Below are 113,190 nucleotides of genomic sequence, written 5' to 3'. Positions count from 1 at the left end.
TCCATTACATCAATAAATTTACTTCTGTTATAGTTGTAATAGCGCGAGACGTTGTTAGTTGTAATTTGAGTGACTAGCCCCTCGATGTGCAGCCTTTTACACCCCCCCCCCAAACCCATCTTACGTCATTCTTATTTTCACGAGGGGTGAGAAACTCTACCTGACATATCTCAAAAGTATTTAAATTTATCATTTCTTCAAGATATGTTCTAAAGGGAGGGTAAAAAGGAAAATAAAGTGGTTTTTATCGAGTCTTCTACTATTATATTATTTCTATCTGCAAAGTGATACATCCAGAAAATACGATGAACTTGCATTCAAAATTATTTGAATGAACTAAGTGAAGCGGAAAAGTTACGTCAACATGGGGTTGTTTTATTTAAATCCTTTTTTATTGTAACATCGTTAAAAACAGAATATCTATAGGCCAAAAATGACTTCTGAACTCATAAGAGAGGAAAGAGGTGAGATGGAGTCGAAATGGTGATATGCAATCTGCAGCAATGAAGGTCTCCCAGTGTACTTAACGCACGCCGCTAACCTTCGGTAGGCGATTGCTAGGTGGAGAAGCCTAACACCATTGTATTCGTATGAAAACTAGCTTCTTTTTTAAGGCACAGGGGGCGTTTTTGTACCGCACGACCCTACCGAAACGCTGTTAGGTTTTCGTTTCAACTCCGTCTCGCCTCTCTCCTCCTAGGTTTTGAATTAGCGGAAACACGACGCGTTCCCCGTTCCTTCTCCCAAAAAATATGACTTTCACGCCTTTTTTGGCCTATTAGGTCTATTTTTCCTTCGTGAGCCACGTGGTTTAGGCTTAGCCTTGGCTTTTTTTTTCAATCAGCATTGCTACCAAATCATTTGAGACTTTATTGAACTAGCTTCGACGTTAAAAAGGGGGGGAGGTAGGCAACCCTCGGCATAGGGACGTACGAGGGTGACTGATTCATTGCCGTCTCTCCGCACTCTAAAAATCCCCTTAGACTATAGCGCAGGCGCTAAAAAGCAAGATGGAAGTGAAATTTTTACCCCCACGTTTTTCCCCTCTTAGTTCCGCCGAAGAGTCTCAACTGTTCCATCTTCAGTAGGAGGATATATAAAGTATTTGGTCTTGCTGAACTTTTTGAAAAATAAGAAATCGTCATCACAGTTGGGCGTGATTTTGTACGCGACGTGAGTCTGGTGATTTATTGTTAAGCCATGGATAAAGAATGCGCGTGAGGAAATTTGTTTTCGCACTAGCATGAAGACAAATTTTATTCTTTATCCATGATCTTACGAATTTGAGCGCGAACGTTATTTCTCCAGACTAGAAACGTCACTCGTGACGATTTGTTATATTTTTCAATTAGCTCCTCCTACTATATATATTTACCTGTTCATTTGCAACTCAAAATCAAATTGGAATTTTTATTTTTACCATTAAATTTTTTTAGGACAAGAAGAAAAATCTTGCCGTTTGCTCTTTTAATTGGATAATTTTATTTAGTTTTAATCGAATAATTTTATTTATTTTTAATTGGATAATTTTATTTATTTTTAATTGGATAATTTTATTTATTTTTAATTGGATAATTTTATTTATTTTTAATTGGATAATTTTATTTATTTTTAATTGGATAATTTTATTTATTTTTAATTGGATAATTTTATTGTAATTTCAACATTTTAACTCAACCTGATCTCCCAACCTGCTCGGAGCTCCCCGAATACCAAATGTAAGTATGTGTGTGGCATTCGCTGGGTTTAATATCTTCTGTGACAAAGATGCCAAAAATCTACAGGCCAAACGAAATAAATATTTGTTATAGCTCTTCAGCCTAATAATAATTGCGGGATCTCCCAGATAATAAGATCACGGTTGATTTTAATCGCATCCTTTATTAATTGCGAGAATTTCTTTGTTTGCCTTAGGAATGCCTTATCGCAGGCGGAATGGATAAAGAAAAAAAATTAAAAGATTCGGAGGCAGCCTACGTAAGTCTAACAAACCCCATCAACATCTTATTGCGCCTTAATTATTCTCCATGGCGTCTTTAATCAAATCGGGATTCAATTAATAATCATAAAATGGTGCCGAAATCCGGGATATTCGCGCTAAAACCCCTATCTATAACGTAGAAAGTAATCTTCCCTAAGAAATTTAGCGATATTGCGAAGGGAAATTATATTTTTGCTGATGAATTCGCTAATAGAGATGATTTAACATAAATTGTTTTGTTTAGTTCCAAAGACGACAACAAAGGTTAATTAAAGAGAAGGAAAAATTACCAAATATACAAACCGAAGACACTCAGGATGTAATTAGACGCATATGGGAAGGTCTTGGGCGGATGAACTTGGGTACCAACTCCAAAGAGTAAGTAAACCCATTTCATTTCCGTCAGTTCATTCATTAAGCACAAATTTCGTAAAAATTCACTTTTCCCAACGTGAATTTGAGCAAAACTAAACACGCAGGCCATCTTACGCAAACTCTTTTATTTAACGGACTCAATTTTTAAGGTCACCTTACATAAACTGGTTTCGTATATTTTGCGTCGACATTAATTTTTATTTTCAGACAATAGGACGGTAAAGAAAAAAGGACCTTTTTTAGTCAACATCTAATTTATTATTTTAATTACCATGTTTTATGTTTTCGTTTTTATACGAATTGAAAACGTGCTAAGTTTACTTTTATTTTTTAGTCAACATCTAATTTATTATTTTAATTGCCATGTTTTATGTTCTCGTTTTTGTACGAAGTGAAAATGTGCTAAGTTTACTTTTATTTTTATGTTTTTTTACTAGTCATAATGGCTTTGCCGTCTTTCAAATTAATTCTCAATAAAAATATCACGTTAATACAATATATACAAGAAAGTCGCTTCGTTTATAAGCTCTAAAAATTGGGTGGAAATAGAGATAAAAGCGTAGAATTGCGTAATAAGGACCCCTTCTAGCTTAGTGGAATGTGTTTTTCTTGCCTATTTTTGTTATCTCCTCTTTGAGCTTTCGAAGGAGCTTGAATCTCGGAATTGTTTCCAAAAAAAGATATTTTTCGCAATTTTTTAAAAAAATCATAAATAATTCATAAAATAAGTATTCACCCCATCCCGAAACGAACAAATAAACAATCAATAAATAAATTAACAAAACAAATGAGTTTTTGTAATTTTCACTTCGTACAAAACAAAAAGAAATACAACTTGGCAACGTAGTTAATATAAAAAAACCTTCGTCAGAAATGACCTAACATTGGGGGTTAAGTAAATATTACAGTGGATTAAAATTAATATTAGGAATGCATATAGCTAATAGGAATCACTGCGTAAACATTTTCACTAAACGTACCCAGGCGGATTTTGTGGGAAGAGCTAGACGAATTTAAAGTCTTGAAATATTAGTTTTAAACTTAAGAAAAATTTAAATCATGGATTAACTAACGCTAGGGATTGTTCACTAACCGTGTTTCTCATGTATTTCTATCGCCAACTACGTGTTCCGAATTATTCCTTGATTCCCCTCTTCATTCCCCCAATTTATTGGACCAAAACGGATGTAGATATAGCGCCATCTCTAGGCAAAATCGGTTTTGCGAAATTTAAAATAAAAAGATTGCCCGATTTTAAACGCCATTATTCTTTAGAAAACACTACCCATGAAAGCTAGTATACAATAAATTTTACTTTAAGAGCGCTCATCCATATAAATCCCAAATCTTTAATATCAGAGATAAAATATCTCATCTTTAGATCAATATGGAAAAGTAGATTCATCCGAAGTTACCAATGAATCGTATTAACAATATAATTTAATTGAACTTAATTAAAATTATCTAAAATTCAGGGAATATATTGAAAAATAGTTGTATTTTGCATAAATATCAGGGAAAATGTGTAAGTTATAGAGATGGCCCATACCAGGCTTAACCCGATACCGGTGCAAACATGCGAACCGATACCGATCGATACCTATATTTACTCACTATGATCCAAAACCCGATACTTCAACCGTTACCAATATTTTTAGTAGTACCATAAGTTTATCATGCCTCTAAGTACACAAATATGGGTTACAACTGGGCATCTTCTCCAGGCTACTGTGACGTCAGAACTCGTATAGCGCTAAGATCCGAAGAGAGAAAATTTTGAAATTTCTGTCGCGGTGCAGCCACCATGCGGTCGAGACGTTTACTAAATGGGTCGAGATTTTACGTTTCGTATAGGCAGGCATTGGGGGGGGGAACGAATTTTACTTAAGCAACCCCAAAATCCCTCTCTCTCGTGAGATAGAGGCGGTTACAGTCCTGAAACATTCTAAAAGGGATAAAAGAAACGCTACGCTACGCTAGGCTGTACAATTTTGTATTGAAGTTGAGGTGATAAATGATACGGAGAGAGTATAGGGTTTCATTAAAGGGAGCCAGACAAACACTATTGCCATAGGAGTAGCAGCCATTTCTCTACTTAGAGGCATTATAAACTTATGGTAGTACAGTGCCATTTACATATGTATTAAAAATACTAGGGAATAATTACAGAGTAATTTCATGAATTATACTACCAAGTACAATGTTTAGAGGTACTTCCAAAATTATATCACGCCTCATTGACATTCATAAAAATGTATTATCACCATCAATACATTACTGAAAGACCTAAAAATGTCATGTAGGCCCATACAATGCATTTTAAATGAGTATTGATTTAGAATCGTATTAAATCAACCGATCCGATACTATCGGGAAACCCCGAGTATCGGTGCCGACACCGATATGGTATCGGTACCGGCTCATCCCTAGTAAGTTAAGTTATAAAATATTGTCCCAATCCTTAACAGACTTGTTCTGTCACGTGACAAGGCAACTATAGGGAATACCAGTTATTTCCCTAAAATGACGCGCAAATCGCTTATGGCGGCACCTATGGAAATGTCACTTATATATGTTACAAGATTGTTAACATCGGGTAACTTCAAGTTAATCCACTTTTATAGGATAACGTTGGACTTGTCAGGTATAAATCTTTCTATATATAAAATAGAAAGAGCCTCATCGGAGAGGCAGGCACCGCCTTATAGGCTACCCATGAAAACATAAGATAGTCGAGAGAGAGCGAAAAACTGGTATAAGGATCACCCCTAACTCAGCCTCTCCCAATCCTCATCCTTTTCCACAGCATCTCTGGTCTCTCTGTGTTGGTCCCTCGCACGCGTCGCGGACTTTTTCCTACTACCACCCATAAACCCCCCACACTGACATACGAATTTGACAGGTATGCGTTTAGCAATTCAGAGTCAAACGGGAACAAAAGAGATTATATAAAACGTGAGGGGTAGAAAAAGGGGGTGTGGCTCTGTGTCGGTTAAAACGCTATTGAAAGCCCATCTCATTAAACCGAAGATCCAGCAGGGTTTTTTTTATCTCTTACCTCCTGAATTTTCTACCATATTTTCCCTTGGCCTTGCCGCAATACCTACTCTTTTAACGCCCCCAAACTTTTCCTCTTTTCATTTTTGATTCAGGATTTTGGATTCTCTGGAAGAGAGTTTTATTGGTTTTATGGGTTGGATTTTGAAATTTCGTTATTCTCAAATTATCGAGTGTCCCGAGAGATCGAGGTTTGTGTTCTCTCAAAATTTTTAGATCTTCACGTTCATTTTAGGTGCGGTTTCCCCCCCCCGCATCCGTATTTTGTGATATTTATGAGTCATGATAGCAGATTTTATGAGATTCCCTCGGGTTTCGTGAGATTCAAACAGATACCGACCATCCTTCCTTCAGATTTCATGGATAACACTTTGATTATTTCATATGATTTAAGCTGAATATTTGTTATTATAAAGTTTCTCTTCAGGCAAGTGAAACTGCGTTACGTTATGATTTTTTTACTGTTGGGGTTACAGAAAATTGCTTTCCCCCTTTCTTAACTTAAACTTCAGTGCCGCTTTGACACAAGTTGTTTAAGTTCTGATTGAAACGGAACTGCTAGCCTTTCTCCCTGGCAACACTTGGGGAACGAAAAAAAAACCTTCAGTGGCAACTATGTATAAAATCATTCTCGGGCTTTTATTTTTTTCCCTAAAGCATATATTCCTTATCCTACAAACCAAGGCTTAGTACTAAAACGTTAGTAAGAAAAAAAGGCCCTACTCCCTACCTACCCTTTTCCAACTTGCAGCTATCTGATTCTGGCAGGCTCATATCCAAAACCATGAACAAACTAGAGATTCTTTCTTAGAGCCGCTAGGCGCGAGCTATAACCTTTGAATAAGGCATGGGGTTCCCAGTGAGGTGTGTTCTCTTCTAGAGAGAGATCTTTTTCTTCTCTCTCTCTCCCTCTCTCTCTCTCTCTCGCTCGCTCTCTCTCTCTCTCCTCCGGTGCAGCCTGTCTTCTAAGTTCTTAGAATCTGTTATAACCCTCTCCTATTCCGTTCTTTATTCCATCTCCTGCCAGTTGGAGACCAGGCGCAGCATTCATATGGTAAATGTAACAAGATCGATGGATGATTTTATTAGGAAGATTTATGAACGTATCGTGCTTTATTTATTGTAGGTCTAAATTGTAGGCTTAATAGTATATGACATAATCATCTTAAAAGGATTTTTACTATCCCCGTAGAATTGTTTCTTCTGCCTCGTTCTGATGTATGTAGGAAAATCTTGCATTTAGGGGCTAAAGTTATAATGGGTTCCCCATAGAACGCCTTTAAAAATGTTTTACCCGCAACACACCAGTGTCGAGGGAAAAGCCGTCATACAGGGGCTTTGGTTTAAAAATTGGTTATAATTCGTTTTGCAATTTTAAATATTAATTAATTTAATTTAATTTAATTACTAAAACTGAGTTACATTATTCGTTCCTTAAAGGGAGGGTGAAGTAGAAAATCAAGTGATTTTTTATCGACTCTTCTACTAATTATAAGGCCAGTCTGCATAGTGAAACATTCAAGAAATACTTCCGAATGATTTTAAAATTCAAATTAGGTTCCGATTTTAAAGTGTTAGTGACATAATTTTCGTCACCCACAAACTTAATATGCTAAAAAAATCCTTGAAAAATCTAGTTTATTATGATATGTTTACTTTTGTATTTGGTTTCGTAGAAATTTGTAAAATTGCAATCAAAGTTTAGTGTTTGGAAAAGGCCTAGTTAAAATTTTGTTTCGCTTAATGACGTAGTAAGGAGAAACTTTCACTCTAGATGTCGCTCACGTGACGCCTTTAAGTGTCTCAGCGCCGCGTTAAGCCTATTTTATTCAGATTCGCGCGGCATTAGTAGACTCGGGAGTCTCGGGCGCGCGCGCTTGGCTTTTCCGCGAGATGCCGTGAGTGACGTACCAAGGAGAAAACCCGCCAAAAATCTTCTCCGCAAATTTGCTTTTGCCCCCCAAAGTTTTCAAAGTGTTTTTTCTGCGTTTTCCGTCATATTTAAATATTAATCAAGCATATTTTTGGAATCAGAAGAGTTTAAACTCTCAAAAAAGTAAGGTTTTCTTTAGATTTGAGATAATTTTTAAATCACGTCGCTATTCCTTTAAGGATAATTTTAAACAAGGACTGCCGACCAATCGCGTAATGCCCTGCCTTTTTATTAACAAAATTCTCGTGGCACGTTCCGTGTCGAATGAAATTTATCACGAGATTTGATAAAATTAGGCGCGCGACGCGACAATCGTGGCGCGAGACATGGAACGTGCCACGAGAATTTTGTTCATAAAAAGGCAGGGCGTTACGCGATTGGTCGGCAGTCCTTGCTTAAAATTATCCTTATCTGAACCTAATTTGAATTTTAAAATCATTCGGAAGTATTTCCTGAATGTTTCACTATGCAGACTGGTCTTATAATTAGTAGAAGAATCGATAAAAAATCACTTGATTTTCTACTTCACCCTCCCTTTAATCAAGCCCCTAACGTTATACGGTCACTAGTTTTTCATAAAATCCGAATGAAAATTTGATTCCCTTATTAAAACTATGTTTTTTGGTGATTTCAAATTTGAAGTCTTTGAAAAATTGGTCTTCCTTTGTTCATTTTAGTTTGTATATTTTTTATGGAAAACTAGGGATTTCGGAGGTCCAAATTTCAAATTATCCATGAAATATCAAACTGATTTGAATTTTAAAATCATTCGGAGGTATTTCCTTTTATGTTTAAGTACGCAGATTGGTCTTATAATTAGTAGAAGAATCGGTATAAAAAAGTCCGTTTATTTTCCTTTTTACCCTCCCTTTAAGTTAAACTAAATTAATTAAAATATTCCTCTTGTGTTGGATACATTTCAATTTTGCCAGGAGGCAAAAATATCAAAATATGCGGTTGGTAGGAAAATTAATTAAATTTGCCTACTTATGGGAACTTTTTCTTTATAAGACCTGGGGACATCTTTTAATTAAATCTATTGTCACCAAGCTTACCCTATTTTTATTTAAAAAAAATGGTTAAAAAACTATTAGGCAGGCACGCGCTTTTGCGAACTATAAAATTAAAATACCGCAGGGTTTGACTTCCAAAGAAAAATTAAACTTTTGCCGGAAAATTGTTTGTAAGGTTTTTTTTAATATATCACAAAAAAAAATAATAATTTGGACCTTCAGGCCCTAATTTTAGTTATTAAAAAATGTTAATATCTACGAACATATCATTATATCTCCAGAAGATCTCGAGATATGATGAAACTGATTTTGATGATAGACAAGTCAGGGAGCCCAGCGCTCCTATAATTCCTATAAAATTCTATATTTTTGAACCTGTCCTATATTATCCTATAATTTCACGAAAGGTCAGGCTATAATATCCTATATTTTTGTCATAAAATTGCATTTTAATATCGTTTCTCAACGTCAAACGCGTTTAAAATGACAATTTTAATGTGTTACTTACGAGGAGCTAAATTGTAAATTACAACGTTTTATTAGAATTCAGCCTTTACGCTTAGTAAAAAGCCCGCCAAAACACCCTTATCAACGTCGTGATGCGCGTGATCGAGTGGGCTATGGCGATACAAAAAATTCAACTACATATTTTTCTCTCCCCCTCCTCTATCTCCCCCCTTCTTCTAGAAAGCTTCGGAGTCCCTCTAGTCCGGACAGCGCGCGCTTTCCTTTGTTTAGTTTCTTATGTGGATGAATTATTGTTAATTTTTTAAGTCGGATTTAAATATCTAAAATTAGGACGAAATCTGTGAATTTTGTGATCAAAACTGTGCCAAGATCGAGGAACCTTGGATTCAAATAATTTTGTGCAGAAATATTTCCTGTAAGTTTGGCTTTTTGGATAGTTTTTATTTTTTAGATGCCGCGAGGGTGTTAGGGTTAGCTCGAGCGAGCTTTACTCGGGGTAAAATGTTGGGGGTACGGGGAATAGAGATAATTGCTGCCGAAGATGGATGTTGTTTCGCGTCCCGTAGGTGCTGATAATGGGTGGTACGTGGGGGAGGGGATCCCAATGAAATTCAAAATGCCAGTTATTTTTAAGTTTTTTTTTTCAATTTTCATTGAAGAAATTTTTTGTTTTAAATCTGAATTTTTTTGAAATGCATTTTTATCACCGAAACGTTTTTAAATCTCATTTTTTAAAAGCCAATTATTTTAAAAAGTTAATTTTTTAATCCAAATATAATCCTCTATTTTTCCACATAGTTGAAGCCAAAATAGAATTATATATAAGCATTTTTAGGCCTATATTTTACTATAAATACACATATTTTCTCCTATAAAATGTTCCCCATTTGAAATAAGCGTGTAAAAAAATCAATTTAAAGTTATACGGTAACTTAAAACGATATGAAATGAAATCTAAGGCCAATTTCGCCCGAAATCGTCCCATATAGGACTGGTGAGAAGAATGTATCCTATGTTATTATATCGTTTAAAACTTTTGAGCCTTTGAGGGGAACAGACCCTTAGGGGATTTAAACAGCTTTATCTGAAACTACTCTTTTCCGGGCCTGCTTTTTATATCATTCCTTGTCCCGGCCTCTCTCTATTTTCAAAATCCTAATCTTATGGCTTCCCCCCCCCCACTCTTTCCCTCTATATCTGTTGCCATATTCAAGCTCTGATATGGTGGCGTCATATTTTTCACGCAAGCTGAACTATATAGGAAACCCCCTCGAGCTAAAAACTGAATTTGATAGGCAAGAGATGCCCGAGAATTAAATTGAAATCTTTGGTGGTATATAGCCGGGGTATGCCTTTCGATTTTCATCGTATGCCCTCAATTTGACAATTTCAAATCTCTCGAAGGCCTCTCTCTCTCTTGGGCCTTATAAAACTGTAGGATATGTTATATCCGCTGATATAATTTATTTACTCTTAAACCAAAAATACGTACAGCTAATAGAAACCCTCGCGTACTAGCCCACATTTCCACGCTTTTTCGCGATTCCATTGAAAATATTAGAGTTATAATGTTTCCAAAGATTATTTTCTTCTTAACCATTTTTATTATGTTACTCAAAATCTCATATAGACTCTTAATAATCAAGTTACAACTCAATTAAAGTTTTGAACTCGGTTTGGGATATGGTGTAATTTTTAAACCGCCTAAATGACTGTTGAGTTTCAAAATATTAAATCCCACCGTATCTCTGAATTTTAAAAGAGTTATTAAAATTGCTTAATTAAAATCTCCTCCCAAAACACTCTTAATTTTAAAAGAAGTTTTTTTTATATCACACGTGGTGGCATCCTTATCCGTACGTAGGATTGAGGCAATTTTGGCGCCAAATATTACCCCCGCCCCGCCCACTTTTCCGTACTAGCTCTACTTTAATATTAATACAAGTATGTAGTTGTCGGAAATTAATAAAGACTCCTAGAGGGGGAAATAGAAGCAAAAATTTCTTTCAAGGTAAAACGTCGTCCAACAACTCTTAAGCATGGTTTTCACTTGGCGTAAATCACGACTTTTCACCCGACGTCAACCGACAACCGAAAAAAAAAAAAATAGGTACGCTGGACAGAAATTACGTTTAGTGCGTCAATATTGGCTTTCTACTTTTTCGGCCGCGTTCAACGTTAACACTCTGCGTGAGCCAATCAGCAATAAGGTTGAGTCATGACGTCATTTTCGGAAAAGGACGCTCGCGGTCCGCGATGTTTTTATTTATTTAGTTCCTAATCGAGTCAGTTACTAGTACAAATCCCTGAGAATGCCGAAGTTCAATGCTGATAGTTTTATTGAAGAGGTTAGTAACCATCCATATCTTTATGATATTAGGCACAAAGATTACAAAGACCAATAGATGGGCCGCAATTGGTGCAATGTTCAGTTTATCTGTTAAACCTTGGTTCCATTATTTGCGGAAACTACGCTAACTGAAAACGCTATAACGCTGGGCTGCAACGTAAAAAAACAAATCTGACGTTTGACGTCCATCTGCAAAGTAGTTTTTTTTTTCGGTCAAGTGAAAACCATGCTTTACGTGCCCTTACGGCGCGATATAAGGTTGTCGAAATTAAAATTTTCCGACTCTCTCTCATGCCGCCACGAGGGTTGGGGTTTAGTGTAGCGCGAAAACGCTCCGCAAAACCGTTTACGCTACGTTAACCGTAACAGCTCTCTGCCTTTGGGATGCGGGACCAACGCTGGCGTAGGCATGCACTAGGCGAGCCTTTGGGGTCCCGCCCCCCCCCTTCATCCCCGCTGCTTTTCCTAAGTACTAGATTTACCTCCTCTGGAAAGTGAAGGGGACATTATTTCTGCCAAGCAGTTCATAGGACGGCAAAACAGGACCGATGAAAGTATTTTTAGGATTTTTATTAGCTAGGATCAACCTTATACCTCGTTGCGAAACAAAGTTGCGTGAAACAAGTTGGGACATGGCCTCCTTTGTTGGGCTTGGGGTTTATATTTTACCAATATCGTTTAATTATTGTGACCATGTCAAAAGCTGACGGCTATGATTTAGGCTAAGTTTTAATTATTTTACAAAAAATCTACAAGATATAATCTTTTGAAACTTTGCACAAAAATCACAAATCTTATTTTACATATCTCATTAAAATATTCAAGATATTTGAGCCAGTATTTGCCAAATTAGGGCAAAAAACGGTGTTCCTTCCATAGGCGACCATGTTAAAAGCTGACGGCTTGGATTTTCGGCTTAAAATGCTTGATACGCGTTTTGGGCCTATTGGGCGGGCTTCTATAGCGCGAGCAGCCTGCGTCCGCGAGTCCCGTGATCCAGGAGGCTATAGCGCGAGCAGCCTGCGTCCGCGAGTCGCGTGATCCAGGAGGCCATGTCTCCACAAACCGACTCACGTGAAAAATATTAATTCTTGCTCCCTCGAGAACAGTGGCCGAATAGGCGTCAATAGATGTCAAAAATCTTATATAAATGTGACAAAGTGAGTAAACCTTAATCATTCTTTTATTTTTAGTTCATCTCATTAAAGATTTATAAAGGTTATATTTATAATAGTTTGGTAAATATAACTCTGAGTTATAGTGTTAAGCCTTGGCCAAAAATTGTTTCTTATTAATTTATTGTGGAGATATATTTTGCACACATAAGGGCGCGTGCTACGTGTTTCAATTTGAAAACCGTGGTTTAACACTGGGATGCATGTCCATGGTTAGGTGCTGGTCTGAGTTGGAACTATGTTTCTATCTACAAAATTAAAGAAGATACAAGCAATTTAGTTTCCGTAATGGCCCTTACGCGTTAGGCTTCTCCGAAAAGCACTGGACGAATGCGTCAGATGATGGTATTAGGCGTCCAATAGGGGTACTTGCCAGTGCTTCGCCCAACGCGTAGTATCTATTACGGAACTTAATTGCTTGTATCTTCTTTAATATTGTAGATATAAACATGGTTGCAATTAATACATTCATTATTTGATACACTCTTTCGATTAAAAAAAAAAGAAATAATATTCTAGCAAGGGACCAACGTTTTGTAGTTGGTTTATAATGCAAGGGTATTCAATTCAAAAATCACATACAGATAGTTAGAGCAACTTACCTTTTGCCTTAAGCTGTATTAAACAACCTTGCTTTTAGCCTAGCACGGCCGCTTTTCCCAACTTTTGAATCGGGCAGAGAAATCGGGGAAAAAAGGGGATGGGGTAAATATGCCTCCATTTTTACATAATATTTTCAAACAAGCCCCTTTTACATTGGATAATATTTTAATAACGTTAACAGGTATTTAAATATGCATCTTCTAAGTTTTTTAAAGTTCAGACGTAGATGATGGGTGATTTTTGACGCGTAATATTTTGCGAAAACAACCTTAATTTATTGGCGTTTCTAAAAGAGTGGTTTAGCGTAATAAATAGCGTGTTTCTAATAAGTCTGCCATAAATTTAAGGGTATGATGTTATTAGGGTCAAAATTGAGTGGAAAGGGTCAAAGGAAATTTTTAGTTATCCATATCGCCTTAAGAACACATCTTTTAATTCATGGCAGACTTAATAAGAAACAGCTTATCCCTGTATAAGATTTATTTAATATTTAATTGGTGTTAAGACGCTTCTCTAGACGTGTAGCCTGTAACATTATTAAGTGTTATAATTAAAAGTCACGGTTGCATATGCACAACTTGGAGACACTATGAAAAACAAAGAAAATAACCGAAAATATGATACAGGAAGCCCCATTTGCCCCCGTGCCTTCTCCGCAGCACGATAATGTCAATTGTAACATGCCACAGAGGGAATTAACAGTGTAGGGATACCTAATTTAAACACTCCGTTGAAATATAAGTATAATACAGCAATCTCCGACTGGGATGCGATTCTAAGCAATTGCAGTTACCATCATCGCAATTCAGCACCCAGTGTATAGGCAATAACACAAAAATCTTTAGCAATTGGCAAGAGAGAGGGTGGGGCATGAGGCAATAGAAACGGAAACCATATTTCAGAGCAATACAAATAAATCTGCGAAGGTCTAGAACCGTGGAAAACGAGCCAGCAATAAAGTAGCGCTCCTTCAAATAGACAATTTCGACGAAAATTTGTTCCGTTAGCTTTCCCGCAATACACGTATTACATACGCTTAGGGCAAACCAATTCTTCCTCTTGGGTATTATCGAAATAGTCTCTTCTATGCCTTGTCTAACTCCAATTGCGATTACAATCTGGAAATGGTTTAATTTCGCACGATTCTCCGTAGAAATTCGTCTTCTTTCGTAGATTGCGATTAGATACGGGGCTATTTCTTACACCCACCCATCCCTCCCTCCCTCTGTCCTAGCACTTGGTATTAAGTATCAGAGAGCTAGCGGCCGCGTCTAACTACAAGCCAGTCAACAGCTGGTCAAGAGAGACCCCCGCACAACACTGCGAGAACTCTATACCCCTAGCTCTCTCTCGCTCTCTCTCTCTCTCTCTCTCTCTCTCTCTCTTGGTACTTGGCCGAAATTCTATCCTGACCAAGTAAAGGTTATTGGGGTGGCGATTTACGCTACTGAAATGTCTAGGTTTTGTTTTGAGGGAATTGGTTGCCGGGATGATGGTTTTAGTTGGATCTTGTAACAAGAAATATCGTGTTCTTTTGAAATTTTCATGTTCGACCGAAGAAGTAAGATATAGATGGTTCTCGGTTTGTTTGAACTAAACGACAGCTTGTTTCGTGGTGCGGTATTTTGGGTTTCTTTTTTTTTTTGGTTGTTCCCAGATCAAATAGGGGACGTTGTTATGTGGTTTTACAATCTAAGTGTAATAGTTTAGATTGAAGTCGGAATTTTAAAATTGACCCGAATGGTTCATTTGAAATATTTTTTGAATTCAGGGTTGGCTTAGCTAGAGTCAGACAGACCGGTTTTAACCATAAAGAAAAGCAGGTTTAATACATTTATTTATTTAAATGAAATTAGTATATGAGCATGCAGAGAGGTTTAGGCTGAGGAATCATTGATAAAACCGAAGTAAAATCATTTATATACGTAGTTTTCAGACTAGGAGAATTGATACCATTTACACCAGGAGGAGGTCAGGCTACTTGGTGGACAAAGTGCAGTACCAAGTAGCCTGACCTCCTGGTGTAAATTCTACTAACCTAAAAACTATCCATAATAAAGTAAAACATCTTTTCACAAGCCAAAACTAAACTGAAACCATGTCGTCTGCTAAATTTCAGCCTTTTTTAAAAACTTTATTACTGGTCGTTATGCCTATTACGTGGTTTAACCGGTTAAAACCATCTGGCTTTTTTATTTTTGCCAACCCTGGTTTTGACAGTAACACGTGTTAATAATACGACTTTAAGTTAGTTAAAAAATTGTTCCAGTCTTGTTGCGCTTTTCTAGGCTTAATTTAACATTAAAAGGAAGTTAATTTATTTAAACCTTTATCTATAAGGATGAAACTAAAAAAAAGAGAATTTTTGTATACAGTTTTCCAACCTATCAAGCACTCAAAATTGAAAGAATCAAACTTATTGGGAATTATATGACATATGATTAAATATATTCATGGAAATATTGAATATTTCGTTTAAATTTAATATAACCTGGCAATTTTAAAGTGTCACTAAATATCAGAGGGTCAATTCGATATAAATTAATTAAGCAAAGCATTTAAGCGCGAGCAAAATGGCAAGGCGAAATTGCCACCAGCCTGAGGAGGAGGGTCCTTGCACCGAGTATTTACGGCTATATAGCCAAAGTGATGAGGGTTTATTACTAGCTTGTCCGACAATCTAAGTGCTCTCGAAGTCCCTTCCCTCCCCGCGTGCTGATTCGATCAATCGAAGTCTGAATATCTTATGGATATTGATATTGGCTACAAATCAGTGCTAAGCCTTGGCGACGAACCCTGCCTTACGAGTTAATTAGATTGGCTATAGGATTTTCTGTCCCATTAGTAGACCCGCGTGGCGCCGCCAAATTTGGGAAGGGGTGAAATTACTAGAGCTATAACGGTGTAATATTTCGCCTATGATTAACTATGGAGGACTAGTTTATCTTGGGGGGGCTCTCTTAGTAGTAAATTTGATATCGTATTATATCTGCACATCACATCGTATGAGAGAATTTATGATATTCAAGGCCTGTTTAGGACACCTCAAACCAAAACGGTTTAACGACTTAACTGGTATTACTTTAAAGGGAATATAATGTTGGCTACATTAGAAATATTTAGGTTTGAGCGAGTGCTATATGTTATGGGAACCAACGGTAAAGATTTTTACATCTTGTTGGCTTTCATTCACGTTGCGAAAAATAGCCTCTTCTACCTTCTCAAATATATGGGGGGGATGGCCTGGAAAACTCAGGGAAATATATGGGGGAAAACGCAGGGAAATATATGGGAAGAAACCGGGGAAACTCAAGGAAATAGATGGGAAAAAACTAGCGAAACTCGGGGAAATATATGGGGGAAAACCTGGGAAACTCAACTAAATATATGGGAAGAAATATGTGGGAAAAAACCGGGGAAACTCAGTGAAATATTTAGGGAAAACCAGGAAAACCCAGGAAAGTATATGGGAAAAAACTTGAAAAACTCGGGGAAATCGGTTTTACAAAAGTTGTATGAACCCAGAAAAATTACAAGCTGCTTATTCTGTTCTGTTATGTATAAAAAACCAGTAGGCCTATTATTGACCTACTCTTATCAGTAATAAGAGGGGTATATAAACTTGGGTATGATTGAACTAAAGATCATTCGCTAGTCGCTACCTGCTCATGTGTCAACAGCCGACAATGAATCTCTGTTTAATTATTTTCATTATGCTGTGCTTTAACTACGAACACAACATTTTCTAACAGCAATTAATTGTAAGGAATGCACGTTATAATTTCAATATTAAATTAAATTTAATTCATTCGGTTTTTTTTTTTTTTTTTGAAATTAAAGATTATCAGCTTGCACGCTAGGAAGGGTTTTGTCTCATCGTCGTATTCTCCGATAAAGTGAATGAATTCTAGGTTGTATTCCGTATTTTTGGTTTGGATTTTTGGGTGGTATTTTCTACGGTTTCCGCTTTTATAATGAAAAGGTGTGTTAAGGCGGGGGAGGCGTTAAACTCAATTCTCTTTCGCAGGCGTGAATATAGAAGGGTGTATTTCGCTGGGCACCCTTTTGCGGGGCTGTTTTAAGCCGATTATGCGCCGCCGCGTAACAGCTGCTTTAACCCCCGAGTCAAAACGTTCACACTTGCCAAGCGCAACCAGGAGCGTGTCATAGTCAATCTGACAGGGTTTTGTTCTCATTATGGGGGCAAAAATAGGGGGAAATGTACTTTATAATAAGGGATTATTAGAGGTTAATTATGTTGCAACATTGTTTCGTGACTTACCTGATTATTTCCGTGAAGTTGTCCGTTGAAAAGTGTACGTCTCGTTCGTCGGTCTTGTTCCATTGAATAACACTCGGAAATTATTTTAAACTGCTAAAGATTCCCATATAAGAGCTTAATTGATGTTTTTAATATTATCATAAACTATAAAATCTTCAAAACTCCCATAGAATGATGTTCTTCGATGTTCGTTAACACGATCGAAAATTCTTTTAAACTCTCAAACATTCAAATATAAGAACTTTCAGAATATTTAAACATTATCGTGGAGGGGTTTTCCAGTCTTTATAGATTCCCATACTGTTAAAATTCCCATAGAATGATTCGCTGCTCTTTAATACGCACTAAAAATTATTTAACTCTTAAAAACTCCCATATACAAACTTTCAGAATTGTTAAACATTATCGTGGAAGGGTTTTCCAGTCTTTAAACATTCCCATAGAAATTCCACTGCTCTAAAAAACGTAGGGTGTTTGTCTCTAAAAGATTCCTATGGATAACTTAATTCATCTCTCATTAGAAAAATCCCTCATCCATTGAAGCTTTGACCTCTGACCTTCCCATAAGTATTGAAATTTCCCATAGACAATATTCACTACTTAAAAAAAAACATCCATATAAAATAAATTTTTAAAAGTTCTCTCAAAACATCTCATAATGACTTAACCATTAAAAACATCAGCTTATAAGAAAACCATAACCCCCGTTATTAAAACCCCTCATCCCTATGTATAATTACAGTTAATCAACATAAAACTTCCAAGCCCATAAAACTTCGGAGCCTTTTAAATTTCTTCCTTAAATTTTCCAAGATAATTTATACAACACCTCGCATCGCATCGGATAAAAATTATCCTTTTAATAGCGTTACCCTACCCTCCTTAAACCTCCTTATTAAAAGTCAGCCATCCAGCTCGTTTTTCTAATAAATAATGGCTTTTTCGCCGTCGTTCGAAGCTAATGAAGTGATTATATATGTCCGAACATAACCCTATTTTTCTCTTCCAACCCCGCTAAACCTAACCTTTATGGAAAAGGTTAGGATGAGGGAAATATTTTTCATCAAGAGAGACGATACAAGAAAAGATGGGTATGGTTGTACCCTCCTCGAGAGCGAGAGAGAGAGAGAGAGAGGGAGGGAGGGAGAGAGAGAGAAAAGTGAAGAGATTTAGGGTGTCGTTTATGCCCTTATAAATAGGAAAGTTGTTGGCAAAGGCTTAGCGTTAATTATTAGAAAAGAGTAAGAGAAGCATTACCGAGGCTTCGTGCTAGAAACAGGAGAGGATAGGCCTCCAGTCTGAAAGGCCAAAGAGAAGGATGGAAGATAGGTAGCTAGGGAAGGGTTAAGGCCGGGGGGGGGGGGCGGGGAGATCGTTGCAGTTTACGGTCCAGAGGATTGTTGTGTCGGGAATCTGATTTTACAGCTAATTAAGAGCCAACTGCGTCCAATAAGAGTTCATATAATGACGTGTTACATTTTTAGTGTTAGCCAGCCGTTACTTTAGTAGAGCTTAACCTAAGAGAGCCTCTTTTGTTTCGTCAAATATAATAAAGTGGTCATGTTGTATTTTAAAGAAGGGATCCGTGTTTATACCGAGCTTATCTCGCGCACTATATTTAATGCAAATTATAGTGATTTCCTTGCATGTTTTGCGGCAATGTCTCGCTTTATATTTTCCCACTTTTCACGAAATTTCCTCGGATTTCGTGAGATTAAAGGAGGTTAAATAAAATTCTCCTTGTATTTCGTGAGATTAAAGGAGGTTAAATAAAATTCTCCTTAGATTTCGTGAGATTGGAAGAAGTTAAATGAAATTCTGCTCAGATTTCACTAGATTAATTTGTAGATTTCGTGAGATTTTACACGTTGCATTATTTCATTATTATTAATCCATTGCCAAACGAGATGATTTCTCTAGTAACTAATTAACCTGGCGTATTCTAAAGACTAGGTTATAAAATCCCTGAAAATACAACATCACCACTTGCTCAGCTAAGAATATCCCAAAAATTCCTCTCCTTTTCACTAAGCCTTGGTCTTACACTCCTATAGCGTAGAAATAGGATAGGGCAACGTCACTACACCCCATTCTATAGCTAGCTAGCTAGCTCTTTTCATAATTTGAATTTATATTAGGACTTTAATGCGCTTTCCAGGTAGATGCCACGAGTGCCACCGTTTTCGTAATGATGCTAAAATTGCGTTTCTTCCCCCCTTAACCCTCGTTCAAAGCCACCATCCCTTGTCTATATTACTAGAATGTTTTTGAAAAGGAACAATAACTCATACCAAGTACCCTTCCTAACTCTGAAAATCATCCCTGACTTTTGATTAAAATTAAGTTTTGGGAACCAAATATAACTATATAATATTATATGGACAAATAGATATATACGCTATATAGTTTTATAATTAAAATTATGACTACTTGATTTATAACACGGTTCCAACGCAATTCAAATTTGTGTAGATATTTTCATTATTTTAAACTTGTTTTTTTTTTTTCAAAGTCTATTTACATTTACATCATCGTGGGTTTTTTGTTTACTTTATTTAGGATAAATTTTAAAGTAAAATTATTTATTAAATTAACACTTAATTTGACGCTCACTTAGATTAAATTCGATCTTAATTAATTAATATTAATTAACTAATCGTATAAAGACTATTGCTTATTTTCTTGTTTATCTTTTTCATTTTTTTTTTGGCACATAGGCTTGACCCAGCTACAACTTAAAATACTGCATAGTTTTCTTTTCTTAATTGATTTTTTTTAAATTAATTAGTGGATTTAATTAATATAGCTCACATTTAATTAGGGTTGATAATGGGTCTCTATAAAATGTTTTAGCCCTCATCGCGCACTGTCAAACGCCTTCGAGGAAGTTAGTTTCGTCACAGGGGAGAGTTTTTAGTTTACAAAAAAACGAATTTGATATTGCTGTGAATTGATTCGTTTTCGAACTTAATGTTATTTACAATTTATTACTTATTTGGCTTTTATTTCTTTTAACTTTCAACTTCTCCGCACAATATGTACCAGTCTCTAATCAGTGATTTATTTAATTCTCCCTAGAATATTTAATTATATTTCTGTATTACTTGATGTTATTGGGTTAATTGATCAATTTGAAGTTTAGATATTGGCTAAAAAGTGTCGTTAAAATTAAAACCAAGCTCAGAGAAAACTATTTTGTAATTTACATTTTATTAGGTACGTATTCAAGGGAGAATTAAATATATTCACTGCATCTTCTACAAGTCAGGGTTTGTTTTTTTAAACACTGCATTTTTAGTTCGAAATTTTGGGGGATCGGGGTCAATATCATATAATATTTAAATGTTTTCGCGTTAGGTTTGTTCTTAAATATTATTTTTTTATATATATAAATATTACACACTATAACACTTTAATTTCCTCCTCCTCTTCCGAATTTCCGGAGTCTTCGTAGTCCGTTTGACCCCCGTTTAACCCCGGGTCAGAGTGTCCGGGTAACCCCGGTCTTAATCCTCCTCCCCCCATATCAGGGTTGATGCCTGGACTACCAGGTCGACGATGATGTTGTAAAAGCTGTAATTGCCTCTGTTGTATGTGAGACACTAAATGATGCGTCGCTGATTTGTCTAAAATTGTCGTGGGTCCTCCGTTGCTGGTTGGAGGGTTGCTATTGACTCCCACGTCACTTAGGTCAGGGTTAGGGTTGTTTTTGTTCGGTAGAGTTTGTTCGCGATTGCCACCTGATGACAGGAGCTCGCGCTCTTTGGAATTGCGCCATTTCATACGACGATTTTGGAACCATATTTTGACCTGCAAAATAAATATGAAATTGTTTTTATTTATAATCAGGTCAAGAACCATTTATTTTTCTTAAAAAATTCTTAAATTTTTTTAGTAGTAAGCCGCTGAAAGACCATAATTTAAAGTATATTAAAACTTATATTTCCCTTAAGTTTTCACCATAAGTCCTCGTTTAAAACAGTCCTGTACCGTTATTGGCTTAGATTTAGTCCTGTAAAATTCAATAGCTCTTGAAAGCGTAGTGTATCCAGTGTTCTTGTAGGTTATAATCATTCTTAACCTCTTGGGGGGACTCTCTATATCTCTCTTTCGTTTCGCGCCATAAGACCACGATGAATACTCGTGAATACGCGAGTCAAGACTCGAGAGTGAGTGTTAATGTCTTAAAGCTCGCGCGATTAAGCAAATAAGCGCGAGAGAACCTTTCCCGCCATATTTCGGCCGGAAAAGGCGCCGAAACCCTCCCGGTCCTCGTGTCTCTGACCAGCGTGCTAGAAATGCAGCCAGAGTTTATATCGACGACAATAATTGGTCGAGCAAACCGTATATATTCTCTTAAGGCTGCGCCAGCCGCTTTAGAGTGCCTTTCCCGCGTCCTTACCAGACTCATATGATCCCTATCGGGCAAAACTTGGGCTCCTTTTCCAAGCTAACCCTAACCAAAAGGGGTGTTATAAGTTCGCATTACTCGGTATTAGAAATCATATATATATTTTATGTCAAAAGGAAGTTACTGTTAAGTGTGTATTCATAGTACCAGATCATATTAGAGTATCAATGGTTTTTCATAAAAAAGGGTAGTATATGACCGAAGCTCAGTGCGAGATACGGACGATTTTGAATCGGAATATGTATTTTTTATGACACCGTTCACAAGTGATGATTAGAGTGTTTTACGGAAGGGCTCGTTAGAGAAACACTTCAATCGTAACTTAATTGTTTAGAGTGAACTTAATTAGGGAAAAATGTCATAGATGTTACATTTTCGACTCAAAATCGCTAATAGAACAAATTATGATTCGTTCCTAACACCTCTATTGGAACACCCAGTAGAACATATTATACAAGGAACGACACCAAAAGGCTCCGAGCTACCGAAAATTGCCTCTTGATGCCAAATCTAATTTGCTATTTCAATTACGTTACGACCATTTTACACTAAACTTTGTTCCTTTCGTAGTAAACCCTTAGATTAACAAGGAAGAATACGCTCTATTGCACTTTAGTTATGGTATAAGGGCTATAAACTATATTTCTCAGGGGGGGGGGGGTTATATTCATTTAATTCGCTTTACTACAGACCTTAAAACGTAACGTGGCAAATCCAGCTGACATCCATAGCTTCCAGTGGCCCCTGAATATTCTGCTACTGATTTGAAATTTAAGGGAGTGTGTGTGCGTGAGAAAGTATATGAGAGAGAGAGAGAGGAAATTGCGAGATATTTTAGCCGGAAGGAATCGAGGAAACAAGTGAAGTTATTCCGTTATAATTTGCACCTCCTTCGCCGCTTCCTCTCTCACACCCATAAACTTTCGTATTAATAATATAAATGAGTAGAAATATTATTATTATACTCCTTATGAGCTGGGGGTACATAAGGGGCGCACGCTGTTTATTTTTATTTCTCCTAGGCTAACTTTAACCCCTTCACTCTCTCTCTCTCACTCTCTGATTTGCTTGCTTAGCTTTTGAAAAGTTCCGAGCCCGCCTCATAAACGTTTATTATGCCTAGATCGCCTTTATTGCAAATCCCCCTCACTCTCCCCATCACGCCATCGAGTTTATTTCAAGCACAAATTAGGAAGGAATTTGGTACATTTTTCAGCTCGGTTTGTTTTGGGGAATTTTACAAGGAAAGTGGTTTGGTTTGTTAGCTCAACTTAGTTGTGAAATTATTTTTATTAATTTTGTACCGGGGCTTTGTTCATATCTACATCCGTTATTCATGGAATTAAGATCTCAAAGTGATTAATGAATATTGGGCAATGTGTGATGCGCTTTTATGGAGGCTGCGCATATAAAGCGAAGGATGGTTAAGCGTGGAGTGAAAATAGGTACAGTGTGGGAATTAGGCTTCAATGAACTTTACTGTTGTTTAATAAATGTTTTGATGGCATATTAACAGCATTATGGGCCCACGTGCAATGTGGTCCAATGGGCACTATATTAAAATAACTATATGGATCATGGGGGCCCCCTCAAGGACTATATGTTTGTGAGGCCCCTGGGCCAGTGCCCATCTATAGGCCCAATGGATAAGACGGCCCTGGCTTTTGTTTAATCGTGAAGTTTAAAAATCAACAAATTGCGATTGAACATAATAACTGCGATAAATTCAAAACTATAGATTTAACCCTTTCCATCCCATAATGCACTAGAAGCTCAGTAAAACTTGGAACCCACTATACCTTTAATGGAGGATACGGAAAAAAGAAGGAAAACAACATTAGGCAATATCCCATGCAAGAAAGTGTTATTCTTGCGCTCTTTTTGGCATTCTAAACATAGTAAACCCTATATATATAAAGCCGTTATCCTGGGCAGGCCCAAATGGTTTTAAGCCCAAATATGCGCGAAGCAAAGGCCACGCAGAAAGAAAGAGAGAGAGAGAGAGAGAGAGAGAGAGAGAGAGAGAGAGAGAGAGAGAGAGAGAGAGAGAGAGAGAGAGAGAGAGAGAGAGAGAGAGAGAGAGAGAGAATGTACACGCGGAAGAGAGGAGACCAAATGTTACCCCTGAGTGAATATTAGGAATTCTAAAAACTACACCCCCTCAAGCCCTCACTCACTCTCTCGTTCCCGCCATTACTGTAGTAGTGTTTGACGATGCATACGTTTAGGCTTTATATTCCATAGAGTTGTATTTGGTGGGGAAAGGTAGTGGGGTAGGGGACTTCAAACATACAGTGCCGGCTGTGTTTTTTTTCTTTCTTTCTTATACTCTTACCATGGGGCCGATTTTTAGTCTAGCCATCCAAAACACGTGACGTTCTAACCCCTAACCCCCTCCCGTTTGTAACTCCACTCATATCTAGAGAAGGAGGTTACACCTCCTAGAAAAAGGGCCTACTAAATGAAAAACTATCCTATGTATACCAACGCGAGGGGGTCTTTCTCGAGAAGAAAAAAAAATGGGAGCCCATCACCGGGGTATAGCTGGGGGCCCCCCTATACACTACTAAACATTGAGTTTGGGCAGTGAACGTATATATGAGGGCACTAGCAACAGCCTACTGTAAGTGGATTCACTAATACCTACCTACCTACCAACCTTCAATTTTCCTAAGCCTCGGTTTCTATATATATATGGTGTTTGGTATGATATAGTTTTTGCTTGACGAGATATAAGTGCTGATGGTATATTTTGATGAAGTATATTGGTGGTCCATAATTTGTAGTGACAATCTTAATGATTTGATGTGTTGTTGTTGTTGTTGTGAAAAATTTAGTTCTACCTTACCTAAAGTAAGTTTGTTTTTCTGAGTAATTAACTGCAATCTCAGTGCTAATTAATTGTGCTTAATTTATCTTTTATTAAGGCCGAAATTTGAGTCGCTCATGTTAATCGTAACGTTCAGTGTAGTGATAATAATATAAAATATTTAGAAGAAATGGTAGTTCCATAACGTTGTATTTTAAAGGATATTTCAAATTATAATATAAACTGAGTGTACGCGTCAAAGAACATGTGGTCTACAACAATTAACTCACACATGTGGATTTAAACATATCAACGTTTTTGTATCTTTATTTAGAAGTGCACTTACGCTGGTAAAGCAAAGCTAATAACTCCACATGGGAGGATATATTTCCTCGTTTTAGGGGACAACGTTTGGGAGCCCGTATCTCCTTATGACCTTCTGTTCTTCTTTAAATTGAACATTATCACACGTTCATAGCTGTAAGGCGACGCGCCATCTTGTAAGTTTTTGCCCCTCTTTTGATCTCTATTCACGTGTGGGTATACCCGGGTGGAGAGGGGGGGTGTAGAGGGGATATCTTTGGAACTGAATATCGTGAATAGAAATGACGTCACAGCTGTGACCAATCAACGTTTGTGGTGTGTATGAAGCGAGAGAAAGAGAGAAGATGGGGTGGAGAATTTTGCCCCCCCCTCTTCCCCTCACTCAATGCACGCGCCCGGAATGGATAGAAGCACCGCGGCCATGCTACTATTTTCCAGGCTTACAGACGTTTTCATATATTGATTTAGACTTATAATCCGAAAACAAATAAACTTATCATCGAGTTAAATTCGGTTCTTGAAGAAAGCAACCCCTTAGATTGCACTAGATTCCACTTTGTTTCTATGAAATACTTGAAAAATGCCCTCGATTCGGAACTGATGGATTTATTCAATGATTAAAGCCGTTTTAATTATTATAAGATGTCATTTAACGATTTCCCTTCAGTGCAAAGTTGTTAAGGCGATTACTAAACGTATTTCTAGAGCAAACAGTCAAGACGTGGTTGTTCAATGTTTACTTTGCGCCAGGAAGTAGTAGTAACTTATCTGGTCGCCGTTTTTCAAGATGGCCGCGGATTACAAAAGGGTTCCTTAGCTATCATCTTCCATCTTCCTCACAATTTAGTTTCAGAATTGTAGATCAATTTGAGCCAAGATACAAGGATCATCAGTCTGGGAGAAAAAAGAATGTATTTGAAACTCTAATTTGTCTACGAATTATTCCCAAAACGTATATATACACAGCCTTCCATATAAACCCGCACTTTTCTGGGTGAAAAAATATGATATTTATTCCAAAGATCTCTGCTCTGGGGGTGTTCGGCTTCTTTTCTTTTGCGTTGGTAAGGTCCTCTATATGTTTTATATATCAGAATATGGGTTTTGTTTTATTTTCTTCTTTTTTTTTCTCACGCCTTTTTTTCCCGCCATTCCGCGAATAAGCGCGAAAGATATTGGTCTTGGAGGACCGTTGTTGTTACGTTACAACACTAGCTGAGAATTCGATAAAGATAAAAAGGGGCTCTTCGATTTTTGGGGCCGGTTAAAGGTCATTTGGATTTCTCCCGCGTTAGATGTCTTGTTTTCGATAATATAAAAGCAAATATGTATCTACAATTGTGATTTGGGGGTATTTTTTGTCCCCAGTGCGGTTTTGGTTAGCTTATTCGCTCTAAATTTAACTATGATTAAATTCATATAAATAATTTTTCGATATAAAAAAATATTTTTAAGTGAAATTTACCCTAAATGTTTGCTTTTCCCTGAACATTGGTGTGCTGCGGGTTAAACATTTCTACAGGGGTTGTATTGAAAAAGCATTATGATATTTGCCCCTGAATGCGCGCTTTTTCTATATGCTTCAGTGTGTAGCGTGTGAAACATTTCTGCAGGGGTTGTATTGAAAAAGCATTATGAAATTTGCCCCTAAATGTGAGCTTACATAAACATACTTGAAAAAAAATAATACTATACCCAATTTAAATTAACATATCACCTCTGATACTAAACTAATAATTAGTTCAATATTTTTTTCCTATTGTTAAAATATGTAAAAATTAAAGAGGTTATGAAATTGAATATTGGTTCCTTCCAATTAGAACGAAAAAAAAAATTATATTAAGAGGAAGCCAGCTTAATCTGCCTGTCTGTTAGTAACGCTCAGACGTCTTGAATCTTGCAGAACACATGATGACTATTAGTAATAGCGTAATAACTTCTGATTAATTAAGGAAGCCATGTACCATTTGCGTGATCAGGGAGGGTCTAACTAATAATTAGTTAGGTTAAGAAATTGAATATTCAAAATATAACCAATAATTAGCGGAATTAAGAAATGTTTGGAAGCTTTTGAAATTCCTTCTCACAAAATTAAACTAAACTAATACAAGCCCCTTTTGCCTTATTCGAAAACTCTACTTATTGGCTGGGCCTTTCTGTAAATTGAAGTCGTCCTGCACTCGTTTGGTAATAACGCTAGATTTACCCGAATCAACATCGGTATTAGTTCATATATATATAATTAAGAGCTCTCTCTAGAAGAGGCTTTCTAACCTTTTCTCTCTTCCTCTACCCCATCATCCCTGGCGATACGACCCCGACTCTAATAAGACGCGAAAATGTAAATATGGCTCCTTGCACCCTTAGCCAATTATACTACCTCGCCTCCTTATTCCAATACATCCTCTATATATTGTACGCCAACACCTAAAGTTCAATCATATATATATATCTTACCGGCATTATTATTCGGAAGTGGATTAGCCACGAAGTTTGTTTGTTTAAAAAAAAGTGTATTTTGCCATTATATTTAAATTTTAAATCCCAGATTTTCTTTTTAAATTGTCTTAGGTCAAATCGAGAGGGTAATCTGTTTAAGTGTTATGATTTGACGATCTCGTGGATGGCACGTAGCTTTAATTTCTTATGTAATATTAAAACTCTCCCTGGGATTTTCCTGAATCCTGAAATGTTTTGCCAAATTTTTATAATTCACTGGAAATTTCTGGTTTTCAGTGACCTTTTTATTTTTTAGTCACGTTTCCACGAATTTTCTCTGATAGTTCAGCTTATATATTGATTTAAAATTCCCGGATTTTCCAGGAGTTTTGCGTGAATTTAAGGATTGTTGCTTAGACTTCAGCCATTGAGGAGAAATACTTATTTGAACATCGACTTTCCGAAAATCGTTTCTCATTATATTTTCTCTTGAATTCTATGCCAATTTCTAAATATATATTTGATCTTATATTTCAAAGCAATATTTTCTTTAAAAGGAGTAGAAGACAATTAAAATTTTATTGCAAAACTCCGCCCTCCCCCTAACGGATGTTTAAAGTAGTTTCGAATTCGATCCTTTTTCAGTGATCATTCTGTAATCACTCGATAATTTCGGTTGTAATTTACCTCTGTGATTATATATATATTCTCGTTATACTATATTCGATTTGTGGAGCTCCCCTTATAGCTTGTAAGTTTCCCCCGTTTGCCAATTATTAAGGAAAGGGGGATGGGGTTGGGGGGGGGAAGATGGAAGGTGTTGGATAATATGTACTAAGCCTCGCGCCCCCATCATTTATATTCGCGGGATCGCGATTCTCTAGCTGTGCTCCTGATGTTAATAAATGTTAGGCGTTAGAGACTCATTAATTGTAGGCAATTTTCGGTTGGGGTTCAGTGCGCGGCCCGTTTTAAACGCGGGGGGAGGGGGGTTGGCCAGGGAATACCCCGGGCTTAGATAGTGCCTTAACACGTTCCAATATGGCGCCAAAAGCTTTAGATATAAATGGAGTCTGTTTAAGGGATAGTAAGCTAGTGTTTAAGTTCAACTATATCTTGACATACGTGATTCTAATTGAAATATTCGTTATTTTACTAGGAAAAACAATTAAGGAAAATTTCTTAAATCTAAGATGTTTCGAAAAACAGAATTGCTGCGTGCGTGGACCCTCCCCTATCTTTTGATTGGGTGATGACGTCTTAACGGTGTGGTTTTCTTCAAGATGTCGCCAAAGATTGTATCTACCGTCAGTTTTAAGGTATCTTAAAGATAACTTTCTTTTTGCAAATTTTAATGAACGACTAACCCTTTACGTTTTCTACTGTTTAGTGAGAGTGTAAGCGTACTGTTTCGCTTTATAAAGTGTTTTCGGTATAGAGTCTTAAACTCTATAAGGGGGTTTGAGTTTTATGGGGGGAAAGGGTTGGTTTAATATGATTGGTTCGTTACTGTTACAGTTTTGAGAAATTATCTTATAATCTTTGTATATCGTAGCATTTAGAGTACCAACAACCAGAACCCATGTAAGACCTGAGAACGTTCAAATAAAGAATTGCGCTGTATGTCCATAACGTGATCTCGGGCTCTTCCCCTAATGCTTCGCTGTGATATTGGCATCATAGAGGATATGCAATAAAGGAGTGGTCAGTTGTTGTATTCAGTTCTCGTTAAATTTTTTTTGGAGCTAGTTCCGGCACTCGGTTTCTTGGTAGACGCGTGGTTACCTTTGTCTAAATATCACTCCCCGCTTCCATAGAGGGTATAACAGTAAAGCAGACGACATTTTTGAACCAATAATGATATGTCTTGTACAGAAGGTAATCAGCCAGTGGGAAAACAAAACGGAAATTAATAGTAAACATTTCGCGAGGTATTCCCTTACTTTAAAGTGTCTACTCTTCTGTTGTTTATTCTCTCTGCTGGCATGCATATGCAATGAAGAAATATTGCCTCGTGGTTATTTATACAACGTTCTTAGCTTTTACATTTATTCTTGGTACCACAATTTAAATTAAGGTGGCCTTATTTCAAAATTATAAAATTCAAAATCTTAAATAGTCAAGTACTTACTTGTGAATCCTTTAATCCTAGTTTCTCCGCTAGTTTTTTCCTATCTGGTTTACTGATGTATTTTTGAACTTGAAACCTCTTTTCTAGTCCTTGTCTTTGGGCGTCCGAGAAAACCGCCCTTCTCATCATACCCCTCCTGGGTTTGCCCCTGGCCGCCGCTGCCCATGGGAAGGTGGCCGGTAATGGAAAGGCGATTCCGGTACCGTGGTGACCACCGGGACCTCCGTGTAACGGGTGATGATGATGAGGACCGTGGAGACCATTAACCATCAGACCTCCGTGTGGCGCGCCGCCTTGACCTGGAACAAACAGGCGGACGCAAAGGGTCAGTTGAAATTTATGGTTTTTAAGCATGCTTTTTCAATTACCATTTTGGTCTAGTTGAATTTGTTCTAAGTTGTAGAGGCAAAACCGTCTATCTATATGTGTTAGATTTAATTTTTAATTTTTTTTTTTTTTGGTTTTTTTTTTCAAATTTTGGGTTTATTTAATTAATTTTAATTGGGTATGTAAGATTAGATGGTTTTGCTCTAATTGTGTAGGCAATAGTGTATGATATATAGCGCTCGGCTTTGTGATATTGGTAAGTAAGCAAATCTAAAAGTTGGTGGTGTAAGACAGCATTTTTGAGATAACTTACGCACTCGGTAGGGTTTCTATGAAATTTTAAATTTACTATGGGATAGGTTTTAATAATGCTTGGATCGAAATGTAGTTGGTCAAGACTTTTTGAAGAATCTTCAAAACATCTTGAAATAACATTTGGAAAACCTTTCAAAGTATCTTGATTTAACATTTGGGAAAACATTGAAATATCTTGATTTAACATTTGGGAAAACATTGAAATATCTTGATTTAACATTTGGGAAAACATTGAAATATCTTGATTTAACATTTGGGAAAACATTGAAATATCTTGATTTAACATTTGGGAAAACATTGAAATATCTTGATTTAACATTTGGGAAAACATTGAAATATCTTGATTTAACATTTGGGAAAACATTGAAATATCTCGATTTAACATTTGGGAAAACATTGAAATATCTCGATTTAACATTTGGGAAAACATTGAAATATCTCGATTTAACATTTGGGAAAACATTGAAATATCTCGATTTAACATTTGGGAAAACATTGAAATATCTCGATTTAACATTTGGGAAAACATTGAAATATCTCGATTTAACATTTGGGAAAACATTGAAATATCTCGACTTAACATTTGGGAAAACATTGAAATATCTCGATTTAACATTTGGGAAAACATTGAAATATCTCGATTTAACATTTGGGAAAACATTGAAATATCTTGATTTAACATTTGGGAAAACATTGAAATATCTTGATTTAACATTGGGAAAACATTGAAATATCTTGAAATAACGTTTGGAAAACCTTTGAAATATTGTAGCTAAAGCCTTTGAAATATGAAAACCTTCAAATTGAATCATTTGAAAAAGAAATATCACCGCAATATTGAGAATCATCGTGATTTAAACTACCTATATATATAGTTTAAGAATCACGAGGCAGCTAAAGTATAGAGAGGTAGGCAGACTATAATAATACCCTTCAATAAAAGTATATTGCTCCATAAGGCCTAGCTGGTCTCAACAGAACATAACCTTATTCTCGAAGGCGAACCCCCCAAAAATAACAAACTAGAACCTTTTATGTCTCCCATAAGGATCATGGACCGGGCCCCCAGGAAAGGTCGACCGGCCTTTATTGAAATAGGGGTCCCTTCATTTTGAATGCGGCGTTAACAGGGATTATGGGTCTCCATGGATTTATACTAAATCGGACGCGGTTAGGCTTAAGCCCATAGAGAAAGAGAGAGAAAAAAATCTCCCATTGGCTGTCAGAAAGGTCTTTAAACGCTCCCCGTTCTCTCTTTTGAATGTCTCAATTAAATGGCCTTTTAGCGAAACGAAAAACGGAGATTTTTCTTGACAAAATACTGTAGGGGGATTTAGAAAAAGCCCTATTTTAATCCGGTTATGGGTTAGGTTAAGGATACGTTTAAGGCACAAATTTCCACGTTTTCGGGGCTATGTATTCTTTTCTTGTGTTGTTATCGTAAGCCCAGTACGTACATTCGGAGCTACAAACGTTTTTTTTTTTTTTTTTTTCGAGGTTTTTCAAATTATAATCTCCTTCCTTGGACGGGAAATGTTCGTATTGGGAATGGGATATACTATACTAAATTGTGTATGATATTTTAAATGCTATATACCCGCGGTTTTAGCCTATTTAATAACGTTTTTATAACGGATTTGTGTAGAAATATTACGGGGGTATTTATATATTAAATGGCAGATTTATTTTTCCTCTCGAATTAGTTATCATTATGGGTGGAGGTTTTTTTGGTTCAATTTTCATCCAAATTGATCTAACAAAATTAATGAATTTGGCCTATTACACCTTGGTTTTATGTTCCCTAATTTCTATGCAATTACCAATTAGTTTCGTTAATATTGACGTATTAGATCTTCTGAAATCTACTGAAATTGTTTAATTTCTGAAATTAAACACGTAAAGTTCTACTACATCTTTAGTTATTTTTGAAGATTTTTTTAAGGTCCTAGTATCCTTTAATATAACCAAAATTAACTATTAATTTGAAAAATAAGTTCAAAATTTCAAATATGCGAGATGGCTGCAAGTTTACCCCAAAACTAAACATAAATTTCAAAATTTTCTCCTTAGTAATAGGAAAACTATAATCAAATTTATGGGCCCCGCAAGTTATAATACCGTAAATGTATTATATAACGCGCCCTTAGTATAATATAAATATAATATTAAAAGCTTAATTCCCATCCCAACATTACGGATAGACGCGCGCGAACTTTCCTTTCAAAAATATTAGGACAAGTCCCATAACAAAAGATTTTATGACGCGATGCACATTCTACGGATAACTTCTGGGACCCCGCGAGGAAAATATTTCGGATAAATATTTTTAAAACGTCCCCAAACTATGGGCCCCAAAACGGTTAAGTTATAATATAAGACCAACCGTTTGCCTATATATAATTTTCTACTCCATAAATTTGGAATTAACTATTATTAGATTATCAAGCCCCATAAACCTGTTTCGGACGCCGAACCAGGATAACTATAGTGGGAACCACCCTTATAGTTATATCGAAAGCAAAATTAGTGAAAAATTTACGAGTCTTCAAAATGGGGGTCCGGCCCGGACGCTCGAATCAACCGGCCGTGAAACGCGGTATAACTTTGGGTACGCGCGGGTATACGTCAAAAACGTAAACGTATGCCACCTAGTGAGCGGGGTGAAAGATGCCCATGGGTCAATGAGTTTCAAACTTGGACCTTGGAGAAGGGAAGTTTCATACTGGAGTGGTAGAGTTGGAGGTCTTCCGTTACTGCTTTTTTCAAGGTTGGGCATCGTTGAGTCACGTGTAAATAGAATAATCAGATGGCACCTAAAAATTATGCCTCACCTTAAACCTTGGTACTCTGGGTAAATTTTGCGGCCATGTATGGGAGGGCTCTCTCGTGGTAGCGCATGCTACTCCAGTATATTTTCTCCTCCAAGGATGGGCCATGCGTGTGGTGTGGTGCTCTTTTTGAGCCGAGCAAATACTTTTTGTGGGACCCCATTGCTGTTAGGACTATATTTACAGATTCTCCGTCTGTGTTGACAGCTTTATTGGCTTCTATTGTAAGAAACACCGTTCTGTTAAGGCTTTTTGGAGTGAAATCAAATATGGCTCATTTTAAAGCGGTTCTCTATTATAAATGGTCTGAATTCATCCAGGAATAGAGGGTAGCTTTTTTCCCATTTTATTCGAAAGAGTGTTTGAAATTATTTATATTTCAAATTGGAACCAATCCAATATTAAACAAGATACAATCGATTAAGGGCAAATCATGGCGTAATGTGTTGTGTAGAGTGGAATTTAGTTAGCTGTATTATTTTAGAGTTAACATACTAAGCCTTGGTTATTAACAAATGATACCATTTTGTTTTATTTACTGCTCTAGAGCTTTTGAGCTACCCTTTTTTTATAGATAGTGTGCTTGCAAGTGTTGCCAGTCATTTGTGAGTGCGTGATTCAACCGCTATCTACAACGAACTGAAAAACTTGTAATCCTATTCGATTCAGTTTCCTAATCTGAGATTTTCTCACAAATTACTGGCAGCCCTGAACCGCAATTAAAGTTAAGAAATGTAAATGTAGGATGCCACCAAATGAAACGAATTGTTTTTAAACGCTATACATTCACCTCGAATCATTACACTAATATTTGCCATGTATGACCTTTATTGCACCCTATATACCAAAAAACCCCTCTCAAAGTAACGCGTTATTCGAACCGCTAGCCGGCGTTTTTCCCATGCACCATCCCTGGAAAAAAAAGCGTAATAAAACATACTCAATCCGAAAACGAGTATAGTTACTATATAGAGTTGCCAAAAAATTTGCGCCCTAAATAAACAAATTAAGAGGCGCAGAGGTATAACGTCACTCGCAGACTATGCCCCTAGAAAAACCTTTAAATAAGGACCCTTTTAAGGGCCCTAAGAGCCTGAGGGGTACTAGAAGGGGGATGGAGAAATATAATATCCCCTCAATTTTCCAGAAATAAATTAAACCGAGATTATCCGTCCAGTGTCCAGCACTGCAGCTGCAAATAAATATGGGATAGTAGTAGAAGTTTACCATGCAATATTCTCCGTTTTAGTGGAAATCACGTGTTTGCTGACCCCCGGATCTAAAGGTCGTAATGAAAAGTTTTATTATCAGAGCACAGACAAAACCTTTTCATCGACACCTCATTTAACCTAATCAAATGAGAAGAGGTACAGTACGTCAGCCAGAAATTAAAATCACGTGTTTCGATGGTATGTTGACCCTGTGACCCCGAGGTTAAAAAATAACAAAAAAAATTAGAGTAACCGCAGCTTTCCATCGACACGTCATTTTTGTCCAAATAAGAGATTCCTTTCAAGAGGCTTTTCTTTTTGGTAACTTCAGTTTGTTAATTTATTTCTGGTTCAATGTATTGAATGCTTACCCCTGACGAGTCGACTAGGGGCAAATGGGGGCAAGATTGCGGAGCACTTTCTGATGGATTTAAATAATTTTTTGTTACGAGATTAAAGTTACAAGTCTATATTCTTCTCGTTGGGTTCTCGGGGTTACAAAATGGGTCTTAAACGTTTCTCTTGTTATGTATTTGAACCTTCGACTCCGGTGGTCCCATGGTCACGTGCGTTTTCTAAATGGAAGAAGCGTTTAGCTATATATGGTCTAACTCTTTTATGTTTGTTTAGCGAAATGCTTCAACGTTTTTCACGCGCGGCTGTATTTGGATTTCAATTCCACTTTTTCCAACATTCGACGTATAGGTCTTTATTTTCATTCTGTTTGCTACTTATTTTGTGTTTATGAAAATACTTGAGGTATTTCAAATATTTCCAAGGGATGCGATGGATTTCTTTTTTTTTTGTTAACCTTTAGGTGTTTATTCTTTTCAATGCACCTGCATACCTATTTTTGTTAGGTCATTATTAGGATGGAGGGATATGCATTTATATACGATTGATCCAAAAATTTCATCAAAATCCCTATTGGATTTAACATTACAAGTATTTTGAAGTCCTTTATAAGTTATATTATTTTTATTTTTTTAATTTGAAATCGAGTAGAAAATAATGAATATTTTAAATTGAAATCCTGATTAACTAATAATCAACGCCCATGCCCGACTATCTCTACCTACAAGGTTGAAAATTTGCAGGGACGTAACTTTTAAGTAGTAGGCGCAGGCGCACACTAAGAAAGATTTTTTTCCAATTTTAAAAAATGGTGACCAGTAATGTAATAAAATTTCTATTATGAAATATTGGCCGCGCGTTTCAACCGATTTCACTAATATTTGGTAGAGTGGTTGGGTATACCACCTATAGAGGGAGCCCTTTTTGGGTTCAATTTGCCGCCTAGCATATCCCTTTTAGCTAACAATAAGGTCTTTATTAAAACGGGACAAACACCTTCAATATTGATAAGTAAAATGAATATATTCATGATTTAATTTGACAAAAAATTTCTTTTTCAACTTACGATAATCGCCGGCTGCCGCCGCGGCGGCCGCTGCGGCGACAGCGGCTGTTAAATATGGCGACCTGCATGACGTCACCATTGACTGTAAGGCGCATGTCTCCATGAAAGATCTGGGCACTGGTTTGGCCACCCCCGTTTGGTACGTGAATGTTGGCATACATCCCCCTGTAATCCAAAAAAAAATAAAAAATAAAACTTCATTAATAACTCTCGGTACAAGTCATAAAAAGATGGCGGAATACTCCCTTTCCGGTATACACATTCAAACCCTCTCATTATTGATAAAGATCTACAAATTGGTCTTGGAAGATGTTCTCTTCCTTTAACTAGTCATGTAACTCGAAACCAATTACTCGCAAGTTGCAAAAGAATAATGTACGCGATAGTTTTGAACAATTTAAGCGTGGTTTTCACGGGTCCGAATATATATTATTACAGCAAAATATCGCTTTCCCGTAGCTAAATTATACGCTTTTCGCAACCAACGGCAAGGAATTTTTTCACGCTACTGCTTTGATATTGGCACACGCGGAACAGTTTTATTGTGGTTAAAATTAACATGGCCCTAATTGAAGGCTGACCAATCGTCTGCTTTGTTGAACTCTAGAAATATTCAACGTAGTCTGCTACACCATTGGTGGAATAAACAGTATATTATTCTGTCTAGAGTTTACATTGCATGAAAACCAACCTTTACAGTACGCCAACTCCTAGAGTTAATATAACTTAATATATATCGAATGCAATTAAGGCTTTTTTATTTTTTTTTATGAAGTAAGAGAAAGATTTTTTTTTGTTGTTTAAGAAACACACCTTAAAAGAAGGGGGTTGGAAATATTTCAAGTGTGTGGGATGGGTTCGTTTTAATGTCTCGTAAATGTAAAGCTACACGATCTTGAGCTTAAGTCGAAAGGGTTTTAAGTTCGGAGGAAATTATATTCAAATAATTCTGAAACCAATCAATATTTACATAGTTCATTAAGAATATCATTGGAATAGGTTCTAATAACTAATTGTTAGAACTTTGCAGACGCTCGCGAACATTCTCCTCGATGTTAAAAATATATTTATCAACTATGTTTATTGTTATTAACAGTTAAAACTGTTAGGAAGCAAGGTTATGAAAATCTGATTTTCAAAGTTTCTAAAAGATAGGGAGTTACTACATTATGCCTCCAAAGGGCGCCAGTTTTTCTTATGCGGTATTTTGACAAATTGTTGGCACGTGATTTAAGCGCGGGTAAAAAGCGCGCGCGCGTGTGTGCCCCGCCCCTTTTGGCGCAAATCGCGCAACTCGAGAATGAATGTTTCTTTTTGCCCTCTCAGCTTTTAATTTCTCACGAAAGTAGATGGGTATTTTTTTGTCTGTTTTAAACTAGCCTACAGATCGTGTTGTAATTATTTCTGCGATTGTTTTTCAAAGGGTACAGTGTACCCATAAATCTGGGTTCAAAAGGTTATCATCGATGAACGGATAATCTTTATTTTGGACTATATCCGCGCTGTTTCCACACCAAAAAATGACTGCATTTGTACGTGGTTTTCCAAGTGAAGACACCCTCCTTTAATTTAGGCGTTTATTCATTCCTGGTTTGCTTTTTTACGTAATTTTTTTAACGATTAATCTAGTTGTCCGAAATGGGCAAATGGTCAGTGGGCGAAATTATGAAATAGTCTCGGAGACCACCGCGATGGCGAATTTAAAACTGGACCTCTTCTTAAAAAGATCTTTTCATTTCGGACCAGTTTTGTCTATATTGTTTCGAATTTTTTTAATTTAAAGTCCAAATTTGCAAGGAAAATATATTATAAACAGTCGCATCATTGTCCTTAATTTGTAGATAAAAGCGTGAAACTTCATCTATGGTTCAGATATTTGAGGCATTTTTATACACAACCATCTTAGCAACGTTTAAATTCACTTAAAAAATTTTAAAAACAGAAATATCGGTAATATCATATTAATAATCAATTCCTGCTTGATACCTTTGAAAAAATTGTAAATTTCTTTTTTATCCTGTTTGTTATGGATACTAAATCACACGATAAACTTTTAAACCGGCGATAAAATATAAGAAAACCGCAAAATTTATTATATTAAACGGGGTACCTATGAAGTATACCGATTTCAAGCTCCAGGGCAAAATATTATATTATCTATGCCTTGTTTTTTATCTACGTCTGTGAAATCACAACGTAGATTTTAGGTCGAATGCGCGGATAAGTTTAGTGTGTAACTGATTAAGAAAATACGCTCTACCAGCTCGAAAACTCTGCCTTCCGTTTCGCATTTTGACGTCTGCGCTGTAGGCGTTTTGGTTGTGAGAGTGGGCATAAGACCAATCTATTAATTCGAGAAGATGATTATGCAAACACCACAGGGGGCTGCTCTCTTGGGTTATTTCCCTCGCGCCAAGAAGCGCCGCTAGAGGCAGCGCGAGTTGGCTAGCTTCCCGCTTGTATAGTGAACTCGGGCTACGTCTGGTGTCGCCCCTTCTTATTTGTATTCTGTCCATAATTAAATCAAAATCTCTACGAGGTGGTATTTGTTTATAGAGAGAGGTACACGCTAACGCACGTAGTTGTAATATTACGTAATCGTAATGTTTCTTGTTTTATTATTTTGGCAAGAAAAATATGACTGTAAATTACAAGTTAGGGAATAGGTACTTTCGTGTAAAAAGCGGGCCGACTACGTGTGCGGTATCACTAAAAACAATATTACAATATAACTAATGGATAATATCAAAAAAGTGCTATAAATTTTATCTCCAGTACAAATTGCTACTTTTTCCAACTACATAACTTTTAAAATAATTTTTATGTACTCTGTTTCATTTCGGAGCATGCGTTATTGCGTTCTACATCGTGCTTAGATTTAATAAGATGAGTTGTTAGGTCGAATCTATCAGGTAAAATTTGGAAACATTATTGGAGACTATAGCGGGAAACAACAGCACTTGCTGACTGTCCGGATAATGTTTGTTACTGTCCGGATAATGTTTGTTACTGTCCGGATAATGTTTGTTACTTTTCGTAATGAATGATTTAAGCCCAAGAAAATTTTACCTAGAATCTTTTTCTTTAATTTTTTTTCTTATTCCTGTTTCTTTTAAATAAACAGGGTGTCTTTCGAAGATTTGTCAGAAATTAAGGGAGTTGCTGTTCTTTGGGCGATTTTGAGTTTAAAATGTTTTATGACATTTTGCCATAAGGGCCACTGTTTTCGAGTTAAGATTGTCCATAGTATTTTATGGATGACAACTTAAATTTAATTAATAATTTGAAAGACAATGATTTCTAATTTAATTAAGGGGTCATCCCTAAAACACTCAAATCATAACCCTAAGACAGTGCACGCCCTTATTAGAGCAAAATATCATTGAAGTTACATTTTTGACTCAAAGTCGCTCAAAGAACTGCAACTCTCTTAATTTCTGACGGACCTCGTGCATGGTTTAGGTTGTTGGAAACGTAAGCAGGGACATTCGGGAAAACCCTTTGAAGAGTTGGGAAATTTTACGTTATGTTCCTGTATGCATTTCAGAGTATGGATGCAACTTTTATAAACCTACAGATTTTACGGAACAAAATATCACTGCGCGTATAGGATTGTATGGTAATTAGATGTATCTTTAAACATAATCCATAGGAACCAAATCACGGACCGGACCGGAGCGCCCGCGCGCCACAAATTACCCCTTTTGCCAAAAATGCTAACTGTTAGATTAGCATAACGGTTAATGCGAATAGCAACTTTTCCTATGGAAAATAAGCTAAAAGCTTTAGATAACCTCTAGGAACTCTAGGAAGCCTCGCCGACTATAATAAAAAGCACTCGCGCACCCAAAAGCCATTTAAAAAGCTGGCGGGAAAAGGGTGGCTTTGGCTCTCTCCTGTTAAGCCTTGGCCCGCTCCTTTTAAGCCTTGGCCTCAGTTTCTACTGGGGCAATTTTGCTATACACCCAGTCTAAAATATCATTGGAGAACCCCCAAAAACGAAACCACACCATCTGGAAATCATGGCTTTTTCGTATATATATATTTTTATTTTATTTTATATAATATCTATATAGGTTTATTTTTGATTTCTTTTTTTGAGAGTGTACGATTGCGGGCCGCTTAGCCCTTCCTTGAGATTCTGGAGGAAGTTTCAATTGTGATGGCTATAGGAAATGAAATATATATAAGATCTAAAAGCGCGCGTTTTGAATTTCAAGTTTTCTCCCCATCCTCCCCAAGGCAGGGTTTGCAATACGCCAGCTCAACTGGCTTCTGTTCGTAAATGGGCTACAATCATATTTATGGCTTTCATACCGAATATCTTCGGTGATGTTCTGTGGAATTTCGTATATTTCAACAGCGTGTGTTGAATTAGAAATTGAAATTGAACTTTCGTCGAAATGTAGCTTTTTTTTTGGTAATTTCACGCGTTTCTTTGATATTTTTTTTGTAAAAAAAAAGAGAAAAAGAAAAGGGTTCTGATGCTAAACCCTTGATTCAAACTAAGTTTAAAATTGATTTTAAAGGGGTAGCTGCGTCTGAGTCAACCTTAACTCTTTGTTTTTGGGTTAAATATGAATGCCCTTTAAAAATGAACCTTGGTATATAGTAAGGAAAACTTTAATTAAGACAAAGGGTTAAGTTGGAATATATGGAAGAGTATTTACTACTATTTTAAAGATAGTTCAAAGGGTCAAGATAAATGGGGATTTGACCCAACCGTTCAACTTTAACCTTGGGAGAAGAGAGGCGAGAAGGAGTAGAAATGATCGTGGACCATGTGCGGCAAAGAAAATCTCACAGAGTCCCAGAGTAACTTGCATATGCCCGTATTTCTGGTTCGTATCTAGCGCCATTTTAAAATAGAAGCTAGTTCTCATGAATTAACTTCTATTTTAAAAACATAGGGAGCGTTGTTGACGTATTCGTACCTTACGACCATGCCTACACCAAAACGCCGCTGAGAATGCTGGGAGCTCTTCATTGGCTAGAGTAGATGAGGGTACAAATAGGCTACGTTATTTCTATTCCATCTCGCCTTCAAGCTCAAGCTTGACCAAAACGCATTTTCTAATCTCAACGTCTCCTATAGAAGAAATCAATGTTAACAACATGGTAGGAGTTAAACGTTACATATTTTTTTAAGTGCACCATTCCAACTGGCGTATAGTTTACCCAATATGTTGCGCTACCCGAGGTAATCCGACTCCCAGCAGCTATGTATAGATTTAGCCTACAACAGCCAGCCAGCATTGGCACATACACTCGTGCCCTGCACCCCCTCAACAAGGAATCGTACCCTGGGATAGACTTCCTATATGTACACCTAGGCTATTATTGTATTTGTTGCGCCCTTTTGTTAGAAGGAGAAGACGAAAACGCAAACGCGGGAGTTCCCGCGCGAGTCGGGTCCCGCGCGCGCGACTGCTGTTCTCACAATTAACGCGGGAAAAGGGGCGCGGGTGAAACTAAAGTGCAGTCCGCACGAGGAGTATAGTTAGCTATCTGCTGCTGTAGAATGGTCATACCAGGCAAGTGGGAAGATTTGATTTTGTTACAGTTGTATGTTGTAGTAGTTTTGAAGTGCTAGATAAATATAACGGATGAAGAGTGCAGGGTGCTATATCCATGGATACTGGGAAATTGGCGCGCTTCTTGTATAGATGCTTCTGGATTTTTGACGTTGTTCAATTGCAATCTTAGGACAAAGTCGAAATACGCGTGATTTTTATTAAGAATAACGCGGTTTAATCAGTTTGTTTTGCAAGATTATGGCTTGGTTTAGCTGTTACTAGCTATGGTATTTGTATATTAACTTGAAGTAGTTTAATAACAAAGTTACTTTACTACCATTTGCCTAACGCTCATATCCGCTCGCTTATTAGCTGCCATTTTTAAATATTATTTGCATTTGTCAGAACGTCAAAAATAAAGGATGATTAAGTGAGCCAATTGAGCATCAGATAAATTTAAAAGAAAGGATAATTAAGAATAGTGGGAAAATTACACTACACCACTTTTAAAAGTGTTATTATGAAAAACAAAGGTTCGTCCATTTTATAATTTTTAAAAACTATAAATTATTGAATTTTGTTTAATATAGAAACATACTTTAATTTTTGAAGCGTTAATTAGCAATACTTTTCAAATAAAACTTTATACGGGTGTTTAAAATTATATACACAAATCAATATCTCTTTCGAAAACAACCCTAAATATATACTATTTTCCGTATATCAAATAATGCCAAAACCTTCAACAAATATATGTGTATATATATTGGGTACATATTCCACTTTACTAATTCCCTAAGGGGCCCATTTCTGTATAGTATATAGTTTATTTAAAAGATGTCACCATAAACAGAAAATAAACGTTTAAAATATCACCAGCCCCTGCAGCTCAAAAATGTCACGCAGTACGTAGCTCTTAATTTAAAATATAAACGTCAAATTTACTAACGAATGGCCGATGTAATTTCAATTTTCGAATCGCATAAATCGGTGAACCAATCGTAATACAATCTCCTCCTAACCCTTTTCCAAAAGCTTGATATAAATTTTCCAGAGAAATTTAAAATTCTAGGTGTGAAGGGTGTGATTTCCCATAGGCTAATTCGAGTCCAATTATTACATATGCTTAAGGATATTTGGAATTAATCCATTTTTAAAGGCAAGCCGAATATATCTCGCGATTTATATCAAAATGGTCCATTCATAGACCAAATTTATAGTGAAATTTCCTTCGTTGCTTAATTGAATTTTTATTGTTTTATAAAAGGAAGGCCAAAATATTAGCCGCTACTTTCAATCGAAAAGGTTCATATTCCCCCTCTCTCGTTAATTCGTTTACAATTAGGTTAGGGTTAGAATTACGAGGAAAGATTGAGATTGGGGAAAATAAAATAGCAACTGTACATATATATCCAAGCTGACAATTTTAAAATTTTAAAATAATTTTCTGACAAATAAAAATGCCTTTAAATTGGGTCCGAGTCTTTGGCATTTTAGGGTCCCCCTTCTGCAACGTACGGCCCCTATGGTCCAATCTTTTCTCAATTAGCGAGTGTTAAAAGCCAATAAAGCGAAGGGTGTCACAGCGCCAGGACGAAACAGAATATGTTACAGGAGGAATATGAGAGGCGACGAAAATTACGCCCAAAATATCACGGGATGCATGGTGGGTGCAGTCTAGTGTCGTTGTTAAGTATACGCAACCTTCAGAGCTGGTTCACACTTGTATAATCCCCCCTATAGTATAGCGTATATCTTTAGCTTAAGTTGACAATTTAACGTAAAAGAGACACCCTTATAATTAAATGTTAATTAGGATTTTAACGACGAAAAGGACTAGTGTTTCTATCTTCAAGTTTTAAGTGTTCGGAATTCGGATGTGTTTAGTTGAGGCGATGTATTAGTCCCGTATAGTGTTTATCATATAGATATGACAGAAAAATATAGCGAATAAATTGTGCGAAAAACATAGCTCGGAATTGTACGAAAAAACGTAGCTCGGAAATGTTATGAAAAACGTAGCTCGGAAATTGTATGAAAAACGTAGCTCGGAAATTGTACGAAAAACGTAGCTCGGAAATTGTACGAAAAACGTAGCTCGGAAATTGTACGAAAAACGTAGCTCGGAAATTGTACGAAAAACGTAGCTCGGAAATTGTACGAAAAACGTAGCTCGGAAATTGTACGAAAAACGTAGCTCGGAAATTGTACGAAAAACGTAGCTCGGAATTGTACGAAAATATAGTAGTTCGAACTATAGCTTCAGAATATAGCTCGGAATTGTACGAAAATATAGTAGTTCCAACTAGCTTCAGAATATAGCTCGGAATTGTACAAAAAGAGTAGTTCGAACAAGCTTCACAATATAGCTCGGAATTGTACGAAAAGATAGTAGTTCGAACTAGCTTCAGAATATAGCTCGGAATTGTACGAAAAGATAGTAGTTCGAACTAGCTTCAGAATATAGCTCGGAATTGTACGAAAAGATAGTAGTTCGAACTATAGCTTCAGAATATAGCTCGGAATTGTACGAAAAGATAGTAGTTCGAACTAGCTTCAGAATATAGCTCGGATTAACATACGATTATTCCGCATAATAGCTCCAAAATATAGTTCGTTAGTACAAATATACACGTGTAATTCGGTCAAGTCAAAATATATTTCTTCATTTATTTTGACTCTCAATAACTTTGACCTATCGACACTATATGAGACCGCACCAATCACTATAGCTGTTCCCTTTTTGGTAAACCACCCCAATCAGTACAGTTTTATAAGTTGTAGGCCTACGTAGAATTTCGATCATAATTTCACCCTGTAAAACAACTACACTCGGGTTGTTTTTTTATAACTTAAACGAGTATGTACCCATCACGGCGAAAAAAAATATATAAAAATGATGCCACGAAAAAGCAATTTAAGTGGGTACCCGAAAAAACGTCTCTATTATCCCTTAAAGTGGCGCTTTTTTCACCCAAAAAATTGGCCATTTTTTTTGTCTTCATTATCTTTCAAAACAGCGCCTCCACCGGCACATTTCACATTTTATTTTTTACTCTTAAAAGTGAGCGATTAGAGGAATAAGGACGGTATTACCTTACAGGGCACCCGGATATAGGCGTTAAAATCGGCTTTCCCTTTCATATAGAATGTGTATCCTAAAAATTAAAGACACAACTGCAGCACGGGCATATTATCCGAAGTTGATTAACGGGAAATGTTTTGATGTTTTATTGACCCCTGATTTGTCTAATGGCAATATCAATATCATCAGGAGCTGGTATAAGACTGCTTAGAAGGTATCAATAACTAAAGTAAAATTCCATCAGGTCATACTTTTGTACACATAGTTTTCAAAGTATATAGGAGTATTTATACATTGAGGCGAGGCTACTAGCAGGACGAAGGATAGCTTGCACTCTTTGTACACAAGTTACCTCGTCTCCTATTGTAAATGGTATGAATACTCCTAGCCGAAAGCTAGGGAACCTGGAATCTGAGATCAGAGTAAAACAACATCACTATCTTCCAATGTTTTTAGGTCTTATATGGGTTCTTGGTATGACAAGGTAATCTAGGGCTCAATATTATGTTTAATTTCATCTCTGGATAAGGTTGGACTATTTACGGATTTTTTCAATATTTTTGTCTTATTTACTCTAAAACCCTTATTTACCTGGGCCTATTTGTTTAGTACGATGGAATTTACCTAGCTAAATATTTTGGCAGAATTGTGTGTATGACGGTTTACTTGTAGCGCAATTAACACAAAGTATTTAGAAAGAGAGAAGTTAATAATAATAATAATACTAAGTTGGACTATATCAGAAAACAAAGTGATTTCTCGCGTTCATATTTGTTTATCCATGGAGTTCAGACGTTTCGAGGTTGTTTAATGAACCCCTTATAAATATATATACTTTCTTCAGCTCAAAGTATTTAAAACTATAGAGGACCAGAACGAGGCTATCACGCCTTTGTTCTCCGCATTGATGTATTGAATATGGAGTAACGGTATCTTCCTGTTAATCAACTTCTTCTTGGGGTTATTATGTATAAAACTATTATTACGGGGGCAAATTATTTTCCATACATAGCCGTTTTCTTTTTGCGCGAAAGAGCTGGGGGTAAAAGCTTTTTATAAGGTGTCGGGTAATCGCTGACATTGATGGCTTACTCTAACCGCTTTTTTAGACCCCTGCATGCATCTTGTACGGGGTGATAGTTATACCCCTTTTAATATATGTATGGTTGAATAGATAATTCTTCGTGTAAAATTATAGCATACCCCCTTATTAAAGCTTTTACAATGTGTGTATACACGTGGTATAAAGTCTCTCTCAAAACCCCTTGCAAATTACGGTGTTTATAAGACAAACATTGGTGCAGGACGCCGGCACGGCTTTGGCATCCATGATTAAGGGGTCATTGCTAAATATTTACTTCAAAAAAAAAAAAAATATTGCAGAAAGGACAAGTATTGTTTTTCCATTCGAAAGATCATGTAGAATGAATATTAATATTTGCGTTTGAAGCCTATACGCGTTGGGTCCCTCTGTGAAATAGTGACGCAATGCTATGGAACTGTAATTGGTCACCCTGGACATAAAAGGTCCTTTGTAAATTCAGGAATAGATTTAATTTTAGAAGCAGGAATGGAGAACGGTTAGTATTTACTTCAGTCCGACTTGTAGAGCCCTCCTTCCGACACGTAACGAAAAGTTTAAATTATTTTATTGGCTCACTTACAGTACGTTTTGATGACGTTGCTGACGGGGAAGGCGAAAAATACGTAATTCCTTTTTACCTCTGTCGCTATGACCCGCCTCTTCTTTCATACCCCTCCGTCCCGTGGAAAGGGGTCCGGGACTTTGACGCGCGCCCAGATTACTCTGTTCTCCATTCCTACTTCTAAAATTAAATCTATCCCTGGTAAGTTCTATTCTTTTCTAGAAAATAAAAGTTGCATCTTGTTTTGGTGTATGGTCCCTTGTTAAATATTGAACGAGGTGCTTTGCGTGTCTGAGAGTGAATTTTAGGCGATAGACTTTAAAACGCCTCTTCGTGGCGACGGCAATGCATGCCGGGATATGGCGCGCCGCGTCGTACCAAGTTTCCGATCTTATGGTGGTGGTGGTGGCGGAGCTGTGATGACTTTATAAGGACGGCGTTTATCCCCCTGTAATCTACCTGGCAATTTTAATGGCCACTTTGATTAGGGGATTACAAGCGGAACCCACAAGAAAAAATACCAAAATATTCACGAACCTGTACATAACGCGTTCGCATCAAACCCCCAAAAAGTTAAAATGCCTTCGTTATAATATAAGCAAAACTCAGCTTAATCTTTCTGTTAGTAAATCAATTACAGCGTTTATATAGATTAAAAAACGTAGTTAGTAATAGTATAGCTACTTTTAATAATAGTTAACAAAGTAATTATTGGTTTGCTTGGTTTGTTCTCATTACTGATCCAGGCTGATTAAACGTGGAATAGAAATATGGCGTTATTAAATTGGGGAAAGTTATAATGAAATATAATAAATATTTTCGTATAATGTGGACTTTTTCCGCCATTCATCACGTGACCTAAACAGTAAAAATTAACCGAAAATTCCCAAATTACTGAACCTTTAAATATTAAAATATTTAAAAGAAAAACAAATATTTCCCGTATACTTCTAGACATTTTCCGCCAATCATAATACGCCATTCATCACGTGACCCAAAACAGTACTTAATTAAAACCACGCGCGAAAATTAACCGAAAACATTCCCAAATTATTGAACCTTTAAATATTAAAATATTAAAATATTTAAAATAAAAACAAGATGTTTTTCAGGTATGAATAAGGCTTGGATTATATCAGGGAAATTACTCTTAAATAGCCCTATGTATAAAACATAAGAAAGTAGCTCTTATATTTCGGCCCATCTTCTTCATAAAACTGTATACCCGCAGACGCTCTCATCTTTAAAATCTCACACGTTTTACCATCAAATTACCGCATTGAAAATAAAAGGAGTGGCCTAAACGTATTCCTTCAAATGAAGACGAAAATGATGACGACCTTAATTTAACACGAATATCCAACCCATCATCTCCATTTACGTAATTTGAAAAGAGAAGAAGGAGGAGGGCTAAAGAAATAAGAAGAAGAAGATGAAAAGGGATTGAATGCGAAACTAGCTATATACTAAGCTTCTTCAAATCGACGTACGAGAAGTTTATGAGTTTTCATTGGCATCGCCCCCAAATTCTGTATAACCAGCCGATACGATCCCAATCTTATGAATTTTATGTAGGGCAAAATGATGCCTCCATCATCCCCTATACTGCTCTCTTTTAAAAAGGGAAAAATTCAAAGACGGATTGATGGTCTATTATAGCCTTGGAAGATGTTTTCAACATCCAGGTTTTACTACATTTCAAAGCTAAATCCCCGTAATATTTGGTGTTGGGTTTCTAAAGAACGCGATCGTGACTTTGGGATGCGGTATCATCTCTTGTAAAGAAAAAGGGTTTCGGCATTCTTTGCGCTGATCATCTTTTGATCTTGAGCTTCACTAGGGATGAATAGGCACCCTACATCATCAGCCTTTTTGTTTGTAGTATTATTCTATGCTTTTTTGGAGGGGGGTTATTAACGTTCCAATAGGGCTGGCTGGACTAGTCATTATGTTTTTAAATTTGAAAGAGTTGAGAGATAACTTGAGGAAATTCGGGATCTTCCAGGTTTTTGATGATTTTTTGAAAAATGAAAAGCTTTGAAAGAAATTTTCCAAGCGTGCGACATCACCCAAAATTTTTGAAGTAAATGGGGTTATATTGTAAAAGGGGCTTTTGTTTATTGGTTGGTGATTTGACGATCTTTTGATGCTCGGTCCCTGGTTTTAGATGTGTTGTGTAAAAGAATCGCGCTACAGGGGGCTTTTAATTCGATATAATTTTAATAACCTCAATTTTTGATGTGATTATTATTTTTCTATTAATTATATTATCAAAAGAACCACAAAAATATTAGTGCCAATTTGATTGAGGTTTCATAGGAAAAATAAAAGAAAATTGGGGGGCAGAAAACCTTAAAATTATTTCTTAATTAGAGAAATTTAAACCAAAATTAACCGAGCTATCATTCGTGATTTTAGAAAACAGCAGCTCTTTCAATCATCATGACAATATACGTCTTAATTTTTGAAATTAACTATTTCGTCACTTCATTTTTTTTGGCAAACAAGTCAAACTTAGATATATTTAATTCTTTAATTATATGCCCAAGTTTTAATTTTATTTTTTTAACGGAGATGGAACGATTTTAATCTTAATTCCCCCTCCCTCCCATATGCTTCCCTCCCCGGTTCTTAGATACTAATATATTTCGTAACCATAGCAATTAAATCATAGCCTGCTCGACGTGGCATCTGGTATGTGCACTGTACGATCAGCTATTGGCTTTTTTATAATTAACGAGATAATTTTTATCCCTATAGGAAGGCGATCAATCAACACCCTTGTTAAAGCCAAAAAGATCTATAAGTTATAATTATTGAGAGAAAGTTTGTTATTTGTATTAGCTGCTGTAAGGGCCCCCGAGTGTCAAACTAACTAAAATTTAAACGCTTTTTAAAAAGTACATAGCTGCCTGAAAAGCTGATCTATAAATTAGTACTCAGCATCTTTAAAGGTAGAATGAAGTTTAATATAGAGTTTAATTCAATTGAAGAGTGGGTATTCAATGGAAGATTTATAAATATCATAAATGTTAATAATAATTTTCATTTTCTGGATAATTCTATTGGTGTTTCAATTTTTGGTCGCAAAAAAAAAAGAAAATTATGGTATTGACCAGGCTGCGCTGGTTTTTAACGTAACTAGCGCCAATTTCCTCGAATATTTGTTAAACATGGTGAGAGAAAAGTGAAACTGAACTATGGCTTGATTATAAATAGAGTTTCCCGAATTTTGACGTCACTTCAGCTTTTTGTTTGCTGGTTTGAAAGTAGCTTACTTTTACACTTTAGCTTTGGCCGTTGCGCATGCGTGTTTACCAGTTAGGGAGTTGATGTAGCGTATTATACAATTAGTTCTTCGGATGTATTAATTGTACTTTAAAAGATAAATTAGTTATCGTTCATATAGGTTCTGATTGGCTATACAATTCAATACACGTGATCCTTTGAATAAAATTAAAAAATCGACCGTTTCAATTTCCCTTGAAATTTGATAGAACACATTTTCATATCCCTAAAAATTAAACTTAAAACATTATAAGGTCAAAAAACTAGTTTTAGTTTTTAATTTTTATAACTTAACGCTTAAATAGAGAGCTAAAGTAAGCCTCTCGTAAGTTGTTTTAATCTTACGGTTGTTTCTTACTTAAATGCACGAAAAAAGGGGGTGGGTATGCCTCTTTTTTTTGGTACTTGAAAAAGGGGGCTGCAATTAGCGCCGAGCGACGTGTTAAAAATCCGCTTCTAACCTTTTTTTATATACCTGCCTCATGGCTATTAACTAAAAAAGAACACTTTTTTTTGGAACTTTTCGGCTGCTTTTCGCCTAAAAATTTCGGGGAAGCGCCAGAAACGCGCCTCCTAACTTTATAGAGTAGAAAAAAATGCACGCGAGTTCCATATTTAATGAGTCTATGAGAAAACGCCGCGTTTGATATCTAATACCAGAAGTAAATCAATTTAAAGTTATAGCCATTAATCAGTTATATTAATGGAAGTAATAATTAAATTCCTATATAGAAACATGAAAGGGAACATTCGATGCTTAATTGAACTTCTCACCAAGCGCGGATAAAATACATTAAAGTCGTAATATCTCTTTCTTAATTTCCCGGAGCACCAAAATTCGGAATAATTGCCGATTATAATTGCCTAAATTAAAAATTTGGGAAGGTTTTAATTAATTTTGTGTCTGCCTTGAAATTTAAAACGCGTAAATTGTCTGAATTACATCATTCTCCAATCGATAAACAATGTTCATGATATAATTTTTTCGTTATATAAATCTTATATATTGGAACTGAATATCTATCTACAATATTAAAGAATATATGAACGAGTAATATAATCCACCTCTGGTAATATATATAACTTTCAGGAACCTACTAGTTTTAATTTGAAATTAATATTCATTATTTTATTAGCTCTTTTGAAAAAAAGTTAAAAGAGAATGAAAAACAATTCTGGCACAAAATGTATATTCCCACATAAGTAATACTTGTGACTTGCGCAAAATGTCACCCAACGTAAAAGAAGACTTAGGAGTGGGTTGTTTTATGCAAATTAAGTAAGGTTTCACGATTCTCAAGCCGGTCATATTTGTCTTTGATGACATACTATAAAGGACTTTAAAGCTATTTTATTTTCGAGTAAACTAATCCACGAATAAAAATGCAAGAGTACGCTCTTTAAATTTCATCCGTGTTAGAACAAAAATTAGCAGACGAAATTTTTGCAATAAAGTATGCTAGCCTGCTAGGGCCTAGGTTCATGGAAAAACTAGGGGAGATGCAAAGGCCGAATGGATTTCGGGGCCTCTATGGCAATGAAGCAGGGTCACGTGGGAATACTATTGCAGCGTAACATCCATCCTTTGAGTCGCTAATAATGTTTACTTAGCACAACTATACCAAAGCCTGAGATACATTCAAATTTACTCTGAAGTTATCTGTCTCAGGTGAGATTAAAAATGTAAGCCCTACACAGCCACAAAGGCTTAGTTGTTGATGTTTTCTCGCGGTAAGAGTTGGCGGTCTGTTTCACCATTTAAGCTTTATTTATGTCTTTTAACTTGAAATTAAAATTGTAAATTTCTTTCAATTAATATCCACGAGGATTTTTCCGTCCTTACTCAGTTCCTCCGTAATGTGTTCTTTCTAAGCCTTGGTCTCTAAAAATTTCAATTATAAAGCTTAAAATACTGACGGATAATTAAATAGCATATAAAATAGATGCGTGAAAACGGTGCACACGAACGTTTCCATGCCTCCCGTTGGGGGAAACGAAAAAGCATGTGCTTTTGGATGAGGACGGGCGTTTAAACATTAGGCTCCCTTTCCATCTCCCTTAGTTGTTCCATGAAAGGATGGTACCAAACACTATGCAGCTTTTATATCTTCCATTTAATACACTTCAAATTACACTATGATGAAGTTAATACGATATAAAATTATTTTTAGTTTGTTACCTCGTATATAAAGAAAAAAAAATTTATTCCATGGTCTTACGTATATATAGGATTAATTACAGGTGGAATGAATTTTAATTGGACACTCGTAAATTTTCGGGGTTTTATATAGCAGCTATAAGGTTATATTTTGTTTTAGGCTTAACTTTCGTACTAATTTTGTACCCTGTTTCTTGTTGCGTTAATTACCGCGTGGTTTTCTTTTTTAAAGGTATGGTATTTAAGGATTCGACTTTTTAAATACTGCTTGATTTATATCCATATTTTGGGAGGTATGCCGATATTTCATGGATTCATGGACATGTTGGTATTTTCAGGGTTTTTATGATCGAATTATATGAGGTGGGCTGATTTTTTTTTTTTTTTTTTTTTTTGTTAGTTTAAAAAATATTGCAATGAGATACGTATCAACTTAGGCGTGGATAATAAATTCGTTTTAAGTTTTTTAACATCCGCACCTTTAGGAAAAGTTTAATTAAATTGAAAATTTTATCATCAAAGATGTGTGTTAAACTATGTATAGATATTGCTCCAAAAATGGTGCATGGTAGTAACTAAGTACAGTAAAGCACTGTACTTCTCTGTCTGCGCCCCCTTTTTCTACCACCCTGTACAGTTCAATAACTCTGAATCCCAGTTATAATAACAAGAACTAAACGAACGCGTGGAGCTCGAAACTTATCATATTGTACTTGCGTTTATCAGAATTTTGAATACTGCAAAGTTTTATAGAAAACAATTTGAATTTAAATTACAAAATAGCCAAGTCGATCTAAATGTTTAAAAGAATTACTCGAAAGATGCTGCAGCGTGCCAAAATGTCTCGGTTGAAACAGTATTTTGAATACTGGAAGGTTTTACAGGGAAACATTTTGAATTAAAATTACAAAATAGCCAATTCTATCTAAATATTTGGTTTATGTTTAAAAGAATTACTTGAAAGATGCTGCAGCGCTCCAAAATGTCTCGGTTGAATTTTGCCATATTATATGGCGTGATCTTTGACCTCAAATATATCTCCTATTATACGTATCGAATTTAAGAAACCACGAGCGTTTTTAGAATGAGTTTAATTGCTTTATCAAGCTTCAACTCTGATCGTTTTTGATTCAATTTCATTGTTTTTACTATAAACCCATATAATTTACCAAAAGTTCTAAAAAAATGTGTTTTAATTATTATTCCAACAACGTTATATTATCTCTATATTAGATTAATTTGTTTCAATATCGGCGATGTACTTGCGAGTAAAAAAAAATATATATATTATTTTATATCGTCGCGAAATTGATGCATAATTCATGAAATAATTTGTCCGTATATTTAGAGAAGATATAGCGCCCGGTGGCGATAATAAAATATAGCTTATATGTAATTCCTTTTAAATTTATATAGTTTTACCCCCCCCTCCCCCCTCCCCCTACCCTTCCCCTAATAAAAATCGGTATATAATATAGCCTTTTTTATATCAAAAGTTGATTTTAAAGACCGCGCTTGTGTAACTGCGTCTTAAGCATGCATGCACGCTTAAAAATTAGAAACCCTTAAGGGTCCAATAAGAGAAAAAAAGGTCCATCGAATCTTTTTGATTTAAAATCAATTTATTAGTGACAAATTAGATGGTACTATGCAATATGAATACCGGATGAATCTTTCTCTTTTTTTCGGCTTCTTCTTTTGTTGAGATACTTGTACTGATTTGTACTGAGGGGATGTTCATTTTAATTTAAGTCTTTTATTAATATCGTATCATGATCTTAATTTAATTCTTAATTTATTCATCTTGAAATGTTTTACCGCGTGATACGCGCTTACCTATAAAACCCCATAACTTTAGCTCAAAGAAATATATTTTAGGAATTTAATTCAGATTTAAATTGCTGTGATAAAATCGTAAAATTAGAGTATATGGGTTCCAAAACACAGATCATAAAAACCCATGGGTTATATTGGGTTTTATTCGTTATAAAAAAAGCTCAATGAAACATATCTCTAAATTAAATATTCTATTTCGATTAATTTCAATGCTAAAATCGCTCCTTTTTAAAGACATTTAAGCTGATTTTATTGTTTGAACTTCAAAAGTTTAGTATTTATCATTTTGACAAAACATTTAATGGTTATTTTAATTAATCAGAGACTTTTAAATTATTATTACAATAATTCACGCAACTGCTAAATGCAGAAACCCAATAAAACCATGTGGGCTGGGTTATTTCGAACCATGCCTGGGCCATCTAGATTTTAGTCTCATTTTGTTATAATAACAAATGTTTTAATTTACTAATGACATTTTAAAAGGTTCCGTCGGTATCTTTTCAAACGTTATTTAATTTAATGGAGAAATTCAATCTTTATAAAGACTTAATTTGTTTTGGCGGTAGGGATGCTTTAATTAACGGATAGTTGAAACGACTTGTATCAACAAAGCTTAATTGATTGCCTCTTAAGTTATTAAGTTACATTGCATCGCGTATTTAATGTGGGGACCAAAAAAGGGGGTTTGTACTTACCGGCGCTGGACATAATCACGTGCGGTTTGCTGTTAAAATAGCTGCTCCTATTGTCAGCGGCCAATATGGCACTGACCCCAAATTTGAGAAAAGGTCCGACGTTGGTCCCTCCACTGATATTTTCATCCGGGGACGATCTCGGGTGTAGTTTATTACTATTATTATTGTTGTTCATCGCGTTGTTATTAGCGGGCATTCCGGCCATAATCGCGGCGGCTGCCGCGGCAGCTACGTTCGCGTTCGGCGGTGTCCTTCGAGGACTCGACGGCGAAGACGATCCTCCCGTCGAAGGAGGCTGCTGATCCCGATGGGAACAAGAGCCGCAGCAATCCGGACAATTGCCGCTACCTCCTCCGGTGGCGTTAAAGGGTACGGGCCGGGCTAAAAGGGTAGCTGCCCGGTCCCGTAGTAAGTTTTCAACCAGGAACGAAGACGACGTAGAAACTGGAGGGGTACCCGGCGTACCCGTCCCGGATGCGGGAGGACTAGTGGCGGGTGACGGGTTACCCGGTCCCGAGGAGGCCGGATGTAAAGGAGGGGGACCGCCGCTGGGACATCTAAGGAAGGTCGCGGCTTGCGGGTAGGCTTGGGCCGGATACATAACTTGCCCGTGTTGGTGATAGTTCCACGCGGCCGGTATCGCCTCCGATAAGAGTGGAGGACTTAGTGAAACCTTCATCCGGACGTGTCCGCCTTGGGTCCGTCTTATTTCGAATCCGTCTTATAAAAGGGGTATTTAAGTCTGACCATCCGTAAATAGGAAAAGGCTATGAATTATACACGCGTCTTATAATAGCTTAATGAGAATCATTCTGCACATCGTTGTTTAAGCTTTTTCGTCGCACCATGTCACACTACCACTGAAACTAGATACCTTTACGATATCGTACGATAGGAAAATTCAAAATGGGATGCGGTGTTTATTCCGACCCCCTTTTCCGATGGATATTTACACTCCCCCCTTGTCTGGACCGATTCCTCCCCCTTTTAGTGGCTGCGACGGCCGATGATGATGGTGGGGGGTACCTTAACAGTCTCGCCTCGTCTTTTAACGCTATTATCGTCATCGGTTTTCTCACCGCGCGCCCCCTTGGCCCCTAAAAGATGCTGGATAGAAAATATCCCAACCCCCTTGGTCTTTTTCTCTCTCTCTCGGCTCTCGCGCGCTGGATCAGTTATATCGCTTTTCCTCCGGAGCTTCTGATTTTTCCCGATGCTCTAGTCTCTAGTCTGCATTGGGCGCGATAAAAATATACTTTTGACCGGACCACTCACTGAACGCGATGAAACTCTCCCGTTTATATCGTCACTATACCTACTACTACGGATCATGGGGATGATTTTATTTTCCGCTCTTTTTCTAGCGCGCGCTATCCACTCTCTCTCCTCCTCTCTCGCTCCTTTCCGCACGCGCCCGCCAGCGCTTCTCCATCTTCTCGTATTTGGCGGGAAATAAAGTGTAAGAAGATCCGTAAGCGCGCGCCACCATCGGCCATCGGGAGAAAATAAAATAGGAAGGAAACCTCTATTATAAAAAAGGCCCGCGTGATTCGCACCCAAAACTCCCTATGAATGTAAGACCCGCGGCAAAATGTAAGGAAGGGGGGTTGAAACTCGACGTTTTCGCGGGTCAACGTCTCATTGGTTGGAGGAAATTGCGGGCTAGGCCGTATTATGCGCGACTCCCGCCCATTTTGCCGAGTTCGGAGTTTCGCTCTTCCAGGCTCGATCCCCCCCCTTAAATACCACCGAGCTTTATCTCTCTATCCGTTTTCTCTCTCTCATTTCTCCTTCCTTGTTTAAACTGCCCACCTATCCTATCCATCTTTGTACATTCGCGGTTGCGTTTCCCTGAATTGAGATTGAGATTTCAGTCCAGAGAACAGTCGGGCGTTAGAGCTCGCCTCAGACTGTTTGATGAAATTTGCACTATGTCATGCAATTCCTTATACAGAGCAGATGTTTACAGTAGTATAGGAAAACCTGTTTTTATCAAATGTTATATGTCCCTACCAAAGTATTAAATAACTAGATTATCAACGTTAGTTTAAATGCTATTTTCTATCGAAATAAATCGTAGGAAATCAATTAAAAGGTATTTTTCCATGTAAGGCCCTTAGTAACCTCGCGATTTATGGGGTAAACTTCAATTTTTGACCTTTGTTCAAGATCTAGGCATAAATTAAGCAATTTTTTAACTTGGAAATAACAAACTAGTTTATCTTCAACGGGAGTATTGATAAAATTTAAATCATTATTCGCCAAATTTAGTTGCTAAATTTTAAGAAATTCAACTCGACCACACCACACCGCACCACATGCACATTATAATTATAAACCTCTAATTATTATAACCATATATAATTGCAGCCGAAAAAATATATTACATATAAAGCATGGCATGAAAGCCTTTATAATTCTAAGCTCTAGCTCTGGCAGTACCGCGTTTAGCATCATCGTGATGGGGTGTGGAATAGATCTTCAATTCTTGCCATAAGAAATTAAATACTATAGCGTAATATATAAGGGGAAGACATATTAGATAAAGAGGCTTGATAACAAAATATAAAAATTCTGACAACATTATTAAGGTTTTTTTTTTATTTTTTTTTTCGCCATGTATAAGACTGATCATGTTTCTGCCTACGGCGATTTATACCCAAAAAAAAATATATTTCAAGCTTCCTTTTCATTAAAATTGTAGATGCGCTTATTGCAGCATGCAGCAGCCTCGCGTTTGTCTTAACTAGCTTTAGAATTAATTATAGTTTACTATATTTAGGTGGGGGAAAGCACATTTTCTTTTTCAATTCTTCTTTGTTATTATATAATATTTTTAAGAAGGTTCAGTTATAACAGGTCAGTTTTTTTTCTCATATTTTATTTTACGGTCTATCTACATGGGGTGTGAAAATTAAAAATTGGATTCAGATTTATTACAATTATAAAACTGGTTTTATAATTTTTATGGAGCTTTTTAATAAGAAACGTGTTATGTTCTGAACGGTGTTAGTTTTATGCCTCTCTTGTTTTGAGGACGCCCCTTTTTACAAGGTCAAAACATGTATGGATAATTTTAATAATTCTTTCTTTTTAGTGTACAGGGTGTTTCTGATAAGTCTGTTTTAAATTTAAAGGGTGTGTTATTATGGTCAAACTGAGTTGGAAGTGTATCAAATAAGCATGGGGTTTTTAACATTTAGTTACATAGAGATATGGGCTCCCTAACATTGATTGTCACCTGAAACATGGGAATAGCCATGCCCACACATGTGGTGAAGTAATTAGCTTTACTTTACCAATATACGCAATAAGTACACTTATGTTCTTAGATTGAACGGTGGAGCGAATTCTTCGCTACGCTGTGGCCACGGGTCTATTCAAGGCCTGAACACGAGGGTGCACAATATGCCTGTGGCATCGGTGCTAGGGCGCGAGCCCCCCCTACTCACTAATAATAATAATAGATTGAAGACCATTGAAGGCTAATACGTCTTGTAATACACAAGCGTTTGAAAACAAATAACAATATTTTGGTTTAGAAATCTTATAAATCTTATGAAAAACCAGTGACTTCATCACTTAAAAAATAAATAAATAAAAATAAACATTCCTAACCCCAGTGAAAATTAGGACCTGATTAATCACCACCCCCTAAATTAAATTCAACTATATTAAAAATTCATTCAGAAAACTGCAGCCCAAACCCCTTCTCTCTGAATTTTTAAAGAACATAGAGGCATCACTCAAAATAAAAAAAATGCTGAAAAAAAAAACTTCCCATCTTTGCGACGTCTTCTATGTATAATGCAAAGATTTCGAAGGAGAGGGGGGGTCAGGGTGTTCACTCTAGAGATCCCCCTAAGCTTGGTATAAAATTTTTAAAACTCATTACTGTGATGGTCGCGTCGCGTACGATGCGAAAGTTCAAAACTTTTTCCGCTTTAAAAGTATCCTCCAATATATATTTTCTCCTATAGCATCCACCCCCATCCATCCATCTATGGCTCGGGAGAGCAGGCTCAAGAACGGAGCACCCTTGACGGGCAGCGCCTATCAAGTCCTCTTTAAAAGTATTATCGACAAATCAATCTGCCAGGTGCTGTCGTTTGTCTTTGGGGAGTTTTAAGCTAAGAGGGATGGACGAACGGGAAATTCGCTTTTAAAACTGTTACAGCTCGAGCTATAGCGAGACGCCGCTAAACATCTTGCCCCTCCCCTTTCACTCAAAATCCAGCTGAAACAAGAAAAGTTTCTCTTCAGCTAAGAATAATACGAAGTTTGTACCCTGGAAGCGATTTTTACCGAAAGTTCAAATGCTTAGAGTTTCTCGCTATGATTTATTATGCAGTTTTATAAAAGATATTTTATTTACGAAGTTGAATTTAATTTCATCTTAAACTCTTATGTTCTAAAGGAAGGGTTATTTCAAGAAAATATTAAGTATTTACATTTTATTTCATAAACCAATTTTTCGACTAAGCGCCTGGTGGGTAGCTTTCCCCCAAGCACCGGTGTTCGCCGGGTAAAACATTTCTACAGGGGCTATGGGAAATAACATAGAAACTTGGACCCCTGTAAGTTGGCTTTTCTGTATTATATTTTTTATTACATAGCCAAACAAAACTAATTTAATAGCAATGAAAATAATGTAAAAACACATCCTATTGTAGACAATCTCCATCCTCCATGTTCATACGACACCCTCCCTCTTTTCTATCCTATCCCATGATCCTTTTGGTGATGAGGGGGGGGGGGAATAGGGCAAAGCGATGTAGCTTTCTTCCTTCCGTATAAATTTTGGTATCAAACCGATATCCTGGGTTCCCTGGGTTCTGGGTAGCTCTTCCAGTAGCGGATTCTTGCCTTTTGGGTAATGCTAGAACAATGGAGTCGGCTAAAGTTTAAAACAATGAGCGGGCGGTCTTGTCGTGGAGAGAAAAGGGTGGGTTTGAAGAGATTGGAGCTAAGCCTCGGCTATCTTCCTTCCCCCTTAAGGTTCACAATGGTTGCTAATGAGCGAATGATGGTGTGTTAGGCGAGCAACCTGGTCACGCCGCGCGTTTCTGCGCCAACCTGTATACCTATTTCTCCCTCCTCCTCTTTTGGGTAGAACCATGGGATGGGAACGATCCTTGAGACAGTGAACCGTCGCCGAGGCTTAGCATCTCCTTCATTGTTGTGTCATGGTGTGTAGGAGGTGATAGGTCATCCCCGAGAATTCGCGCCAAAATCCGCAACCCCCCTATTTTCACGCGAGGGGCTGTACCCCCTTAATGGTGCTTTGATGGGCCAAGGCTGTCTCTTTTAGAGACATCTGGTGGTGGTGTCGAGGATAAGGAAGGCTCCCGTTTTCTAGACTTTAGTGTGTTCGGAATAAAAGTGTAGTTCACCCCGGTGCTGCTCGCTGCTCGATTCCGTCAGGGCTTTATTCGTATTGCTTTTATTCGAGAAAAGACCCAACATTCAGGGAATATTAACAATTTCTTTCTATTTCCGTATTCTTTTCATGTTTTCATAAGCTTTCCTCGATTATTTATTTAATTAGGAGTTTTTAATTATCCGCGTGGTTTCTGTGAATGCCTGACGAGGGTTCGAACACTTGCCAAAAATTCATTAAACCGGATACTATGCCGACATCTTTCTTAATTAACTTTTTAATGGAAATTATCATTAACCCTGAAATATTTACAAAACTTAATTAGTCTTAACATTGGAACGTACATTTGGCTAATGGAGAGATTAAGCAACCTGAGTCAAGAACAGTTTTTATTTAATCTTATCTCTTTAATCTTCATCCGGTTTATTACGTCACTTCCTGCAATTGCAGTCTATCGTTTAGATGATTATTTTTTCAAAATATGACAAGGTCAGACTGCCAGGCTCCAATGAAATCAGGACCGATATTCCGGGAATTGGGGTGGAGAGGGTGAGGGAAGGTACAGACGCTATGGTTAAAGAGAGCTAGGAGCAGCTAGTAAAGGACTTTTTCCGACAAAGCCATGCTTAAATAGCGGCCACTCAAGAAACCGATATACCCCCTGCACCCACTATGGTCCGCCACACCACACCACACTCCTTCCTGAGATGGTGTAAGAAGTTTTCGCCCCATACTAGCCACCGCACCCATCCCTATGGCCAAATGTCCTATATATACACTTGGGCGGTAATAGTAGCTTTAGGCAACGCGCGGCAAGAAAGCCAGAAGGGGGCCGACGACCACCCTTAAATAATAGCGTCGTCGCGTTTTTCCATTCATCAGCCTGGCCTGTCAACGGCAGCTGTAGGGTGAGTCTCCGGTAGACCTTTTCGATAAAACACCTCGGCTATATCCATCCCCGGCTTTAATTTTGATGAATACGATACTTTACTCAAAACCAGACCTTAAGATGGCGCTTATCTAGAAGAAAAAAGGTCTTTTGTAGCGCCATCTATGATAAGGGCGCAAAATTGTATTGGATAATAATGGCGTGGATTTTAAAAATATTTCAACGCTATCAGAAGCAGGAAGGCTAAGAGCCTATAAGAGAAGGGGAATTTTTGGTACTGTACAAAATCGTAAAACTTTGTTACAAAAATACGATTATTCATTGAAGAAAAATGATAAAGGATATACCAATATTTTGCCATTTCCACTCATTTACACCCACTTCCAAAATATTTTTCTATGATTCATGTGCGGCCAAACCCGGCCATTGGGAAACATTTATTAAGAGGTGGACTTGGGCCTTGGCTTCCCATGACGCAGTTCTTCCAGCAGTTAGCTATAGAGAATGTGTCGCTATGTCAAGAGGTGTCGTATACTGAAGTACCAGAACAAATACCTCTTGCGCCTTTTTTCCACATTACTCTTTACCATGCACGTTTCTCTTCCTCCTGGATTAGTTCTCTATGGTATTATCTTCGCATATTCAAGCCAGAAATTATAACTAGCAAAATAAGTCGAGCTCCGATAATATAAAAACGAATTCAGGCGATGCTATGGCGACAAATTTTCCAAATGGATGCAAACTGAACCGTGGGGGGGGGGCTAGGGGGCTAGGAGGGGGGCACCCACTTTTCCTAATATTAATTAACGGGTCCAGGAAGAAACTTCTATACTCGTATAATTCCATGCCACATTAATAACCACCTTTTTCCAATTCCACGCAAGGCAAAAATTATTTCAACCATCATCGGAGAACCATATATTTCAAAAGTTTTAATTTCGGAAAACGGGAAAAGTACTTAATTTTAAATAATAAATGGTAATAATTTTTCCAAACACGTTACGTATATATATGCTAGAGAGAAGTCATTTTTAAAAATTAGTTTTCCCACCTGAATGTCGCGAGAGCTGCATGCACTTTATCAAGGAATATTTTTCTCAGAAATATTATTTTTTATAGGCCTTAAAATCGAAAAGTGTAGGTCTACCTCTTTATGACATTTGAGTCAAAAATTATCGATTAAAACAACTGAAATAGTGTCATGCATGATTTAAGATATGACCTAAAGTTTAAACCCATCACTCTCCTGCGATATTTGATTTGTCGGAAATAGAAACCATCGCCTACTGTGATCATCATCTTATGCCTTACACGACTCCAGCTTGATTGAAGATCAAGTAGGCCATGCCTTCTGTTTGTAGGGGTAACTGTTAAACGAAGCTCCAGTGGCGCAGCAGTCTCATGGACTGTCGCTTATAACACTTTCAGAGTATTTAGTTTTCAGTAATTTACCAAAATGGTTCAGACATTTAAAGGCATATACGCGCCGAGCGAGGCGCCGCGTTCGCCACCTAGCGGAATTTAGAAGAACAAATTGGCGGGAAAATGACCGCGTCTTTAAATGAAGCATAGGGTTGTTATGAAGTTACTTGTGGAAATTATTACTGAAATTCCCCAGAAGGGGAGAAATTTTACCCATTTTCGAAGTTCTAGAATTCATTGTATTAAAAGAAAAGAATGAATTAACGCGCTTAAAGAGAAAAAGTAAGTTTTTAGCCATTATCTTATGTAATCCCAACACCCAAATTAAATGTACACAACGCCTACGAGATGTAAATAGGTACAGTTAACCTCAAAAATGGAAGCACTTAATTTAATTAACTTGCAATATAAACATATTTATTTAAAGGAAAAGTTCAGGGTACCTAACATTAGACCTCAAATTAACGGCCTCGTTTAGAAGATATCGAAATGATTGATAAAAAAAATTATAATTTCCCTAATTACGATTAAAATCCAATTAATTGACCCAAAAATTGAATAGAGGAGCCGCGCCATTTTTTAAAGTCACGTGATAAACTCGCACACACGCCGTTATTGGCCAAATGGCTAGCGAATAGGAAAGTTAGATTTCTCTACTGCAGACGACGATATTTATTGATATATTCAAGGTTGACTTTCAGCATAGCCCACTCGATCACGCGCATCACGACGCAAGCTGCTCGCGCTATAGAAGCCCGTTCAATCGGCCAAAAAGTGTAACTTTTGGGTTCTTGGCGAGAAATTCGAAGTCAGCGAAAATTAACATTAAGTTCTATGGGATGAGGAAGGTTTTTTGGCCAGATCCTCTGTCCTGTTGATCGAAATGACCTGAAATTTCAATGAGACGTGTGTTTTGACGTGTTTTATTAATCTTAAAAGGATTCAAGCTTCTAGAGTGGATAGCTTTTTAAAAAAAAAAATATTTTCATAGCCAATATGATTGGTTCAGTGCTAAGACTGAATATATCTTCAGATCTACAGGTCCAAATGTCCTGAAATCTTAATGAGAGGTGTGTTACAGTCGTTTCTATTATATTAAAAAGGATTCAAGCTTTTAGAGTGGATAATTATTTCAATAAAAATTAATTTCCAATGTCATAATTGTAAATTAAGAACTTAATGCACTATATCTTTGGATCTACTGGCCCAAATGTCCTGAAAATTTAATGAGAGGTGTGTTAAAATAATTTAACTTTCACTCCCTTTCCAAGATTAAACGTATTGCTTAAACATTACGCTAAAAATCGTAGAATTAAACAAAATTATAGGCCCTAAAACCTAAAACACACCTTATTTGGAAAAGTTCAGAAGAACCCCTGTTTTTCTGCCAAAACGCAATTTTAGTTCAAAAATGTATTTATTGCAAATATCACATATTTTACAAAAACCAAAAATTAAGCATAGAAAAATCATGATTAAGAAACGAACTGAAAAGGGTTGGTGAAAATTATCATAATACCAGTTGCAGTTGGTAAAAAACAAAGATATAGTGGAGAGATAGTTTTAAATTATAATTAATTGTCAAAGAGGTCCAAGAAGAAAAAGCTTCCTCGCAGCGATCCTATGCTTGTTCAAAGACATTCTGAAGCTTCTTGAGTGGTGCTTGATCTTAGTTTTGAAGCTTTGTTTTAGCATTTGTCAACTTTTCTTATTTTGACGATATACTTTATATTTTAATCGATTAATCTTTTAAATGCCCCGCCCAACAAGTAAGAATAACAATTAAAAATCGCCAAGGGTTTTCGAGACATCTGCCTCTATGCATGTTTACAAATCATAGAAAATTGGTTCAAAAGGTCAATGATTTTTTTAATATAATATAATAGATTTTAACACACCTCTCATTAAAATTTCAGGACATTTGGACCAGTAGATCTGAAGATATATTCAGTCTTAGCACTGAACCCATCATTTTGGCTATGAAAATAATTTTTTTAAAAAAACCTTTCCACTCTAGAAGCTTGAATCCTTTTAAGATTAATAAAACACGTCAAAACACACGTCTCATTGAAATTTCAGGTCATTTCGATCAATAGGACAGAGGATCTGGCCAAAAAACCTTCCTCATCCCATAGAACTTAATGTTAATTTTCGCTGACTTCGAATTTCTCGCCAAGAACCCAAAAGTTACACTTTTTGGCCGATTGAACGGGCTTCTATAGCGCGAGCAGCTTGCGTCGTGATGCGCGTGATCGAGTGGGCTATGCTGAAAGTCAACCTTGAATATATCAATAAATATCGTCGTCTGCAGTAGAGAAATCTAACTTTCCTATTCGCTAGCCATTTGGCCAATAACGGCGTGTGTGCGAGTTTATCACGTGACTTTAAAAAATGGCGCGGCTCCTCTATTCAATTTTTGGGTCAATTAATTGGATTTTAATCGTAATTAGGGAAATTATAATTTTTTTTATCAATCATTTCGATATCTTCTAAACGAGGCCGTTAATTTGAGGTCTAATGTTAGGTACCCTGAACTTTTCCTTTAATTTGAACACTTACATTGATGGTAATATCATAAACTTGCTTAGTTACAGGAGTTTCCCTGAGCCTTCGGTATTAACTTCGTTTGGTTTACAAACATTTCTTACGTTAGATTTTAGACTTTTCGACGATTAGAATCCCTAAAATAATTTTGTAAACCTTCTAATGCTAAAAATGCGACGTATTTTATAATTGTAGCGCTCCCCATTTTTAAACTGCCAATCTACCATTCGCGAACTTCCCGCCAAGAGTTTTAAATTCAGTCCGCTAGAGGCGCTGCGTGTTAGTTAACCTCTCAATCCTCGGCGCGTATAGTAAGAAATCTGTTTCAGGAGTTCAGACATTCAGTATTTAGACAATCCCTTACGGTACTTACGCATTATTGGGCTATGTCTGAAGTTATACTCTGAAATTACAAGTTTCAAATGGGTCTAGGGAAGTGGATATGTTTGTGATGAGCTTTGGAAGAGGAGAGAGAGAGAGACGGGGTAAAAGAAAAGGATGGAGTTTCCTTTTTGGAAAAGGGAGGGAATGAAACCGCGCGGAGAGGGTTCTCTGATATAAAAAGACTGCGTTTGACATCTAACGACAAAGCTCAAAGTCTAGGGAAGGGATATCCATTGGACCCAATTGCAAATTCGCTTGCCGCTCTCTCCCAAGTTGCGAGAAAGAAGTTTTCACTCATCTCTAATTGCCGCTTGTACCCAGCTCTCTTCCTCCCTAATTTGAAAGAGGGAGCATTGGTTGGTTTGGCGGAAGCGATAATGGAGTTTAAGCAGACGGTTTTCATGTCGGCTAGTACTTTATCTCTATATCTCTCTCTTGGTGTATATATATATTTTCGTGATAGCTACGAATGTAAATGATTGGGTGATTTTTGGGGTAGGTAATTAGTGTGCGGAGTTGCTTGCTTCGTGTTAACGGTGATTTGATCTTTAGTGCAATCTGTATTAGGTTTATATCTGTCCTATTATATCAGGTTTGTAAGATTAGAGAGGTTAAGAAATGTCTCTACAATTATTCTGGTCATACATTATATGAAAACTCAAATAACTTTATCTCTAATATTACAATTTATACCTAAATATATTCGGTTGTATATCTTTTACTATAAAAACCGTTTGGGGGTGCAGGGTGAAATCGCACTACATGGTATCGTCATTTTAAGTTAGTTTTTTATAACCTTAATTCGTTTTTGGAAATGCCAAAGTGTTTCTGTAAGTGTGGTTAATAACTGCGATTTAAAGCTACCCTTTAAAAAGGGTGGCGGGAAGGCACGAGGGAGAAAAAGGCGGGAAAAGTCTTGATTTCTCGTTCAGGGTAATGTTTTTTGGCGGGAAAACGAGCGACTGCACCGAAGTTCGTCGATGGCTCATTTTGGTCGGGTTTTTGGAGTGAAAAATTTCAGGGCCATTAGGCAGCCGCCTGATTAGAGCGGGTGGGCTGGCGGGGCCAGTGCCCAAGCGCCTTTTTAAAAGCCCTGTAATGGGAAAGAAACGAGGAGGCTAATGGAGTTCAAATTCTCCATCGCTTTAGCTAACCCCTTAACTCCTCCCTGCCCATTTGCAAATCGACCATTTACTTTTCTTTAAAATGATTTCAAGAGAGGCGTATATATTCTTATTCGGAATATTTTTTGAAACCTCATCTTGTACATAGAGAATTATCCACTCTACAAAATGAATCCAATTTGAGTAAATGTTAATTTTTAAGTATTTTTTTTAATCTTAGTAATCATTAATTTTCGCTCCATAATATAAGTCTAATTAAGATTGCATATAAAAAGCCATTAATATTAAATTTTATGATAATTCGATCATCCTTGCAAATAAACGGTCGACTATCATTGCCGCAATACTCGAGGTCGTTTATGTTAAATTAACATACCATCGAAGTATATAGACCCGCTTTTCAAAATGAGAACCTAATTTAAACTATTTAACAGCTAGGAACACTTCAGTCGCAAAATTTTTATATTGTAGTAAGAGATTTTCTCTTGGAGAGGAGAGGAGAGATGGGGGTGGACCAATTCGACAATAAAGAATGGAGAGATTTGAAATGGAAAAAAAAAGAAAGCGAAAAAGGAGATACGTATATAGGGGGTATTTTAAGGATCTAGTTTACATATTGATGCGAGCTTCCTAAAGCTTTAGTGAGTGGAGAGCTTGGGCTCTAGGTCGTTAGCCGAATATGTCGCCAGCCGCCGCCTTCGCAGCCGCCTGCACCGCTCGAGCTAGCCTCATTTCAATATTGAAATGTTCTCGAGGCATCTCGATGACTTTCTCCCTATACTAAAGTAACCCAACCCCCGTGAAGATCCAATATTCTCGCCACCGCGCGAATCGTGCACGGTCGGTCGGGTGGGCGCGTGCCCCGCCGACGCGCCTCTTTAAAGACTTATAGACAATGCCATCTAACGGCTCCTAATGGAATCACCATGCACTCACTACTCTTTCCATTTCTATACCATCACCATTCGGAAAAAGAGAAAAAAATTATTGAATTTTTATCGCCCTGGGAAACGAGATATTTTGGGTATTGTTTTGTTGACTTTTGAAACGTGGTAACTGCATGACGCTTCAATGTTTGTTTATGAGGAAAGATCGTTAAGGGTTTCGAGGATAAGTTTGTCTATTCGACTTTGATTAGAAAAATATATCAAAAGGAATAAAAATTATGCCTTGCCAAGGAATTAATTATAAAAAAGCACCTTCGAGTTTTTGAAAACTATGTGAACTTTTCTTAAATGGGTATAGTCTGCTACCACAAACTTTCCATTGACGTCCCACCCTCCTATCTCTTACCTTGGTTGTGGCGACCATATTTTAAGTCATCAGCTCATACCATTGACTACCAATATAGACGTCACGTCCCAGTAGCTCCACTATTCGCGATGTCTCTTTATGGTTTAAACAATGTTGCCATTAGTGTTATCAGAAGTGAGATGAGACTAGAAGTGAAGGGCTCTAGCATTGGTGATGGATCCTGGCACTAGTGAACAAATTTTAGGATTTTATGCCGCTTCAATCGCCAGCAGAGGGCCAACCGTTTGTGTATTATCAAGAATATTCACTTACGCCAAGTGAAGAATTTGGTTAGCTCAATACTTCTAGTCTCATCTCACTTCTGGTGTTATCTTTAGCTTCTACTCCTCTTTGCCATATTCTCTCTGCTTTAATAGATGGACCATGCCACCAAGGGTCCCAAGCTGTTATAACATTCAACTTCTAGCGAATATTTCGCGAATTATTAACTTCCTAAGTATTCGGAGTTGCCTTTCCGATCTTGTTTCATCTTTTCAACGCTCTTTTTTAAAGAGCGAGAAATTGAAATTTCCCGAATCGGAATTTTTTTTATGACCGAGTGATTTAGGGGCTAATAACCAAAACCAACTCTCTCGGCGCGCATTCTGATATATTTTTCTCTTTATATATTGAAATGCTTTTGTGGTCTCTCGATCCTATCCCGCAAAAATTGAATATTTGATTCAAAAGCTATTTTCGAAGAAATTTACCCTTATTTCCCTTCCCACCTCATCCCTCGCACCATACCGCTCTTTATTGAGTTTCGTTTTATTCCCTATACGAAGTTTTCGTATATTTTCAGGGCGTTTAATGCGTTTATTTCGAAACCATTTTTTAAAAATATATAGGTACTGTATGAAAATATCTTATGAAATTTTATCATATACCTGGTTATTTTACGATTTATAATTTTTTAAATGTTTAAACTAAAGAAAAGGTGTTAAAATTCAGTGTGGACATATGAGAACAACACTTACTTGCCTATGAAGACATACATATAGGTATGGTAAACTGCAAACCTACAAAACGAAACTAAGTGTAAAAAAAATTAGGAATGAGCAGGGTGCACGATATTTAGTTACCAGTATGGTATCATTTAAATCAGTAATTACAGATGATTCAAATTAAGAATTTAAAGAATCAACGCTTAAAAGTTATATTATTTGCGGGACTTATAAATTATGTAAACAACCTTGTTTGAATGAAAGAAACACCAGCTAAACGCATCTTGGTTACGCGACTTTTCGTATCTTGTCGTATACATAACAACTTTTTGGAAAAATGACCCAAATTCTAAGTTTACTCTACGGTGAAACTTTATACTAGTCTTGACCAACTTATTTGATCAAGTCTTGACCAACTTATTTGATCAAGTCTTGACCAACTTATTTGATCAAGTCTTGACCAACTTATTTGATCAAGTCTTGACCAACTTATTTGATCAAGTCTTGACCAACTTATTTGATCAAGTCTTGTCCAACTTATTTGATCAAGTGTTTAAAACTAGTGAGACGGTGTGAAAAGTTTAATGTAAACCAGGGATAGATTTAGTTTTAGAAGTAGGAATGGAGAACGGTTAGTTTTAACTTCAGTCCGACTCATAGCCCAGAGCCCCTCCCTCCAACACGTAATGAAAATTTTAAATCTTCTTATTGGCTCACTTAAACTACGTTTTGATGACGTTGCTAACGGAGACGGCGAAAAATATGTAATTCCTTTTTACCTCTGTCGCTATGACCCGCCTCTTCTTTCATACCCCCCCCCCCGTCCCTGGAAAGTGGGTCCGGTACTTTGACGCGCGCCCGCATTACTCTGTTCTCCATTCCTACTTCTAAAATTAAATCTATCCCTGTGTAAACCCAGTGCGTGTGAATTTATTTCTAAAAATATCGCAATATTTAACTATTTTTTAAAATTAATTTTATTATTAATTAAGTAAAAATTGGAAGTTTGGAGGCGCGGGGCATCGATCCCCGTACCTCTCACATGCTAAGCGAGCGCTCTACCATCTGAGCTACGCCCCCATGTTAAGACCATGGCACCCTGTTTTATATACCCGAAATTTGTCCTTAGAAATCTCAGAAATGACCCATTTTCATGGGTTAGCCCGAAGCGAAACTTTATACTGGTCTTAACCAACTTATTTTTCCAAGTGTTTTAAAACAAGTTTTAATAAAGTGAGACGCAGTGAAAAGTTTAATGGGCACCCAGTACCTTGTGAATTTATTTAAAAAATATATCAATATTTAACTATTTTTTTAAATTAATTTTAATTAAAATTCAATAAAAATTAGAGGTTTGGAGGCGCGGGGCATCGATCCCCGTACCTCTCACATGCTAAGCGAGCGCTCTACCATCTGAGCTACGCCCCCATGGTGTTCATAAGACAACGCCATCATTTTCAACGAGAAAGTGACCCCAATTTCTTAGATACATAGCCAGGGGCTATATTATAGCGACTTAACAAACTTGTTTTCCAAAGCTTATCTATTTCCTTCTAACTCTTTGAAATTTATTTTAAACCGCCATATGGTGGGAAGTTTTTCAAATGTTTGATAGGTGCTTTACATTTATTAACTTAGTGAAATTTAAAAAAAATATGGAGTGGAGACATCGATTCTCTCGCATGTTATGCAAGAGCTGTAAAATCTGACCGCTGTCCAAGGCGTCCAACATAAAAAGTAGCAAAATATCTATAACTTAAATAAACTTCCCATATAATAAATTAAGGATTTTAAGAACTTACGGATTTAGATTTAATATATGCTATTTTTAAATTTTTTTAATTATTTAAATATTTGGAAAAAAAACCAATTTTTAATCGATTTAAATTAAAATTAAGTAAAAATTAGAGGTTTGGAGGCGCGGGGCATCGATCCCCGTACCTCTCACATGCTAAGCGAGCGCTCTACCATCTGAGCTACGCCCCCATGAAAGTTAAGTATAAACGCAACCATTAAGTAGTAAAAATGACCCCAATTTTTCTATAAGAAATAGCCAGGGGCAAAACATGTCTTAATCAACTTGTTTCCGAATTATTTTAGTTGTTATTTCAATATATAACCAATTAGCCTAAGTGACTTGAATTCTGTCCTTCAATTCATTTATATTATTAACTTTCAATGGTTGACCCCTTATTTTTAATTAAATCCGTAATTACTCATTAGATGAAAATTGATAGCTATACTGTTGAAATCTAAAGACGTCTTAATTATTTCTAATTATCCATTGAGTTAGGTAAGTCTCCAGCAAGTTTAGTATATTGATTTTTTTTCTATTCCGTTGGCAATAAGTATTGGTCTAATCCCTTTTCCAAACTGTTATCGACCCCCCCCCCCCCAAAAAAAATAACCAACCGTTTATCAATTAGTTTCAGTTCATAGTATAAGAAGAGAAGTTTTGCCCCGAAAATGACAAAAATCGTTTGACTTCTGCATGGGTTTTTTAATATAACTGTCATCGTATCGGACGCGATTTCGGTGCTTTCCTTTCTAACTATAAATAAAAGGATTAAACACAGCTCCCAAAAATAGCTAGAATTCTAGAACCTACCAAGCATCTATACGCTCACAATCACGATGGCAGGGATAAAAAAGTATTTTCGCTCGATCGGGTCTTTTCCTATTTGTTCCGCTCCGCACTCTGGAGCCTCTGGTCCCTCAGATTGCCTCGCCCCCCTCCTTGCCCCCCCCCCTAGATGATGGAGAATTTTGGTTATTTATCCTCCAGCCTAATTAGGTATCGAGTGTTACACAGCAGAGGGGAAATAAACGTTCTAGTAGATGGGCCCAAAAGAAGAGCTAGAGCTATAGAGCTTGAGCCTGGGCTATATGGTGGTCGGATAGGTATTAACACCGCTTTTTCCGACAGTTTTGACACGCGCCCCTCTTGTATATATAGGATGGGTTCAAATGAGCGTATGTATATCCCCCTCTTTTCACCGAGTAGCTTTTTAGAATCTCCGATCCTAGCTCGCTTCCTCCGGGCGCTTTTTGCTTTCCCCAAAAATGTTTTAAGTTTCCGCTTGGAAAATTCTCTTGTTATAGCTTGACGTCAATATTCCGCTTTATATTATTGTTACAAATGAGCTGGCTTCTTTTGTACACAGTTAAAAGATTGGGGTTTTTTATTAAGCTGACGCTAGTAATTAATTTACTTATTTTATAATTTTTTTTAGAGGGAAAGTTTTAAGTAATTTTTTAATTATTTTATTATTGCTACCTATAGAATTATTAGATATTTGGTAACACTGTGAACTCTACCAAAGGTCGAACTTAATTTACTGTGAAGGTTCCAAGGAGCGATATCTAGTTTACTAGGGAGAAGGTATAAATTAACCACATTTCCAGCCTTATCTCCAGTCCAAACGTAGGTCCGGAGTTAATCCCCGCCTCTAAATTACAACCAGCATCTTATTGGTTCTTGAAAACTCACGTCAGCGCGACGCGAATGAAGGAAAATTACGTATTTTCTGACTGAGGAGAGGCGAAATAGCCCGGCCTCCTTTTACGTCCCCCCTTGTATTTTGAAAGGGGGACTGGGACTATGGCGCGCGAATACTCGGGCATCTTATACCTTCTCCCTAGTAAACTAGATATCCCTTCTTGAAGTTTCTTTAAAAAAATTCAAATAACTCAAATCATAACTGTAAACAATGCCCGGACAGCAAAATGGCATTGAACATTTTCGCCTCAAAATCGCCCAAAGAACATCCCCGTTACTTTGTGCCAAGGTGGGACTTGTATTCCTCGTGCCCTTTAAAAGACTGGGTGCCTCGCGCTCTAATTAGGCACAAGGCGAATTTGAAAGTTTCTATACCATCTCCTAACTCCTTCCAATTGTCTTTTAGCCTTTAACCCAAGCTGGGAGCTCAGCACAATCACGCTGTGATTCGAAACCAAGGCTTAGAGCGATCCTTTCGAAAGAGAAATAAAGTTTCAAAAATTTTTATTGACATTGGCGACCATTAATCTGGATAAGAAATGACCCTTTCCGCTCGAAACCAGAGGCCGCTGACAAGCCTGACCCTCCCCACTTCCGTTCCAATGGCCAATAGTCTTTTTTAAAGGGATTTTGGGTACGGAGAGTGTAGTCTGCAAGCAACCCTTTTTGCAAACGACGTTATAGGGTCCAGCCTGAAATATAATGTAAAAATTTCCGATCCCCTCTTTTTGGGGGCTTTTATCCATATACTTTCCATCTTTTGGAGTAAATGGCGCGTAAGCCTCGGCTCTCCCCTCCCCCTCCCCGGTTCGAATCGAGTTCATATCATATGATATTTGGCTGAGAATATATTGGTGGTTTTAAAAATTCAGCCGCAGAAGAATTTACTCGCTTTTATGGAAAGGAGAAAACGTATATGTGGGTTATTTCTCCATCTTTACTAGATTTCGCAGCCTTTTTCCAGTGCTAGGGTCATTGATAAATGTCCAGTTTGGTTTTCCGGGTATTGTTAACCCTTTTATACTGTAGAAAGGCCATTTTTTTTCTTCTACCGGTGATTTATGGAGGGTGTCTATCTTTTCATAGATTCGATAAATCAGTGAAATATTTCATGAGTGGATACTTTTTTATTGGAGTTAAACCGAAAGGTCTGTTTTCACGTACATGCTGGACAAGCGAAGCTATACTACTTTCTTTACGATGTTATACCGCCAGGAAGGTTTGGTTACGTTTCTAGTCGCCATTTTCAAATATGGCGGCGTATTGAAACCGAATGTACTCAAGGCCTTCTTAGGGAGCATTTACTATACTAAAGAGTGACGTTCCGGAAGAACTTGTTTTAGCTACCGGAAGTAAAGCGGGTTTGTGTTTGCTTCGCTGGTCAGTGTGGCGGTCAGTTTGTCTATCACAGACTTAGTTGGCACTTGGTCAGCGTAGTTTGCTTGAAATGTATAAATGAAGACAACTTTCAAGGGGCTCTTGTCGAGCAGAGTGAACATTTAAATGTTTTTTATTTTGACCAGCTCCATTTAATGGATATGCTCTGCCGTTTATTCTTGCCTCTTAAAAAAAGTTTAATTAATTAAACTAAACAAGGAGAAGTTATAATTTAGTTCGTCTCGAGATCTAAAGGGTCTAGTATCTTTCTGTAATGGCGTCGTTCCCGAATCGCTTCTCTTATTATCATCGTGTTGCTATCTTCTTAATCTTGTTATTTCTGAACACCTAATTCTCTTTTCCTCTCTACTCTCCTTTGGGCATATTAATTCTTGTTCTCTCCGCGGGGAGGCACTCCTCGAGAGTCGTACAGAGGGGGGGGGGGGTTCGAATCCCCGCAATGACTGGCGAAAGGGAGCCTGGGTAGGGTAGGGGATAAAGTCGTGAGAAGTGACTTGTCTGGGACAGCTGGCTTCACGGCGCGGAAAAGCGGGCACCCATTTCCCCTCATTTCACTGGGTTTTCAATAGCCCATCGCCCCGCTAGGGTGCGTTGGACGGTGGTTAAACCTCAACCACCCTTATACCTCCTCTTTTCCCCTTCAGGCCTTTCTTTCTACGCTCCTCCGATTAGGGACTTCCTCTATTGGCAATTGTTTTCCATGCACCCTAGACGAGCAAAAAATCTCTGCCTCCCAGTGCCTCCGAAAGAGCGGAGAAGACTTCTGGTTTCTCGTTTTCGACCCCTTCCCCCCGCCATTTTCATCGAGGCAGTGCAACTCTAATTGAACGACTTAATGGTGCCACTATCTTTAAGAGAGGGGCTTGGATGTAAAACGTTTTCTATTGGTTCTGATTGGGAAACGGAACGGACTACTGTCCCTCCTTCCAGAAGAGTGTCTTCTTGAAGGGGAGATGACTTATTTAGTTGGGGTTACTTACAATGAAAACTAGCGCTTTGTGAAGGGTCCTTGGAAGGGTTTAGCCAAGATAGGACAAAGATCTTTATTTGGTTATTCAAGATCGGTCAATATCTATATGAGGTTATTTGGAATTTGTGAAAGGTTTATTCAGAATGTGGTCGAAGGTCGCTTGGGTTTATCCATGGATGCGGTCGAAGGTCGCTTGGGTTTATCCATGGATGCGGTCGAAGGTCCCCTTGGGTTTATCCTGGATGCGGTGAAAGGTTTATTCAGAATGTGGTCGAAGGTCGCTTGGGTTTATCCATGGATGCGGTCGAAGGTCCCCTTGGGTTTATCCTGGATGCGGTGGAAGGTTCCCTTGGGTTTATCCTGGATGCGGTGGAAGGTCCCCTTGGGTTTATCCTGGATGTGGTCGAAGGTCCCCTTGGGTTTATCCTGGATGGGGTCGAAGGTCCCCTTGGGTTTATGATCCAGGATGCGGTCGAAGGTCCCCTTGGGTTTATGATCCAGGATGCGGTCGAAGGTCCCCTTGGGTTTATGATCCAGGATGCGGTCGAAGGTCCCCTTGGGTTTATGATCCAGGATACGGTCGAAGGTCCCCTTGGGTTTATGATCCAGGATGCGGTCGAAGGTCCCCTTGGGTTTATGATCCAGGATACGGTCGAAGGTCCCCTTGGGTTTATGATCCAGGATGCGGTCGAAGGTCCCCTTGGGTTTATGATCCAGGATGCGGTCGAAGGTTCCCTTGGGTTTATGATCCAGGATGCGGTCGAAGGTCCCCTTGGGTTTTATGAGCCAGGATGCGGTCGAAGGTTCCCTTGGGTTTATCCAGGATTGATTAAAGGTTTTTATTTTGGAGTATTCGAGTTTTGGTTTATCGTCCTAAAAGGTTTTTCAGTGGGTATGACAAGTTTATGAAAAACAGGTAAGGCTCGAAATCTTATTTTGATTCATTTCAAACCGTTTCTTTTAATTTAAAATTGAATTCATTGCGTCAACTTGATGAAAAAAAGGGGTGGGATATTGAGGATGTCGTTTTTGCCTCCAAAATGTCATCTAGCATATGAAATTGCGCGGGAATATATACGTATAAATCCCTTAAGGGGGGATCAGTGGCGGAGCGGTATCCGGGATAAAAAGGAGGGGTGGAAACTTTGGTATAAAAATGCGATTTGGTTCAACGGCGCGTGGTGATTGCGCCACGTGGTGGTGACGTCTATAAGTTGATGAGACAAGGCGGCTCATCCGGGGGGGGTGGGGTAAAGCCCCCTTCTCCCGATCCCTAGGGGCCCCTCGCGACTATTATCTCCGGATATAGAGAAAAGGGGCAGACAGTTATTCGCCTTTTTAGACGCATGGTTGATTTCAATATAACCAGATCATACTCGCATACGCCCCTTTCTTTATAACCCAGCTTATATTTTATACTGTATGTAATTGAATATGGTACGAAATCAAATGCAAAATCTGGAAAAGGCGGGAGATTAAATTAATTTTAAGTGGGATATAAATTTGATAGTTGATTTTCAGATTAATTGTATTGGATTAGATAACGAGAACCTATATAGGACTTGAGAACATCGGCATAATTTTATTGTGTTTTATGGCATCATAAAATCCTAAGATGGGTATTGGTACGTTCTCATGGCTTATTAATGAGGTCTTGGTTATATCTTTCTTTGCGCAGTAGGAAACCAACCACGAGAACGGAGAATAAGGCGGAGTTAATACATTTTCTAGTAGGAAAATTTAACTATAATTAAGTAGCGTTTGCTATAAAGTTATTTTGATAAATGAATGCTAATTGAATTATTATATTCAGTGATTACTTTTACTAAAGATAGATAAATAGTTGAATGAACGTAAATTTTAAGCGAAACTAAATTATCAGCAAACATACATTGTGATCAAAGTACAGTTTTTAGCCTTTGGCTCTGCTCCAGTCTTATCTTGAATTAGAATAATTTAGAACTCCTTAAGATATTTCTTTAGCTAGCGGGTTTATTTTGGGTGTGGTTGTTGACCCCCTTTCTTTTGGGGAGACCCGTTTTTGGCGCCAGTCCCAGGGCGTAGTTCTTAGCAGGAAATACTCTATTGTGACCCACATATGGTCAATATTACACTTTCATTCAAGTGTTTTTCTCACGTGATTAAGGAGAAGGGGGTTGCATCGCAGGGGGCGTAGCTCAGATGGTAGAGCGCTCGCTTAGCATGCGAGAGGTACGGGGATCGATGCCCCGCGCCTCCAAATTTTGCATTAAATTAATTAATTTTAATTAATTAAAAAATTTACTCTTTTTTAATTGAAATATAGTACTGTTGACCAAATTGTTTTTAAAATAATTTTTCAACGTTGGGGAAAATATTTCTGTTTATTTGTATAATAACCTAGCTTGTTTTATGATTAGATAAATTGCATATGCCTGTATTAAATTTATTCTTAGTGTCGCTTTTATATCTTGCTACGTTGCAAAATATTTTATCTTTTGGTAAAATAAGCTTCAGAGCAAGATAGTTTATCAGCATATTTTCTAAATTGATAAAAATTTATTTCAAGGTGTTAAAAATTAGAGGTTTGGAGGCGCGGGGCATCGATCCCCGTACCTCTCACATGCTAAGCGAGCGCTCTACCATCTGAGCTACGCCCCCACGAAGGAGTTATAACACCATGTAGTTTGTGACCTTATCTTTACTCTAAAACCTAACTGAAAGACTCATATTTAATTAGTCATTTATGAAACTTTATATCTCGATCGACTTGATATAGATGTGAGTGATAAAAATTTACCAAAAAAATAAAGCTTCACTGCGAGGGCAAAATTTTAATTAATTTTAATTTAAATCAATTAAAATTCTAAGTAAAAATTTGAGGTTTGGAGGCGCGGGGCATCGATCCCCGTACCTCTCACATGCTAAGCGAGCGCTCTACCATCTGAGCTACGCCCCCATGAGAACCATGTACAAACGCGACCATTAAGTAAGGAAAACTGACCTTTTTTTTGTATGAGAAATAGCCAGGAACAAGACAATCGTGGCTTAATCAACTTGTTTCCTGAATAAAAATTAATTTTAAAGTGTTTTAAAATAATTAATAAGTGAGACGTGATGAAGAGTTTAACGAGTACCCAGTGAGTTGCTTTATAAAAATATTCAAATGTTTCATTTAATTTCTTTTTTAATTGGATTTCTTTAAAATTAAGTAAAAAAATTTGAGGTTTGGAGGCGCGGGGCATCGATCCCCGTACCTCTCACATGCTAAGCGAGCGCTCTACCATCTGAGCTACGCCCCCATGGTGTTTATACAGCACCCTGTTTTATATACCCAAAATTTTTCCTTAGAAATCTCAGAAATGACCCATTTTCATGGGTTAGCCATAAGCGAAACTTTATACTGGTCTTAACCAACTTAATTTTCCAAGTGTTTTAAAACACGTTTTAATAAAGTGAGACACGGTGAAAAGTTTAATGGGCACCCAGTACCTTGTGAATTTATTTAAAAAATATATCAATATTTAACTATGTTCTTCAATTTATTTTAATTAAAATTCAGTAAAAATTAGAGGTTTGGAGGCGCGGGGCATCGATCCCCGTACCTCTCACATGCTAAGCGAGCGCTCTACCATCTGAGCTACGCCCCCATGGAGTTCTTAATCCAACGCTATCATTCTCAAGGAGAAAATCACCCCAATTTCATAAGATACATAGCTAGGGGCCATTTAATAGCGAATTCACCAACTTGTTTCCCCAAGCATGGCTGCTACCTTCTACATCTTTGAAATTTATTTTAAACCGCCATATGGTGGGAAGTTTTTCAAATTTTTTATAGTACTTTAGATCTATGAATTTAGCGAAATTAAAAATAAAATAAAAAACTGTTTGGTGGAGGCATCGATCCGATATACCTCTTGCATGCTAAGCAAGCGCTGCAAAATCTGACCACTGTCCAAGGCGTCCAACATAAAATGTAGCAAAATATCTCTGACTTAGATTAACTTCCCATATGATAAAATTAAGTTTTTAAGAGCTTTTGGACTTAGATTTAATGTACATATTTTTAATTATTTAAATATTTGCAAAACAATTTTTTAATCGATTTAAATTAAAATTAAGTAAAATTGAGAGGTCTGGAGGCGCGGGGCATCGATCCCCGTACCTCTCACATGCTAAGCGAGCGCTCTACCATCTGAGCTACGCCCCCATGAGGGTAAGATTTAAACGCGACCATTAAGTAATAAAAATTGCTCCAATTTTTCTATAAGAAATAGCCAGGGGCAAAACATGTCTTAATCAACTTGTTTCCGAATTTATCTTTTTACACGTTTTCAAGGTCTATTGTTTTTAAAAAAAAACAGCCGACATATGTCAATATTTATTTGAAGTTACCTAGATTTAAAAAATATTATTTAATTTTAAATGACTTTTTTTAAAAAATCTAAAAATTAAAGGTTTGGAGGCGCGGGGCATCGATCCCCGTACCTCTCACATGCTAAGCGAGCGCTCTACCATCTGAGCTACGCCCCCATGCGAATTCGCCTTATGTTTAATCAGCGCCACCTAAGGTGTAGCGGCGACTTTGGGAACTTGAAAAAATCGCGACCAATCAGAGGACGCTGTTTGTCCGACTATTTTTTTTATTGGGGATATTTGGAGAAAAAAATGTTTAGACGAGTGTGATGTAGATTTTAACCATTTTCGGCAACTAAAACGGCTGATTCTCGTTAAAACGGTTAGAAAACTGGCAAATCGTGTTATTCTCGAAGATATATAAGCGTTTAAAACAAGTAAGACAACTTTTTATTCGTTTTATACCCGTTAAATCCATCAAATCGCGTTAAGCCTTGGCTATTTCTTGCAGCATTTTCCATTGATTGACGTCGTTTTCACTGTCCAAGATTTACTTTTCGAGAAATTTAACATTTTCTGTGAATTTACTTAGATCGAACTGTTTTGTTTTTGCGTTAAATACGTCCTAAGCTTCATATTGTTCATAAAATCTTCATGATGGCTTTGCCAAAACGAAAGCTGGCTGACGTTGTGTCAGCGAAAGTGAAGAAAAAACCGTGTGCGTTTACAACTGCAAGTACTTTGGGAGATGATTCTCCTAGGTTGTATTGCCTGTGCCAGCAACCAAAAGACAACTCCAAAAAGATGGTGCAATGCTCATTGTGCGTAGAATGGTACCATCTAACTTGCGTGAATTTGGATGAAGACAGCCTGGACTTAATAGATGATTATATGTGTAAAGCATGCATCGACGTAATGGTTGTAAACCCAAACATGTCAAAAGAAGGTGAATGAAGTTGCTGATATTCATTATGGCCACCAGCCTTTTTGAAAATAAACCAAATTTGTTATTTCATAAAAAGGACTCCTTCGTTTACAAGGAAGAGTTACCCCAAAGGAAGGATGGGGTGAAAACGTATTTCTAACAGATTTGTCAGATGGGATTGCCGAAAGTCACTCAAAGACAAAGCGTGAGAAACAGGAAGGATTCATGCTTTTTAGGGAGGAGAAGATTTTAGGTATTCAAAGCAACAGAAAAGGTATGTCACATTATGACATTTTGATTGATTGAGATTAATTAGAGTTGAACCGGTGCTCTAGGAAATGTCATTTTCATAAGAGCTACATGTGACGCGGATAGAAGACCCAAAACCTACAACATGTTTGCCTGTTTCAATATCGCCAAAGAACCAAATCAATTAAAATGGATAGCATGCTCTTGCCCTGCGGGAAATGACGGTGATTGTAAACATTCGATAGCACTTTTATATCAACTCATTGACATCGTAAGAATAAAAGCTGAAACCTTGCCGCTACGTGGGACGTGCACCAGCAGGCTTCAAATGTGGCATGTCAAGAAACCAAAAACAGACGAGCCGTTTCTTCTTAGTGATTTGGAAATTGTTAAACACGACCCAGCCAAACCAAGGAAAGCTCTTTTAGGGTGCGCGGTTCGTACGTTTAATGTGTTGCCACCGGGGTCTCAACCGATATCTAAAGAAAAATTGGAAAATTTCGTTAAACTCTTTGACAAAATGGACATAAGTATGCCAGTCATCGGTACAATAAAATCGAACGAGTGTATTCCAGTCCAACCTAAAATACACCAAAATACATTTTTGATCGACAAGTTGTGGGAATGGGTAGCTAAAACTCCAACGAGGGAAAGGAATGAAAATTTTCTGAACATTTCTGATAATGAAATTAAGGTATTGAAAAGTATCCAAGTAGATTTAGCTGGATCAAAATATACTGAGGTTAAAACTCGCTTACAAAGCCGCTCACATTATTGGCATAAGCAGAGGAGTCATCGGCTCACGGCATCCATGTTTGGAACTTTTGTAAAAATGCGAGATGAGACTGATCCAGTAAAAACATTTCAACAAAAGAGGAATTTTGTTACAGCGAAATCATTGGATCATGGGTTGAAATACGAGCCGGCAGCTTTCTCGTTATTCACACAGAACATCAAGACCCAAAGCCACACTTCTGTTGGATTAATTGTCAACCCGCAGTTTTGTTTTCTCGGAGCTAGCCCTGATCGCCTTGTATTGATTGAAGATCAACTATACCTAGTAGAAATAAAGTGCCCGTACGCTATTTTTAAGAATAAGGAAACTATTAGGACAAAAGCTGCCTCTGGTAATTTTTATCTCTTTGTGGATGAAGAAACTGAAGAACTTGAGCTTAAGAAAAATTCGGATGTGTACCATCAAATTCAGGGACAGCTTCTAGTTTGCAATATGCCTGTGTGTTTTTTGGTGGTATTTGTACCACCTGGTGACATTGAAATTTTGATGATAATGAAAAATAACAATTTCACCAACGGCAGCTTACTTCCCAAACTTTCTACTAAATATTACATGCATCTCTTACCATCCTTTGCCAAGGAAATGTTTGAAAAACCAACTGAGTAAGAACGTAACTGAAAATTTGGTGTATCATCCTAACCATTTGTTTTAAAAAATAAAATCTTTATGTCTAAATGATAACGGCAGTAGGCAATGGGACCTGCCAAAACAAAACTCCCAATGAGTAACGATCAGGCTGGGAAATAGCACACTTCCTCTGGTCCAAAACCAGTTTATTAATTGCTTGGACTAGTTTTTTAATTCAAAAAGTGGGGATTACTGGTCCTCGGGACCAGTTTATTAATTGCAAATCTATTGGAGCACAAAGGCTGGGACCAGTCCGGAGACCAGTTAATTATTTCGGGGACTAGAGGGGTCACTGGTCCCAAGGACTAGTTTAAAAAATATCCTTATTTCCCAGCCTGGTAACGATGTGGTGTTTCTCGTGTCACATCTTTTTGTAAGCCTTACGAATGAGCCCGTTTTTATTAAAACCTCTCCAAAAACATAATAATAATAATAATAATAATAATAAAAAGCTTTTATTAGGATATACCTTTAAGTCTGAACTTATTTACAAAGGTGTCCTGTAGTTTAAATTATTTTACACTTCATTATGTATATTCATTTAAAATTATTTTACACTCCAATATTTATAATCATTTAAAATTATTTTTCACTTTAGAAATTTTAAAATTAATTATCTTTAAACCATATCTTGTTTTATGTATTGGTTAAGCCTGTTTTTAAAAACATTTATAGACTTTTCTGTTTTGATGTCCATCGGTAGATAGCACAATCTACTTTTAATCCAATTTTTGAACCAGCTTACCGGTGAAATTTGACAAATGGCAACATACTACATATATTTTCTCGAGCATAGGTGTTAAAGTCAATGGAATTTCTCCTTTCAAAATTTTAAATTCTTTAACCCGACCAATAGCTCTTTCTATGTGTATTCTGGCAAAAGCAATCTTGCGTGTTTCGGAGAGTTGTGATGCGGTGAACTGGTCACGACCTTGAAGAAATTCAGGAATGTATAGCTTCAGTTTCTTCAAAGCAAGTTCTTTAGCGATATCAAAACCCCGGTCAGCCATGATACCGTCACCTTCTTCCAACATGTCCAAAAGGCCACAATGAAGAATAAGTTTTTTATCAGATGTTCTTCCACAGTATAGGTTTGAACAATAAGTTAAGTGTCCTGATCCAGCCATTCCAACAAGCGCTTTGACCGTGTTGCAATGCTTATAAGCGCTGAAGGTTTCTCGTTGAGCTTCTGACGCAGATGGTTTTTCAAGTTTAAACTCTGTACAGTCTACGATGATCCGTAAATCTGGATAACGTTTTTTTATTTTGGCCGAGGTCAACTCGAGAGCCCTTTCCAATGAAGCAAAAACTGGTAGGTGAAGGCAACGTTCGTAAAGAAACAACACCCACGTGTTAATTATTCGTGAAACATGCCCTTGCGACAAATTATACAGATCAGCTAAAAACTGTTCCTGGGTTCCCAATCTTAATCGAACCAGTGTCAAGAAAAACTCCTCTATTGGGTTTAATTTTCTAGGACGGCCGGGCTTGACAACTTCATGAAAGTCTTTATCGGTGTTATCTCTTATTTGGTTCGTTTCCTGACCAACATAGTTTAATTTTGCGCATTCTGGTAACAGAAGTTGATAAAACGCCCAAAAAACTTCATATGAAGGGAAGCCTGTATAAAATCTAATAGCAGTATCATTGCTAACAAATCTAGTCACAGTAAATTTTTCTTTGGCACGCAAGGATAGTAATTCTAATTGTTTTCTCACAAGTTGTACTTTGCCAGGGGTATTAGGAGTGTATGTAGATTTCAAAGAAATTCCGCTGCTAGGTAACGACAAAGATTGGCTTGACTGCACCGAGGCAATACTGCTTCTCTGAGACTCAGATTCGAGCTCATCAGCATCGTGAAGGCATATAATATTAGGTAATGGGTTTTCTGGGTCGGGATCTTGCAACTCCACCTTCTTAATATCACCGCCATTTGATTCCTCAAGCTCTTCCAGATCAAAAGACAAAGCTCCCATTTCTTCCAAAATTTCAGTTCTTTGTTCAGGGCTCAAACGACAGAAAGGCTGTTTCGGAACGTGTTCATCAGTTTCAACCATTACGTTAGTATTCCGAAATACAGACGGACACGACTGAGGTTTTAAGCGTTTAGGCTTTGGTTTAGCGGTGGGGAAATAATCTGATTCTATGAAATGTTTCGAACAAACTCGGGCGCTATACAGGTCGGTGGGCAACGGTCCTAGTGCGTTAGTTATGGCATCAATCCATTTTTGTTTCATTGTGGCGTCTTTTGGGAAAAAATGGTAAGAAAGGGATTTCAAACTGTTGTTGCAGCATTTTAAGAAACAACGGTTCTTTGATGCCATGTTTCTTTAAGTAAAATGTTAAATTTCTCGAAAAGTAAATCTTGGACAGTGAAAACGACGTCAATCAATGGAAAATGCTGCAAGAAATAGCCAAGGCTTAACGCGATTTGATGGATTTAACGGGTATAAAACGAATAAAAAGTTGTCTTACTTGTTTTAAACGCTTATATATCTTCGAGAATAACACGATTTGCCAGTTTTCTAACCGTTTTAACGAGAATCAGCCGTTTTAGTTGCCGAAAATGGTTAAAATCTACATCACACTCGTCTAAACATTTTTTTCTCCAAATATCCCCAATAAAAAAAATAGTCGGACAAACAGCGTCCTCTGATTGGTCGCGATTTTTTCAAGTTCCCAAAGTCGCCGCTACACCTTAGGTGGCGCTGATTAAACATAAGGCGAATTTTCTAGTAATAGCCCGGAGGAAATATAACTCAGTCTTAACCAGCTTGTTTCCCAAAAACGTTTATTTTAAATTTTCAAGGTCGGTTAGATTGTAAGAAAAATTAAGTATAACATATTGAAATGTTTATATGAAGATACCAATTTTTTAAATTAAATTTTAATTAAATTAATGCAAAAGTTAATTGGAGGCGCGGGGCATCGATCCCCGTACCTCTCGCATGCTAAGCGAGCGCTCTACCATCTGAGCTACGCCCCCATTGAAAGATTGAGAGAAAGTAGGATCTATATACGAATTCTGACCTAGTTATCGACTAGAAGAAACGTTATGTCTAAGTGAGAGAGAGAAAATAACAGACTTTTCCGCTGGAACATATAATTTTATCTCAGAGCGAACCCGAGTCTAATGACGTCATATTTTTCAACGTCGGCTCTGAACTTCGGCACCAGCATTATTTTTCTTATATCTATGGAAAATATCGCAGAAATCGTGAAACAAAATGTTTTTTATCATTGTAGATCTTGGGTCTAAATATTACTGCACCTACAGCCTCCCTTATTTGCATAAAAAATAATGCAAAAAAATGCACAATATTTATGGAGTCCGGCTAAAATTTATTCAAAATTTCGTTTTAACAGATATAAAGCGTCTGATCGGATGTGGCGGTTATCTAATGGGGGTCATTGTGGAAACATATCTTCCATGCCATTATGTAACAAGCTCAATCATGGTCTAGGGACGGAATGGACACTCAATGAATGCGCTGCACCATCATGGGTAAGTACTATCCTATCTTTTTTGATGGTGGTATGAAAAAAAACTTTCCCGCCTTATTGGCGCGTTTATTTGACAACAATAGGCGCGCGGTGCACGGGGGCCCACGGCGCGTGCCATCTGGTTAAGGCAGCAAACGTCCTCCGAAACCTTAACTATATGTCCCGCGCTAGCTTTTTGCTTTTGAATTTTTTTACGGCAAGCCAAGGGGGATCATGGCAATCACCTATTTTTCATCGAGGTTGAATGGAAATGAATCTGTGTATCCCAAAAATTTGATTCCTGATTGTCGAATTGCATGCAGGGTGCTAGCAGGGATATTAGATGTTTTAAGATTTAGGCTTGGGTAACAGCTTGTGTAATATTAAGTTTTAGGTTAAATTTTTTTTTATGGCGTAAGTGGAGCCATGTTTCGAGAATTAGTCGTTACCTATGAACTATAACCAAGTTTGTAACTGTATGCAAATAGACATATTTGAAGAAAAGGTAACGTATAAGAATTATTTGTAACCTTTGACCTCAAAATTGCCATGTAAGGTTAAATAGTAAACTTTCACGGCGTCTAATTACTGTAGCATCCTAAACTTTGACCTTTTACCGAAGGACCATAATAATCCAAGCATCGTTTTCAGGCTAGGGGGATCCATACCATTTTCACAAGGAGACCAGGCTACTTGGAGGTCAAAGAGTACGCACTTTACGTTCTCCTCTTGGTGTAATTGGTATGAATCTTCCTAGCTTGAGTATTATTTTAATAGTGATGGCAAAACCTATGAATTCCCCGGTTTCGAACTGTATACAGTATAAAACAGACCCATAGGTAATTATAAAATTAACAACGCATAATTACTACAGTTTTCAAACCAGTCACCAAAATGGTCTGAAGTATCCAAACAGATAATTCAGGCCTTTGTTTGTACCAATCAACTGAATCATTTCTTTAAACAAATAACTATTTGATAGCTAATTTAAAAGTAATTTATTGAAAGTAAAAATATACATTTAAAGATATATATAAATACTTGGAACTCTATTGAAAACGGTTTTATACTGTTTCCATCCAGTCAAATAACTCGGAATAATGGATTCTCAATAGGCAACATATTGGTCCATCGAAAGGGGGGGGGGCTTGCTATATAGTTTGGGCCCTTTAGGAGGTCGACGCGGGGGCTCCAAAGTGACGGAGTAATTAATTATCGCCTAAATGAAAGGAGGACACCAAATAATAATAAACAGAGTTTATAGAGTGTGATCGGGACTAAACCGTTAACAAAACGTTATACCTTCGCTGCCTGGGGACCCCCAACTGACTACCACCATATATACGGTCGAAATGAATAATTCAAGTATTTCGGAACCCCATATACTATACGATGTCCTAGGGCTCGCCGCCTTGCTGCTGTAGCTTAGACTCTAGGCTTTGTGGTGGTTGTTAATATCTCGCGTCTATAGTATATTAAAGGACCCGCCTACTTGGGGTTCTCCCCCATTACATTGTGTTATATAGCCTGGGCAAGACTACTGTAGTATGTGTACTCGCTGTTTTCGAAGGAAGTTTGATAATAGTTGAATATACAGTTGGAAAAGGGGTTGCTTCCTATATATATACCCAACTTTGTCAAATTAGAGTTCAATAGTTTGAGATTTGAAGTTAAGCTTCTATTTGTGTTTGCATGTATAGTTTGAAAGAGGTATTTTAGAATGGGTATTAATAATGCATTAAGGGTTTTAGACGTCCTATCCTTATTTAATAAATATCCATTGCTTGCTTTATTGTTCATTATAGAATATACTGTTATCTCAATTTAATTTAAGATAAAGTCATGGAGTGACGTCACACGAGTGTTGAATTGCACACGTTACAAATGACTGGCAACACTTGTCTGCACATTAAATTTACCTGAAACTTAGCCTTTAGAAAGGTATTATAAAAGACGCAGCGCGTACTGCCTTTGTTTATTGAAAATAATTGTTGGAATTTATCCTAAATAAAGGTAAGAAGTTGACGTGATAATGGATACGTAACAATTTGGTTAAAGGCCCCTATTCAAACTACGAAAAAAAAATATATTTAAAAAAAAAAAGAATGTATCCGCAGAAGGGGCTCGAATCCCGCTAAATAAAAAACCATTTATCACTGTGGCCTTTTGGGCCAGCTAGGGCATCACCATCACTGAACGCTACACCAGCTCCTTTTCTTCGGAACCGATACAGTAATAACAAAACCGGGGCATATATCCTATACGCTTCCCCCCCCGCTGGTGAATGCCCCCCCTTATAACAAAAATACAACAAAGGGCCCCCAAGAATATAACACAGAAAAATCCTTAATTTATAGAGTTTCTTTCCCATTCTGTTCAAATAGTAAAGTCATTTGTCACTCCCCTGTTCTAAGGGTTCAATATAGTATAGCGTACACGGTGTAATATACTGCACTTAAACGTCCCAAAAAAACTTTACCAATGATTTTACTCCATTTATTTTCCTATTGTCTGACGTCACGGGTTGTTAGAACTTCTGTCTTCCGGCGTTGATACCCTATTTATTTAACGCTATACTTTTAAGGGGAAATTTCATCGATAATTTATATTCATTTTTAGAATTTATGTAGGTATATGCATTTATTCCGCCCCTTTCCTAAACGAATTATAATTTTTGAGTCTAGACAGATGGTGGTACGGGCTAAGGAGTAAGGTTGCCTAGCTAGTCTTGTTATTCATTGTGGTAAAACTCGTATGACATAACTGAAGCTTTTGGTGTTAAAAGTAAATATCATTTATTATATAAAAACGAATTCTTGTACAGTACGTTAGATATTCATGATTTAACATATTTTATAATACTTCATAATAATAATACACTTTTAATTATTCGCAAACCCTCAAACTTTTAAAGCCATGTTTGAATAAAGAATAGACCACTTCGATGTAACTAAGAGCATTGCCGCCTCTATTGTATAAGGCCGGAGCGCGCGATATTTCCCCTCTCAAAATCTAACATTTTAATTCGCCGCTTTCTGTCGCGAGAGGCGCTCGTTTGGACAAAAATGTGACGTCATAATTTTTAAACTTGAGGCTTTTCGCGCGGCTTCAACCGTTCAACGGCAGGGCCGGTTAGCTTGTTGGGTCTCTGGGGACGTCAGTACAAGGAGTGTGCGAAGTCGGTTCGTTACCGTTCCTCAATTCATTAAATGGTAAGATTAATTTAAATGTTTAAAACTTGTGTGATTGTAAAATCAATGTAGGGAATTGGGCAATATAGATTATAACCTAATTATTTGGTAACCTTGTCTTGCTTCGGGTTAGGGACTTAGGGTAGCTATTATTCACATTTAACCAAGGCTTAAAATTTACTAATTTAGTTTTAATTCAATGTTAGGATGTAATTCAAAGGAGTATTTAGAATTTGAAAAATAACTACAAAATGGTAAAATGCGCTGCACCAGATTGCCATCAGAAGGGAAGGAAGAGACTTTGTGATAATAGACGCATTACCTTTCATTCATTTCCGAAAGACCAAACATTAAGGCAAAAATGGATATATACAATATTTGGAGGGAATTCGGCTTATCTTGAAACCTTCCTGCACGGAAGTTCTGAACTGAAAATTTGTAGCAGGCATTTTAAAAGCATCGACTTCGGATCATCTAACTGCAGCCGGCGATCAATTTCAAGGCCAGTTATAACCAACGAAGGTCGAGGAGAACTGTGTCAATCACATGCTGTTGGAGGAAGTGAACGTGGCATGCAAGTTATTGTCTTGACAAATTCTTTAAAGATGATATTAATGAGAATGGGGAAGCTAACTATTACTGACAACACGGTAGTAACAATAAAATCAATTTCAACCGCCATGATCGGAGGATACATTGTTCGGATTGCCGAAGAAAATTCAGAGTGCTGGGATTGCCTCAATAAAGTTATTACTGCAGCATCTAATTCACGACAGCACGCGCTTATAAGTGCACTGGATCGAGGAGGGCTTAAATATCCCACGAGACTGTTGATTGCTTTATTAGCTAGTGTCGATGAATTTGTTCAGTTGTCTTTACATTTATTCCCACGAAGCCATGTTCTAGAGAGTTACATGGATATTTTATTGCCTTATTTCTGTCAACCATTACAGTGCAATTGTGGCAATATAAAATTTGCAAAGGTATTGTTAGAAAAGTTTTTGAGACCACTTTTAAATAATTATGCTAAAGATATTACTGACCAATAGGGAGCTTTTAAGAAATTAAATTCAAAACCTTTATCCAGAAAGTAATCAAAGTTTAAAATGTACTCTTATAAATCAAAATAAAAATTGTCACTCTTATAAATAAAAATAAAAATTGTTACTCTTATAAATCAAAACAGAAATTGTCACTGTTATAAATCAAAATAAAAATTGTCACTGTTATAAATCAAAATAAAAATTGTCACTGTTATAAATCAAAATAAAAATTGTCACTTTATAAATCAAAATAAGAATTCTTGTTACTCTTATAAAACAAAATAAAATCTTTTAAAGCTACTCTGTTTATATTTAGTTTTCTAATTCCTAGAGAAGATAAGCCAAAAACTTATATAATTCGTCTTTCTTGCAAAGGAACCATTACAAGACTTTGAATTTACGCGCCATTTAATTTTTTAAATTCTTTCCAAACGAGCTCCGTCTATCGGAGAAGTGAGGTTTCATCCCCCCCGCGAATGTTCCCTACCTCGGGAGCCGCGCGCTCCGGCCTTATAATAGAGGCGGCAATGCTAAGAGCGAGGAAAGACACTTAGGTTAAACATTGCCTTCCATCTCGCTTTTCGGCGCCTGCGCTCTATGCCCTTTGAGTCCAGAGAGTGTGCATAGACGGCCATGGGTCAACCCAATTGTATGTCCTGATGCTGCTGGTTGCCTATTCCCTTTTTTGTATCGAAGAGGCTTGTTTACAATCCACGAGAGTGAAGCCAGTCCACCCTGGCTTGCTGTTATCTTTACGTAATTCCACACGAACTACTTCTGAATCTTTGGGTATTTTACACGTAATATTCCTCCGCCTTGGTTCTATACCCTCTTCTATAAGGACTTCGTAATTAAATTCATGAATTGGCGTAACATCAACAAACAACCACTGAAGCCAACCAACCTTTTTTTTAATTTGAAAAAAGCTTAATGTTTTACGAGTTTCCGTTGACCTTTTGAACCCTGACCACCCACCCATCGGAGACCACCGACGTATATATTTAAACGTAATTCAAAATAACAACTTTTTGCTATAGTACGCGCGTAAAAGACTTTTTTTTTTTTAATTTAACTTTGTAAAAGAAATGGGAGGAGTTGAAAACAATATACCTACGTTGGTGACTCGGGACTCTACAAGAAGTTACATTGAAAGCGGGTTTTGGGGTATGCGAGTATACGGAGTCTCGTAATTGACTTAGTGTTCCGTTAGGTGTCGGGGCGGGTGCCAGTGATCCATCATTGCGATTGCTTGCCATAGTAACTAACAGCTAATATTATATTTTCAGTCAAACCCTGATCTTTTTAGAGACTATACCTTAGTATATTAGTATGAACATAGGTACGTTCCATAAGTATAACACTTCCTATACTTCGTAATGCTATCGACTTCAGCTCGAGCTAGTTCGAGAATGACAAGCGAGAATTGACTACACTCGGTTTTGCAGTCCATCTTCCTATTTAGTCTGCATTACTAAGACTTTGACAGCGCCTGACCAGGCGTCGCTTTACCTCTAATCTACGACCTACGTCACTTCATGACAAGCTCCAGTTTGAAGCCAGTGACAAACTTATGGAAAATATCTTATGAACTTATATGGTATGACCCTTATGTGATTTTAGGGTTGGGTGCAGCAATTTTTCTTCTTTTCTTTATTACTGACTTCGAAGTAATTGAGCTTTTTTGGTGGGTGTTTCTTAATCAGAATTCATTGCTTGATAACCTCCCCATTTTTGGTTGGGTTGTTAGATTTTGAGCTAGCGTTTCTTAGAGATAAAATGTAGCGATTGAATGTTTAAATTTACTCTGAAGTTACTGCTGTTTTGCCAGTTTAGAGTTACGTGGTTTTTACCGCATGATTTCAATGGGTTTTATTGGGAATTTATATAAGGGCGTTTAATTTGGTACTTAAAATTAGGTTTTTTTTTCTTTTTGGTAATATATAATATAATGTAATAATACCAAGAATAAATATTAGGTAACATTATAAGAATACCTAAGCTGATTTATTATATAAGTATTATACAAAAAATTACTGCTTGTGTTTAAATATAACAATGTAATTATTAATTTTTGTCCATACAAATTGATGTCCTAAATTTGAAAGTTAATTATTTAAAATCCTGACTAGTTTTAAATCAAAGCAAATATTGGAAAGTTAATAGACCATTATATTAATTCCAGTAGAGAAGGAAACATCACAGGGGCGTCACTCTCTCGCCAATAAGCACCGCTAGAGGCAGGCGGGGCAGTGCTTATTTGGTTAGCTTCCCGCGTGTGCAGTGAACTCTAGCTCCGTCTGGCGTTCGATCTTGGCGTTAGGGAAATAACCCAAGAGGGCGACCTGTGCTTTGGTTTCTCTGCAAGTATTGTGGGTAGAATTAAAATGGATGGGTCGTCAAATAAAAAAAATAAAAAATAAATAAACAAAATTATCATCTTCAAATTAATATTCATATAAATAAACCATTTGCCTCCAGCTAGCTAATTACTTGATTAAATTTGAATTTATTTGAAACTAATTAATTCAACGAACCATACTCATTATCGCAATATTTATTAATTATAATCATTAAAATTAAAAACCTGAATTATAAAACTAATGAAAAAAAGAAATATTACAACCAATTTTCGGTTATAGCCAAGGAAGATAATTTATTCTTTTCATGAGATGTAACTTTTAAAAAAAAAACTCTATTACGTCAAATATAAGTTAAAAAAATTGTTATTATAAGATTGGTCGGTTTTTTAGCCCTCCTCTTGTACAAAAGAGTGAGTACGGAGCCGTATGCCAGAGGCTGCTAAGCTATATAAGCAAAGAATTTGGCTTATGAATAGAGTGAAAAAGTGGGCGAAACCGTTTTAAATATATACGGATCCCTTATTGTGATTAAATATTCTATTGAGTACTTGGATATCGCGACGTTGGTGGCGGTGGAGAAAAAATAGCAAAACTCTATTCATGAGGACAGTTAATTAAGTACAAACGTAACGTAGTTCAATTAATTAAAGGAAGGTATATACAGTCCTATTTTTTTCTTCTTTTAAGTTTTACTTCTCTTTCAATGGGTGTATAGTTAAATATATAATACAATTTACAAATGAATCCAGTTTTGGAAAAATAATTTCCATTTATTGAGAAACTTGATTAGTTAAATGTAGTTTACGTTCTGTTCTTAAAGGGAAGTGATTTTTTTCTTTTATAATCGAAAGAGCGTATAAAGTAATGAATATATCAGTTGAAACCATGTTTTTATCTACAATATTAAAGAAGATACAAGCAATTAAGTTTCCGTAACTTATACTAGGCGTTAGGCTTTCCCGCGAATCACTGGAAAGTAACGCTATTGGACGCCTAGTACCACCTGACGGTTTCGTCCAATAGGGAGAGCCCCCAGTGCTCCTCGGAGAAGTCTAAAGCCTAGTGTTCATTGCAGAAACTTAAATGGCTTGTATCTTCCTTAATATTGCAGATAGAAACATGGTTCCAATTGATATATTCATTATTTTACACGCTCTTTAGATTAAAAAATAAAAATTCCTGGCTAGAGTATCCCTTTAACTTAATATAGGCAAAGTATAAACCGCACAAACTATGGGTGGAATCAGGAGTTCCTCCGGGTGGAATATTTGACTCTAGCTGGTTTTAAGAGAGGGTAGGGTGGGTCACTGATAATGGTTTATTAGCTAATTATTATGCAAAATAGTCATGAAATAATAACTGCCCATTTTTCGTTTGGAAAATACAATAGAGACGACCTAAAAACATCACAAATTTCTTATAGAGAAGTGAAGAAAATACTAAATACAGTTAATGCACCCTAAGTCTGAAACAAAATATAATAATTGGTAGTGTCATGTTTTTTTAATAATTTATTTGATAACCTCATATACAAGTATTTAAAATATATATATGTATACAAAGATACTAAATTAATGGTACTAAAAGCTTGTTAGCCATTTTCGTTACCTATAGATATAAATCACGATCATCTATAGAGATTAAAAATGGCGGACACCTGTAAGGTAACAACCCAAAAATCAACGTATCTCGTTAAGCCTAAAATAACAAGGAACATCCGTTTTTACTTTCACCTTAATGTAGGGTTCCCCCTTATTTAACATTAATTTCGCGACAAATTAAGGTGACAGTTAAGGGGATATAGTTCGTAATTAACGCAATTAATACCAATGATACCTCGGGGATCGTTTTAGCAAGTTAAGCGCCCGTTGATGGGCTAGTACGTCCCTGTCTCTCGCATGGTCACGAAGTAGATGCGCTTATACGATCAGACAGGATGAACGCTGCTAAAAGAAGGGAAAAAATGTGTATCTTTTTTGGATGGCGGTGCCCCGAATAGACTCATTAATCAAAGTAAGGAAAGCTGTAATTAGCGCCACCTTTATCAACGCCCATCGCTTAATTACGATTCAAGAGCTAAAATATTATTTGATACGTCAGCCAATGCACATGCCATGATGTAATATCATGTGTTTTTATCGAAATCCCTCCAATCTTCTTAGTGATTGTTGTATTTCTTGTAACTTAGTATAAAGGGAGGCATTTTAAATATTTGAGGCGAAATTGCGAGTCTTGTTTGATAAAGGACTTATATATATATAATACTAATACTCGCTGAAACTAATATTTGGTAAGGCATATAGGAACTATATCATATTTCGGGTCCAGATAGTAAAAATTAACCTTAATATACTAGTTATATGTAAAGGCCTAAAACTTGTCGCGGCCTTTATGGGTATAGGATGTTAAGGACCAATGGTCATCTATCTAGAGGCTAGTGGCCTTGCCTGGAACGTGTTGATGGATGGGCCCTGATTGAGAAAGCGGGAGCGATTGATTCGAGTTAATAAAACTCGACCATGCGTCTATATCCAGCCCTTATCACCCCGATACTAAAAAAAGTCGGCCCTGCTGGCGAATTCGGGCTCGGATCGCTTCGTTTCCTGCAGTTTTCCCCTTGACCAACTACGTAGTTGGACCAATATCCCCGTGGACCGGATACAAAGTTGTCGAGTGTCGTCCACTGGCCAAGCTTCTGTCCATTGGCGGCTTTAGGCGTGGTCCCTTTCCTCTTCGTGGACCGGGGTCAAGTGATATTTTTTATAAAGTCTTCTTTTCTGTAAAGCAATAACTGACAAAATAGGAAGGGTAGGAAGGTGACCTCTTTGGATATTATGTAACGGTATCGGACCGGGGCTATTCAGGACCCTATATCCAATTCCATCGTGCTTGGACTGAGCTTGACCAATGGAGCGTTGATCGAGTGGACGTCACCGCTGGCTTCGTTCCACAGTTTTACCCTTATTTTCTGCCCATATACGTTAAAGAGAATATATCTTACAGGAGTCGCAACTCTTGAGCGTGTCGTTGATTTTTGCGATGTTACAAACATACCGGTGTTTTGAAATTGTCAAATTATCTGTAAGTTTACTACATTACTAAGTACTTGAATTGCAGTGGGCCTTCAACACTTTCATGAAGTTAAAACTGAGAAAGACAAGTGGAATTTCTCCTAACCCCTGGCAATGGAGATTAACCTAACGAAGGAAACTCGCGCTGGATGCGCAAACACAATGGGCTGCAGTTATAAATAATTTTTAGCCTATAAGTTTCTACTCCATTTTTCGATTCTCTTTGTAGGTTCATGTGTCCATTCTTGCGTGTGGGTAATTTTTTTATCCGCCCTTATGGCCAAGCTAGGCATCCATATAGCATCCGGAAAGTTGATTTCCATATAGGCCTTTATTTTCAACTCAGTTCAGTTCACTTATCACCCTCTACAAATTTTAATCCTTTCCCAGGCTTAAGTTATTAATATCCACCGGAAAAGGTTCACGTTGAAGTGGACTTAATGTCTAGAATTTAGCTGTTTTCGAGTCTAGTTAAGCCTAAATTTAAAATGTTTTCAAAATGGAATCGTTCTCCTAGTTCTTTCATAAATACCGGCAGAGTAGGTTCTTCATTTTTGGAATGGGAGTAATATAAAATTTCTTAATCAACGATGTTTTTTACACTTAATATAAATTATATTACACCTTATACTGAATTTTTAAGGAGAAAATATTAATCAAAATATTAATCGGCGAACTTGTAAAAGGTAATATTTTTTATTGCGGAGGTTTTTGGGCGTTTTTTTTCAACGCGCGCCAAAGAAATAGCTTCGTGTAATGTAATGAACAAAAACAATGAAATGTAAAAGCTTTCCCCTCCCATATTTTTAATGAATCGTTTTTGTAATGTACCTGACCGGATCTAGGGTTTTTTTTTACTCACTTAATTATAAATGCTTAAACATTCATTTTTAAACAGATGTCTGTCCTTTTCAACGGTTTAATTAAGGTAAGCCTTTTTCTCTTGAATTGCAATTTTATCCTTGAGATTTTAAGCCCAATTCCTAAGTCTTTTTCTCTTGAATTCCTAAGCCCAATTGCAACTTTATCCTTGAGATTTGAAGCCTAAATTCATTACAAATAGTTAAGCCTAATTCTACATTTCGATAGGAATCGATACGTCTAATTGTACATTTCAATACGAATCGTTAATCCTAATTTTGCATTAATCATGTAAACCTAAGCCTTTTATTTATCAATTCATGTGAAATTAGGGCTTTAAATGTTAGTTTAATCAACTTCTTAGGGACATCTTGTTCTCACAAACTATAAAATTAACGATTATAACCTCCCTCGTATAAAATTTTCGCGGTTTTAAATTTTTTTCAAAGGTGTGAAAAAGTTTTTAAGACTTTTAAAAACGTCTTTAATGTATAAATTTTTACGCGATAAAAATTAATGTTAAAACACGAATCTGACATCATGCGTTCTAATCACGCCATTAATTACGATTTAACACTAAAGCGTAGAATTTAAATCTACATTCTTTCTTATATTATCTACAGAACCTTTTTTTCCAAGCGTGATAATATCACGATTAATCGTGATTTGGCTCCTATATCAGCTTACAAAGATCACGTGGGTCAAGAGGAGTGGTTAGCTCGTTTTAAAGGGAAATTAAATGATTTAACATTAAAATTTTAAGCTTTAAGTCTAATTATAAAGCTGGTAAATTAGGAGATGGTTAAAAGTTTGATTTAGGCTTATCTACAGTATGAGTTTAAAACGTGAACATTAGGCTTAGCAACTAAATCTTTTCAGCCTCTCTTTTCCTATAGAATAAATCGTAAAGAAACGACATCTATCATTTTTAAAACCGAAAACTCCTCCCAGAAAAACGATTCGAAAATCCAAATTGAATTAAATTTATTACATGTTGACATTAATACGTACAAATAGTATATCGTTACTATATACGAGTTAGGCCTATTTCCTTTTTCAAATAGAGTTGTAAGCACCCCTCATCATGCCTAAAGCGATCGTTTCTAAGCTATTATTAAGTTTTCGCCGCTGGTTTAGGCTTAGCGCGCTCTCTACCGCACCCTCCTCTGTATCGGGGGCCTTTGGTCATGGGAAGTCAGCCAATCTGATTTTCCAAGCTTCTAATTTTTATAGCATTTAAAGCCTTGTAACCATAGCTTTTATATCAAAAATGGCTTCTAAATTTCTTTTAGTCCAAAAATTCCCCCTTGGGCCAATCTTATTAGCAACGGTTTGAAACCATTTTTTTTTCTTCTCTCTCTCTCTCTTGGCGTAAGGCACGATTCAAGGTAGGGAGGGGGAAAGAGAGATTTTTTGAGAGGTGAAAGGTCAACCTCGAAATTGAGCTTATATGCCTGATCGTGATATCCAAACCTTTCAAAAATGATGTCTTCATTTACACCGCGTTTTTAAAGTGTTAGGTATGTGTGTTTTTTATTTCAGGTTTAATATGATCATATTTAAGACCGTGATAGCTAATCCGGTTTTGATATTTATTAAGTATTAAACCAAATAGAAGGAAGGGTAATCATGGTTTTTTCTTTTAAGTGAAAGTACGTGCGTGGAATTCTGGGTAAATTTCGATTTAACTACGATGGCAATTATGTCATATTCGAGTAATCACATTGAATTATTCAATTGCATGATATTGCGAAACTCATAACGATATTTCAGGTTTTCTTTGCAATTAGATGCGGATTGCAGTTAGCATTTTTTTGGATCGTCTTTTTTCCTGTTACGCAAGAAAATTTCAAAGTAAACATGACACGTGCGAGTAAAGTCGTAAAACCTAACAAAAATCCATCTTAGTTATTCCGCTATTTAGACCTGCGGTTTAGGAAAATCATCCCTTACCGTGTCTAATTGATAATAAAAAGTTTCATAATGCGCCTTCCAAATTCATACGCCTTACTGAACATCGACCGGCTGGCATCGAGGCTTTAAAAAAGAAAAGATGACAATCATGGCCATATTAGTGTAGAAATTCGTGAAAGTTTGAGCCAAATATTATAGTAAAAGGACCCCCAATAGAATTTTTATTATTAGAAATATCAAGAAGTGATATCTAGTTTATTAGGGAGAAGGTATAAGATGGCTAAGTATTCGCGCGCCATAGTCCCAGTCCCCCTTTCAAAATAAAAGGGGGGGACGTAAAAGGATTCCGGGCTATTTCGCCTCTCCTCAGTCGGAAAATACGTAATTTGCCTCATTCGCGTCGCGCTGACGTGAGTTTTCAAGAACCAATAAGATGCTGGTTGTAATTTAGAGCCGGGGATTAACTCCGGACCTACGTTTGGACTGGAGATAAAGCTAGAAATGTGGCGAATTTAAGTTAAGTTTGTGACGTCACTGAAAGCTATATATTAAATTTATTAATCCAAAATGGCAGCCTCAAACAAAAATATCAATGTGATATGGACATATATATTTAGTGAATTTATTTTTTCCAAGGCTAGGCTGGGTGATACGTTGTAGAAAAAAATAGATGCAACGGGAGTTTGGGGGGGGATAACGCCATAAAGATATCGCCAAATGACAGGCTAATAAGGTTGCTGTCACGCCCCTCGCCTTTTCAAATCAGGGAGCAGATTTTAACCCCTGGTGGATTTTTGCCATCTAGAGCGGGCCTCAAATCTCTTTTGATCATTTTATAATTAAAAGAAGAATAAAAAAATAACTTTTCGTCGGTTTGAATTTGGTCGCGCCAATTTCACGCTTTCGCTTGCCATACCCAAATGTCGACAAAGAGAGAGCCCGGGAGAGAGAGAGGGGGGGAAAGAGAGAAAAAATATCATCCTTGCTTCATATACGCGAAATTTCCTTCCAAATTGAATGGATTCCAATAAAAAAATTCAACCCAACCCCTCTTCCTCTAAAAAGCATCACGATACTTTTAAAGGGATAGCATAACGTATGGTATAAATCGTCCGTTATGTTATGAGATCACCTAATGTTAATGGCATACTCGAAATGAAGCCCTACTATCCCTTTATGGCTTAATCTATTTTGAAATTTGATAATGCACTGGGGGAAAAGCGTATCTAATAAGATTGCAAAATGTCCTACACGTGTTGTATCTGTACCTTCAAGCGTTTGACTTGAATTTAAGTAATTGTACTTAGAGGGGGTTTTTGGTGACGTCACGGAATAATATGAAGCGTTACGCTGTCACAACCCAGGACGAGAAATATAGCCATGGCACTGAGAAGTTTACTACACCCGGTTTTAAAGTCCATCTTCCTATTTAGTCTGTACATACTAAGCCTTCGACAGCGCCTCACCAGGCGTCGCTATACGAGAATCTATGAAGTTTCATGACAAGCTCTCAGTAACCAGTGACAAACTTATGGAACGTACCTCATGAACTTATGGTATTATACATAGCCGCGAGGACAAGCTCTCAGTAACCAGTGACAAACTTATGGAACATATCTTAAGAACTTATGGTTGGTATTATACATAGCCGTCAGAAAAAAATAGACATAATTACGTCACATCATCCTTTTCCAACTTCCTGTCTTTCCCCCCCCCCGTTAATAATTTTTGTCATTCTAAAATTAATTAATATCAACATGAAGTATAATAATAAGCCTTTTTTATATAGACTCGGACTATAAAAAAAAGAAACGGTTTAGTGGCAGGCTAACCAATAAATTTTATTTTCGGATCTAACGCGGTCCTGAAAGTGATTGAGTATCCATTATTAGTCTTCGAGTATTAATAACGCCATCGTGGTAAGAAAAGGGAGCCCTCAAGCTCCTTAAAACGAAAGAAGCCATCCGTAAAAAAAAGCTCTCGGCTGCTAAAGCTAAGCCTGAAAAAGAAATTTACATATTTCATTATTGAGCTATTGGATTTTTAGTAGCATCTATTACTGCCATGTATTAAAAAAAAGGGCTAGGAGAACTGAAAGAGCTAAGCCTAATCAGTGGGAGGGCCCTTCCTTTTTTTTTAAATCAGCGCTTAATTACGCCGTCAGCAGCTGTTTCCGCGATAACCACGCCTTCTCGGCAAAAATTCAACCTTTTTTATCGTCTCCATTTTACCTCCATTACTAGGCCCTGCTCTTAATGAAAGAAATATTGGACCTTTTTTTTATTATATCCGGAAAGAGGAGGTGAAAAAAAACGCTCGTTAGGCTTAATTGCGTTTTTAGATACTTCGGCTATGATCCCGCGAATCTATTTTTCATCCGATATGTTTAGAGCCTTTTTCTGGATAGATTTCGTAAAGAAAATGGCTGATTTGAACAGATACTAAAATTGTTCATATAACAAACTTTTGAGTTTTTGAACTAATATGGCCCCTTAAAACTCGTGAGGTGGTTTTTCCCTAGACGGTGATGTATTGCGTGTGAAACATTTCTACAGGGGTCGTAGAGATAGCATTAAGAGTTTTTCCCCTGGAAGGTAGCTTGCCCTCAAACATTTAACTTCGAATTTAAACATTTTGAAATGTAATGATTGGTCGTTGTGGCCCATCAATGTGGCCATCTATTGCTGGGAATTGAAATCTTCAATTTTATTAGACCATTTTAAACTTCATCATTAATTTCACGGTAATTACTCTGTCACGTTCAACTAAATATTATGCCTAATTGTTTTTAAAACTTAAATGAACTTTTAATAGAGTAAACTCTAGATATTCTATAGTCTATAGTCTTTTAGCGGCTTGGGGTAACAGCTCAAAGAGTATTAATATATTTTCCAATTACGTTTAAAATACCTAGACTAAAGACGTATAATATTCATTACATTTAGGTATAAATAATTATAAAAATTCTTTTATCTCCACTAATGAGAATTTTATCAGTTTTTTTCTTCTCTGTGTTGGGGCCCTTGCTTAAGTTAGTTTTTTGGTTTAAAATTCATGGGCTGCAAAATAGGAAACGTCCCAAAATCAATTAATATCCAAGGGTGCGGCTGCGCTCCTCGTAATTAGTTCCAAAAAAAAGTTTCCACGCTGGCTTTACTTCTCTTTCTTAGTTTCTTTTAAGTTTTTCTTCGAGGAATTTAATAAGCAGAGGGGGAGGGGGAAGGGATAATTCTAGACGGTGATTAACTGAGCGTCTTTTAAGCCTAACATTACCCTCCCTTTGCAAACTTAATACTTAAGCCATTTTTTGGGCTCAATAAAAGTTTTTTTTATACTCTGTCAAATATTTTTATATCTGCAAACGAAGACCATAAATTATAAAAGTTAATTTTACAAGCAACTAATTATCGACGTAGGCCTGTGAAGATTAAATTTTTGCGTGGGTTAGTGATTATACGTTAGGATCAAATATTTTTCAATATTTTTTCAATGGTTTTTCTGTTTACTAAAGAGCCTATTAGTTTTGTTAGCCTGGATGATCGCCGCCCTTTTTTCCCGCGTATTTTTAGAAAAGGCGCCTTTTGTCGATAAGGACATAAGCGACATCTGTAACATTATTAAGCGGTGTTTTCGATGATGTTTTATATTTAAATTAAATTATATAACGAATTAAAATTTTGTGTTATACTATTTGAAATAATTTTGAGCAATTTCAGTATTGCTCTATATTATGAGTGAACATTTGTTATTGATCGGGATTCGGGTGCATGTAGGGGTGAGGTAACTGAATCGAACCGGAACTCTCACGCAAATTAGGTCTACTCTATTGGCTGATTTGGCCAAAAAAGTCATGGCAAATGTTGGACGGTTTGCCTTTAGAATTCCGTGGATAATTTTAAGTTTAATTTTTTGCGCCGGAATTATTCAATGTTCGACACATTGGATTGTAACGGAAGATGGAAAAGTTCAAGCTCAGGTATGTAAAATTCACTATATAAGATGACATTTTAGTCTTGACCAAGGCTTAGAGATACATTATTGATTGGCATTACTGTGTATAATAATTATGTAAATCGCCCGTTTTCAGATGGATTCCGTGTATTCCTTGCGCCACCCTTACGATCTGGTGGCGTTAATTCAACAAGAGCAACGTGCATTGCTCGTAGACGAATTAAAAGAGCAATTAATAGCTCGTAAGGAAGAAATAGATCGTAATGAAGATAAAGAAACAAACTTAGAGGAGAAACTATATGTCACTGACGCTGATTGCATGGCTGCAGGCAAACCTTTAACAGAATTTGATCTATATTTAAGCACAGTTGTACCCTTGGATGTTAAAGGACTTAAGTAATATTATAAATATATCAAATATGTCATTTATTCCTTTGTATTGAAATTGTTTTTAATACAGTGCAAATGCTTTTATATCATCGGACATTAATGCTGATGACATAACAGAATATCTTAAACCATACTGCACCAAAATTTACGAATTGGAGTTTAGCATGCATGCTTTTGAGCATTTATTGGTACAAAACTTGGATATCTTCATTTAAAAATCACTGAATTCATTACAAAATACCTTGGTAACGATGCAGGGTATTAGAGAAAGGCAAAACCTAAATATTACAGCCGAGGAAGGTCTAAGTAATGCAGTAACACACATTGAGAAAGTGGATCTATTTGGACACCTAGTTTACGAATCTCTGAAACAGAACAAAACCTCTTGGGTCTTATACAACCTGGCCGCTTATTATTGGAGGATGAAAGGAGATGCTAACAATGCCATAGAATGCTTACGTCGAGCCCTACATTTCTCACCTAGAGAATATAAAGACGTCTCTTTGATTAGTCTCGGAAATATCCTACACAGAGCCAATTATTGCGAAGAAGCGGCGGTAGTAGTTCACGCTGCCATAGATATATCTCCAGATAATGCTATATGCCATTTTACACTGGGAAATATCTATGCTGTACGTATTTACGAAGAAATTTGCATAAATCATGCAGGAAGAATTAAAAAAAAAAAAAAAATATTTCAGGTCCTCTCAGATTACAATAAATCGGTGGTTTGCTTTGAAAATACTCTAAAGTTGCAAAGCAACTCAAAAAATGCGGAACAGAGGTTAAGAGCAGTTAGATGTTTGAGTAAACTCGAAAAAGCTTTAGAGGCCCATCACAAGTATGCCAAAGAAAATCCTCCCATTTCATCAAGAAGAAAAAAACCAATTAAATTTGGAACTTATTTTTAAATATAGTTCGTTACAACGGACTTTAGCGGAATTACACGAGTATCAACAGCAACAGGAATATTGTTTGAAACAGCAAGAAAAATTATTGAGCGAACAGGCTTCAGCTGCCATGAAATTTGAGCAACAGTTGCATTATGAAAATTACAAAATAAGGCAGAGTTGGGATGGAAAAGGTATCATTATAAACCGTTTTATTTTTTAAGCCGTGTTTTGCTTGTGTTTCAGGAACTATTATTGGAGTTACAATAATTTTTTGAACATTTATGTTTGAATTTTTAATGAGGGAAGCTCTTGTTGAGATTTCCAGTTTAATAATAGATGGCGCACGCTCATCTATCAAATTGTTGAGCCAAAATTGGCGCCAAATTTAAAATGGCAATGAACCTACGCGAACTAAAAATTGTTGTAAACCTCCGATTTTTTGTGTGCTGCTCGAATTTTTTTCGTCATTAAGAACACTTTTTGTGACCTTGACTTTTTGCACATTGTTTTTATTTCCATATCTTTCCCGTCACGCTATTATTTGACACAAACAAACAAACAAACGTCCCGTAGCTTCACAGTATGCGGAAGCAAAGACGAGGCCTTGGTTTCTGCTTATAGATGAAAAAGAAATTAAATTTGTTTTTCACAATCCTTCCTATTTTGTACTGTCCACTTTTTTTGTTTAAATTGTTTTTTATTTATTTCGTCACGCAACTCGTTCACAATATGTCACAAATTCAACTCGGAATAACATTTAGGCTTAGCAAATTGAAATTATTTTGGTTTCGTCAAAGGCTTGGGTTGCTTGTAAGGTTTAGCCTTTTGAGCCGAGGTAATTAGGCTTATTAAATGGAAATTTTGGTTTCGTCAAAGGCCTAGGTTGCTTTCAAGGTTTAGTCCATAACCTGTTGAGGCAAAAACGGATTTATGCACTAAGAACGTTGGATCATAGCTTTAGCCTCTAGTACCATCCTCAGCATACTTTATTGCGAAACTTCGTCTGCTTATATTTTGACTCCACCCACAAATTCTGTATATAGCGACTTCTAGAGATCGAAAATGTCATTCTTATCTCTATTTTCCTGGTTAAATATTTTTTTCGAAATCGCTATATACAGAATTTGTGGGTGGAGTCAAAATATAAGCAGACGAAGTTTCTCAATAAAGTATGCCAGGATGGGTAGTGAACAGGGCCGGAAATAAGCACAGGACACTGGACATTGTCCAATAAAATTTTAAAATGTCCCATAATTTTTCTAAAAACTAAGGGGGTCACTGGACATTTTGACCTATAAATTTTCCGAAGTTTTGATAGCTTGACTATGAAGATGCGACACTATTTTTGCACACTTCAGTGGACAATGTCCTATAATTTTTCCAGTCAAAGGGGGCGTCACTGGACACTTGTCCTATAAGAAACTTCCCTTATTTCCGGCCCTGGTAGTGAATTTGCTACCTTCAACGTTCTTCTTACATAAATTCGTTTTTGGTTGAGGTAATTAGGCTTAGTAAAACGAAGTTACTTTTGTTTCGTCAAAGGCTTAGGTTACCTTTTAAAGTAATTATTTCATTTCATTGAAGGGTTATGTATAAACTTTAAGGAATATTATGATTTCCAAGCCTTTGTTAAGAACGTGTAAGCATGGATAAAGAATGCGCGTGAGGAAATTTGTTTTCACGCTATAGGATAGGCAACTCCCTATCTCGAACGACAGCTTCTTCTGTATATACTCTGTTACAACGTCGGTTGTCAGCACGCGCAAAGCTGTTTCTCTATGTAACGTAGCTTTGTACGTGCTGTCAAGAGACAAAAAACTTCAGGATCTTCAGGATTTAAAATATCCGCGAGTTTTTTAGCTCGAGTGAGTGCCTTAGTTTCAAATACGTGTAGTAGGCTGTAGGCATGGATTTATAATAGAAGCTTACGCTTCATGGATATTTCACTGTAGCCTTCAGTAAGGCATTTCGATTTTAAACAGATTTATGTCATAAAAATTCGCGCGGTTGGGACTGGGTGGCTCATGACGTAGAAATTGAGGCAAACTTATTTCTTTCGACGCGCGTGCGCGCGCGCTTTTTTAAAAATTATTTCGCGCGCGTTATTCAAAATTAGAACTCGATTGCGTGAAAAACTTTAACCTCCCCTCTGAATTTGCCTCAAATTCTACGTCTCAAACGCTTGTGCCAGGCTGGTACTAGCTCACGCCATTTCAGACAAGGAATAAATGTTGTGCGCGTTTTAAGGTGAGTGAAATATCCATGAAGCGTAAGCTTCTATTATAAATCCATGCTGTAGGTAATTTCACACGTATTTGAAACTAAGGCCTAGAGGTCCGTGCACTCGAGCTAAAAAACTCGCGGATATTTTAAATCCTGAAGATCCTGAAGTTTTTCGTCTCTTGACAGCACGTACAAAGCTACGTTGCATAGAGAAATAGCTTTGCGCGTGCTGACAACCGATATTGTAACAGAGTATATACAGAATAATCTGTCGTTCGAGATAGGGAGTTGCCTATCCTATAGAGTGAAAACAAATTTCCTCACGCGCATTCTTTATCCATGGTGTAAGCCTTGGTCCAAGTGTAATACTGGGTTGTCTAAGCCTAAATGTTTCTTTTTCTACACATCACCGTGATTTTACTTCAAAAGCTTATTCGCGACTTATTTATTATAAAACGGTTTTTGCGTTTAACATTTAATAATAATTCGGGTTTAAATGAAAATTACAAATTTTTATTTAAAAATTGGGATATTTTTTAAATAATGTTTTCAGAAACATAAAACATATATGGTCAACCACACAAACACAAAAATTATATGTACTCATATTTCACTCAAAAGGTGGTGAGTTTTGGATATTGGTTTTTGGTTTTTTTTTTTTTTTTTTTTAATTTAAAATCAACGTATTGGCTTTATTTAAACGTTAACGCGTCGAAAAAAAAAAACGGCGAAGTCATTTCTAGCGATGGAAATATTTGAAAAAACGGCGTTTTTTAGTTGTAAGCATGCATTATTGAATTTATTTGCACATTATTATAAGAATAAGATATTCCGTGAGATTTTGGTAGCAACTGACGCTGTTAAATATTCCCCGAAACCAACCGGATTTATGCAAAAAGAACGTTGATGGTAGCAAATTCACTACCCATCCTCGCGTACTTTATTGAGAAACTTCGTCTGCTTATATTTTGACTCCACCCACAAATCTATATCTATATAAATCAAAGTCCTGACTGACTGACTGACTGACAGGCTGACTGACTGATAATCAACGCCCAGCCCAAACCGCTAGCCCTAGAAGGCTGAAAATTTGCAGGAACGTTACTCATGAGTAGTAGGCGCGTACTAAGAAAGATTTTTCCAATCCGCCGCCATCTTAAAAAATGGCGCCCAGAAATGTAAAAACTCTTCTCTATGCAACAAAGTCCGCGCGTTTCAACCGATTTCATAAATATTTAGTACACGGGTTTCCTATAACCTATAGACGGACTGAATGGTCTTTTAGGTTCGATTTGTTGCCATCGTTTTAAATGGCGGCCAAAAACTTAAAACCATTCTTTATGGAATAATGTCCGCGTGAAAAGTAATAAAAAATGCCCCGACGGGCTGACGGGCAACGCCGAGTGCCTAGGGTGCTACAAAAATATTAGGCATCACGTAAAATCTACCCATTCTTTGTATCATTTTGATGGAAGTTCTTATTACACGCGAGCGACGCCGCGGGTAACAGCTAGTTCTGTATATAGCAATTTCGAAAAAAAAAATTAACCACGAAAATAGAGATAAGAATGACATTTTCGATCTCTAGAAGTCGCTATATACAGAATTTGTGGGTGGAGTCAAAATATAAGCAGACGAAGTTTCTCAATAAAGTATGCGAGGATGGTACAAGAGGCGAAAGCTACGATCCGACGTTCTTAGTACATAAATCCGTTTTTGCCGAAACGCCTAAAATAATCAATTTTAGCTTATAATAACGCGTATATCGTTTTAACCAGATTGGAGATTAATTCGTGTTTTCGTCGTAAATGCCTCTTTTCCCTTTAATTGAATCGTAGTTTTGGAATGACCCGACCATTTTGCACTTTGCATAATAATTTAAAGCACAAAAGGGTTAATTTGGGGCCTTGTTAAATTTGTTGCCCTCGTAGGTCAAGACTGTTTCCAATTTGAGCAGAATGGTCACACGATTTTATCATGCAATATGCGCCGTGAGGCGTACCACCAGGGTTTGCAAAGTCACGTGGATTTGAGCCTCAACTTGCAACTGATTCAGGCTGTCGAAGCCCGGGTGGTCAAGGCTGGACAAAAGGTTTTGGGGGCCAAAATGTCACGAAGCGCGACTGACCATTGTCAGCACACTTAAGCAAAAAAAAAAAGATGGCGCCAAGCCTAAAATCTCTTTCTCTATTTCGAGAGATGATATATATTTAAAACTTTAACCCCATTTCGAAAAAAAAAAAGTCAAAACCCGCCGCTGCACTTTAACATAATCTACTTAAACCACATGATATCGTTATCCGCAAAAAAAATTAAAATGAAGCAATAGGTGTTTTTCTCAAAAAGTAGTTTTAAAGTACTTTTTTTTTTTTTTTTTTGATCGCTTCGTGAAAAAAAATCGATATTGCTAATATGAAATTACATAAACCAAAGAAGATAATAAATGAAACTTAATTCAATGTTAAGTTTCTTTCAATACAACCATAAGGTCATAAGATATGTTCCATAAGTTTGTCACTGGTTACAAACTAAAGCTTGTCATGAAGTGACGTAGGTCATAGATTCTGGGTAAGCGACGCCTGGTATGGCGCTGTCAAAGGCTTAGTACAGACAAAATAGGAACTAGATGGACTGCAAAATTAACCGAGTGTAGTACTTCAATTCTCGCTTGTCGTTCTCGAAATATAGCTCTCAGTAAGTCCCTAGCATAATACATTACGAAGTAAGGTAGTGTCATACTTATGGAACATATCTTATAAACCTATGATAAAAGTTATGCAAATAGGCGAAACATCTCTAAGATTTGACAATCAAACTAGAACATGGTTGGGTTGGGAACTTGGGAAAACTCGCTGATTCCATTTTTTTGACTTCAGTTCTTAACGCATCTACGAAAAACAAAATCAAGATAAGCTTCAAGGGTTGAAAAACGTTAAGCCTTTGAAACGCGCCTAACCAAGTCCTAATTTCTAGGCCTCGGTATCTCTTCGAGTAAAAAAGTGCAAAATGCAGTTTCAGTAAAACACTATTCATCAGCATTTTGAGGGGCTTCACACCCCGATGAAAGCTCTTTTCTAACAAGGAGCAAAGGGGTGTAAACGGGTGATCAACAACTCCCACCTTGGAAACTTAACTTAAATCGTCCCGGGTGTTTTTACGCTCCCTTTTCCAAAGTTCCGATAATAGAGGGCACCTGCCATTTTTTTCCTAATCCAATTAGAAACATTGGCGCGTACCAGGAAGCAGCAGCGTCTAGGAAACCTTTTCAAACCCATAGTATATCAAACTATAATGTAACTCCATAAGGAAAAGGACATCACGGGGCTTCATTTTTGCTCAATCAATCTCTTTCATAGAGGATTAGTTAATTTTAGACCATTTTTATGACGTAACTACCACCACTACCCTCGGAAAATATGGTTTCCAACTGAAAATGTTTTTGCCTCCATGATGTATGTAGATAAAACAATTTACCCATTACCGAAACAAGCTTCAAATTAACAATAGGGATATCGTCTGCTTATATTAATGTCTAACTGAGCTAAGCCTAACATCCAAGGCTTATTTGTTTTATTGGACAACGACGAAAGTAAATTATTAAAAGTCTTACAATTACATCAAAAAGGGTATCAAATTGGGAGGGGGGTACAGAAAGTATAACGTACTACTCCCTTTGGAACCGGATGTACCTATTCATAATTACGCTGCGACCATGGATATGTTGCGACTTAGAACATTGGACTATAGACAGAGTTTTGTACTCGTATTACACTGGTATAGAGTTATAAGGCATTTCTAAGGAATTTATGAAAACAAATTTGTACATTGTAGCTGGACTTTAACCTGGTTTTCTTATCATTAAAAGGGGGGTCTTTAAATTGCCACACTTTTTCATCAAATTGGCCTATCGGGGAATGGGATGAAGCTGGAGATAAGTCACTAAAGAGATCTGGTTGTCGCGTTCAAAATATTTTTCAAGTTCAAAGCTACCTTGAACTCTAAAAAAAACTTTTAAAAAGATAAACGTTTTCAAGGTTTTTCCTTTGGCGATGTTATTTTTTTAGAGTAATAATCCTGGAATAAAAAAAGACGCTAAAACCGAGTCGGGAATGTTAAAAATGTTTGATAAATTCGGTGAAGCGGGTCGTAGCATAGAACGATTGATTTTAAAAAAAGGTAAAATATTAGAATTTTCTAGACTTTTATAAAAACAACATCATTAATGGTTATTAAAAGTTTTTCATACGATTTTATTGAAAAATACCTTTAGGTATTCGAGCGAAACATTTTTTTATTATTCAAATTAGCAACGCCAAGCTTAATAGACTGAACCCAAAATATTTGTTGTTTTAACTTGTAAAAACTTATTTATTGGTGAGAAACGCTCTTTACTTCCAAAGTTCAATGGCTAAGTTTGGCATAAGTTCGTGAGATATGCTCCATAAGTTTGTCACTGGTTACTGAGAGCTTGTCATGACGTGAGGTAGGTGTAACGTCATATATTCTGGTAAAGCGACGGCTGGTGATTCGCTCTCAGGCTTAGTACAGACTAAACAGGAAGATGGACTGCAAAATTTACCAAGTGTAGTCAATTCTCGCTTGTCGTTCTCGAAGACCTCTCAGTAAGTCTGTAGCATTACGAAGTGTAATACTTAAGGAACATATCTTATAAACTTATGGTTTGGCGGGAAAAATTTGCAGAGCCTTAATTTAGGAATAGAAAAAGTTATTGTTGAAGTTAAGTTGCGGGTCTAAAATGCAAAATTGGCCTATAGTGGTAGTTTATAGTGACTTAAGCTTTCCGGCGTTGAGTTTTCGGAGCTGGAAACTTGTATATTTTTTGTTGTTACCCGAGGAATGAAGAAAACACATCTTCGAGTAAGTATAGTAATCGGCAAGGCTTAGCGTTTGTATGGTATCATTAACCGGCAGAGAGTTAAGCCTCGGTTAAGCGTGCTTATGGGACTCCGGGGACGACGGAGTGGGGTGTATCTTGAAAGAAGGAGAAAGTTGGAGGCAGTCTGTCTTTTTTTAAGACCTCGGTAAACCTATTACGGAAGTTATATCGTACACAAGTATTTTTAGTATACGCTTATTTTCTGGTCGCTCCTTTTGAAATATCTTAAGCGCATTACCCCATTGTTGGGTGGGTCACTCGAAGCCTGGCGTTATAAAACCAAGAGTCGCCTGGAATTTGGCTTCGTAATTGAAGTTGACCCTCTCAAGGAAAGGTGTGCGCCTCCACTCCACTCCACTCCGCTCCAGTTTTAGCATAAAACGGGATATTTTATCGACTTTAAAAACTTCCCAGGTAAGTCCCTCTCAAGTCCTTAACTTAAAAAGTAAAGATAAATTTTATGTTATTCAAACTTCGAGTTACGAACTTCACGTGTTCAATTGCTACTGATTTAATACAATTTAGAGTTGTTGTTTTTAACAAACCATTGTTAACTTAAAAACAAGTTGTCAAAATATTTGAAGAAAAACTTTTATTTATTTCCGCTCCGACTCTACTGTATCGCGTCTTCCATTAAAGCTTCACGGACAACTCTATGTCATAATTTACATAATCTTTCCTCAAGGTCATTATAAGCCAGACAGACTTAAAAAATCGTGGGTAGCCAATTTTTGTATTTGTCGCAACACGCGATATAAAATGGAAGAAGTAGAAGGCATCCGAGTGTTAGATAGGTTTAGCTTCTCGTTGTTTCACACCGACAAAAAAAAACGAAATCCCTTATTTATCCGTCCTATTTTTACCACGTTTTCTGGCTTAGTGAGCAAAATAAAAATTGCCTTTTTGCAGTTAAAAAGTCCCGCATTTTGGTAAAGACGGGAGTTAACTACCATTTTTCCATGAATAAACAAACTATGACACGCTAGAGGATACCGCGATATCGATAGATCAATGTCAAGAGGAAGGTCGAAGGGCGAGACTTTGCATATCCGGTTAGAAAGCGGCTTGTATATTGAGTAGTACGTGAAGGGAAACCAGTAGTACTTCGTTACGAACCCCTCTGACCCTCCTTTTGATACTGGTCTATGGTTATATAAAATGTAGTCGAGAGTAACAAATTTTTGACGTCACTCATATCAAATCCTCTTTTTAGTCAAGATTTCCATAAGGTTATAGGTTTTAGAGACACCAATATGGCAGCTTAGGTACCACGTGACTAAGCACCCATCCATATAAGTACTGAGAACGTTTCAAAATAAAATTGGACTATAGTGTCGTGAATTCGGCCTACTGCAAAAGCTAAAGTAGATATTCATACGTTCTCGGGTTTATATGGGTTCTTGGTGGTATAAAAGTAGTTCTGGGAATGTTCGGAGCGTTGCAGGTGCGGAGGAACAAAATTCGCGTGATAATGGAGTGAATTCGAGTTAAGGCTATATGTGTTTTTTTATCCCATGGGTGCTAGATTCGTCTAGAGACGAACGGACCTAGGTTGGTGCCGGTTGACGGGTCAATAGCCCTAGAAGATTTTTGCTCGGCGCGTCTACGGTATTGCGTAGTTGCGTGTTAGCGGAGAAGGGTAGTGTCAGGGAAACAGTAGGCCATACATCGTCGGAGAAAAGGTCCAGCAGAGACTCCACGCTCTCGCTCCAGACAGTCGGAACCAAAACCGAATTCTCTCTTTCTCTCGCAGACAGCCTTGAGCGAGGGCTAAGAGCTGACGCTTTTAGACTCCTCAGTTTAGACCTATTTTCCGGAGGCCAGCCAGAGAGATTGCCTGACATCAACCAGCGGGGGACGATAGTTACGATCTCGTACTAGTTTTTGCTTGTTTGGGTGACTGCGACGTACATTCGCTCGTACGTACAGCTAGCGCGGCTCTTCTCCAGTCGCGAGTCTATTATTTTCAGTATTCTGGCATCTTTCCCTCGCTCTAGCCAACCAAATTCTGGTTGCGTCTATACCATAGAGGCGCGCAAACACGTGTCGTCATAGTTACAGTCGCGAGAAAGAAACCCTGTCACCCAGTGCGTAATTTTTTTGGCTCCACGACCCCTAAAATACTCGTGTTTTTTTGGCCTTTTAGAAATGTTTGGATTTTTGGACGAAATCTACGTCGTTTTCCCCTGTTTTTGCGACGTGGAAATCAAACTTGTGGGCGATTGAATTCTAACGACTGAACTGGTGAGTTCTTGTTTTAATTACTTACAATTAATTTCCTGTTATTTGGAAGGACTTGTTTAGAGATAGGTTTAGTTAGTGCGCTGTAACCTTGGCCTATTTAGTCTCTACGCGATTTTAAATTATATTGTTTGCATGATAAAAGGCAATTTTGCCGTTTAGATTAGATTTTTATAAGGCTATGTCTGATTTTAAAATCATTGAAACTTAAAAGTTTAAAGATAAGGTTAAAGGTCAACAAAATTTGTGTATTAAACTTTGCGCCGAGTGTCACGTGGTAGGGAAAATTTTGTATCGGATTTTTGAAGATTTCCCTTGTAAAAACTAAACTAAATATGATAATCTGGCAAATTTTTCGCCAGTTGCTTAAAATATTAATTAATCTATAGCCTCATTTGCGTAATCATTTATTTCTAATTAGAAATAACGAAGAACCTATGAACAATTTTTTTTTTAAATTATAAAATTAAAATCGTTTTTAAATAAAACGTTTGGTATGAAGAAGAGAGAAAAATCATACATAGTATGGGCGGGATTTTGTAGCATGATGGGGGCACAGATAGTTGACAAAAATATTTTTTTGTTAGCAGCCTGCATGGTTTAGGTGTGGGGCCCTACTCAATTTTAGAAAGAGCTACAGGATAGAGCTAGAATAGATCGGTCGCGACCTTCAATGCACCGAATGTAGAGGAGTTAAGTGAGGCCCATCGGTTTTTTTTCTCCAAAATAAAAAAAAAAGCGAAGCCACGGAAATGTCCCTCTCTTCTTATTAAATTCCAAGCGTCCCCCTTTTACCATTTCTATCTTAGCTTTATTCCCCTTAAGGCCTGCCTGCCTGCCTGCTTGGCCCACACCCCCATTTCAATTCTTTTCCTAACCAAGTCTTAACTCGGAACGATCTCTCTTGTACAGGGTGTTTCTGGTAGAACCGAAGTACTATGGGAAATCAATTTTGAGTCGAAAATATAACTTCTATCTCCATTTAACCCTAATACAAGTTATTATTGGAGTGTTTTATGGATGGCCCCTAAAATTTAGTAAGAAACTGATTTCAAGACAATGATTTCTAATTTAATTAAGGGGTCAACCCCAAAAGAATTCATTGAACAACTTGTAAACGGTCTCCCTTAGAGAAAAATGTCACAGAAGTTACATTTTCGACTCAAAGTCATTCCTCTTTTTTGAACACCCTGTATAGAGATGGCTATCTCTTTCTCACCCCGAAGACATCCCACCATTTTCTGCCTAAAAGTCAGACCTCGGTTATGGTCCTACCCATTCAATTTTCATCATATTATGTGATTATGTAATAATCTTATGCCCCTAGAAACCAATGAAATGAAGTAAACCATAATAGTTGATGAACATTTAAGTAGTTTCGGTGGAGGCAAGAAAAAACATTAACCTAAAAGCGCTGAAATATACACCAATTTGGTAGGTATTATTTTAATTCCGTTGAGGTTGTTGCAAGCCCCTAAAATACTATAAATAATACTTAAGCTATCTGTAGTTCTTATTTAGTTTGCGGAAAGGTGAACCACGTGACGTTTAAGTTTGTGGGCCTCAATACCTTCTGGCGATAACATGACTCTAACCCACGATGTATAGTTGCTTGTTACCTTGGAACTACCAAAAACAAAACACCCTGATTTTTATTGTAAATCGTGCTTGGTGATTTCAGGTATAGATTTAATTTTAGAAGTAGGAATGGAGAACAGAGTAAACTGGGCGCGCGTCAAAGTCCCGGACCCCCTTCCACGGGACGGAAGGGGGGGAGTGTATGAAAGAAGAGGCGGGGTCATAACGACAGAGGTGAAAAGGAATTACGTATTTTTCGCCCGTATCCGTCAGCAACATCATCAAAACGTAGTTTAAGTGAGCCAATGAGATAATTTAAAATTTTCGTTACGTGTTGGAGGGAGGGGATCTATACTGGGCTATGAGTCGGACTGAAGCAAATACTAACCGTTTTCCATTCCTACTTCTAAAATTAAATCTATCCCTGGTGATTTATCTGTTAGAAAATCCATCTAAACGCAAATTTAACGATATGTAACGGGATTAAGTTTCGATTTAATTGCACCACCCTGTCGTTCCCTGCATGGGTGTCAAGTGACGTAATGGTTGTTTAACTTCTCTTTAAGATGGGGCCAATTTGGTCCCCTCCTTATTCTCTATTAGGAGATGAGAGAGTAGAGTGGGAGTGCAAGGGGT

The 113,190-nt window shown here is 37.0% G+C and overlaps 5 protein-coding genes, 4 long non-coding RNA genes and 11 other non-coding genes across 23 annotated transcripts; 6 read left to right on the top strand and 14 right to left on the bottom strand.

Annotated features, from left to right (window-relative positions):
- The first annotated feature begins 1,509 nt into the window (after nucleotides 1-1,509).
- Nucleotides 1,510-2,422, top strand: LOC149623811 (uncharacterized). Its single transcript, XR_016374676.1, has 3 exons — nucleotides 1,510-1,718; nucleotides 1,915-1,977; nucleotides 2,226-2,422. It is a non-coding gene; the product is annotated as an uncharacterized LOC149623811 (long non-coding RNA).
- Nucleotides 2,423-19,700: 17,278 nt separating this feature from the next.
- LOC149623810 (uncharacterized) lies at nucleotides 19,701-55,659 on the bottom strand. Of its 2 annotated transcripts, XM_089853055.1 has the most exons (5): nucleotides 53,680-55,659; nucleotides 35,453-35,617; nucleotides 29,720-29,770; nucleotides 29,352-29,650; nucleotides 19,701-21,047 (listed from the first exon to the last, which is right to left on the bottom strand). In XM_089853055.1, exons 1-5 carry the CDS (start codon nucleotides 54,356-54,358, stop codon nucleotides 20,640-20,642), a joined length of 1,602 nt encoding a protein of 533 aa, XP_089709181.1. In that variant the 5' UTR covers nucleotides 54,359-55,659; the 3' UTR covers nucleotides 19,701-20,639. The 2 variants fall into 2 exon arrangements, with proteins under 2 accessions (XP_089709181.1, XP_089709182.1); XM_089853056.1 differs by lacking the exon at nucleotides 29,720-29,770 and having other exon boundaries at nucleotides 53,680-55,502.
- LOC149623795 (uncharacterized) lies at nucleotides 28,213-86,893 on the top strand. The gene is made up of 4 exons (XR_016374885.1): nucleotides 28,213-28,539; nucleotides 29,439-29,676; nucleotides 83,825-83,963; nucleotides 85,776-86,893. It is a non-coding gene; the product is annotated as an uncharacterized LOC149623795 (long non-coding RNA).
- Nucleotides 62,769-64,307, bottom strand: LOC149623809 (uncharacterized). The gene is made up of 2 exons (XR_016374883.1): nucleotides 63,269-64,307; nucleotides 62,769-63,187 (listed from the first exon to the last, which is right to left on the bottom strand). It is a non-coding gene; the product is annotated as an uncharacterized LOC149623809 (long non-coding RNA).
- TRNAA-AGC (transfer RNA alanine (anticodon AGC)) lies at nucleotides 68,667-68,739 on the bottom strand. The gene has a single exon. It is a non-coding gene; the product is annotated as a tRNA-Ala (tRNA).
- Nucleotides 69,015-69,087, bottom strand: TRNAA-AGC (transfer RNA alanine (anticodon AGC)). The gene has a single exon. It is a non-coding gene; the product is annotated as a tRNA-Ala (tRNA).
- Nucleotides 69,573-69,645, bottom strand: TRNAA-AGC (transfer RNA alanine (anticodon AGC)). The gene has a single exon. It is a non-coding gene; the product is annotated as a tRNA-Ala (tRNA).
- On the top strand, nucleotides 75,693-75,765 carry TRNAA-AGC (transfer RNA alanine (anticodon AGC)). Its single transcript has one exon. It is a non-coding gene; the product is annotated as a tRNA-Ala (tRNA).
- TRNAA-AGC (transfer RNA alanine (anticodon AGC)) lies at nucleotides 76,094-76,166 on the bottom strand. The gene has a single exon. It is a non-coding gene; the product is annotated as a tRNA-Ala (tRNA).
- TRNAA-AGC (transfer RNA alanine (anticodon AGC)) lies at nucleotides 76,392-76,464 on the bottom strand. The gene has a single exon. It is a non-coding gene; the product is annotated as a tRNA-Ala (tRNA).
- On the bottom strand, nucleotides 76,735-76,807 carry TRNAA-AGC (transfer RNA alanine (anticodon AGC)). The gene has a single exon. It is a non-coding gene; the product is annotated as a tRNA-Ala (tRNA).
- TRNAA-AGC (transfer RNA alanine (anticodon AGC)) lies at nucleotides 77,083-77,155 on the bottom strand. The gene has a single exon. It is a non-coding gene; the product is annotated as a tRNA-Ala (tRNA).
- Nucleotides 77,643-77,715, bottom strand: TRNAA-AGC (transfer RNA alanine (anticodon AGC)). Its single transcript has one exon. It is a non-coding gene; the product is annotated as a tRNA-Ala (tRNA).
- TRNAA-AGC (transfer RNA alanine (anticodon AGC)) lies at nucleotides 77,966-78,038 on the bottom strand. The gene has a single exon. It is a non-coding gene; the product is annotated as a tRNA-Ala (tRNA).
- On the top strand, nucleotides 78,045-80,922 carry LOC149623798 (uncharacterized). The gene is made up of 4 exons (XM_089853050.1): nucleotides 78,045-78,298; nucleotides 78,373-78,807; nucleotides 78,884-79,060; nucleotides 79,122-80,922. Exons 2-4 carry the CDS (start codon nucleotides 78,516-78,518, stop codon nucleotides 80,435-80,437), a joined length of 1,785 nt encoding a protein of 594 aa, XP_089709176.1. The 5' UTR covers nucleotides 78,045-78,298; nucleotides 78,373-78,515; the 3' UTR covers nucleotides 80,438-80,922.
- LOC149623797 (uncharacterized) lies at nucleotides 80,897-83,191 on the bottom strand. The gene is made up of 2 exons (XM_089853051.1): nucleotides 82,934-83,191; nucleotides 80,897-82,859 (listed from the first exon to the last, which is right to left on the bottom strand). Exon 2 carries the CDS (start codon nucleotides 82,780-82,782, stop codon nucleotides 81,178-81,180), a length of 1,605 nt encoding a protein of 534 aa, XP_089709177.1. The 5' UTR covers nucleotides 82,783-82,859; nucleotides 82,934-83,191; the 3' UTR covers nucleotides 80,897-81,177.
- On the bottom strand, nucleotides 83,372-83,444 carry TRNAA-AGC (transfer RNA alanine (anticodon AGC)). The gene has a single exon. It is a non-coding gene; the product is annotated as a tRNA-Ala (tRNA).
- Nucleotides 86,894-87,088: 195 nt separating the features above from the next.
- On the top strand, nucleotides 87,089-96,464 carry LOC149623794 (uncharacterized). The gene is made up of 4 exons (XM_089853060.1): nucleotides 87,089-87,153; nucleotides 87,475-94,292; nucleotides 94,505-94,534; nucleotides 95,844-96,464. Exon 2 carries the CDS (start codon nucleotides 87,705-87,707, stop codon nucleotides 88,179-88,181), a length of 477 nt encoding a protein of 158 aa, XP_089709186.1. The 5' UTR covers nucleotides 87,089-87,153; nucleotides 87,475-87,704; the 3' UTR covers nucleotides 88,182-94,292; nucleotides 94,505-94,534; nucleotides 95,844-96,464.
- A 3,695-nt stretch (nucleotides 96,465-100,159) lies between these two features.
- LOC149623793 (tetratricopeptide repeat protein 17-like) lies at nucleotides 100,160-106,297 on the top strand. 3 transcript variants are annotated; one of them, XR_016374884.1, is made up of 8 exons: nucleotides 100,160-100,357; nucleotides 100,469-100,728; nucleotides 100,793-100,910; nucleotides 100,980-101,354; nucleotides 101,424-101,563; nucleotides 101,640-101,806; nucleotides 102,189-102,531; nucleotides 103,114-105,675. XR_016374884.1 is itself a non-coding variant. In XM_089853057.1 (7 exons), exons 1-7 carry the CDS (start codon nucleotides 100,232-100,234, stop codon nucleotides 105,982-105,984), a joined length of 1,401 nt encoding a protein of 466 aa, XP_089709183.1. In that variant the 5' UTR covers nucleotides 100,160-100,231; the 3' UTR covers nucleotides 105,985-106,297. The 3 variants fall into 3 exon arrangements, 2 of the variants coding, with proteins under 2 accessions (XP_089709183.1, XP_089709184.1); XM_089853057.1 differs by lacking the exons at nucleotides 102,189-102,531; nucleotides 103,114-105,675 and adding an exon at nucleotides 105,770-106,297; XM_089853058.1 differs by having other exon boundaries at nucleotides 102,189-105,675.
- A 1,712-nt stretch (nucleotides 106,298-108,009) lies between these two features.
- LOC149623792 (uncharacterized) lies at nucleotides 108,010-109,598 on the bottom strand. Its single transcript, XR_016374886.1, has 3 exons — nucleotides 109,281-109,598; nucleotides 108,974-109,172; nucleotides 108,010-108,886 (listed from the first exon to the last, which is right to left on the bottom strand). It is a non-coding gene; the product is annotated as an uncharacterized LOC149623792 (long non-coding RNA).
- Between the last annotated feature and the right edge of the window lie 3,592 nt (nucleotides 109,599-113,190).

Source organism: Phalangium opilio, unplaced genomic scaffold (assembly GCF_054372755.1).
Source record: "Phalangium opilio isolate 3A_F unplaced genomic scaffold, DU_Popi_V2 ptg000113l_1, whole genome shotgun sequence".
NCBI classification, from domain to species: domain Eukaryota; kingdom Metazoa; phylum Arthropoda; class Arachnida; order Opiliones; family Phalangiidae; genus Phalangium; species Phalangium opilio.
The sequence above is the reverse complement of the archived record's forward strand: the minus strand, read 5'-3'. Positions and strand labels throughout refer to the sequence as shown.

Excerpts from the sequence above, each read along its gene's own strand:
- LOC149623810 (XM_089853055.1), bottom strand. The coding sequence starts at position 54,358 with ATGAAGGTTTCACTAAGTCCTCCACTCTTATCGGAGGCGATACCGGCC. Across the intron at positions 35,618-53,679 it reads CGTGATTATGTCCAGCGCCG|GGGGATGTATGCCAACATTC; the intron begins GTAAGTACAAAC and ends TTTGGATTACAG. Across the intron at positions 29,651-29,719 it reads AATTCAACTAGACCAAAATG|GTCAAGGCGGCGCGCCACAC; the intron begins GTAATTGAAAAA and ends TGTTTGTTCCAG.
- LOC149623794 (XM_089853060.1), top strand. The coding sequence starts at position 87,705 with ATGCAAGTTATTGTCTTGACAAATTCTTTAAAGATGATATTAATGAGA.
- LOC149623798 (XM_089853050.1), top strand. The coding sequence starts at position 78,516 with ATGATGGCTTTGCCAAAACGAAAGCTGGCTGACGTTGTGTCAGCGAAA. Across the intron at positions 78,808-78,883 it reads CCCAAACATGTCAAAAGAAG|GACTCCTTCGTTTACAAGGA; the intron begins GTGAATGAAGTT and ends TTTCATAAAAAG. Across the intron at positions 79,061-79,121 it reads TATTCAAAGCAACAGAAAAG|GAAATGTCATTTTCATAAGA; the intron begins GTATGTCACATT and ends CCGGTGCTCTAG.
- LOC149623793 (XM_089853057.1), top strand. The coding sequence starts at position 100,232 with ATGGCAAATGTTGGACGGTTTGCCTTTAGAATTCCGTGGATAATTTTA. Across the intron at positions 100,358-100,468 it reads ATGGAAAAGTTCAAGCTCAG|ATGGATTCCGTGTATTCCTT; the intron begins GTATGTAAAATT and ends GCCCGTTTTCAG. Across the intron at positions 101,355-101,423 it reads CACTGGGAAATATCTATGCT|GTCCTCTCAGATTACAATAA; the intron begins GTACGTATTTAC and ends AAAATATTTCAG.
- LOC149623797 (XM_089853051.1), bottom strand. The coding sequence starts at position 82,782 with ATGGCATCAAAGAACCGTTGTTTCTTAAAATGCTGCAACAACAGTTTG.